Here is a 142,948-nt window from a genome sequence, read left to right as displayed (position 1 = left end):
AGTCACCATGCTTGTCTGTATCCTTGAACACATGGATTTCTGCCTCTGGAATGCTAGGATTAAAGGCGTGTGCTACCACTGCCTATCCTCATGTTTAATATTGTGGCTGTTCTGTCTCTGACCCCAGATAAGTTTATTAGGGTACACAATATTTTGGGGAACACAATACCACCACATTCCTACTTTCATATTCTTACAAGCATGTACTTGAAATATCTTTTGGAGTATTTTTACAGGGTCTCACTATGTAATTTAGGGTAACTTTTAACTCATAGACCTGCCGTAGCCTTCCAAGTATTGGTATTCCAGATGTGTGTCACCACACCTAGATTTTAAAATGTCTTTAAACTTAGAAAAATAAAACCAGGTCACTGAAGAAAGTTCAAACAGAAGATAAACAAAAACACAATCTCAAACATGCAGAAATATAAAATGAAAATCTGTGTCTTGCCAGGGATGATAGTGCACACCTTTAATCCCAGCATTTGGGAGGAAGAGGCACACAAATCTCTATGAATTCTAGCATAACCTAGTCTATATAGTGAGATCCAGGCTGGTCAGGGCTACAGAGTGACACTCTGTCTCAAAAAACCAAAGTCAGACCAGCAAAACAAAGTAAATCAGAGGTTGTTTCACATGAACTGGTCTATATCTAATTCATGTTTTTATTGCTATACAGGAATACAGGGAAGGACACTATAGCTTACTTCTCCAGTTCTTTATCGATAGACATTTGCATTGTCACAACATGCTGTATGAAAAGGGATTCAAGCTATGTAGCCTGAATACAGAAAATGAGAGAAAAATATTGCCCAAGATTACTAGGGCAATACATGCTCATGTTTTGTGTCCAGTGAAAATGAATGAATGAGCCACACCACCCTTGCTGACTAGCATCATTATGCCCATAAGGATTCTTGCATTTGGGAGGTAGGCTACTGGAGGTCAATGTGAGGGAGGCTTGGGAGTCATCTTTGATTTTCACTAGATGCTTGGGCCACTTATGGTTTTTCACTTTTTTCCACTTGCATATTATTACAAATGCAGGCTGTGTCGGGTGTACAGAATAGGGACAGTACACTCTTGATAGGTGTTACAGCAAAACTTTGTCTCCTCATTCAGTTACATAACAATCTCAAGCCATTAACATGCAACAGATCTTCTTAAAGCTTTGTCTCTGCCCAGTTTTTGTCATACCCCTACTGAGAACACTTGCTGCTCACAGGCATGACATACTTTCAAAGTATCTATCACCACAAAAGTGACTTCCCAGAATAGCTAGTAATCTCCCTTCATCTTCGGTCCCATGCGAAGTGAGGCAATTTATGTGATTGGAAACTGGAATAAACTAACTGCATAGGCCTGGTTAAAAATAAAGAGTAAGCAACAGGATTCTCTCTCTACATCAGTACTTAGGAGAAAGATTTCAATGGTCATTTCCATGGCCTTTACTTTTCTCTCCAGGATTCCCAAAGTGAAAAGACTGGGGAGGGGAGTAAACAACATCTTGAATATAAAAAAAAAAATGTTAAGAAAGTTCTCTAGCCCACTGAGGAGCTTAAGTACTTAGGAGAAGAATTTCAATGGTCATTTCCATGGCCTTTACTTTTCTCTCCAGGATTCCCAAAGTGAAAAGACTGGGGAGGGGAGTAGACAACAACATGTTGAATAGGAAAAAAAAAATGTTAAGAAAGTTCTCTAGCCCACCGAATAGCTCAAGCTTTCATCATGACGGAACTTTGATTTCTCTCTGCCATACTTCGCCTTATACACGGACCGGAGCGGTATCAATAATCAGTCAAGAACTTCTTCATATCTGCTTTGCCTTTTCCTAAATCAGTGAGCTCTGCTCTAGTTTACTTGACACTACAGTGACTGCTTGGTGGGCACTTCTGGAAGTTGTTCTGCATGGTGCCTTGACAAAGAGACAAGGAGGGGGCACAACAGGAAGACATCTTAAGACTAGCTGACTTCAGAAAGAATCTGGGGCCAGTCTTTCAAAGTACCAATAGAAAGCAGTCAGCAATCTCACACTTGGGTATCTCCAAGAAACGGAATGCTTAGAAATGTCAACGAGAAACGTGATGTTTTAATTCCAATATGGCACACACTCCCCTCAGGCTAAGAATTTTGTTTTTCTTGAAGAAACAGTGAAGGAGAGTATAAGTATCATATCAAGCATCTGCTTTGTATGGTGCTATAATTATTCTCAAACTTAATTTAAGGTACTTTTACTCCTAGGATCCCAGAGCACAATTATATTTGGGAATGGAGTATTTGCAGATAATAATCAGTTAAATTGAGATAAAATCATATTGGGTTGGAGTACATTGGACTGGTTAAATCCAATCCAATGACAGCCTTGTAAAAACTGCTCATACACAGGCACACACACACACAACACACACACACACACACACATTCACTGTCAATGCCTCCAAAAAAATCAACTCTACTGATACCATCTTCATGCCATTCTTGCATCTATCCTTTTAGCCATTTCATGACACTTTTATACTCTACGAAACTCCTATACTCAGATTTCATTGTCCAATAAGTACCCCCATTAAGCCATTTTCTTTTGGAATCTGTGCTGATACTAATACTGTTGACGATTCTATGGAAACTCTGTTTTCTAGGCATTCAGGTAGAGGATGATAGTGGCATGATATCCTGATCATAACATCTACACAAGACAAACAAGTAGAGCAATGTCAAGAAACCCAACATTTTTCTAGCTTATGTCAGGATAAACAAAGTTCCATCTAACTGGAAGCTCACTGTCCTCCTCCAGTCATTTCGTTGGGATTGACCCAGCCCTCACTCAATTTACAAAGTGCCTCTACCAAAAGTAAAGTGCAATTGCAAGCTTCCAGAGAAGAGCTACTTAATTACTATTGCATTTGTCTTCTAATTTATTACATTTTAGAAAAGGCATATGAGAACTAGCACCCAAACCTGCCTCAAAAAAATGATGAAAACCAAACTTTAAAAGTGGATTGCATTTAGGAGATGAACGTGAGGGCAACACTACCAGGATTTGTTGGTTAGTGGGTGTCTGAGTTTGAGTTTCTATTGATGTGAAGAGACATCATGACCATGGCAACTCTTGTAAAAGAAAAACATTTAATTGGGGTGGCTTACATTTTCAGAGGTTGTGGGAGTCTGTCAGAGTCCAGCTCCAACTTGTCGAAGGGTTCTTGGGAGAAGGAGAGAGGAATGAGGAAGTATTAGAAAGAAATATAGACGGAGACAGAGACAAAAGACAGAGACACAGGCTAGCTTTGGGAGGGCCCTGGGTCAGTACCCAGCCACCTCCAGGTTTATTCCAAAGGGCTTCGCATTTCAAGATCAAAGTACAACATACAGCCAAGTGTAGGCCCTTCAAAACACCTGGTAACCACGTGGGTGGCCAAATCATCCTATTATGCAGCGCCTCTGGGTAAAGCAATCTCAGATTCTCTGACCATGAGTAAGGTCTTACTAGGAAGCCTCTGTGGGCCTCCACAAGAGGTTTAGTCCATTATCACCATCATGGTATGACATGGAGGTGTGCAGGCAGACATGGTACTGGAAAGTCCTACATCTTGACTTGGAGGCAACAGAAAGTGGTCTGTCTCATTGGGTCTAGCTTGAGCATATATGAAACCTCAAAGCCTGCCTCTACAGTGACACACTTCCTCCAACAAGGCCACACCTACTCCAAGAAGGCCACACCTCCTAATAATGTCACTCCCTTTGGGGGCCATTTCCTTTCAAACCACCATAGTGGGTATTGTCAAATGATGAAAAAGAGCAAAAGCATTCAAGCCTTGAGTCTCTTTAGGTAGGTTGCTAGTGACTATAGTGGTAATACCATGTATGGGCTATATGTGCTTATGGTAATTTCCTCTGAGGTTAAAACTTTCCATCTTGGAGGGAAACACTTTAAGATATAGGATTTCCTAAGAGGAGGTGAAACACTCCATCTTTCAGGGAAGCACTCTAAGGCAAAAAGTAAACAACTCAAAATAGTTTCAGTAAGTCCCTGAAACTGACCAGATTCACTAGGACCCTCCCTCCAAAAGCGTATACCAATAAAGACTACTGAGCATCACTCTCAGACAAGCTAAACTGCAAAGAAGTCCTTAAATAAGCCTTGAAGAAGCAGAAACCAGCTTAACTACCTCGAAGAAATGAAGAGCAGCAGAGCTGCCCAGATGAGGCTCAGACCAAGGGAGTCACCTAGAAAAGACAATCTCCAATCTACTGAGCTGCCTGCAGGCTGTGTAGTGTACGCCAGGTTTCCAGCTTTGTGAGCTGTCACTCATACTAGGATAGGCTTTGGTGATGCAGCTGTCTTTGAGGCATTTCTGCTCCTGTAAGAAGCCCCTCTCCCATGTTTCTGAAAGTAACCCCAATTCTACTCATTGGTTCACTGAGTTGGACTTTGGTGATACATATTCTTTGGTCTAGTGTCAGTTCGCTATATGGAACAAGTAGACATTTGTCCACATCTCCACAGGAATTGTGTCTCACAGCAGTAGAAGGGGGAGGGCCAAGTTACTGAGAAGGACCAGCAATAGACTATCTTCTTTAGACTAAGCACAAACTTTAAAAATAGTCTTTTTGTTCTCATCATTTTTATTTCAAACATGAAGATGACACTATTCTAAAAGAGCTTTCTGAGGTCTATAAAGACATTTTACAAGACATATTTTGATGCTTCGGATTGAGAATGTATAATAAATCTCCATCTAATCGATTTCATGAGAAGTACAAAGTTTGTAAAAACCAAGATGTCTGCTTTTCAATGTATCCTGGATTGACTATGTGATTCTCGTGGTGAGAAATAGAGTAGGAGAAAGTAATAGCCATTGGCATCTTAGGCAACACTGAAGAATCTAAAAGCTCTGGTCACAGCATCAAACCAACCCAAGTACAAACCCCAGCTGTGTGAAACGAGCACATTACTTAACCCTTCTTTCTCAACCTCTTAAAAAAATAAATAACCCACTGAATCCAATTAGTGCTGCCCATGGGTCCGAGCTATCCACTAGAACATGGACAATCTTCCAATGGCCACACCCCTAAAGAAAACTGACTGTCCTTCCCCCAATAGCCTACACCTGCCAATAGCTCTTTAGCTAGGGATGGGGCATGAGCCATGCTGGAATGTTGACTTACTTGGTGGTGTACAAATGGCCACAACTGCGGTGAGTTCATGAGTACATCTAAGTCATATCCAGAAGAAACCATTTCATAGCACTTTTTTTTTTTTTTTTTTTTTTTTTTTTTTTTTTTTTTTGGTTTTTCGAGACAGGGTTTCTCTTGTGTAGCTTTGCGCCTTTCCTGGGACTCACTTGGTAGCCCAGGCTGGCCTCGAACTCACAGAGATCCGCCTGCCTCTGCCTCCCGAGTGCTGGGATTAAAGGCGTGCGCCACCACCGCCCGGCCTTCATAGCACTTTTTTCCATCCTTCAGGTCTTCCATTCTTTCTGGATCCCCACTTCCCAAATGTTCCATGAGCTGTGTGTGAGTGATGATGCTATTGATAAATATGTCTCATTTTGAGCTGAGTACTCACAGTCACTTATTGTTATAACTTTGACCAGTTATAATTCACTGCTCATTGCAAAAAGAACAAAGTGCTAGAGAGGTCCCCAGAAATCCACAAAGATACCTCCACAGTAGACTACTGGCAATGGTCTAGAGAAAGCCTGAACTGTCCTACTCTGGTGATCAGATGGCCAAACACCCTAACTGTTGTGCTAGAAATCTCAACCAATGACTGAAGGAAGCAGATGCAGAGATCCACGGCCAGGCCCCAGGTGGAACTCCAGGAATCCAGTTGGCGAGAAAGAGGAGGGATTGTATGAGCGAGAATTGTTGAGACCAAGATTGGAAAAAGCACAGGGACAAATAGCCAAACTAGTAGAAACACATGAATTATGAACCAATAGCTGAGGAGCCCCCAAGTGGATCAGGCCCTCTGGATAAGTGAGACAGTTGATTAGCTTGAACTGTTTGGGAGGCCCCCAGGCAGTGGGACCAGGACCGGTCCTTAGTGCATGAGCTGGCTGTTTGGAACCTGGGGCTTATGCAGGAACACTTTGCTCAGCCTGGGAGGAGGGGACTGGACCTGCCTGGACTGAATCTACCATGTTGAGCTGAATCCCCAGGGGAGTCCTTGCCCTGGAGGAGATGGGAATGGGGGGTGGGCTGGGGGGGAGGGGAGGAAGGTGGGGGGGAGGAGGAAGGACAGGGGAATCCGTGGCTGATATGTAAAATTAAATCAAATTATAAAAATTTTTTAAAATCCTCTAACTAAAATTAAGAGCAGCCCACATCTATGGGTATAAATGTGAATGTTTCGAAGGCCGTTTTTGACAATATGACTATTTAACAAAACAACAGCAGACTCCCATTAGGGCCTAAGTCATCGCTGATTTTCTAATAAGCGTTGAAGTCAGTACCTGTTACAAGGAAAGGATAAAATTAGTTTCTGAGAATGTAAACTTAATGAAGACAAAATCAAGGCCAGAGAGGAAGCAATTAGTCCTAATAATTTGGCTACCTTTGCCTTTCCTCTCCACGACTCTGTGGAGATCAAATTAAGAAGTGTTCTAGACTGGCTGCCAATAATATTGATTGGCTTCACAAGATAATTACTCTCTCTTTGCCTCCTGTTTCTTGAGTGAGCTAACTGGAGTTGCTATTTTCATAGAAGGGTCAGATGCTCAAGATTTTCCTTCCTAATTGAGAAACTATTTAAAGGGAAAGAGGACAAGTTTGAAATAACCAAATCACCAATTGACAGTAAAGATGGTCTGTGCCTTTTGGAAAAAAAATAATATTTCTTGTAAATACGGGGAAAATCTCCTTTGTTGTCTTAGTTTCTTTTTCCATTGTTGATAAAATAGCCCAACAGAAGCAACTGAAGGGGGGTAAAGGATTTCTTTTGGCTTCCAGTCCCAGAGGGACATAGTCCATCATGGTGGGGAAGATAAGGTGTCAGGAACAGGAGGCTGGCTGCTCACATTCTGTTCACACCCAGATGGCTGAGGTCAACAGGGAGTGGGCCCAGGCTATAAAAACCTCAAGGCCTACCCCAAACCCCCAAATGACCCACTTCTGTCAGTGAAGCTTCACCTCCTAAAGATTCCACAGCCTTCCCAAACAATGCCACCAGCTGTGGATAAGGTGTTGAAATGTGTGAGCCTTTGTGGGACATTTTACAGTCAAACCTCAATGATTGCGTGCAGGGGGTGGGGGTCGGGGGGAAAGGTGGCACTACTAAGACTTCAAGTTACATTTTAAAAACACTCAAATTCCAGTTTAATAATGCTCCATTTTTAGGAAAGTTATGAAATATTTTGACAAGAATTCAGGTTTTATATTTCCTTAGGAGTAAGAGACTGATGGCAAAATGTTAGATCCAAAATATCAAATGAGAATTCTTGCTACAGCACAGATCCTTAAAGCATTATTTGATGTTTTAAGTCACTGAACTATTCAAGATGTGATATGACAACTTCATAAGACACACACACAGATGAATTTTTACCACAATAAAAATGTGGTAGGAAACTTTCTGATGGTTATAGATTTAAGAGCAAATATAATTCCCTTAGAAATCAAACAGAAAAATCCCTTCTGGATGTATTATCCTACAACAGTTGATTATTCTTTCCATTGTACCTCATTTCTTTCTATGAGTAGCATGGGACAAGGCCACTTCAGAGGTCCATATTAATTCAGGTCAAACAGTATAACTGTGTTTGGGGGTGGGGAAGGTGGTAGGAAAGTTTACTGGGAAAGGCTCAGTACTTATTTATTCTCTACCATCTGTAATATGTAAGTTCTAAAGGATGAGGACTGATAGCCACTCTTATCTAGGAAAGTTAGCTCATGGAAAAGATTATTAGTTATTTTTAGATTCATTTTAAATTGATATACCACATGTAATTATTTGTAAGGCATGGTATTTAATTCTATGAATGTATACAATGTGTAATAATCAAATCAGGGTAATTAGCAGTCTTCACTCCTCAAATATTTTCATTTCTATATGTCAGAAAGTCTCAAAGAATTTTCACCTAGTTATTTTGATATGGGCAATTAATTTATTTAGGGTTGAATTACCCTATTATGCTATAGCATGTTAGAACTACTTTCTGGTACTCTATACCTATCCTCTAGGTAACCCCTTCCTCTAGGCATCTAGTGGCCCCTGTTGGATAAGATGTTCCAATAACTATCTGAATGAAAGGGAAATTAAAAGGCAATCCCACTTACAATATCTGCAAAAAGTGCCTAGGAATAAATTTAATACAATAGGTGAAAGATACATGCATTGAAAATTATAAAACACTGGTAGAAGCATCACAACCCCAAATTGGAAAGGCATCTCATGTTTATGAATTGGCATAAATATTACTTAAATGTCCATTGCTGTGGGATGTTCTGTATGGCAAATGTGTTGCTCTGATTGGTCAATAAAAACACTGATTGGCCCATGACTAGGCAGGAAGTATAGGCAGGACTAACAGAGAGGAGAAAAAAAAGAACAGGAAGGCAGAAGGAGTCACTGACAGCCGCCGCCAGGACAAGCAGCATGTGAAGATGCTGGTAAGGCACGAGCCACGTGGCAAGGTATAGATTTATGGAAATGGATTAATTTAAGCTGTAAGAACAGTTAGCAAGAAGCCTGCCACAGCCATACAGTTTGTAAGCAATATAAGTTTCTGTGTTTACTTGGTTGGGTCTGAGCAGCTGTGGGACTGGCAGGTGACAAAGAATTGTCCTGACTGTGGGCAAGGCAGGAAAACTCTAGCTACAAATGGTGCCCAACGAGTTGGCAAGAGTTTCCACCTAAAACCTGAGAAAAGATTCTAAAACAGAGCTAAATACAGCTTCCTAATTGTCTCTCTCAAATGAGCGGCAGCTGCCAGTTTGAGTTACTGGCGGGTTCCTGGTGTGTGCGCTTGACCTGCAGTATGGCGGGAATGAGGCCTCTGCAAGTGGCACATTAAGCTGCATGGTGGATTTAGCCTTTGCTAGTATAAAACAAAAAAAAAGAGGTTTCTGGGCTACACGCTACTTGGATAAAAGCATAGACCCAGAATAGCTCCCAGAGCTGGCAGTAAATGTACCACTGCCATGTTGGGAAGCTGAGGTGGGCGGAGCCAGCAGCCATAGCGCTGTTTCAGTCTTGCAAATGCTGCAGTTTAAAGCAATAGATTCACAATAAGACAGATTCAGATGTAATAGTTTACAATGTGTGTAAAATATACGTAGGCTTGAAAGAGACAAAAAAGGTGATATATACATTTATATAAACAAATACATAGTTTTAAAAAATAAAGTCTTTAAAGAGACAGTAAAATTAATATAAAAAATAAGCCACATAAAGATGAATATTACACAGAGAATCTGGATTGTGTTGTCTTTGGGATTTTTAACTGCAGAAAAACATTTGATTGTAAAAGATGTTGAGTTAAAAAAATATGTATATTTTAAAGATTCCTTGACTTTAAAATTTGGATATAAGGATGTGTTGCTTTGGAAAGGAAGCTCTGCTTTTGTTTCCACAGAAAGCAAGAGGCTATGGATTTGTTCCAGATTAAGATACATCAGGTTGGACTAGCTAAGACCCCCTGAAAGGGCTCTGATGACACCATGGCCCAGATAATCCAATGTCCAGATCAGATTGAAGGCACCTGGCTCAGACAATACAACATCATGGACTATTCCATAATCCTAAAATTTTCTTTGTGTCCCCATAAGATACAGCACCCCCCTCCAGTAGGAAGTAGTAAGAGAAGCTACACCCAAATTCCCAAATTATATGTAATTTTACTTTGTTTTTGAAAAAAAGGAGGGTGGAGTGCTGTGGGATGTTCTGTATGGCAAATGTGTTACTCTGATTGGTCAATAAATAAAACACTGATTGGTCCGTGGCTAGGCAGGAAGTGTAGGCAGGACTAACAGAGAGGAGAAAAAAAAAGAACAGGAAGGCAGAAGGAGTCACTGACAGCTGCTGCCATGACAAGCAGCATGTGAAGATGCTGGTAAGGCACGAGCCACGTGGCAAGGTATAGATTTATGGAAATGGATTAATTTAAGCTGTAAGAACAGTTAGCAAGAAGCCTGCCACAGCCATACAGTTTGTAAGCAATATAAGTTTCTGTGTTTACTTGGTTGGGTCTGAGTGGCTGTGGGACTGGCAGGTGACAAAGAATTGTCCTGACTGTGGGCAAGGCAGGAAAACTCTAGCTACAGTCCATATTACTCCAAGTGGTATGCAGATTCAAGAAGTACTAATTAAAATACAAATGACAATCTTTTAGTAACTAGAATAAACCATTACCCTTCCTTAAGACCTATTACCCATCCTTTATAGTGATATGTTTTGTAGTCATAAACTTCACTTTAAAACTAGTTTTAAAGTATATTAACAGTAAAATGTTCTGTCTACTGAGAGAAACACTCTCCTGGGAAACGATCTTTTCTCTGCTCCAAGCATGACTTGACTTTAATTTTTAAGTAAATTATATGAATCATTATAACATTTTTTGGCCTTGCCTTTTCTTTCACTGAGAAATATATGGACACTTAGCTTTCGGTGATAAAAAATATTAGTTGTATTCAATCTCAAGGTAACTGGACTTAATTGTGGTGGTAATCTAATTGTACTGAAATATTATTTTGATTGTATGTTAATAAATAAAGTTGTCCGGGGGTCAGAGCTATTAGAGCCATAGCAAGAGTGTGGCGGTGGTGGCACACGCCTTTAATCCCATAAGATCTCTGTGTGTTCAGGGATATAGCCAGCATTGGAGACATATGCCTTTAAGACCTAGGGGGCTGTACATTCAGACAGTGACGAGGCAGTCATGTGTTTGGGTTTACAACCAATGAGAAGGCAGAACAACATACTATAAAAAAACGAACCGACAGAAAGTAGGTCTCTTTCGCGAAGCTGGGACAGCAGGAGGAAGGGTGAGATTTTAGCTCTGAGCTCTGACCTCTCGGCTTTCTCTTTTACATTGTTTCTGTGTTTCTTATTTAATAAGACGGTTGGTTACATCAACACTTAATGATTTTATAAGAAACTTTTTTTATATATTTACAAAGTAGCTTTTTTCTGAAAGTCTCTCCTAACAATGGACTATCTAGCATGTTAGGAAGTGGAGAGTAACTCCTGAAGATCATCCATCCTTTCTCTCAAAACCAATAAATAGCTGGTATTGGTAGTGCACGTCTTCAATCTCAGCACTCAGGTTATAGAAGCAAGACGATCAGGGATTCTAGGCTAGCCTCAGCTACAGTGAGCTAAAGCCCAGCCTGGGTCTCATGGCACCATGTCTCTAAAACAGTAAAAAACAAAACAAACACCCAAGTAATAAGGAGGCTTCCTGAATTGCAATGAAGATTTTGAAGTGCTTTTTAAAAGTAATTCTCAAATTTGTTTTTAGTGCTGTTTTCAGACACTAGGAACAAAGAAGGTAAATTAAGTAGCTAAGTGCTTCCTATCTATGAATGTATAAGCCAGCCATGGGAAGGGTGAGGACAACTGGAACAAAATACTAAAAGCAGTGACAGAATTTTCTCTCATATTCCTTCTCATATCATTCCCTCCCCTCAGTCTCCTCTTCTCCACCCTCCTCTCTCTTGCCCTTGCTTCATTCTCTTGGATGTCTTCCACATGACTGGATTCCTAGAAGCTAGCCAGTTTTGTTCTGTTGCTAAGAGTTGTTTCAACACAGAACTTTCTATTTCTTTCTAATACAAAGTATTAAGTATTCCTGGAAGGATTTTGATTGACTCAGCTTGGATCAGGTGCCCAAGTATCTACCAATCATGGTATCCAAGGAAACAGAGATCTATAAAAACATAGCAATCACTCTTTAAAGACATGCTTGGAGCAGAGAAAAGATCATTTCCCAGGAGAGTGTTTCTCTCAGTAGACAGAACTTTAGATGAAAGCCACTGCAATGAGGTTTCATCATCTTTGATGGAAGACAGCCGAGCACAGCCCCCAGCGACAACAAAAAAAAAGTCTGGAAAAAGCATATATATTTTTATTTTGACTCCAAAGGACCAAGAAACTGAATGTACTTTACCAGTCTCTTCTTGAATGCAGATATGCCTGTGGTTTTGCAAGAAACATCCATTTTCTGTAAGGTTACTCAAGGACTAAGTAACAAAAAACTCATCCCGTTTTAATTATTCATACCAATACTTGATACTTACATGCTATCGCATTTTCATCAAAGGATCTTAGAGTATACAATCAGCAAGTATTAGTCAGTTTTCAGAGGGAAGGCCAGAGGTGCTGAGAAGATGAAGATGGGCTCTGTGAGTCTGCCTGGGATGGTAAACTTCTGGAAAGTACCTTTTCTAACCCTGGCCTAGTCAGAATGTGGTTCAAGGGTAGAACACCCTCCAGCCAGGATGCCTAAATCCAGTAAGAAGCAAAGAGGAAGGTTAGGTTGCTATGGAATCAGAGATGCTGAAATTTGGAAAAAGACTTGGTGACTGGGTGCAGCTGATCCTCCTTCCAATCTGTATCTTCTTTGTAGATTATCAGCCATCATATGTGGCCACATACTGTTTTGAGACTGGTCACGATTCAGCTCACTAAGAAATGTTTTCATTGTTGGAATCAGAAGATTATTCTTGAACTTGAGGCTTTTGTTCTGTTTTGATTCAGGGTCCCAATATCTCATTCCTCTTGTCTCTGTCTCCCAAGAGCCAATAAAAGACTTTGTTTCAATAGACGTAGATGGCCAGTGTTCCTGAGGTAGTCCTCTGGTCTCCACATGCATGCATAAACACACATATTCACACATAAACTCATATACATACATATGCATAAAATAATATGATAATTTTAAGAAAGGAATTTAGGTGAAAAGAGCACATATGCAAAGAGTGTCTCCTGTAAACTTGAAGGTGTGGACCAAGGTTATGCATCTCCAAACCAACAACCCTCCCCCCCCAAAGACAGCCAGGAAACTGCTGGAAGTGAGGAAAAAATGATGTAACTGCTTTACCACTGGCACTTTGAACAAGAAACAGTTGGACTTCTGGACTCCAGAGCTGTGAGGCAATATATTATTGTTATCTTAACCATCCAATGTGTGGTGCATAGTTATGGCAGCCATAGCCAATGACGACAAGCAATGAAGGAAGAAACTTGGAATTTGTCCACATGGCACATACACTTCAGTGAAGGGGAGGGGTGATTGAACAGGCATAAAAATATATGCCCATGTCTGTGAAAACAAAACCCTAGGGCTTTGCAGAAATTCTGGAGGTGACCTAATTTAACATAAGTAATTCACAAAACACACCCAGGAAAGCATCTCTAAAAGATGAGTAGAAGTAAGGTATACTGTAGCCTTACTGAAAACTGGAGTTTTCCTGTGTCCACCCAGCTCCTGTAGCTGCTCAGACCCAAGTAAACACACAGAGACTTATATTACTTATAAACTATATGGTCGTGGCAGGCTTCTTGCTATCTAGTTCTTATATCTTAAATTAACCCATTTCTATAAACCCATTAGCCCACGTGGCTCATGGCTTACTGGTATCCTTACACCTTGCTTCTCATGGTGGCAGTGGCTGGCAGTGTCTCCTGACTCAGCCTTCCTCCTCCAAGAATTCTTCTCTCTGCTTATCCAACCTATACTATACTTCCTGCCTGGCTACTGGCCAATCAGCGTTTTATTTATCAATCGACCAGAGCAACACATTCACAGCATACAAAAAGACATCCCCAGCAGCATACCTCAAGGGTGATGGAGTAGGAAATGGGTTGTGAGAGGACAGACTATCCACATTCAAAGGCTCAGAAGTGGGAAAAGGCATGATGCATCTATGGAGTAGAAAGAAGTCTGCTATGACTGAGCCTGATGTGTCAAGAGGAGAAAGGTCAGTGATGTGGATTCAGTCTTGCTGTCAAATGTTGGAGAGTCTCAACAAATGAAAGACTTTGAACTCTATTGTAAGAGCAGCTGGGGTAGTCAATACTTTTCTTGCTGCTGTGACCAAATGCCTGACAAAAGCAGCAGAAAGAAGGAAAGCTTTATTAAATGGCTCATAAACAATTTGAGGGTACAGTAGATCATGGTGGAAAAGTAATGGGGGTGTGAGGCAGTGAGTAATATTTCATATACAACCAGGAAGCAGAGAGATGAATGCTGGTGCTTTGCTCATTTTCTCCTTTCTTCCCTTTTTATTCAGTCCAGGTTCTACCCCATGGGATGGTATCACCCACATTCAGGGGAGGTCTGCCCTTCTCAGTTAAATCACTCTGGAAACACCCTTACAGATTCCATAAGGCTGTGCCTCCAAATGATTCTAAAGCCAGTCAAGTTGATGACGAAAATTAATTATGAAGACAATCAAGATGATATTCATAGTTTTGAAAGATAACTGTGGTTGTAGAGTAGGGAATGGATTTGAAAATAGAAAGAAGAGATACAGAAAGACAAGTTTAGGAGACTGTCATGGTAGTCTATTAAGAAGTAATAATAGCTTATGCCAAAGTAGGAATAATGGAGGTGGAGATAAATAAGTGGGTTTAGCATATAGGTTTGAGTTATAACCTATAGGACTTACTGGGATTATAGGGATATAAGAATGAAGATGATTTTTAGTGATAGGGGTTGAACAACTGGACGGTAAATGGTGAAATGATTAATAATGGAACAGACTCTGAGGGAGTCCTCTTTAGGATGTGTGCATTGGAGGCCCATAAATATCAAATTTAGGCAATCGAGGAAGGAAGAACATTGAGAAATTGAGCAGACTGGGTCAGATGAATTATTCATTTTTGAAAGATTACTCAAGAGGCAAAATAAAAGGTGGATTAGAAGTAGGAATTTTGAAATCATTAGCCCAGTTAAGGAAGCAGTTACAATACTCCATTTCCCACAAAAATAATGGCTTCTGTAGGACCTAGTGCCACATTTCCAGTACTTGGGGAGTGAAGGCATGAGAATTAGGAGTTTGAAGCCAGCCTGTGCTACATAGTGAGTTGAGGCCAGCTTGAGCTTGATTCAAAAAACCAAACAACAACCAAAGGAACCACCACCAAACCTGGCTTCTGAAATATTGACATGCATGGAGAGGCAGAGATAGTACTTGAAAGCTCTTGAGGAAGTAAAAATGGTATAGTTCAGTGATAGTTTGCAAGGGAGATGAGTAGGAAGAGAAGAGCATGATGACTCCCAAATTTGTGAATCTATTAAACATAAAATTCAGAAATAGAAGCAGACATTCATCATGGGGAGATGAGACATGCTGTTTGGGATATGATATGAAATGAGCAGGGCCACCAAGTGGAGCAACCCTCTCCAGGACCATCAGTTTCTCCCTTCCCATCTCATTGAGGCCATCAATACATACTCTAATGAAACTTGCATTAAAACATACTCTCCTTGATCTCATGTACTTCCTCAGCTACTCCCTCTCAAAGCAGACTGTACAAAGAATGATGTGTACATGCTTCACTTCCTCATGTCTCGCTCACGGTTTTTTAATTAATGGCTTGTTTGGATATAATTCACACATTATGCAATTCATCCATCTAAAACATACAACTCAACCAGTTGTTTACTTGAGTTTTCTTGCCCATTTCCCCTCTTTTATCCCACTTTTAAATGATGGAGTGATCTAGAGTTTGGCTTTGAGTCCTCTCTCAGCTACCCAATCTAAGCTAAATGATTTCTCTTAATTTCACAGCTTTAAATATTATCTATGGAAATTAATGGCTTCAAAGTTGATATGCTCACTCTAGACCTTTTCTCTGATCTTCACATTTATGTCCTGTATCTCCCTTATATGTGTTTTTGTCTTTATATTAGTCTTTTTACATTAACATATAAAGCAGTGGGTTTCATTACAGCATTTTCATACATACTTTTTTCTTATTTGCTTTCCCCCACCCCACCCTTTCTTTCTGGTCCCCCTCATCATCAATAGCCTCATGCACATGCACTTCATGTGTCTAATACACATCTCAAATGTGATATGAACAAAACAAAACATTTGATTTCCTAACCATCCCTACAAGCCTGAACCTTATCATCTTTGTTTCATCTCAGTAAATGGCATCATAGTCGTAGCACAAATAGAAATCTGAGAGATAGTCTTGAGACTATAATTTTGCTTTATCATATCCAAACTTGAAACATTTAAATGGTTATATCTAAAAAGAATGTCAAGATTTGGCCACCTCCACCAGCTCCACTATTACCCCTCTAGTTTAGTCCTGGTACAGAGAGGGGGAGAGGGAAAGAAGCAAGGAGGGAGAAGAGACAGAGAGGAGTCATCCCTGTCTAGACTACAGAAGTAGCATTCACTACTCTTTTGATCTTCCCTTGGCCACATTCCAGTCCATATTCTCTATATCACAGGCAGAGTGATTGTGCTAAAATGTAAATAAGGTTATGTCTTACAAAATCCTTTTAAAACATCCTACCATCTTGTATTTCTAGTTGTCTCTAGGATTCCTTAGAATAAAATTCAACTGAGTGTATCCTACAAAGTTGCATAGGATTGCCTCCCATGAATGACCTTTTGTTTCATCTCCTACTACTTGCATATTTGATCATGGTATAGAGCCACATTAATATGTTATGCCTCAGGCACACTTTGCATGGTCCTGTATCATAGTTTTTGCATGTCTATTTTCTTTGCATTGAAAGCTATTCTCTCATATTTAAAAAAAAGTGTGTGTGTGTGTGTGTGTGTGTGTGTGTGTGTGTGTGTGTGTGTATGCACGCATGAGCATGTGCGTGCATGTGTACCATGGCATGCATATGGAAACCTGAGAACAAATTTTGGGAGTTGGTTATCTCCTTCACCTTGTTGAAGCAGTGTCTCTCTTGTTTCTACTGCTGGGTAGCATAGTCCAGGCTAGCTGACATACAAGCTTCTGGGTAACTGCACCTAGTTTTCTATATGGGTTTCAGGTATTGAACTAGGGCCCTCAGACTTCTGCAGCAAGTACTTTTTCCTGCTGACCAATATCCATAGCCCTCTCTCAAATTTTGGTATAACGGATTCTCATTGCATAGCTACATACTCATTTTACCTCTATATTATCTGCATTTTTTACTTCAATTCGAGTGTCACATTCTTTTGAGATGGCATTCTCCAACTATTTTACCTAAAAATGTGCTCATCATGTTGTTCATACTGCTGAGAATAATTTTATTAAAATGAGAAATACATGGAAATCCAGATAGCATTATTCATTAGTACATAAAAAAGATTGCTCTTGCCAGGTAGTGGTGACACACACCTTAAATCCCAGCAGCCAGGAGGCAGAGGCAGCCAGATCTCTGTGAGTTTGAGGCCAGCATGGTCTAGTCTACAGAGCAAGTTCCAGGATACCCAGAGCTGTTACACAGAGAAACCCTGTCTCAGAAAGAGAGAGAGAGAGAGAGAGAGAGAGAGAGAGAGAGAGAGAGAGAGAGAGAGAGAGAGATTACTCTCTAAAATTCTGTCTTAATTGGAGTTTCTGTTGCTGTCATGAACATGGCAATTTTAAAAGAAAGAGTTTAACTGAGCATATGGTTCCAAAGGGTTAGAGTCTATGATGGTTGAGAGAAAGCATGTCAGCAGGTAGCTGGAACAGCAGGAGAGAGCTCACATTTCAATCCACAAGCAGTCAACAAACAGAAAGGGCTAAACAGAAATTGCATGAGTCTTCTGAAGCTTCAAAACCCACCCCAGTGACATACTCTCTCCAGCAAGGCCACACCTCCTAATTCTCCCCCAAACTTCCACCAACTGGAGACCAAGTATTCAAATGCCCAAGACTTATGGGGAACTTCTCGTTCAAGCCACCATTAGAGTTAAATGTATCTACTTAAATGAATATTCCAAATGAGCTAGCATTATACCATGATATTGATAGATTTTTTTCAAAGATTTGTTTTAAGACCAAACTCTGCAAGAAAAATCTTTAAGTAAAGAATGAAGTATGCATGCCATTTGATAATGGATAATTTGCATTATAGACCAATTTTAAGTAGAAAAAATTTTTAATGTCACCATTAATCACTAGAAGGATAACTTCTAACCAAAATACTAGATGATATTGTACTAGAATAATGATTTTCAGCTACATTTACACTGCTTTGGAAATTTTGGATTCAATAGAAACCTCCACATCAGCTTGGAAACCTTCAATAAATTTCCTCCAGGAGTTGCTAAATTCTTCAGAAATGATGTAAATCTAGAGCAGATGCCAATAGGATGTTTACTTCCAAAGGTTAAGAAAACTAACTTTCTGTTTGGATTATACTTCCCTCAAAAGACATAGATGATTAAATAAAAACTTCAGTGCCAGGTATGGGATGCTCCTTTGAAAGTCATTGGTCAGGTAGGCCCAAGTTCTCCCCAAACAGCACAAATTATTGCCATTACTCTTGGTTGTCCATCATAGCTTGATGATGAGACTGATTGCTAAAGACACAATACACTTTGGCTGTAAGATACAGAGAAATCAAGCTGGAACTGAGATAGAAATTTCCTACCTAATGACTAACTTTCATACAGCCTAAAGATGCTATGCAGATTGCTGGGCAAGAAAAGTCATCAATCCACTTCACATGCACTGAGCCCTGAATGCTTCAGTACCAACCTGACATGTGAGCTATAGTGACTGGTGCGATAGTAGCATAATGGTTATGGGGATAACCCATCGCCATCTGGTTATATTTTAGGCTTGCTCCTCAGGAGGGAAATCATACTTTGTACTGTAAACTTGGTCATATATTGAGATTAACCACAGTGGTAAAAATTACCTTACCAGGATTTCAAAGAAGACTCCATAATAAAAGTGTCTCAATAATCTATTATAATTTTTAAGTTATAACTGCTTTTAAAAACAAATGAAGCATTCATTTATTAAGAGTACAGAAGAAATATGTCCATTTAGCGAAATAATAATATCAGGTTCCCCTCCTAGGGGCAATGACATTGACTTTTTAAAAATGTACAAGGCAAGCACTATGTCTTGTAGAGGGGACCTTAAATCCAAAGAAAGCAAGTGGTTAACACAATACTCATGCTGCACCAGTGGGCATATATTGCCTAGCCAGTCATTGTTGTAACTTCAGGGTTCAGAGATGGGTAAGACTGCTATTTACTTTTCTCCCCCAGTAGCATGCATAGAACTTTCCAACAACAAAAAAAAAATTCTAGCCAGTAAGGATGAAATATCCAGGTTGGTATCAGCTTAGTTTCTCTGCATCCTATGAATAAAATATGTGGTGCTTTCATTAATAAAGTCATACCATAAAGTTCTGGATGGTGACCAAGAACAATGGCAAGATCCTGTAATGTTCCACAAAGGAATATGGGACCCCATTGACTAATAACTCAAAAAGAGATAATCCATACCTATGTTGGGATTTTTGTTTGTTACCCTATGGTGTCCGAGAGAGGCATTGTTCTTATTTTGTAAGATAACTCTATTTAAATTGCTCTTTAACCATAAATTAGTGCAACCCACATTGGAGCAGCTTCTTTTTGTAGTAAGTGACCATACAGACAGCCACAATTGATCTACTGCAGAAAATAAGACACTGTGGAGTGATCAGCCCTAAATGGGACATCTATACCATACCTCTCCCTCTAAGGTTCAAGGATTAATGTGGAAGAGGGAGCAGGAAGCTTGTAGAAACCAGTGGTAGTGGACCTCTGCAGTGAAACAATATTTGCTAGGCAGGAGAGAGCCATTGCACACATGGACTCAGCATCTATGACTACATGTACAAGACCTGCACAAGATCAAGCCAGAAAAAAAGTCTCAGCATGGAGCAGCTCTTGAAGCCCTACCTTTAGTTGAGAAGCTATTGGTAAATGTTGGAGGGGGTGGTATTCAATTTTATTCAGGGGTACAACCCCTGAGAAGCTACCTATATTTCACTAGATGATCCTACACCCATGCATATACAACAGTACTAAGTAGATTTAGTAGGTTTTGAAAAGAGAACATAAAGTTGGTGAAAATGGGGGGTGGGGAGGTAAAGAATGTGGGCATTCCTTCCTCCACGCTTTTTGACTGTGGATACAATGTGACCAGCTATCTCATGCCTCCATCACCACTGCTAAGTCGCATTCATTGCCGTGTCTTCTATCCTTGAAGAACTGCATCTCCTCCAACTGTGACCAACACAAATCCTTCCTTCCATACGTTGCTTTTGTAAGGTGTTTTGTCACAGCAACAAAAGTAGCTAATGAAATCTGCCAATCACAATTTCCTTATCCATCAAAAGTATCCTTTAGGAATGAAGAGGTAAATCAAGACATTCCCAGAAGGACAATTACTAATACTTGTCACTAGCAAACCAACCTGATATGAAGGAAATTCTCTGAAGAAAAAAGCAGTTTTTACAAAAGAAAACATGGACCTTCAGGAAGTAAAAACAGTGGGATGGGTAAAGACAGAAGCAAATATAGTAGACTATAACTCTGTGAGTTTCTGTAATTATATACTGCAGCTGAAGCAAATATCTTAACACTAAGCTGATATGGAGCACACTGATTATAAAATACTCATGAAAATTCTAAATATGTGGATGATAAAGTGACCAAAAAATTAAGAGCCATCCTTCACTCAAAGTGATAAAATGTCAATACATTCTGTGATGATTTATGTGTATGTATTAATACTTACAACACCCTAGGATACATGAGCTCCTGTTTCAAAAAATAAAATAAGGAAAAGCAGAAGCAAGTTGATAATAAAGGAACATAAATTAATGACATTGAAAATGGGGAACCAATAGAAAAATATAAAATAAAAAGCTGGCCCTGAAAAATATTGATACAATTAATAAGCCTCTAGCAAACATCACAAAGGTAAAAAGAAAGAAGACACAAATTACTAGTATCAGCAATGAAATAAAGATGATACAGCAGATCCTGTAGGCATTAAAACAATAGTAAAGGTACATTCCAAGAATTATGTTGATAATTTTACATGCAGAAATGTCTTCACAGATGGTCAAAACATTTTCATTTTTAACAGCCCTAAGAGGATGGATGTTTAAACAGAGTTACAGCCATACCATGGGCTAATACTCAGCAAATACAACAAAATGAACTACTGACATTTGCAGCAGCGGGGTATATCTCAAGGGAATTATGTCGAGAAGAAAAAGGCAATCTCAAGAGGATGTGTTCTATATGAGTATATTGACATAAGATTCTCAAAATGGCAAGCCTATTGATGACAGGGAGTGGAATGGTGGTTGCCATGGAGAGGGGAGAGGGGAGAGGGACTGAGTGTTACTATAAAAGGGACACAACACAAGAGAGTTTTGTAATGATGGTACAGCTGACCTTCTTGGCTGTGGAAGTGGTCAGTGACACAAATATTCACATGTGAGAAGATTGCATGGAGCTAACCATAGACATTTCATCTGCATGGCATATTCAGTACTGACAGATTTAAATATACCTCAATTTCTCATGTGTGAAATGGGTTTGTATCACACCTACACCCCCAGGCTACTAGTATGAGCTAATAAGATAAAACAAATCCTTAGCAGGCTGCCTCCTGGCACGTACTAATTCTGTTTAATATAAGTGTCAACAGTTGTTAGTATTAAAGATATCATTTCCCACCCACTTCTAATGGTAAGCAACATCTAGAGAACTGTAGGTGACACTCATTATGAATGCAAGTGATGTTGGTCCTTTCTAGCTGCACCATTTCAAAACCTTTTGAGAGAATCCTCAAGTGTCAAATAAATCTTTCCTTATTTGGGGTCCCCACTGTGGTTTTGACTGACTTCCGTGCCGATGCCTGGGTTCAGCCAAAGGTAGAGTTCAAAGTGAAATTTAAAGGGAGGGGAGGGTTGTGTTCTGCAACTACAACAGAAGGTTTGCGAAGTGGAAACTGCTGAGTTCTGCACAAATCTTTGGTCAGTTTGCTTTCTGAGGTCAGGCAACTGTGCTCACAATGCTGGAGCCCTAAGCTCAGAGGAGAGAAGTGGGTGTGGGAAGGGAAGAGGTACCTCCCTGTATCCAGCAGCGACCTGTGAGTGAAGGGGAGCTGGAGGTAAGCAAAATCCTTCCAAGCTACTGTGTCTATTGGTTGCAAGAAGCCATCTTCAGGAACTTTCTCCCTTCTCAGCTCAGTTAGAAAAGGGATTTCTAGTATTCAGGCACAAATCTCACAGAATTAAGCAAATTGTGTACTTCTTAGTTCAGTGCTTTGATTTTTTTTTCCTGCTAGATGGTGCACACCGTAAGAACAGAACAGAATATATATATTATAATTTTTATTTTTAAGTTCATTGGTGTTTTGCCTGCACATATGTCTGTTTGAGGGTGTCAGAAGCCCCTGAACCCGGTCCTCTAAGCCTCTTAACCGCTGAGCCATCTCTACACACACACACACACACACACACACACACACACACACACACACACACACACACACACACACATTTGTTTTTCAAGATAGGGTTTCTCTGTGTAATAGCCCTGGCTGTTCTGGAACTTGCTGTGTAGACCAAGCTGGCCTCGAACTCAAAGATCTGCCTGCCTCTGCTGGGATTAAAGGCATGTGCCATCACCGCCTGGTTAACAGGGGCTGTTCTTAGCCACTGCCTACCAGACTCGTAGTTCAGAACTGATGTGCAGTGGATATTAAGTGAGTATTTCTGAAGTTGGCTTCCCCATCAAAACTTTATCTGAACTCACTCAATGGGTTGATGTTCTTTGCAAACATGAATATAAAAAATCAATTAATGAAAAGCCAGTCTCAGAAAAGCTCATCCAGATTTCTCTCTTTCTTTCCCCACCCCTTGTTTCCTTCTTTCCCATTTATTTCTTGCATGTACACATGCATTATTGTCATATTACCTTCTGTTACTCTGCTCCAAACCTCCTGACTTTCTCTTGCTGATGAGCTGCCCTCCCACCCTCAAATATTCTCCTTTTTGTGCGAAAGTCTTTGCAGGTACTCACAACTGCTTCATACTCCCAATTGCAGCAGCCATGTCATATTCCAGAAAGCATCATTTGATAGTGTTCTTACCTCATCTATGGCTGTTACGGTCTTTGCACTCCCTCTTACATGATGCCTCCTGGACCTTAGAAGTGGATGAAATAGATGTCCTACTTGGGCTGAGCACTCAGTAATCCATTATTCTCAGCACTTTGATGAGTTAGGCAACTCTGCTTTGACTATAAGAAAGGGGGCTTCTCTGACTAAGGCTGAAGAGTTGCATCAGTCTTTTGTATAAGTCTAATTATTTAGGATGCAATTTAACATGTCCATTTAGTAAAACATAGGTAGTAGATTCTCCCATAGAGACTGTGACCTCCTTAGCCATGGAGTTGTGACCAAGTTCACAGTACCAGCCATTAATTTCCTCTCATGGAGCAGAACTGAGAGTCAATCAGGAAGCAGGAAGAAATTAGTTGCCTCCAAAACAGCCGTTGTACTCACAGTTCTATCTAGGCTGACAAGTTGACACTGTGGCACAAATGGTCCAAAGCTTTTCTCCCCTACGAGCTTGCATAGAACCTTCTGGCACTATGAATGCTAGTGAACAGGAAAGATGCTTCCAGCTCAGTCACAGCTTGATTTCTCTGTTTCCTGTATCCAGAGTGTGGATGTTGTCTTCAGCAAAGAGTCTTGCAAGCTAGTTTTGATGGGCAGTCAGTCCAGGATTCCCGCCCCCCCAGGAGTTTACTTGCAAATGGATTAATTTCTGCGTGTAACACTAAAGGCCTAGACTTCTGCCCTGGGAACTTAGAAGACTAACTGCTGGGTCTTCTCAGGCTTGGGGTGAAACAAAAATGGCATACTACTTCTTCTTCCCTTACCTCCATTCTAGTTTCATTTTTAGATTGCTAATCTGACCTTTAAGTTGTTTCTTTTTTCCAAAAAGGTGTTAAATGCAAAGAGAAAGTAGGTATTTTCCCCAACTGTTATTACCAAAGTTATTGGCACATGGGGCTTATGAGCTGTTGAAGGTTCCTGTTCTTCACCCATACACCAGAATGTATTCCACCCTTATTTCAGGGCCAACTTTTCTTGGAAAAGTCAGGTGGTTTTTTGGATTGGTTTTGTTTGTTTGTTTGTTTGTTTGTTTGTTTGTTTTATGAGAGGAGAACAATGTGCTTTATGCCTTGTCTCTTAAACCCAATGGTTTAGCAAATGCCAGACTTTTGAACAGAAGATTTTTTTAGACCTTAATAAATTCTTTGTCTCATTTAGTACAGAATTTAATAAATGCAGTCAGTTTTGTTCAAGGATTATATAAGCTCACAAAATGAGGCACATCTTGACAATACCATTTCATTTATTTATTTACTTGCTCACTGATTTTTTTTTTTTATTTTTAAGACAGAGTCTCACCCTGTAGCCCAGGCTGTCCTGGACCTCACTACGTATCTCCAGCTTGCTCCAAACTCTTGGCAATATTGCTTCAGCTTTCTAAGTGCTGAATTACAGGCATGAGCTACCACATGGACAAAAATAACTTTGAAAGTACCAGTTACTCTTTTATGATAAATCTGTGGGTGATGTGCTTTAATATGTAAGAATATATTGCTTTTCCACCTGTTTTCATGAAGGATTCTTGTTTCCTCTTCCTCCTCCTCTTCCCAACCTCTCACTCAGACATGGTTTCATATATTTTCACATATTCCAAATAGGTCTTAAACTCACTATGTAGTTGAGGATGACTTCTGGTCCTCCTGCCTCCACATCCCAAATGTGTGGCATTAAAGGTGTGTGCCACCAGACCTGGAGTGTGTACTGCTAGGGATTTAACTCAAGGCTTTGTATATGCTAGACAAACACCATAAAAACTAATCTATACCCTACTGCTCCAGTTCTTTTTAAACCAGACTAAGAAGCCACATCACCACCTCTGGGAAACCTTCCTCTGTTTCCATTAGCACCAATGCACAGTTTTCTCCTGGATCCCTACAGCAGGCCCAGGAGGTTCCTTGGAGGACTTGACCTTGTACTTCCTTCTACCTATTTCTCAACAGATTTGGTGCTCCTGAATATAACTTTTAATGGTGTATCTGGGCTTTTTCAACCATCTATCTAAGCTTTGTGGTTGTTGTTTTTTGCGTATGTATGTGTGTGCACATGCACATGTGTGCATGAACATATGGAGACCAGAGGTTGACAACAGTCTCTCCATTTTAGTTTTTTGAGATGATGTCTCTCACTGTACTTGGAGTTTACTGATTCAGTGAGACAGGCTGGCCATCGAGCTTCAGGGATATGCCTGTCTCAGTCCCCACAGCACTCGCCCCTGTCCCAGCACTGGGAGACATACCTGTCTGTACTTGGCTCTTATGTGGGTGGGTGCTGGGATCTGAACACAGGTTTGCATGCTTTCACTGCAAGCGCTTTACTGAGTCTTCTCCCCGGCCCCTACAGAAAGCTTTTCAAATGCTTTTACATGGTCCTGTACCATGACTGAAATCCTGCAGTCATATAGTCTGTTAGATATACTACAGTCATCTATTTGCTAGTCTGTTTCCAGTGGTGTGCTATTACATGCTCAGTAACTTGTTTTCTGAAAGGAAAAGTAAATTCCTAGTTTGTAAGGATTATTGATTTCCATAGCACCAACACAGCTAATTTCAGTTTACCCATATGAGGTAACACAACACCCAAGTTGGAAAGAAATTCCCAAGAAGACCATCATTATTCCATGTCCAAATTCCATAATGCTGGTCCAATAGATACAGGTGACCTCAAAAACATAGAGAATGATAGAAGGCAGTTTAAGTATGTAGGCATCGAGTGTGTTTTGAGAATTTATGACCTCTATTTTTAGTATATTGTGTTGAATTATAGGCTTATGTAGTCATCCCTCAGGATCTAGGTGGGTCTAGTCCCAACTGTTCCCCTGAATGTCAAAATATGAAGATGCTCAAATCCCTTATACAAAGTGCTGTACATTTGCATGTAACATATGCAAATTATCCTATAGGCTTTAATTCTCCAAATGTTAGGAAAGTTCTCTCCTATTGACCCATACCCCTGGCCTCAGATTACTTGTACTGCCTAACACAATGTAAGTGCTATGTGGATGGCTGCTGTACTGCATTATTTAGGGAAGAATGCGAAGCAAAGTGCAGGTAGATATTCAAGACAGGTACATTTTGGAGAACATTTTTAATTTACAGTTTTTGCATCCATAGATGTAGAACTCACCAATATGGGGCTGGCTATATAAGTCATTGTTTTTAATTGTGTACTTTACACCTGGTCTGTAAGATTTCTGGTCATCTCTGAAGCTCTCGAGAGTCAGGAGCTTTGGCATGTTGCTGTCTCCCTGACTACACTGGGAACTTAAGAACTGAGTCTGGATTAACTTGTTTCTCACTGCATTTCTAGCAGATGAGGCATTACTAATGTTCACTGGAGGCAGCCAGGCATAGCCATTCTTTTGTTTTTGCTCCAAAGAAGAGAGAGAGAGAGAGAGAGAGAGAGAGAGAGAGAGAGAGAGAGAAGCTTTGTATGCTGTTTAACTACAAAACCACTTTGCAAATCCTCTAGAGGAAGCTGTATTAGCTTCATCTAAGAACAAGGTCAGCATCATTATATATATATATATCTTTGCTAACAACTTAATCCATGTTGAGCTAATATGCCACACCCCTCTGAGGAACTCAATGGAGCTCTGCAAATGTGATCTTTTCGTTAGGAGCTATCACCAGATTTCTTTCTGAAAAAAAAAACAGGCAAGGTATTACAAATCTGATTATTTATCTATATTTATTTATCACAGTGTTGCATATAGAGCCCAGAGCTTTGTACATGCTAGGCAAGCGCTCTCCATTGAATTATACCCCCAGCCTCTTTTTAACATTTTTAAGAAGGTAGACTCTTACTAAGTTCCCTTGAACTCACTCTTTAGCCTAGGCAGACCTTGAACTTGAAGTCTCCTGCCTCTGCCTCCTGAGTAGTTGAGATTACAGGTCTATATCAGCAGGCCTGGCCAGACCTGCTAGTGATGCCACCTAATGTCATACAGCAAAAGAGAACTCTCTTTTCTAAGTTTCAGAAACTGACCATTAGAATGCTCTGAATACCAGCCCAAAGAGGATTTGAACACTCCACCCCAGTGTTTCTTGTAATGAGATCGACTACTCTGAAGCAGCAGGTCAGCCGTCAGCAAGAGAACACCACAAGAAGTCACAGTGCATCTGAGGCCAAATCCAAGGGACAACAAGCATACTTGTTAGCTACTCATAGGACCCTCTAGAAGTGAACTTTCAATAATCATAGGAATAGATAACATGTAATGAGTGCTTCGTACCTCGGTGCCCAGCATAGTTAAAGCTATCCTTGGAGTCTAATGAAGCCTCACAGAAAGTCTTCAACTTCATTGAAATCAGCAGTTTTCTGGGGCCATTGCCAATCTAAGACCACACTGAGGTTTGGATCAAAAAAGTTTTACTTCATAAAGCATTAAAAATAATTGTTAAGATTCTCTAAGAAATCACAATTAATGCAAAAGTCTCTCCCTAGTGACTTTTTATTTCAAGATTGTGTCATTTAAACTGGCAGAAGCTGTGGCTTTCTCATGAGTGTGTCCAGGTCACCTTGAATCACTCCACTGAGAAGCATGGCAAGAAGAGATTGCACAGGCTCAGCCTTTTCCTTTTCTGGTGTCTGTTCAGGGAGCTGAAACATGTTGGCTTGTCAGTGTAGTGGGTGACTCTACACATAGTCCCCTACAATCTTCAATAGCTTGACATTTTGAATCATTTGAATAAATCAAAGTGACAGAGGCAGCTTAAGTTGCTGAATTGGGGAGATTCTTATAGAGAGTGAAAAGGACATTTTCATCTTGTTGCTGATGAGCAAGATGAGTAAAGTTTGTAAAGGAAGTGGGACTCTTTGTGGCAAGAACCTTTACAGAGAGAGGGTTACAGTGGTACCTCTGTATCAGGCAGTAAAGACCTGGTGTGGAAATGTTTCAAACTATCCAAAATGGGCCCTTTAAAATCCTAGTGTGAGGTTCTTGGATATAACTCAGTTGGTAGAGTATTTGCCTACCATGTGTAAGACTAGACCCTGGGTTCCACTCTTGTGGTGATATATTGTGTAATAAACTTGCCTGAGGATCAGAGGACAGAGCTAGCCACTAGATTAGGCATGGAGCCAGACAGAAGTGGCACACACCCTTAATCCTGTCACTCGGGAGGCAGAGATCCATCTGGATCTCTGTGAGTTCAAGGCTACAGAGCCAGGCAGTGGTAACACACACCTTTAATTCCAGTACTGGGAAGCACACATGCCTTTAATCCCAAGAAGTGATGTCCAGGCAGAGAAAGGTATATAAGTCGTGAGGAAACAGGAACTCACTCTCTTTAGGCTGAGGATTTCGATTTCGTAGAGGTAAGAACTAGTGGCTGGCTGCTCTGCTTCTCTGATCCTCAAGCAAGTTTATTAGGGCACACAATATATCACCACACACTCCCAGTACTGTACAAACTTGTGGTGGCACATGCATCTAATTGTAGCACTTGGTGAAAGGAAGCAAGAGGATTAGAAGTTCAAGGGTATCCATGACTATATAGCAAGTTCAAGGCTAGCCAGAGTTACATGAAGACCTTGTCTCAAACACACAGGGACCTAGAGAGATGGCTCAGCAATTAAGAATACTTGCTGCTCTTGCAGAAGACTGGGGTTCTATCCCCAGCATCCACATTGGGTTGTTCATGATTACCTGTAACTCCAGTTCCAGGAGATCTGGCACCCTCTTCTGGCTTCTGCAGGCCTGTACACATGCAGTATACATACATACACTCAGGCCCATAAATATACACATAAAATAAAAACACAAATCATAAAATCAGAACAAAAGAAAACCAACAAAGCAATAAGACAACAAAATTTTTTTTTAAAAAAAATCCCACCTGCTATGTACAATTCACTTTCTCCATGAAAACAAGAAAGCTTTGATCCAGTAAGTTCTAACATGCACTGCAAATTCTTAGAGTCAGTTAAAGAAGTGCAGCCAGGGCCTGCAAGATGTCTCAGTGAGTAAAGGCACTGGCCACCAAACCTGACAATCTGAGTTTGATCCCCATGGATCCATGTGGTAGAAGGAGAGAACCAACCTAGGTAAGTTGTCCTCTTACTTATACATGTATGCTATGGCATGTGCCCCCCCCAAATAAATAAATGTTATAAAAATAACCTTTAAAAAGCTTTGTTTTGTTTTTAATTATGGAGAGTAGGGGCTATGCTGTGGGATGTTCTGTATGTCCTGTGGGAGCCCTTCTTGGGTTCTTTGTGGCGTTACCCAGCAGGTCCGCATAGAGGATGATTAGGACCATGGGCCTGAGTGCAGGTGTTTGAGATGGTCTGCACTTGGCTGTGCTGGGGGATGGTCTGTATGTCAAGTTGCTCTGATTGGTCAATAAATAAAACCTGATCGGCTGTGGCTAGGCAGGAAGGATAGGCGGGACTAACAGAGAGGAGAAATAAAAGAACAGAAAAGCAGAAGGCTGAGGCAGAGAGACACTGCAGCCGCCGCCATGACCAGCAGCATGTGAAGATGCCGGTAAGCCACCAGCCACGTGGCAAGGTATAGATTTATGGAAATGGATTAATTTAAGCTATAAGCACAGTTAGCAAGAAGCCTGCCACGGCCATACAGTTTGTAAGCTATATAAGTCTCTGTGTTTGCTTGGTTGGGTCTGAGTGGCTGTGGGACTGGCGGGTGAAAAGGATTTGTCCTGACTGTGGGCAAGGCAGGAAGACTCTAGCAACAGGGCTATGTGCACATGAGTGCAGGTTCCCTTGGAGTCCAGAAGGGGACATCTGATACCCTGGAGCTGGAGTTGCAGAGTAGTTATGAGCCACCCAATATGAGTGTTGGGAACAGAACTCAGGTCATCTACAAGAGGAGTATGTGCTCTTAACGGTGGATCCATCTTCCCAGCCCCTCCAAACCCTCTGAGTTTAAATAGGCATATCCAGTTTCTTTTAGGTGTAACTTGAACCTAGGTCCCCAATACATATTGACTGCAGTCCTTTCCTACAAAAGACTGTTGCTTAAAAACTTAAGCTCAGGCATTCTTCTAATTATATGCAGGAACATCCTAAATCTGCTTAGAAACTACTATGCTCAAAACAGAGAGGAAAAGGAAGCAAGCAAAGAAACAAAAACACCCAAGCAATTTACATCGAAAGTTGAAAAATACAGTCTTTGAGCACAACTCAGGAAGGAAGATCATTTTCATGGGAATCAACTAGTAGTTATAATAGGTGATGGGGGGCATTAGGAAGATCTAACACCGAGGGGATTAGGGCAGGGCTACTTCATAGTTGAGTCACTGTAACTGGCAAGTGGGCGTGGTAAGATTTGCCAACAAACCCCAGCGACTCACTCTGGAGTACTGGTTTCTTTGTCTTTTGGCTTTCAGTTTAGACACAGAAAAAGAAGCCAAAAAGGCTGAAGGAATATCTAAATCGGTGGAGCTGAAAGAAAGAAGGACTTCTAAGCTCCTTTGCAAGTGCACATTGAATGATGACAATCAACTCTGAAAGCTTTAGAATAAAATACAGCTTCATGGCCAGCTCTTGGACACAAGTGGTGTCCTGGAAGTAGTCCCCTTAGTTCTTGAGCTACTAATGCCACCTTAAGATCAACTCATGGCATTGCTGGTGGCAACTCCTATAGACAAATTAGGGCAAATGCGATGCCTCGAGTAACTAAACCGAAGCAGTAACCTCAATCCTTCCAGCACCTGAGAATCACTCAGATGTCCACCTCCCATCTCTTTTGCCATGGGGATACTGGGATTATACATGTATACTGCTATGCCTGACTTCATGTGGTTTCTGAGGATTTGAATTCAGACCCTCATATTTCCATGGGAAGCACCTTACCCACTGGGCTATCTCCCCAGGCTCACCCTGAAGTTTCTATAACCCTTGACATCTGAGCAACTCCTCAATCAAATAAAATGAGAATCTCTTGTGTGGAATAACATCCAGGAATCAGGAGTTTTGCTCTTGATTGATTGAACTTCTAGGTCTCGGTATTTCAACCCACTCCTAGGTTATTTCAATGTGTGCCAGATGTCAAGAACCACAAACTAAGAAGGAATGACCCAGATGAAATTATAAAGGTCTCTAACATGTATATAGATATATACTATTTCAGATTGTGCTTTCTCTAGTAGCTGGCTTGTAATATGGGTAATCAGATTAGTGTTTGTCATGGTCCACTAAGTCCTGTAAAACATATTACCATAGACTAGGTACATAGTTCATAGACCGCTATTTTTTTCCTTGTGGCCTCTTCTGGTAGAAGGAGCAAGGAGCTCTCTAGTGAATCTTTTGCAAGGGCACTAATCCTGTTCACGGGACTCTATTTTCATGGCCTGATCATCTTCCAATGGCCCCATATCCATCTTAAGGTTACCATGAAGACTCGAGTTCAACATACAAACTTTGGGAGACACTATAGGAATGTTGCTGGGTCATTTTAGCATTGAAGTACATGCAGTTAGACCACTTAACCAAGGAGTCATGTCTGTGCTCTGACACTGACCAGGCAGTAGGTCTTTGATGCTCTTTGCAAAGAGATGGAATCCTGAGTGCCCAAGGACTTGACACTTGGTGCCAGCAGGTGATCAAGCTGGAGTTCAGGTATAGAAGTCAGGCCAGTAGGAAGAGTCCTCAGACCACACTGTATATCTGAAATTCAAAGCTGAGGTAAGATGGAAAGACATTCATCTTGGAGACCTTGGAGGATGGATGGAGCACTGGCACTGGATCATAAAAGGGAACATGCATCAGTCAGCTCCACACTAGAATCTTTGGTCAACTGCAAATGGTGTTGTTACACGAATCCTAATTGGTCTTAATAATAAAAACCTGGAGCCAGACATTCGAGTAAATGCTGAAAGACCAGAGAAGCAGAGCAGCCAGCCATTAGAAAGACTTCCTACCTCTACCAAATTCTCAGCCTGAAAGACTGAGCACCTTTCTCCTCCTGCCTTATATTCCTTTCTCTGCTCAGCCATATCACTTCCTGTTTCCTCCTCCCTAGTTCTGGGAGTTAAGATGTGTGTGCCTCCTGAGTACTGGGAGCAAAGGCATGAGATCCCAAGTGCTGGGATTAAGGGTGTATGCCACCACTGCCTGGCCTCTATGGCTAACTAGTGACTGGCTTTGTCCTCTGTCTTCAGGCAAGCTTTATTTGTTAGATTATACACAAAATATCACCACATGGTGTCTCCTTCCCTTGGCAGGAATTTAGAATTTTGGGAAGATCTGCTAAGTCACCTGCTTCATATTAAGGCCTAGCTGTTATAGTCAAGAGCCAATTTCTCTAATTGAGGCCAAAGTCTGGTGGAACCTTAAGATTCTGTTGGCTAGAGAACTGTGTGTTTATGTGGTGTGGCTGGGTATATTATACCATTCTACAGTCAAAGACCTCCAGTCCAACTATTAAAATAGCACACAATGAAATACTGTGTTAGAACTCCTTTGGAGGCTGTTAATCCACCCAGCAACTCTTCATACAGTACATGGTAAACTGTAAGTGATGGTTGCTGTGGGATGGACTGTATGTCAAATGTGTTGCTCTGATTGGTCAATAAATAAAACACTGATTGGCCAGTGGCTAGGCAGGAAGTATAGGCAGGACTAACAGAGAGGAGAAAAGAAAGAACAGGAAGGCAGAAGGAGTCACTGACAGCCACTGCCATGACAAGAAACATGTGAAGACACCGGTAAGTCACGAGCCACGTGACAAGGTATAGATTCATGGAAATGGATTAATTTAAGCTGTAAGAACAGTTAGCAAGAAGCCTGCCACTGCCATACAGTTTGTAAGCAATATAAGTCTCTGTGCTTACTTGGTTGGGTCTGAGCGGCTGTGGGACTGGCGGATGACAAAGATTTGTCCTGACTGTGAGCAAGGCAGGAAAACTCTAGCTACAGATGGTGGTTTTAAAAAATGAAAAATTTCACTAAATTGCAAGATTTTCTCAACTTTTTTTTTTTGAGGGGACAAGCACTTCCAATAGAGCTGAATGTGGGCACAGGACAAAAACATGTTAAATGAATAGTTTCTACAATTGCTGAATCTTCGAGAAAGGAAAGAAGCTTTCTAGATGAAGAGACCTTGAAGGAACTTCCTAGGCAGGGGAGACTGGGCAGAAAATGATGTTCCAACAGATGTTCCAACAGGACCAATATGCAGATCAGAGTGGCAGGGGCACCAAGTATGAGGCACATGAAGAAGAAGGCAAGGGCCACATGATAAAGAACCTGTGTGCCATGCTGGAGAGTGTGGTGGTATTGTGTTCCCCAAAATATTGTGCACGCTAATAAACTTATCTGGCATCACAGAACAGAGCAGCCACAATATTAAACATAGAGGATAGGCAGTGGTAGCACATGCCTTTAATCCTAGCTTTCCAGAGGCAGAGATCTACCTGGATCTCTGTGCATTCAAGGAGATCCATTCGGATATGAGGACTCAGAGGCTTCCAGTCTGAGGAAACAGGATCAGCTGAGGAACTGGCAAGGTGAGGAAGCTGTGGCCTGTTCTGTCTCTCTGATCTTCCAGCATTCACCCCAATACCTGGCCTCAGGCTTGATTTTATTAATAAGACCTCTAAGATTCATACTACCTCTGGTGCCCAATGTTTGTGGTATGAATTCACAAAAAAAAGCTGCTTGCCTGTGGCCTTGCAGGCCCCTACTCAGACCCGAGCTACCCTCAGCCAGTTGTAGTGAAGCACACTGGTTGGATTTGCTGAAGGAGGCAGAGGCAGGAGGATCCCTAGTTTGAGGGTGGCCTAGGAGGCTTGCTAAGGAAAAGCTTTGGCCTGGACTGAACCACAAACAGTGGTGGGACCATGGAAGCAGTGGCTACTGCTCCACGTTGCCAGCTCCTTCTCATCATGTTGGTGACTGCAGTGACGCTGCTACCTGGGACAAAGGGATTACTGCTGCTGGTTCAGAGAGGAATTGCCAGGACCATCTTGTTACAAGAAAGCATCAGCAAAGGTCAGTTTGGAAAAGTTTGGCAAGACAAATAGTGGGGAGAAATTGCTGTGAAGATATTCTCTTCTAGGGAAGAACATTCATGGTTCCAAGAGACAGACATTTATCAGACTGTGATTGCTCCAAACCATAGAGGAGGAAAAAAAAAGTCTGCAGGGAACCATGACCACCTAACAGTGACTTTGAAATCTTCAAAAAGATGACAGGATCCCACAATGATGATTCCACGTGGACTATGGTAAAGCCATTAAGCTGATTAACACCACAGAAAGATCAACTCTGGACTACAAACTGTTCAGGACAATTTTGAGATGGCTAGCTGAGATGATCCAGCCTGACAGACTACTTAGACAAGGACTTGAAACAAGCCCTGCACTTTCTCAATATGCAGAGAATGGACAAATGATACAGGACTTGACAATTAACCCGAAAATTTTCTTTTCAGGATTTCCTAAAGATGTCTTCACCCCCAGAAAACAGGAAGTAATTTTTAAAAAAATGATGCCCACATTCACAAGAGGTGGGATGGGAGGTTTTTGGTTGTTTAAGGAGTTATGAATATTGTCATTGTTTATGATGGTTGGTTACAAGTTGTTAATTATTAAAGGTCAGGAAAAAGGCTGAACAAGGAGATTAGCTTCAGAGTTTTTGTTTGAAGAAAAAAGAAAATATAAATATGAGGTAGATCAATGAATCTATTCTGAGAAAAAAGATGAAGAAATAATAGGATAAATGGGTAGATGATTGAATCTACTCTAAAAAGAAAAAGGGGAAGATATAAAAATGACAAAAGGTAGATTATTGAATCTATTATGAAAAGAAAAAAGAGAATATGGGTATGATAAGATTTAAAAAAGGTCAATGATTGAATCTACTTTTTAAAAGGAACTACTTGTTTTACATAGGATATGTAATGAAAATTTTTTGTCTGAGTTTATCAAATGTTACTGGACTGGACATTGTTACATATTAATGGAGTTTTTTGTCTGGATCTGTCAAATGTTAATGGACTAGACATCGTTAATGTAATCTTGACTCTGTATATTGTATATACTTGTTGGATTTAATTTTTCTTGTATTAGTTATAAGCTTTTTTTAATTTTAGACAAAAAGGGGACAGAACAGCCACAATATTAAACATAGAGGATAGGCAGTGGTAGCACATGCCTTTAATCCTAGTTTTGCAGAGGCAGAGATCTACCTGGATCTCTGTGTGTCCAAGAATATAGCCAAGCATGGTGACTCACGCCTTTAATCCCAGAAATCGAGCCTTTAATCCCAGGGAGTGATGACAGAAAGCAGAAAGGTATATAAGGAGTAAAGTCCAGAAACTAGAAGCATTTGGCTGCTTAAGCTTTTAGGCTTCTAGCAGCAGTTCAGCTGAGATCCATTTGGATAAGGACTCAGAGACTTCCAGTCTAAGAAAACAGGATCAGCTAAGGAACTGGCAAGGTGAGGAAGCTGTGGCCTGTTCTGTCTCTCTGATCTTCCAGCATTCACCCCAATAACTGGCCTCAGGCTTGATTTTATTAATAAGACCTCTAAGATTCATGCTACAAGAGAGCTGGAACATAATCCTATTGGCAACATGGAACTACAGGGCCTGAGTTTCTGGTTTAGGTACATGTTAGAATCACTTGAAGAGCTGGTTCATAGACACCACACTGATTCCTACTGATTCCTAGACACCACACCCTGACATTTGGATTCCATTGCTTTGGGGTACAACGTAGGTACCTGAAATCTGCCCAGGTATGTTTAGTATGCAGTTAGAGTTGGGAAGCACTGCACTGAAATGTTTCGAACAGCCCAGTGCTACTGTTGGTTCCTGTTTTAGAAAGCTCAGATAGAAGACTTGGGTGATCAGTTATCTACATGGGCTGAGGGAGAGGGAGAATCAAGAATGATTCTCAAGGAAATTTGCACCATTGAACAATACCTGTGGTTGGAAAATGGTCCATTAACTTTGGGAGATAAGGCAGCAGTTCTTCAAACTTTGAAAGTTATCAAACAATCCAGCAATTTATTTTAAATTATTTTATTAAATTTTCTTTGTTCATTAACTAATTAACTTGTATGTGAGTGTGTGCATGAATGTAGCATTCAGAGGACAATCTGTAGGAGTCAGTTTTCTCCTTCTACCATGTGGATCTCCACCATCAAATTAAGATCTCCAGGCTTGGCAGCAATTGCCACCTCAACATCCCCCTGACCCAGCAATTTCAACCTAAAATATCTACCTAAGAGGGCTATAACCATGCCCGTACAAACAATTGTATGTAACAGTAGCAGTATTATTCATGATAGCCCCAGATATAAAAAACCAAAATTTCCTTCAAAGAATCCGTGGATGATGAATATGGGCATGAATACATTGGAATTTTCAGTCATAAAGGAAAGGAATGAAGAACCGACATGTGTGATGATATGGATGGATCTTTTACATATTAATGCTAAGTGTATGTACCATTCCTTTTCCATGAAAAGCCTGCACCTGCTCAAGGGCATGTCTCTTCCTTTTACATGTCTCTTCATGCCTGAGCTGAAACCCATGTTAAAACCCCTTTCTCTTCAAAATATTTTTCTTTTCTTTCTTAAATCAACACTTTTTGTTACATTTATGTTTGTGTGGGGTGGGGTGGAGGGTAATGTGTAAGGAGATCAGAGGACAATTTGTGAGCAATGGTTCTCTCCTTCCCCCATGGGCCCTGGGAATCAAACACAGGTTGTCAGGCTCAGTGCCTTTACCTGCTGAGCCTTCTTGCCAGCGCTAAAACCTTTTCTTTTCTTTTTCCAAATATTTAGAGCTTTAATTTCTTTCATGATAAAAGATCATGGCATAACTAGAAAACGGGATATAACTCGGGTTTTGATTTTGGTTTTTTTTTTTTTTTTTTTTTTTTTTTGTTTTTTGGTTTTTCGAGACAGGGTTTCTCTGTGTCGCTTTGGAGCCTGTCCTGGAACTCACTCTGTAGCCCAGACTGGCCTCGAACTCACAGAGATCCGCCTGCCTCTGCCTCCAGAGTGCTGGGATTAAAGGCATGCACCACCATGGCCCAGCATTGTTTTTGTTTTTTAAAGACAGATTCTGTAGCCCTGGCTGTCCTGGAACTCACTGTGTAGACCAGGCTGGCCTTGAACTCAGAGCTCTGCCTGTCTTTCCTCCTGGGTGCTGGAATTAAATTGTGCGTCACCACACCTGGAAAGCTTATGGCTCACTCTAAGGATGAAGTGTGAGTGGCTGGTGACAGTCGCAGGCACTGTGGCCATCTGGCAACAGCCTAAAACCTTTTCTTAATAAATACCTACTCTGCTTCACACCAGCTCCGCCTGAAATTCTTTTCTGTGCCTTAAGTCCACCTTCATTTGAGTAAAAGTCTCCTCACTGGAAAAAGAAAAATCCGGCAGCAGGTGGCAGCATACAGTGTCTCTACTGCAAACCTTCTTCTTGGGCGGCCGCCACTACAGGGATGCTGAAGTGCTGCTGAGTCGCCTCTTACTGCTGCTTAGCTGTGCAACTGTATTCTTTCAGTCTGCTTGTTACCTTCACTTCTTTGTTGTTGTGGTGGGGGAGGGCGGACAGAAATCCACCTCATTTTTAATGCACACCACACCACTGCCTCTAAAGTTAGGAATTCCCCGAAGAGGCATCCCTAGCTTATTTCTAGGCCAGATGGAATAATCATGCTGTTACTGGGGTTATTAAAGATCGGAGCCTGGGCCCTGGCAACCCTAGAAAACCAGGCTCTGTCATGCATCTTGAACAAGCCAATTAAACAAACAATTAATAGTGAAAAACAGAAAAAATGAGATTTATCCAAAGTGGCTACAATGGGAAAAGGGACCACCACCCAGTGGCCCCATCTCCACATCTGTCTTCCAGGGTCCTAACATGAGGTTTAGGTTTAAGCAGGGGTCCAGAGGTGTGCACAGCTAAACAGTCTTGGCCAAGGTGTGGTCCTGTCTATCACTGTCTTAGCTCCAGTCTTTCTTGTAAGGTGATGTGACAAGTTGTGAGAAATCTTTCAGGCAGACAAGCTCCCCTTCTGGTTAGCATCAGGCTTCATTCTGACTTTTCCTTCTCCCAGCGAACAATGTCTGAGGAAATTACAAATTTTTGGGATACCTTGTTCCAGTAGTCTGATAGTTGGAGTGTCTTTTTCCCCCGAATATGGGAATAACTATCAGGAGAGTAACCATTGAAAGTGTCTGTGGGGGCACATCACTGTAAGAACTTATCCACAAATATCCTAAGCCACCCTCTGGACTCCAAAAGACATATCTGAGACCTTGTTAAAGTGAGATGATTCTAGAATGTTCCATCAAGGGATGAACCTCATTGAACAGGACATGCTAGATCCAAAACAGAAATGGCTGCTTCTATGCACGACCGGCCCAGCCCCTCTTCTCTTGGTCCTGAAATTTTCCAATCAACACTCCATGTTTTAACTTCAGTGAGCTCCTGACTTAGGCATGGGGGCCCTGCTGACCTTTTTCCCTGACACTATTTCACCACTTTGCTTTTACAGCCTCCAGCTTTCTCCTGCTGGGACTGATTCCTATCTTTATTTCTGGAGCCTCACAAAATGATGACTCAAAGAAGGTGCCTCCAAAACTTTCCATGTCCAAAATAGATGAATTTAGTCTTTGGGGGCTCTCATTTCGTGAGAGGTTAAAAACCCAGCTGTTATGCATACATAATAATGTCTTTTAAAATGATTGTACTATGAGATGCAGTATGATTTGTGCACTCAGAAAGCCCACCCAGGGAAGCCTGTGAGAAACAAAGGCCAACACAGTGATGTCTTAATCCTGGAGGGAAACTCAGTTCCCCTGAGGATTCTAACTCTCCCGCTCTTTCTTTCTCCTTTCTTTTCTTTCTTTCTTTCTTTCTTTCTTTCTTTCTTTCTTTCTTTCTTTCTTTCTTTCTTTCTTTCTTTCTTTCTTTCTTTCTTTCTCTTTCTTTCTTTCTTTCTTTCTTTCTTTCTTTCTTTCTTTCTTTCTTTCTTTCTTTCTCTTTCTTTCTTTCTTTCTTTCTTTCTTTCTTTCTTCCACAAGGGAACACAGGGGAGATAATTTAGCCTCATTGTCAATTAGAGAGTAGAGAAATTTGGTGTAAAGCATCATAGCAAGGAAATCTCCATGGGTAAGGCTAACTCCCTTTCTGCTGACTAGCTCTTGAGACAAGGAAATCTACCACCTTATGTCTGATCAGCAAGCTTTGCCTTTTGACAGTTTCACTTTTCATTAAGGTTTATCAGTGGTGTATCCACTAAAAGTCACCCTTTGAAAGTTCAGATTTGGGATGAAGGATTCCATGGTTTTATGGTGAGAGTAAGCAGATCAATAATCCAGTTTTTATTAAATCTAAATGAACTCTGAAAATCACTGGAAGAGTTGGTCTTTTCAACACACAGTTTTGTGTAGATAATGCCTACATCCCTGCTGCATTTGCTTTTTGTTTGCACTGCATCAAATTGGCCTGTAAGGAAGTGCCCAGATAAATTGAAATCATCAACTTAGCCATTTTAGTTCACAGTATAACTGGAGTTTGGGAGCAAAAGTCCCAGCTCTGACACCCACAACATGTAAGCTCAGTCACCAAACTGAAGAGGAGATTTAACTGATGTACACTGAGACGGCGAACAGACAAGGGTCCAGTAGCCTCCCCCAAGTTACCATTTAGGGCACTAATGGGAACCTCATACTTGAATAGAGGAGGAGGAATTGGGGAAGGGGATGAGTTATACATAATTAAGCTGTTCTGCTCAAGCTGTGGTCCTGCCTCAGTGTTGGTCCTGAACAAAACGGTCCTATCAAAGGTAGTTACTGTCCTCAGAACCTGAGGGGGCCAATCTGGTTCCTTCAAGATGCATATTTCTGTTTCTGCTGTACCCTCAGCCATGACAGCTGCCCTCATCTTAGAGGGAGGTTTGTCCTGGTAGACTTCTGTTCCTGTGATCTAAGATGGCTGAAAATGTGGGACAAGAATGCTTTGTGCCTTCAGGCTTGAAGGGGAAAAAAGTCGCTTAGGTGTCACTAGGTTTTTAGATGACATTCTATAGTGATTATCATGAGGAGTCAAAATGGAGTCTTTCCCTGAGCAAAGAGGACAGACAAAATGAAAGCAAGGATTCAAGGCTTTCATCCAAATATTTAGTGAGCACAAATGAGGTATCAATCCTTCTTAGCAGAAGCAAGTCTAAGAGCTTGTTATAATAGGACCTACATCTTTAACAAATTAGCTGATCTAAAATCGTTAATAAGGGAAAAGTACTGAAAACATGTGTTTGGACTGTATTTATAGTTCTTAGATGTTTGAGATACTGTGTCCATGTTTCCTGTTTCAGATACAATCTCATGAGTGTTCATTAAAATATAGTTATCTTATTTGATCCTGAACAATATTTTTCTATATTCAAGACATTTATAAAAAAAAACAAGGCAGTAAAGAACAATCAAGTATGAGAAAGACACAGAAAAACTGAACTGATGAAGAAATTGTGCGTTAAGAATAAGTCTTGGGTTGCACAAGCCGGCTTCAAACTGGCCGTACAGTTGAGAGTGAACGTGAGCTCCTGATCCCCCCACTTCCTGATCCCAAATACTGCAACTGCAGGCGGGCACCACCATTAAAGTTGAAGAGAGAAGGAAATATGTTTGGATTAAAAAAGATTTTATATGGCAGAAGATTTCATCCTCAAGGATTACTCCAAAATGGAAAAAGACAAGGACAAAACCAGGTTAAAATATGTCACAAAGGCATTTGGAGGATGACAATGATTTTAAAGGTTAAATCTCAGGGCCATAGAGATGAACCAGCCATTAAGAGTGCTTACTGCTCTTACAAAAGACTGAGGTTCAGTTCTCAGAACCCACAGGCCTGGCCGATAACTCTAGTTCCCAGGGATCTGATATCTTCTTCTGACCTCCAAGGGCTCCTGGACACAGGTAGTACATATACACACACTCAAGAACACACACACACACACACACACACACACACACACACACACACAAATACCTAAATGTGTGTGTGTGTGTGTGTGTGTGTGTGTGTGTGATTAAATTAAATTTATTTTTAATTCTTAAAATTAAGCAGATGTGGTGGCATACGCCTTCAATGCCAGGACTCAGGAGACAGAGCCAGGCAGATCTCCATGTTCAAGGCCAGACTAGACCACATAGTGAGTTTCAGACAAGCCAGAGATACACAATGAGGCCGTGTCTCAAAACAAAAACATACAAAATCAAAACCCAAAACAAAACCCTAAGATCAAACCTTACTAGTACTTATTTCACCAGCCTTCCCCAGACATTAGGAGGAAGCTACAAAAAAAGGGAGTGACAAGCTGACTGTGGTGGCACGTCTTTAATCCCAGCACTTGGGAAGCAGAGGCAAGTGGATCTTTGTGAGTTTGAAGCCAGCCTGGTCTACAGAGTGAGTTCAAGGACAGCCAAGACAAAATAATGAGACTTATCTCAAAAAAGGAAAGGCAGGAGAGCTCCCAGATACCCCTAACTCAGCATTTCAACTTAGCTTTGGGGTTTTGCAACAACCAGAATAAAGGGGAATGATCCAAAAGGCCCAGGTGAAGTAGCTACAGACAAAACCCAAGTCCATTTCCACAGGCCAATAAGTACCTGCTCCCTCACAGAAACTACAGGCGGAAGAAAGAGGGCGCTAAAGGGGGCAGCGCCTGCTACCGCTGAGGAGAAGACTTGCCCTCAGTGGGATTCTAAGAAAGCCAGGCTTTGCTTGCTCTGTAAAACGGGAAAGCACTGTAAGGAAAGACATCCTGTTCTCCAAAGGGAAACACGGGCCTTCAGCTCTAATAACAGCTGCGTTTGAAGACTGAAGCTGCTCCGTGTTTTCTAGTGAAGAAACTGCAGACATTCATCCAGACACCTCAGGTCACTTCTGAAGTGGCAGGACACTTTCAAATGGGATTTCTGAGATTAAGGATCTGTCTGATGCCTTCATCAATAACCCAGACCCCATTCTAAAATGAACTTGTATAGTAATTAGTGTTGACAGGGACTCCAGAACCAAGAGAAACACAAAACTTTTACTAACAAGCTTTAAAAAAAAAAAAAACACTCATTATCAGTCCCAGCCCTGGGAATTCCAGATTTATCTTTTGCATTCTATGTGGCAGAGAAACAAGGTGTGGGAGTCCTCACCCAAAAGTCATGGGACATTCCAGACCCAGATAATTCTCCAGCCGATACTATGAGATGTACTTAGCTAGGATTCTGACAGACTCGCTGCTGCAGCCGCCGTGAGGCTGTGGAAGTGGCTTGATCTGTCTTATACCAGACTTAAATGTCAATGAATTTTATTCAGAAGCAGAGTGGGGAAGGACCGAAAATGGCTAGTGGGTTCAAGGAGAACATAAAAGATCCTGTTGCTCCAAGGGAATCAATGAAAATTACTGAGGGGATTCTTTATTAATCACACCTGGAAAGAGGCATTAACTACTCTACCCATTCATGCCTTTAGGCATGATCTCTTCCCAAGAGGAGGGCCAGAAAAGGGGCTGGGCTATAGAACCAATACTCACCGTGACAAGTAGCCTATAGAGCGAATCTCAAAAAGTCACGGGCTTGCACCTAATCCCCACCGGACCCAAGACTTTTAGCTAGGCCCTATAGGATGCGCAATCTTCAAAAATAGCCCCACGGACCAGGGGCCAAATGTTCCAAGTATATGATCCAGGGGAGGATTTCACATTTAAACAATAACAGGTACATTTCAAAAAAAAAAAAAAACCAACAAACATTGACAGCTACATTTTACTCAGATGCCTCCCTGTCTAGGACACTAATATTTTATGGTATTTAATGACATCTTCCCTTGGTGGATAGAGGCCTACCCAAATGAGATCAAAAGAACTCAGGAAGTAATAGGCTTATTCTCTACAATAAAACCTGATCTGAGTTTCCTAATCCTTGAGAATGTCCTGAGGATAAGGTCACTTAACTGTGAACTGATAAGATTTGAAAATTCTTTTCAATGAGGGGAAAAAAAGACATCTTAACTACATATTGTGTAAAGAAATGTGTACATCTATCAGTAGTTGTAACTTTTATGTCTTGAATTGCTTCATTTTTTTAGGTATTCAGTATAATTTTATATACTCAAAGAATATAATTATGCTTAATTTTCCTTTAATCTATTCCACTGGTTGATTACCTGCTGCAATTTCTCTTAGGTGTTTTGCCACACCTTCAGTATAAAACTCAAAAGTTCAGGTATGACAGTCTTCTTACAAACCCAGATGACCCTTGACAATTTCTCACAGAGAGTCTGCAGCATTCTTAAAGTGAAATGCTATGTGAGAATTCGGGAAATATAATCCTCCAAGATTAAGCCTATGCCAGATTCTGCGTTGAGTTTTTCTTTTTAATAAATACATTTATTTGCGCTCTCTCTCTCTCTCTCTCTCTCTCTCTCTCTGTGTGTGTGTGTGTGTGTGTGTGTGTGTGTGTGTGTGTGTGTGTGCAAGCAACACAGCATGCCTGTAGAGGTGAGAGGACAACTTGTGGAAGCCGGTTGGTTCCCTCCTTCCATCACGTGTGTCCTGGGATTGAACTCAGCTCATCAGGTTTGGCAGCAAGCACCTTTACACTCTGAATCATCTCAGTGTCCTCTGCCTTAAATTGTAATGATTTGCTACCATCATGATTCCTGGGCACCTGGTGCTGAAAAAGGGTGCTACTAATTTGGGGGGCAAATCTTAATATTAGATATCCAAGTTTCCTATGTGCTTGTTGTTTATTCAGTTTAATGTCTTGAGTAATGACAACTCTTTTTCTAAATTACCATTGATTAATGTCCCTCCAGTCTTCAAGCTCAGACCTTCTTAAGTATTGTGTTTGTGTTGAGAAAGTTGAGAGACTTTTGGTAGCTGATTGGGCAAGGTCTTAGCTCCTATTAGCCTGATGAGGCTTCAGAAAATAGAGCTTTAGCAATTAACCCTTAAAATTAAGGAGCTGAAGTCTCAGAGGGGCAATTGAGGCAGCATAAAAAGATAAAGTAATTAAGGGGATATGAGAATGAAAATAAGCCCCTCACTACTTTTTGGCTAAGAATGAGGAGAATCCTACAAACATGATTAAGAACCGTGTTTCTAGTCAAAGCATGTCTGACTCTCTCTGTCTCTCTCTCTGTCTCTCTCTGTCTCTCTGTGTGTCTCTCCTCTCTCTGTCTCTCTCCTCTCTCTGTCTCTCTCTGTCTCTCTCTTCCTCTCTCTTCCTCTCTCTGTCTCTCTGTCTCTCTCTCTCTCCCTCCCTCCCTCTCTGGTGGCCTGCGGCTCACTAGGGACATGAAGCCACCATTGTGCTTACACAGATCTGCATGTACCACTACATCTAGCCTCGTCTTGTACTGTTTCTAATTGACATATAGTAAAGATTTCTTTCACCTTTACGATTTATTTTTTTTTATATTCTTCAGCCTGTAAACCTGTTTAATGCCACCGTCTAATCTCGTTTACTAAAGAAAATTCTTTTCGATAAAAAAATTGTACACCCAAACATTTTTCTTTAAACCCTTTGAAAATGTAACTTCAAAGCCACCAAGATAATATTTAGATAACATTTAGATGTGACTCACTCCTAAAAAGCCAGTGCCCACTCTAAGTGGGCCTTAACTAACATCTCTCTCCCCCTCTCTTATTGCTCATGCTTAGATCTGTGTTAAAAGCCTTTTCTTAATTAACTTCAATTTTGCTTAAATAAATGAATAATAGTACAACTTAGTGGTAGTGACAGAGGAAGTTGCAATAGCAGAAGTCCCAGCAGCAACACTTGGAGCCATTTTCTTTTCTTTATGAAAAATTTCTTTCATCCAATATTATTTTGGTCAGGAATTCCCCTCCCCCAACTCCTCCCAGATCCACTCACCTCCCTATCCACATAAGTCTCTCTCTCTCTCTCTCTCTCTCTCTCTCTCTCTCTCTCTCTCTCTCTCTCTCTCTCTCCCTCAGAAACAAACAAAAACAAAAAAAGCAAGAAACAAAACCCCCTCCCCCAAAGAAAAAAATCATAAAAAAATCAAAACAAACAGATGAAAGACCAGTAAGAGAGAAAAAAAGCCAAAACTAAACAAAACACAAGGTCCATTCACAAAAATACCCTTGACTTGGTTCTGTGTCAGCCAACTACGCCTGAGCACGGGGTCCTGCCCAGGAGTGTGGTTGATACACCTAGTTACGCTCCCTGGGAGAAAACTGATTTTCCGTTCTCTAGACGGGGTCAGTTGCAGATAGCAAGGGGTGGGAGCCTGTGTCCACTTCCCCTTCTCAATGCTGGGGCCCCGTCTGGCTTGAACCTGTGCAAGTCCAGCGTGTCCTGCCAGTCTCTGTGAGTTCACATGTGCATCAGCCCTGTTGTGTGGAAGTCACTATTTCTTTGGAGTCATCTGCCACCTCCGGCACTTACAATCTTTCCACCTCCTCTTCTGCAGAGATCCTAGAGCCTTGAGGGGAGCGGTTTGAAGAAGACAACCCATTCAGGACTGAGAACTTCAAAGTCATTTGAGTTACCTTCTTGACAACTGCAGCGAAGGTTTATGGCCAGCAGAGAGCAGCAGAGAGCCCTGAAGCGTAAGCCTGTGTCTGGGCCAGCTAGTACACAGGGCCACATCTCCCTCTCAAGTATGTACAACAATTGACCTGTTTCTGTAGGGATGGAAATCAGGCTTACTTTGACAGAAGTGTGCTTCCCTAAGCAATTCTCAAATTTAAGAGTGAAAGTAGGGCAACGGAGATGTTTGAGTCACAAAGAGCATCCCCAATGGTCACTGAACAGTGACACCTGAGAAGCCAGAAACTGCCTGAGAAAGGCAGTGTACAAGGTGATTTTCACTTTCTGTATCCAGATCTAAATTCATTCAAACAAAAGGATAACTAAATTCTGAAAGAATTCCTAGCTACCTTCGAATGATTGCGGGGATGGTAATTCCTGCTTTAAAAAAAACAACAAACAAAAAAAAAAAAAAACAAAAAAAAAAAAAAAAAAAAAACAGTGTTTTCAAAAGGTTCCCTAAAAAAAAAAAGCTATCCAGCTACATGCTATTTTGCTCTTCTACATCTAAAGAGCTAAATGAAAGCTCCATATTTGTGGGTCAGGAATCATTAAAGTGGTTGAATGCATGGCCATAATTTTAGCTTCCAATGAGAGGCAGGTCCCAGCATGCTGATAAAATGGTCTCTTTGCTTCTGTTAACTGATGGGCCAATCCTATTATTTTTTCCATTTGACACCAAAATGCAGCTGGAACTTACAGCCTTTCAAGAGAAGGCCAAAGCTTTTTTATTTGTTTGTTATATCCTTTGGCTCTTACAGGATTCAATGAACAGCTCTTAATTATGCCACCACAGTTGAGTATGGGGGGTTAAGAGTCTGGGCTTTGGATTTAGACAAAACTAGGCTTGAATCCTGGCTTTACAACTTATTGGCTGCATGGGCTGGACCACTTACCAAACCACTCTAATTTGCCATTTTCCTAGCTGTAAAGCAGCACACTGATTCCCGCTTCAAAGGGTTATTGTTGGGATTCAATGAGATGATGCATCTGAAGCACTTATCCTGGAGGCTGGTCCTCGGAGAGTGCTCAGTAAATCAGAGCTTTCATTACTTGAACCTTGTCAACATTGTAGCTGCACAATTCCGAGTTCACCTTGAGGATGGTTAATGGTAATCCTGAAACCCTCAACACAAGCCCCCATAAAGAAACGAGGCTCAGAGATGAGGTAATTGTTCAAAGTCAGTCAGAAATGTATTGCAGATGTACCTTATGACTTCGCCTCTTTCAAATTCAAGGCCCTCTACTAACCACAGGCAAACTAAGGCCCCACCTGTCATCTTTGTTCTGAAGCAGCAATCATCTCCTCCCTGCACCCTTAGCTCGGAGTCCGGATATGAGGGCCTGATTGTCCTGTGTCCTCAGCTCCCTGCTCTAATGGAGGCTAGTCCCCAAGAGGCTGATCTATTTGCCGCCAATCACACAGTTAGGTGATCAAGGAGACCTGGAAGAAGACTGTGTCTCTGCTATTCCTCAATCTCAAACTTCTGAAACTTAGAGTAGAATGAGTCATTTATGCAGAGAGCCCTTGATAAACACGGCGTTAAGGATTTATCCAAGCTTAGGAGAAACCCAACTCCCAATCTGATAGGGAAGACAGACCAAGGAACAGTCAACTGGGATGGACAGTTATGGTATGTTTGGTACTGGTACTAGGTCAGGAGGTTATAGGGGAAGCCTGAAGGTTGTAAGAGCTTAGAGGAAGGCAACAAATCCAGCCTCAATGGCAGGGGTAGGAGAGAGTTCTAGAAGTATCTGCAAAGGTTACTTATTTTCTTTGTTGGCCAAGCATATTACCAATTGGTCACTGGCAAGAGACTATCTTTATTCATCTATGTATTGAAGGAAATGTCTCAATTAAGTTTCTGTGGTAGGCGTGATAAAAAGCCAGAGATTGTTTAGCAAGCAGATGAATGGTCCTCAGGAGTTTATTCAGAATTACCAACTGCCTTAAATTAGGTAACGGATAACAATAAGACAAAATAATTGATTCATTGAATTTCTGTCTGGTTAAACACCACTGACTATTTTTTTTTTATTTTTGTGTCACAAGGTGTGTTGGTTTGGAGCAGCATACTGTTCCTGAATTTTTGCAGCTCCCTACATGATTATTTACTACGGGATTCGCTAATGGAATCATGAAGACTGACCATTCTTCAGTTTCCCAAGGCGAAATCAAACTCAACACCTTTGGTATTAATACAGTAGTAGTGCTATTTCCTCAGCTCACCACAGTGTGGAGCACTTAAGACAGAATCAATTATTGCTCTGGAGCTTTGTGATGCTCCTACCTGTGCTGCTGGAGAAATACGGAGGATGAGTTCCTATGTATGTCATGCTTCTCATTCATCGCAGAGTGTTCCTACCTAGCACCACCTGGGTACAGCTCCCTACACTCTTTGATTGCTTCGGGCAGGAAGTGATCTTTCTCTCTCTATGGGTTTTGTTTAGTTTTTCTCGTGTTCGTCTTTCACCTGGTATTTCTTGAAACTTCTTTCCTGGAGCTTTCAACCCTGCATTTCCTCCTGAGTCTTTGCACCAATAACAGAAACCCGAGCTTCCAAATCTTTAAGATCAGATTTTTATTCTCCAATGAACTATAACAATACTCCCTAGTAGGTCTTTGTGGGTGACTTGGAAAAAACAACAACAATATTCAGCTCATACTGTGACTGCGATTCTGAATTTCCACTCTGGGTAGAGACTGACCCTCCTTGTTTGGTAGATTATTTACAAAGTGCTCAGAGGAAACTCTCCAAGTCTTCTAGAAATTTAGGGTTTTGCTAATGGATTTAGTAGACCGTAAGGATTTGCTTCACCTCCTTGGGAGAAGTCTGCAAAGCTTACACATATTTGAAGGTGTGTTTCCTTCCCATCACTCACTGCCACAAAACACCTGAGGACGTGGTTACAGTTTCAGATATTTCCATTCATGATCAGTTGGTTTTCTTGCTTTGGGGCCTGTAGTGTGACAGAATGGCCTAAGAGGAGGGAAAGTGTCCTCATCTCATGGCAGGAGAGATAGGGAGAGGGGCTTGATTCCCAATATCTCCTTTAAGGACATGCCCCTAATAATTCAATGTTCTCCTGTCAGCCAGGCTCCTACAGGTTCTGTCACCGCCCAGTAACAGTACTACAGGCTGACAAACAATCCTTCAGCATGGAGCTCTTGGTGCTGGGTGTGACTGTAGCAGGAGGCTTTAAGAAACACCTTACCCAGGATGATGGCACTAATCTCAGCTTTCAGTTCTGGGCCAACGGAGCCAGCTCGCTTTGACTTCTCCAAGCTGTCTTGAATTTTGTCAGCAATTCAGTCTCCCCTGGCTGAGGGAGCCTCTGTTTTGTTCTCTTCATCTGTATGAGAGTGAAAAGAACGTTGGCTTCTAGTTAGTCCAGTCAAGGGTGGCGGTGGGATGTCACTACTTCCAGCTTTGTGACCTTATACTCTGAACTTTAACACACACACACCCCAGCCCGTGAGCCATCACCCTATCTCTAGGAAAATGAAAATAGTAATCTTACCTCCTTGATAGGATTGTTGTGAACACTAAGGAGATCGTCAGTGTAAAGTGGTACAGGGAGGTTGGTTGTCCTAATTTACTTGGGAATGAAGGGATTCCTCAGATGCAAGACTTGCAGAGCTAAGACCAGGGAAGTCCTGGGCAATCCAAGGTAGTTGTTCACCTTTGATGAGTGTAAGATATTTTACTCATTGTTATCACTCTAATAGACAACATTTCCAGGTAAGGAAACCCTACATATGCACATCTCATCTCCACATCTTTGCCTGGCCTAGGTGACACGTTCCATGTATATAAAAAATCAGTAATTCGGGTCTTCAAATTATAACATAAGGTACATGTTTAAACCATTACTGTAACTTTTACACATACTTCCTCCTAATAATGACAGGTTCAATGGTAAGATATACAGTGCCCTTAATAGAGAACCAATATTTATTGAGCACCTATTCTGTGAGAGATTGCATGCTACGCATCAAAAAAGAATGATATACTGGGGAAAATTAAATGACAAAATTATAAATTGGGGAAATACATTTTTGAATGCTAGTTTAGTGAACCCAGGGTCTCATACATGCTGGGCAAGAATTCTACCATTCGGCTACATCTGCAGTCCTTTGGAAAATATCTATGAAATTTAATATACATACAGAAAAGGACACAGTGCCAAGTGCCTGGCTCGATGAATTGCCAGAAATGAAAGACAGGTGTCATCAGTGTCCAAATAGGATGCAGACATTATTGGTATCCCCTAGGAAGCACTCATCCAAGTCCACACCCCACCTGGCCAAAGGAAGCCTCAATCTTCATATTTTTGTGATGACTTCCCCTGTGTTCTCTTTTATTTTCTTTGTGTTTTTTCCAGTTTGATTTGAGAGTTGACTTTTCTTACTTTTATCGTAGAAGGTTAGGGCTATGAATTTACCTCTAGCCATGGCTTAAACAACTGTATCTAATAGATCCTATCATATAATATTTTATTTTAATTATTTTTCAGAAAAGCTTTAATTTCTGACTTTCTCCTCATTGCCAAAAAATTGTTTAGTAGAAAGTTGTTGCCGGGCGGTGGTGGCGCACGCCTTTAATCCCAGCACTCGGGAGGCAGAGGCAGGTGGATCTCTGTGAGTTTGAGGCCAGCCTGGGCTACCAAGTGAGTTCCAGCAAAGGCGCAAAGCTACACAGAGAAACCCTGTCTTGAAAAACCAAAAAAAAAAAAAGAAAAAAGAAAAGAAAGTTGTTGCTGCTGCTGTTGTTGTTGTTTAAGACTTACAGATGAAAGGGCCTGTTTTCAGGGTTTGGTATTTATTTTTAAATTCTGATTTCATTCTATTTAGAACCTTGACATTTAAAATTTCAGGTACATTTTGTTTGTTTTTGAATTCTGTATATTTCTTGGAACTCTAAAACATAATTATTTTCAGAAAAGACAATATACTGTCAAAATATCAAACTCTTTCTACCTCAAATGCAGATTTTTCGACTATAAATTTAATAATTCTAGATGTTACTGTGGTTAATCCACTTATAGTGGACATATTACCATTGTGGCTAGATTAATGGACACGAAAATTCTGCGAAATCACTGGAAACGTTTGAAATCATGCTTTTCTGTAATTAGTAAGCTGGAAGTAAATTAGCAGAACAAGAAAATAGAATGCTACATTGTTCCAGCTGTTATTCCATCATTTTCATTTTCCAATTTCACACATATTCAAAGTACTCCAAATTAAACATGCTGCCACAGCCTTGACAACATGAAACAATCATTGCCAGAAATCTAGATTTTTGTACCACATAGCACTGTGTCCAAATATCACTGTCATGTCTGTGGCTGTGTTGGAATGCAAGTTCTTTAAAATTATCATTAAGGGCTTAGATCATGTGGCTTGTCTCATATGTAGGTACAAGGAAAGGGTCTGCTTCTTGTTCCCTGCTTTTACTGTGAGTTCTCTGGTTCCATTCTTCACCCTGTCATGAGGATGGCAAGTTCAGGACTGCAATCTGAAGATTCTAGATTTGCATGGGCTAGAAAGTTTCAGGCAAGCAAAGAGCTCTACTGATGAGAATGAAGACAACATGTTCATCACTTGTGCCTCCTTTCTTCCTTCCATCCTTTCTTTCTTTCTTCCTCCTTCCCTTCCTTTTTTTCTTTCTTCCCCCTTTCTTTATTTCTCTCTTTTTGTCATGGACATTGCTTTGACATCTCTGTAATAAGATTGCTTTAAAATGTTAAAACATAGTTAATACAACAGATGGGGCTGGAGAGATAGCTCCGTGGTTAAGAGCATAGACTGCCGTTCCAGAGGACCCAGGTTCAATTCCCAGCACCCATGTAGCACTCACAACTATCTGTAATCTTAGCATCCTATTCTGGTCTCCTTGAGCACTACACACATGTGGTATTCAGACATACATGCAGGCAAAGTCCCCATTCACATGATATAAAGAATTAGATGTTTTTAAAATAAAACAGAAAAATCTACCTTCTTAACTATATTGAGATTCTGAGGTCGTTAATGTTAAGTATATTCCCAATGTTTTGCAAAAGGTCTCTAAAACGTTTTCATCTTATGGAACCGAAACTCCAGGCCAATTGAGCACTTCTTCATTTTCTCCATCTTCCTAGAGGTTATATCATGGAACCACCAATAGGCATTCCTCTAGGGTCAGTGTTTTCACAATATGAACTGCTTCATCTCCTTCCCACTAATCTCAAGAACATAAGAGTAACTCTGAAATAGATACATTCTTAGTTTTTGTTAGCTAAAGCTCAGAGCTACACTGTCCATGTTTGCAACTACTGTTATCACAAGGGCCCGAAATCAACTGCAGGATTCTGTCACTGGCAAAAATTAAAAGGTAAACATTTAAAAATGACAAGGCTGTACCAAGAGAATGCCAAGACTTCAGAGAATCTGCAGCATATGGAACAGCATGGAGTGGTACAGCCATATACACAACAACCCTAAAACACGTGCGCGCGCGCGCGCACACACACACACACACACACTTCCCTCTTGTAAAGCCACAAATAAAAAGAGTAGTAAATAGACATACTATTCTGGTAACTTGCCTTTGTCAATTAATGGCATCTTTTAGATATCTTTCCATATCTGTATAAAAATCTACCTGATTAGTTTTACATGCTCCATAGTTTTCAACTGTATAAATGTTTATGATTTACTTTGTCCAGTTGTTTTTGATAGAAATTCTGGTCACTTCTGAATTTTTTGCTATTACTAGCACTGCTATGATAAACAATTATAACTATTTTAGTTATGCATATGGATTTTTACCATGACTTTAATATGCATATGTACATTATATGTGTATATTACTTAATATTAATTTTCATGAATAAATATAGACCTATAGCATCACCTTAATGACTATTCATTATTTATTGCATAGAAAGAACTAATTTGTTTAACCAATACCCAACTGTTGAGCATTTGTGTTATGCTTTATTTTTTTCTGTATAATAAATAATGGAGTTGAACATCTGTCTACTTAAATCTTCATGCATTGGTCAAATTTATTTTTTTCTTATTATTAAGAATAGGCACTTTTTCCAAGGGCCTTGCTGCCACTGGGGCCATACTGATCTGGGTGGCCTGTGCTGCTACCAGGACCATGGTGACATCCAGGCCCGAGCTGCTGCCAAAGGCCATGTCTCTGTCTGTGATCCTGCTGCAGCTGGGGTCTGTGGTATGCCCATGTCCTGTGTTGCCATAGGGGTTCATAGGAACCATGTATGTTGAAATCCAAAGGCCTTGCTGAGCCAGTCCCTCCCCTCACTGGCCCTGGTATAGCTGCCCCACCAATTAGGAGAAATGGCCCCACCCCTCACCATGGGCATGGGAGAGCTGGCCATGATGGCATGGGTCTAGGAGAGCTGACTCTGTCCCTCACCTGATGGAGGCAGTCCCAGTGACCTGGACCAACCAGTTCAACTTCCACCCAGACCCACATCCTGGACCTTGTATTGGCCCACCATAACATTTACCCCATCTATGACCTGCTAGAGTGTGTAGAGGGAATGGTACAGTGGAACTATAACCCCAGGATCCCCATGACTCAGGGCAATAGCAGCATCTCAGAGAGGCATTTTGGTGAGGATCTATTCATGATGCTTTGCTAGAAGCCTTGAACCAGACCAATGAGTCCTTGCAATGAACATTTTTCAAGTAGGGTTGGTTGGACAAAATGGTCTACGGTATGACACACTGAAGCTCCCCATGCCACTGGAATGAATGAAGAGGGATTGGAAAGATGGAGGAGAGAGGTGCTTTTTCTGTTTTGTTTTTCATTGATTTGGGGGTGTCTCTTTTGTGGGTGAGATGCTGCAAGGGTTAGGGGAGGATATGGAGGGACTGGGAGGTGAGTAGGATTGGGGTACATGATGTGAAATTCCCAAAGAATCGATAAAGAATTGTATTTTTTAAAAATAGACACTTCTTTTAAAGGAAGTAACAAACTGTTCATTTTGTCCTCCATATTTGATGAGCAAACATTCTCAGATATGATAATCTGGGGAGAAACATTTGTACCACATGCATAGATGGTTTCCTAACTTTGTGTCTGGTGTTGTGGGCAGACACCAACTGTATTGATGTCCTAAGTCTTCAGATCTGGAAATGTCACATTGTTACAGAACAAAACAGCCACAGAACAGATGGACTTAGTGTTCTAATCAGGTGACCTAAATAAGGGGAACTATCTGGACTCCAGTATAATCACAAGAATCCTTAAAATTGGAAGAGGAAGGCAAAAGAGAGTCAGAGGAGATACAGTTAAGGAAGAATAGTCAAAGAGATGAAATGATGCTGGCTTTGAAGATGGAGGCAAGTATCCAAGAGTCAGGGAATGCACAAAGCTTCTAGAAAGTGCAAAAGTCAAAGAGAAATCAGACTCTCCCTGGGAGCCTCCAGAAGGAACCAGCCCTCCAGACCCTCCAGACACCCTGATCTCAGCTCAGTGAGGAGGGCATCTTATCTCCAGAAGTCTATAATACATTTGAATAGTTTCAAGCAACCTAGTGAGTGTTAAATGGTTACTACGGCAATAGAAAACTGATACACCTAGTTATCATAAGAGTGAAGCATTGGGCAAGGGTAGTTCTTACCCCTAGAGCCCCTGATTCAGTAGTCTAAAGAAGAGCTAAGGGGTGTGTATATTCATAAAGCCTCCCGGTGGTACCTCTGCCTCCAGTAAGGGTTTGGGGGGGGGGGTTGGTGTGGATAACACGAATCTGTGGAAAACTGTCTCCTGTTTTGTACACAGTCACTTGCTAGCTTGGAAGATGATCTAAGAAAGTGGTTGAAGACATGGCTGGGAACTAAGTTGGGATACCACTTTGATGTCAGCCTTAGCTCTACTTCTCCAGGGACGAAGTTGTTGAGCCTCAGCAACCCTAGCCTAACCGATGTTTCCAGCTTGAGCTGCACCTCCTTATCATCTCAAACACAATGGCCATCTGTTCAATGAATCTTGGGTTTTCTGCCTGTGTGTTATCTCTTAAAGTATTTGTGTTAGCTGGAGGCTCAGAATGCCGGACCATGCGAGGTTTGTGAGGGTTTGATAGGTAATTGCTGCAGGGGAAAAGCAGCTGAAGAAGTAGAATTGAACAGGGACTTTGACCATGATGCAGAAATGACAAATCTCAACCATCTCATGGCATTTTGGGAATACATTTTGCCCATTGGAGAAGCCCTAATTGTGCAGAAGGAGCATGTATAAATAGTCCCACAGTTGTTTGCTAGGGCATGCCCTCAGATAGCAAACCTGAAGAGGGTATTAAGGTTCTGGTAGATGGATGACCTCAAATGACTACAATCTCTGCAACTGAGCAGAAAATTTTGTTTTTAAATTTTTTAAATGTATTTCCATTTTTTCAAGATGGCATCTCATTCTAGCCCAGACTGGCCTGGAATAAATTCACTATGTAGCAGGATTGTAACAAACCCATGGTGATCATCCTTTGTCAACTTCCAGAACCACAGCCCCCTCATCCTTTTTTAGACAGGGTCTCCCTATATAGTCCTGTGTGGCCTGGAACTCATTATGTAGACAAGGATGGCCTCGAACTCAGAGATCCACCTGCCTCTGCCTCCTGAGTGCTGGGAATAAAGGCATGTGAGTGCCACCACCCAGCCCAGATAATCCCATTTTGAAGGGTGATCCTGGCTGCATCTCTCTATATCTGACACATTTCTCTCCAAAAGACAGACTCTTGTGGCTGGAAATGACCTTAGAGGTCAACTTATTTTACACATGGGGGACTAAGATTGCTGAGGTAGGAAAGGGGATTGTTGGATGAAAGTGAATAATTCAAGATGGCTCAGCTAGCTATAAAGAGGTGACCAGAACCCACGTGACCTAACTCTTAGAAAAAGCCTTAAGAAAGCCTTTCATTTTTATTTTGTTTTGAACAAAGTTGTAGTTTATTAAGAATAAGCATTAAAAATGGGTGTCATGCCTTCTACATGTGATTTCACTACTTAGGAAGTAGAGACAAGAGGATCAAACATTCAAGGCCACCTTTGGCTACAAAGTGAGTTTGTTTCCGCTTGGGCTACAGAAGACTTCGTCTCAAAAAAAGAAAAGATCAAATTGCTTGGATTTGTTGATTGGTTGGCTTGTTCATGGGCTTTTGTTGTTATCACTGTTGTTTATTTTATGTAGCCCCTGCTGTCCTGGAACTCACTATGTAGACAAGACTGGTCTCAAACTCATAGAGATCCATCTTCCTCTACCTCCCAAGTTCTGGGATTAAAAGTATGTTCCACCACAACTGGCAAGATTTTTTAATATAAATTTAAGCATAGAAATAGGAAAGAGAGGAAGAGAGAGAAGTATGGAGAATGGGAGGAGGAAAGGAGAGAGCCACAAAGAGACTTAAGAATCAAGTGTACATACCCAAGAGTGGGTTCTGACTTTTTCAGAGAATCACCAGGGCTTCCCATTTTGAAAAAGTAATGGTGCTGGCCAGTGGTGGCGCGCACACACCTTTAATCCCAGGACTGGTGAGGCAGGCAGATCTCTGAGTTCGAGGCCAGCCTGGTCTACAAAGAGAGTTCCAGGACAGTCAGGGGCTACACAGAGAAGACCTGTCTCAAAAAAAATAGGAAGAAAAAAAGAAAAGAAAAGAAAGGTTAATGGAGTGTCACATGCAAACTGATCGAAATGAAGAAAAGATTACCAAATTTATTTTTGAAAAGATTTTTTAAATTTTATTTATTCTTCTCTCATACATTACATCCCAATCAGTTTCCCCTCCCTCCACTCCTCCTCAGTTGCCCCCACTCTCCCCCAAATCCACTCCTCCTGTTTTCTTTAGCAAAGAGCAGACCTCCCAGGGTTATCAACTGAACATAGAATAGCTAGTTACAAAGACTAGGCCCAAACCCTCATATGAAGGCTGGATAAGGCAACCCAGTAGGAGGAAGAGGGTCCCAAGAGCAGGTAAAAGAGTCAGAGGAAGCCCCCACTGCCACTCTTAGGAGTTTCACAAGAACAACAAGCTACACAACTGTAACATACATGCAGAGTGCCTAGGTCGGTCCCATGCAGGTTCGCTGGTTGTTGCTTTAGTCTCTGTGAACCCCTGTGAGCCCTGTTTAGTTGATTCTGTGGGTTTTCTTGTGATGTCCTTGACACCTCTGGCTCCCACAATCCTTCCTCCCCCTCTTTTCTCAGGATTCCCTGAGTTTCACCTAATGTTTGGCTGTGGGTCTCTGCATCTGTTCCCGTCAGTTGCTGGATGAAGCTTCTCAGATGATGATTATGCTAGACTCCAGTCTACAAGTTAGCAGAGCATCATTAGAAATCATTTCATTGACTTTTGTTTTCCAGTCGTGTTTGGTTCTATCCTAGGTCTTTAGCCTGTCCAGCCTCCAGTCTCTGTCCTGACCATCCAGTGTCAGGCATTGGCTCCCTCTCATTGTGTTTATGGTTTATACGGAAGAGAAAACTTTATTGTAATTAGCACTGAAGCAGGACTGATTTCATTTTCAGTGTTACTCATGATACTGCGTTCTGGAATGGAAGAATGTTTAAATGTAAGTAAACTTCAGTTGCATCTGCAAAAGACATTCATTCCCATTTGGAACTCCTCTTTTTACATTTACTTATTTTTATTATGTGAATGGATGTTTTGCTTGCATGTATGTCTGTATCATGTGCATGCAGTGCCCATGGAAGCAAGAAGGTATCAGATCCCACACCTAGAACTGGTGCTGAGAATCAAAGTTGGCACCTTTGAAAGATTAATTAGTGCTCTTAATTGCTGAGTTATCTCCCCAGCCCCTCACTTGGAAGGTTTTATTTATTTTCTTGACAGTTTTCATACATGCATATAATGGATTTTATTTTTGCTCCCATTTGCCTCTTCTCTTCCATACCCTCATCCCTGCCACTTCTGCTGAAACCCTTCTTTCCAAACAGTTTCTTCCTACTTCCACTGAATTTCATTAAGATTGTCTACCAACATTTCATCTTGAATGGGGCAAGGGACTCATGTGGCCTTCCTTGGAAGTTTTAAGATAGTCTTTGTTCAGGTTGATCAATGGAATCAAATTGAAGACCCAGATGTAAATCCACACATCTATTGACACCTGATTTTTAACAAAGAAGCTAGAAATATACAATGGAAAAAAAGAAAGCATCTTCAACAAATGATGCTGGTCTAACTGGATGTCGGCATATAGAAGATTGCGAATAGATCCATATCTTTTGCCATGCACAAAACTCACATCCAAGTGGATAAAAAGACCTCAACATAAGTCCAGACATACTGAACATGGTAGAAAAGAATGTGGGGAATAGCCTTGAATGCATTGAGACAGGAGACAACTTCCTAAACAGAACACCAATAGCACAGGCACTAAGATCAACACTTAATAAATGGACCTCATGAAACGGAAAAGGTTCTCTAAGGCAAAGGACACTGTCAAGAAGATAAAACAGCAGCCTGCAGAATTAGAAAATATTTTCACCAATCCCACATCCAACAGAAGGCTAGTATCCAAAATATATAAAGAACTCAGGAAACTAGACACCAACAAGCCAAATAATCTAATTAAAAATGGGATGCAGATATAAACAGAGAATTCTCAACAGAGGAAACTTAAATGACCGAGAAACAAAGAAATGTTCAACATCCTTAGCCATCAGGGAAATGCAAACCAAAACTACATTGAGATTCTATCTTACACCTGTCAGGATGGCTAAGATCAAAAACAGAAGTGACAGCTCATGATGGCAAGGATGTAGATAGAGTAAGGGAAACACTCCTCCATTGCTGGTGGGAGTGCAAACTTGTACAGCCACTATGAAAATCAATATGGTGGTTCCTCAGAAAATTGAGAATCAATCTACCTTAAGACCCAGCTATACCATTCTTGAGCATATACCCAAAAGACACTCCAACCTACCACAAAAATACTTGCTCAACTATGTAGGAGTGGGAGATGTCTCTGACTCTTTATCTGCTTTTGAGACCCCTTTCCTCTTACTGGGTTGCCTCATCCAGCCTGGATATGAGGGGATGTGCCTAGTCTTATTGTAACTTGCTATTCCATGTTCAGTTGATATCTCTGGCAGGCCTGCTCTTTTATTGAAGGGAAATAGAGGAGGAGTAGATCTGGGGAAGAGGGAAGGAACAGGGAGGACTGGGAAGAGTGGAGAGAGGGGAATAAAAGAAGAATAAAAGAAAAAAAAGATAGTCTTGTTACCTTTTTTTTTTTTTTTTTTTTTTTTTTTTTTTTTTTTTTTTTTTTTTTGCTTTTGTAGAGACAGGCATCGTTTAAATACGTGAGAATTCCCAGCCTTCTTGAAGCACTTTCAGTTCTTTTAGTTTGTAAAGGTCAGAAATGGGTGTGTGTGATAGAGTGAGGGCCAAGGGAGTTGATGAGTCAGAGCCCACCACGCTGCTGTCAAATGTTCCCAACTATAGGGAGATGTGAATGAGGTTTCTGAGCTCCAGCCCTACAGGACTTCCCACACCACCAAGACTGATTGAGCTTGTGGAAACTGCCATTTCCTGCCCCTCCCCCTCCACTAGCATGCCACCAGATTTTCCACCAGCGCATATGTGAGGTCACACACAGTACAAGGGGCCAGCTACCCCTCCTGGGTGTGTGTCAGGAATGGTACATATTTTGTGAGGGGTAGGGTAGGACATTTTAAAATTGCAAAAGTAAAATGGCAAAGCGAATGAGAAAAGTCAGGTGGGCACCGGAAGACAGGATAGATCCAGAAGTCTAAATCAAAGATTAAATAGCAGTTGATGTGGACAAGGATTTGTCTATGTGTGTTGGAGGAGCATGGAGTCTCCTGGTAACAGGAGTTCCTTTGCCCCCTCTTAGTTGAAGTAGGAAATTTGGCAGCTGCTTGTATTTTTATTTAAGGGTATGTTTCAGGGGTTTGGAGCTGAATGATAATGCCAACCACAGGGTTGTTGGGAAGTTTAAATGAGATAGTGGATGGCAAAAATCAATACAAGACGAAAAGAAAATCCTTAGACTACAAACTAGTAGCATCTAAAACCAGCACAGTTTTATTCTTCTTCACCCTTTGTGCTGTTGCATCAGAGCAAGTATGTCGTGGATGGGGAACACTGATGGCAGGGCTTCTGGGGGTGTCACATAGCAAGTCCCCAGGTCACACCAATACGATGCTATCTACCAGACTGGGGAGATGAAGCAAACCTCACTGTGTCCCTCCAGTTTAACAAAAGCTGCTGTGAATAGCTGCATGAATGACCCCAACAGTTCGGTGCTTTAAAACAGTCACTGTCACCCAGATATTGCTAACTCTGACCACCAAAGTGGACATGCGTGGTTTGTGAAAGCTAGTTAGGCTCCTTGAGGAGGCGACAAGGCCCCCTAAGGTTGAAATTTGCACCCATTAGGTGCCAGATGCCATGGTCCTCATCTTTAGAGCAAGGCATGACAGAAATTCATGGAAGTGCAACCATGAAATGCCCTTAATCTTCTAGAATAGGTTCTGCTCCAGCAGCAGGTCTGTGCTGCAGCAGGGGACTTTGTTCAGTTCTTACCTCAGATTTCTCAACAATGCCCCTTTGAATCAGTTATCTAGAACCGAAGAACTAAATTTTCTAAGCAAAATATTTCATTGAACAGATCTAGATGAAGGTTTTCCGGCTTCTCTATAGAGTCTACAGTCTAGACATTGGAGATGGAGGGAGTCAGCAGCCTCAAATAGTTCTCATTTTTATTTGTCTTTTCTCTGAGGCAGGAGCAAGGTTGACTGCAGTCTGGTTGAAGCTGGAACATTCTTGGGCTGTTTGGGTCCCTTGATTTAGTCAGAAAAGCCAAACAGCCTTGTAAAAGCCCATGGGCCCAGGTTTGGTTTAAAGGACACTGCTTGGGAACCTGAGAGCCCATGGCTTCTAAGGAAAAGAGCAATAGACACAGTGAGGCCAAACAACGAACAGCAGGTGAATCTCTGTGCATTCTACCCCACAACAGCTCTTTCCTACATTTTATAAGCTGAGAATTTGCTTATGTTTGAAAACCCCTGCCATCGGGCACAGTTTCTAAGGAAAAGCAGAGCCAAATTTAAAAGAGAGCAGCGACTTGTGCCTGATTTGGTATTGCTTAGTAGCAGAGACAGAAAGCAGCAGCAATGCTTCTAGGACTTCTGGATCCACAGTAGAAAAGCATGCTCATGCTGCGCAGAGAGAAATTCTGTTCTTTCAACTGAGGCTAATAAAAGTAGAAGTCTCTTCTTCTCTCTGGAGACCGGCTTCCTGGAAAACAGGGTAAGTGAGATGGTGAAGAAGTTAGTTTTAGAATCAACTGAGCAGCCAAGTGTGGTAGCATGTGCCTTTAATCCCAGCACTCTGGAGGCAGAGGCAGGTGGATCTCTCTAAGTTCGAGGCCAGCCTGGGCTACAAAGCGAGTTCCAGGACACCCAGGGCTGTTACACAGAGAAAGCTTGTCTTGAAAAAACAAAAACAAAACAAACAAACAAAGAAAAAAGAATAAAATGAGCCTAGGTATGAATCCAGGGTTACCACTGCCTAGCTATGTGGCCTTGGACCACATCCCTAACTTATCTGAACTCTGCTTTCCTTAAGTTGAATGGATATATTAATAATGAATAGTTCCTAAGATTCTAGTATAAGACCACATCACTGGCAGATAATGTCAGTTGTATTTCTTATCATACCTTCTTCACATTTCTTTTCCTTGATTAAATACAATGTGTGGGGCCTCAGAAAACAAACAAGAAACAAAACTCCACTATGCTTACTTAGAGCCAGATTGTCTGTGGCCTTGATTTTAACTGTATCAGTACCCCTTTCTCAACCATAAATCTAAATGATATGCTTCATGAACCACGCTATGATATCATTTGCAAAATAAAAATCTTTAAGATAAGGGAAATAATTGCACCAATTATTTATATTTTTTATTTCATTTTAAATGACTTAATTTTGACCTTTGCTTACTTAATCTTCAAATCCTTTGATCAATGTAACTTAAAATACCATAAAATCAAATAAATATGTATATTTGTCCTTACACAAATCCAAAGCACGTATTTCCCCTTAGCTCTACTTAATACACTTGCTAACTTTGCTTCTGAAATTCTTTTCTGGGGTGTGCTTGAGGCCCCTGCTTTACTGGTATGGAAGTCCTAAGGCAGAGAGAGACTCCAACTACTGGCTGCAGCCTGGAGTATGGCCTCCTGCTGCCATGGTCACCACAGAACTAAATGAGGTCTGAGCCCAGGAACTATGCTGATGGTTCTTATTTTTGTTCTTAGAGTAAGTTTGAGGTATAAAATGCCTTCTAAAAAGTCCAATACTCTTCTCTTTTGGTTCTGTTTTATGTCAGAAATAAATCTGCTAAGAAAGCACTCTGGGCCAACAATGTACCACTAAGCTGTACTCCTGAGACACTTTATACTGTTGCAATGGCTAACTATATGTCTTAGTTAGGATTTCTATTGCTGTGAAGAGACACCATGACCATGGCAACTCTTATAAAGGAAAACATTTAATTGTGGTGGCTTGCTTACAGTTTCAGTGGTTCAGTCCATTATGGTGGGACACAGCAGTGTGCAGACAGACATGGTGCTGGCTACATGGTGCAGCAGGAAGGGGACTATCTCCCTGGGAGCAGCATACGAGACCTCAAAGCCCACTCCCACAGTGACACACTTCCTCCAACAAGGCCACACCTACTCTAACATAGCCACACCCCCTAATAATAAGTACCACTCCCTTTGGGTACTATTTTCTTTCAAACCACCACGTTATAGCTAAGTATTATTCTAAGCATTCACATACATTATTTTATTAAATTTCCATAGAACCTCTCTATGGTAGTCACTATATAATTTATTTATTTATTTATTTATTTATTTATTTATTTATTTATTTATTTATTTTTGAGACAGGGTTTCTCTGTGTAGTTTTGGAGCCTGTCCTGGAACTTTCTCTGTAGATCAGGATGGCCTTGAATTCAGAGATCCACCTGCCTCTTCACCACCACCCAGTGGTGGTCACTATTTTTATGGTCATTTTATAAGTAAAGCAACTAAGTCATAGGGAGGTTCACAAACTGTGAGCAAGTCCCTGAGACTAGTAATTATCAAAGCTGGAATTGGAGTCTGGAACTTAGTTAGGCTTCATCAAAGCTTCTTCCCTTTCTACCCAAATTGTCCTCAGTTTGAAGCTGCTAATTTCAAATTTTGTATAGAGCCCAGGTTCCTGTCCTTGGGCCTCAGACACATTTTCCCTGACTACAGATTCAGTCCTGAGGTGGCTGAAAGCTGAACATCTGGAACAGCTAATCCTCATGGATTCATTCATCTTTGTGAGTCACCTTGACTGAGTTGGGCTCAGATGAAAGAATTCGGTAGAATTGCTTCTCTGGCAAAATGAGAGCATGTTCAAGAAATTTTGCAAAACACACAGGGCATGTTTGGACCCTTTGAAACTGAGATGAAACCCATGCTATCTATGAAAACACTAATAGTGAGAACAAGGCTCTAGGAAGCTGCTGGAGACTCTGGTTGCTATAGTACACACTCGTGACGTTTGTTTTCAGGGCACAGAGCTACACTGTGAAAGTCTGACCCCTTTACTTACTTTCATTGCCAAGACTGGAACTGGCAGATCCATGACCATAGATTTTCTTGTCTAGAAAAGAAGAAGAAAACATGAACAGAAATGAAACCTTGGGCTGGGAGCCTGTAGCACCCCCAGAGATCCCAGATTGCTTGCCCCTCACTTTATGGACACAAAACACAATTTCTCTTATCAAATGCTGAAAACAGGGGATTCTGCCCATAAAATGTCCTTTGGCAACTTCTTCCCATCTCCCAGGCAGAGCTAATGAAAGATCTGTAACTTACTTAGTGAATTCTGGGCTATTAGACACCAGTGAATGCAAGAAATGTCAACATTGGTAGGGGTATGTGAAGTGTTTCTCCAGTTGAGACTTAGATAATAAACATTTGTGTGAATGTGTGTGGCAGTCTTGGGACTAGACAATGCCTGCGTCATCCTTTAGTCCTGATGTATCTCGCTTATAGTAGATGCCGACTAAAGGTTTGTTGAATCGGATTGGAACTGTACAGAGCTGTTATATTTGGAAAATGCTGATTTGAACCATCTGCTTTCTCAGCAACTGTTGGAATAGAGTTCTGCTGTGTGTATGCAGAGATATACATATAAACACAGTTGGTCCCATTTTCCTTCTGAATCCAGTAGAAGATTTTTGAAAAAGAAGGTAGGAATATAAGTTTTCAGAAGTTTCCTAAGCATTCCATTTGTATGATTTCTTCTCTCTATATATAGCTAATCAAAGTATGGAAATAGTGGGGTCCTATTTTAATGGGAAATTTGTTTTCAACATGGGGGCATAGTGTCAGACTTTGTGGGCTATGCTGAATCGGCCCTTTGTGGACTGTGTGCTTAATCACAGCTAGTAGAACATCCAGTGATTTGCTTCAGGTGTGAAACCACAGATGTAGATGGGCTTGAAAGTTGTGAAAGAAAATAATTCACTCAGGGACCAGAATCCTAGAGGATGCAGGCTTGGCCTCATGAAAGAGTATGATTTATCTATCAAGCATTTCATAAGAATGGCAAATCTTATGGCAGAAGGTGTCACTATTTGGGTGAAAGTATAATGCACTCAATTCTCCTCCATCTTTTCTTTAAACAACACTGAAGGGACTCTGGTTTTCTGATGAGTATTTTGAATCCAGCAGCCACTGCTTGGATATATGTTGGGTGAATGAGTGAAGAAAGTGTGGGCAAGCCTGGTGGCTGACTTTTGTGCAGGGGGAGAAGAAGTGAACGGGGCGCAAAAACCCAAAGGAAAGTGAGCAGGAGCCCAGTGTGCAGGAGGGCGTCACAGACAACCAGACACTGTTGTAACTGCAGTCAGCTATGGGGCTGCCTCTCCAGCGGCTTTGAATTTTAATGTGTGGAGCAGATGGTTGGTATAGATTGCCCTTGTTTTTGCCCAGGAGTCTGGCATCATTGCAAGTTGTCAACTTGTTTGGAGAACAGAGTTTGAGCCTGTAGGTACGTCATAGAGCTCTGTTTTGCAAATAGATTATTTAGTGGAGTGGAGGTAAATATGAGACTCTATGATTTTAGGCATAAGCCCATCATTTTTTCCAGGACAAAGCCAAGTCAACAGACTGGGGAGATTATTTCAGGCCAAGTCTGCCTGTCTGGCTGTCTCCTTTAGCCATTAAACTGTGTATGTCAATGTGGCCTAGTGAAAATATATGGAAGTTTAATGTAAAATAATGCCTCTCGGCAGCAGCCTGATCTATGTCCAGAGTGGCAGTAATTACTCTTAGTCCCTAATGTCATCCCAGCTGCCTCTCAACCATAGTGACCTTGAAAGTATCTGTAAGCATCCTTACAGTGGTCTGAGTTGGGAGGCAGGTTGGTGAGCAATCCTGTGCTTCCGGCTATCTTGGCGGGGTTGCCATTCTTCCTGGTTGCAGGTTCCAGAGGACGGTTTAGGTATCTATCCTGCTGGAGTAAATGTAGGAAGGACCCACGTCTCCCATCAGGGTAGACCTCTGGAGCCGGATGCCTGTCAGGAAAGGCACGAGAGTAAGCAGGCCCTAGGAAGTCTGGCCTCTCTTGGGAGGAAAAATGACACATCTCTTGAGGATGTGCAGAGGGGGCCTTGGGCATAGACAGCGGGTACTGATCTATAGCCTTAGGACCATATTCATGCAAGCTGCTGCTGCTGCTGCTGCTGCTCCTGCTGCTGCTGCTGCTGCTGCTGGCACCATTTCCAAGAGATGCTTCTGGCCGTGCCTTTGTCCAAGAAGAAGTGAGACGCCACTGATTCGGGGGCATGCTGCTATCTGGAAAAGATTCAGACTTATGTTAGGTATTTTCTCCAAATGTCCGAAATAGAAGTACTTTATTATTTCTGATTCATGTATAATATATATTATATACATATTCATGAATATATATATATATATATATATATATATACTTAATTTTATTGTTTGTATGTGAGAGAGAGGTGTGTGTGTAAGTGCAGGAGACTGGCCATAGCAGAGATCAGAAAATAACTTTCAGGAGTCAGTTCTTTCCTTCCCTGATGGGTTCCAGGGATTGAGATGAAGTCGTCGGACTTTCTTGGCAAGTGGTTTTTACCCACTGAGCAATCCTTCCAGCCCCATAGTATATTTTTTGACTTGAAGTAAGCAGAAAATGTTTTTAAAAACCCACATTAACCACCATGTCCATAAATAGCTACTGCCCCCTCAAGATTTATTTATATTATTTTTCAGGCTGATTTTGCTTCATTAAAATATTATGAATATCATTGAGTGTGGTATCACATGCTTATAATTTTCATGCTCAGAAGACTGAGGCAGGAGGATTGGCTTGAGTTCAAGGCCAGCCTGGGCTACACAGTGAATCTAAGGGCATTCTGGGCTACAGTGTAAGCACTGTGTCAAGAAACAAGCAAAACAAACATCCTCCCACAGCACTGAATAGAGCCAAACATGAGCTTTTTTTTCAAGTTCTAATTTCATGTCATCACTTCCTCCCAAGAGATTTATGCACAAGCTTAAGTCCAGAAAAACTTAAGGTAAAAACATTAAACATTCGTTATTTTGACTGAATCCAGAAGAGAGGTACAACATGATTTAGAACAAGATAAAATGGAAAGACACCCCACTTCAGGATGAGATACAGAAGGCACGACTTTATTTTCATCAGGATCATTCTCTTTTGCTTAAGGTCTATGTTGTATTTTAGTTCTTTTTACTAAAGAAGTCTTTACATGGTATCAAGTTATTTGACAGGAGATCAGCACATGGATAATACAAACACTAGCTTTTACATGGCTCTATACTGTTCTATCATAGGGCAGTAATAGACTAACAAAGATTCCATTTGTGAGCAGCTCAGTTCCCATGTTTTCAATTATGTCACTGACATCTCAGTGAACAACTTTGCACATGCATCTTTGCACCTCCATGAACATTGGCTCCTTAAGAAATCTTCTGTAACTAAGTATTTGTTCAGTTGTCACTGTTGTTTAGCTCTATCTTATAACTGATACTTTAAATATAGCAAATGGAAGGACTCCACAGAACCGTACAAAGAAATTAGTTCTTACCTGTACTAGCCTTTCATACAACTCTAGGAACTGAAACCTAATCTTAGACATGAAAATTGTAAGAAACTGGGCCATGGTAGCTAAGTATAATAGGCTGGTAGAAAACTGAGCAAGAGGAATGTATGCTGGGTAGGAAAGTAGTTGCTTGGTCCTCATCCTGCAACAGGAGAATGGTTGGTTGGCATCAACAGGCGACACCGCTCCTACTTGTCAAGTTCATGGGAACTGACTAAAGGGAGGGAATCTTCTTGGGTCCCTATTCTAATTGCACTTAGGGTAGCGGCGCACTCTGAGATCTCAAATGTCTACCATAGCCCAGAACATGAATGGATATTTTCCCATTTTCAGCATCCACGCAGGCAAGAGCAGGGAGCGAAGTTCTGCCAGATGGGGCTTAAAGCCTGGAGCCTCTCATCTGTCTAATACAATGGAGAAGTAGGCAGGGAGGGGGAGCGTGACTTTGATGACAAAGGAGAATTGGCTAGCAGGGGAGTCTGTCTGAGACACTGGTGCCCTTTCCCTCCATGGGCGCCTCTTTCATCTCTCCTGAACGTTTAGTTTGAATGGATTTTGGATAAAATGAAAGACCATCTTAGAGGTCAGTGCAGGGCTGCTAGAGTGTCCCTACCCATCACAGTAGCTTTGCCTATAATGTGGATGATAAACATAAAAGAATCCAGATCACCTAGGATACAGGCGTTCAGATCAACATCTCACATCCCTCACAATTAGCAATGGTCATAGCAGGCTCTTCTAATGAAACAATAGACTAGGATATATATTGGGATATATTTCCTACGAGTAAACATTACTTTTAAAAGTTGATATTTCTAGCTACTAGCAACTCAGGGCACTGTGTGCCCTGGAACAGAATGATTAAGCTGATTTCATATAATCAGTGCCCATGCTTCATATTTAATGGGAGTACTGCATGTCCTAAGCACAAATTATAAACAAAGCCCAGCTCTGACAACTGGACACTTTCCATCTGAACTGGCTTTACAGATCTCATACATATGCCTCAGGTGCTCACTGAATGTCTGAGATATGGAAAGCAGGGCCACAGAAGGTTTGGACTGTTTCTCTTAACTGTTTCTGTTCCAGTTAAGGGGACTTAGGCAATATACCATTGTCCTAAGTCCCATGTAGTCACTGGGTGCAGCACAGTACAGTTTAGATGGGAGAATGTAGGAGTGCACGGGGGTTTCATCCCTGAAGTCATAGCACCCCAGTGATTGTGGGTGGTCTGAGAGACCCACTTTTCTAGAGTAGGCTTGGATGCTTGTGGCCCGTTGAGTGGAGACCCTGCATTGGGTGGGCTACTCTTTCTCGGGGGTCTTGGGCAACTATGCCTGCAGCACCGCCCATCTAGTCTTTGGGCACAGGGTGACACCTTAAACCATAACTTAGACTTTCTCAAGGTTGCTGCTGCAGTGACAGTCTTATCCAAATGCCTCCTCTTAATTTCTTTTGGATGCATGTGCAAGAGACCCCAAGTGATGACTTTGGTGCTTTCTCAAATCCAAAGTGACTTGAATGGGCGGAGAGCACTTGAACACATGGATTCAGGGTCACTTGAGGAAGATTAGGATTTTTATTTCAATAAGAATATAGATGGCTTCCACTCCATATACTCCAACCCTAAGCATCTAGACCCCGCCTCTTAGTTCCTTCCATCCATGACTGTAGAATTCCTGAGGCTGCTCAGTCTGAAGGAATTCCGGTCAGGAATGTCCAGAAAGTCAGAAAGTGCTGCTCTCCATTCCTCATTATTTAAATTAAAGTGGTAGCCATTCCTCCCTTCTCCCAAGAATACTCACAGATACTACCATTCCCACCCATGTACACTTTTGGAAACCCCAGAACCTTCTAGAAGGCCTTTCTTGTACTATAAAGTTTGCATTCAAATCAGAGAATGATCCTGCCTCCATGTTTGGATGGGAGCCCAGACCTTCTATTCTGGACTAGTTTCTAGATACACAAACTCTAACATCATCTTCTTCGAAATATGAATCTCCAGTCTAGAGTGTATCCTGCTTGTTTTCTTCACAGCAGTGGTTAAATAATCTATCCATTCACTCACTGATGTTCTTTCCCACTACCCAGCATGCATGGTGTTAGCTCATTTCTCCTCTCCACCGTCATATCCCTGGGAATTCTCACTATTCCTGGCACATAGCATGTTCTGGTGACATATCCCAATGAATGCACACATATATATTCAGTTACAAACATAGGAGTATGTGAATATACACAAACACACACACACATATAAAATTGCAAATATGTATATATACTCACAAATGTGTCCATACATAAGCACATGCACACACAATACACACACCTCTTCACTGAACCTTTCTATTTTAAGGTGAGCAGGGAACTTGGCACTTTACCACATTATTGAAGCTGGAGGAAAGACAGATTGGCATAATATTACATATATATATGTGTGTGTGTGTATATATATACATATATATATGTATATATATGTGTGTATATATATATAGAGAGAGAGAGAGAGAGAGAGAGAGAGAGAGAGAGAGAGAGAGAGAGATACACACAATCTCTACAATTTCTGGGTATTTTACTCTGTTTGCTGTTACAAGATGCCTGAGACTGGGTTTATTTAGCTCATAGCTAGGGAGGCAGAGAGATCAGTCAAACCCCAGCACTGGTGAAGCCACTCTAGTGAATGGCCTCATTACAGAAGTGTGTATAAGACTGATTCCATGGGGAGACAGGAAGACAGGTAGCACCTTAGGGGTCAAACTCACTCTTGTATAAGAACTCACTCTCTTGATAATTGAGGACTAATGCAGAGTCTCAGGAGAACTGCTTTAATTCCTTCTGAGAGGAGCGACCCACCTCTTAAAAGATCTTACCGCCTTTCATATCAGCACACTGAAACATTACTGAGGACACAGTCAATGTGTAACCAAACTATAGCCTTGGTCACCTCACCAACAACAGTTTATCTTAAGGATATTCATAGACACAAGCAAAAATTTAGCTTCAAGGATGCTTAAAGGTTTGTTAATACTATACCAAAAGGTTATCGATAATCTAGATGTTATAAAATCAATGAATGTGCTACATATAAAGCATGATGCTCTTGAGCTAAAAAATACTGTCATAGAATAAGTAACAATAGCACAAAGATGTATCATTCTGCTTATTGTCAAATAAAAAATAGATTATAACCTATTATACACAAAGTGGCTTTGCATAAAATTTGAGGTGTATGCATTTTTGTTTTCAAACTTTTCAAAATGAACCATTATTCTGAAGGTTAAACAATTCTGTTTTTTAAGACAGTCTCACTGTTCTTCCCAGACTGGCCCTAAGCTGGTCTCAAACAATCCTCCTGCCTTAGCTTCCGAAGTAGCTGGGATTACAGGCAAACCTCACTACATCCAGCTAAGCGATTTTTAAAACCCAAACCAAAAAGGGACTTGACTCATAAACAACCAAAATAAGCTACAGGTGTGAAAATAAATATATGATTGGTTGATTGCCTTTCTTCTGACTCTTTCATCTAGTCTCCATCCTCCTTCCCTCCCCTTCCTTCTCATCCTCTTCCCTTCTTCCTCTTTCTCTGCCTTTAATACTAGTGCATTATAACCCCATGTGGCACTTTGTCTGAAGAATGCACACACACACACACACACACACCTTACAGCAGAAAAGTCCAACTTTTGGCCTCCACAGTCTGCACATATTGACTTTGTGTTCTTTGTCCACATGACTGGTGACACATGTCCCTCCATATTTTATTCACCCCAACGACAAAAATGCATGATCTTTGAACTAACTAATGACAAAATCCTACCACAGTTGGAGAATCAGCTTAGAGAGACAGTCCTATTCTGGGACACCAAAGAGTCCTGGTCAGTCCTATCCTCTCCATCTTACTTCCCCAGGGCACCCAGTCTCTCTTTGCTAGATATCCAGATTCCTTTTCCTAACAGAGATTTTGGATGCAGAATGTAGGCTTGTATCTTCAGGTTGAGTGGCTGACCTTTGTGGTAAGATTCTGGACAAGTGACTGGACTAGGCACCTCAGCTTCCTCGCCAGAAATATGGGTCCGGTAATCAATAGGGTTGGTGTGAAGATATGGTAAGATAAGCCATATGGCAGTTTCCAGCAAAAGGCCTTCACATCATAGTCATGATATATATGTCACAATATATTCCCAGGTGCCCTCCAGTTACTGCCACCACCCCTAAAGGTAAGCACCATAGATTTGATTTGCTAGTCAGTAGTAGTAGTAGTAGTAGTAGTAGTAGTGGTGGTGGTAGTAGTAGTGGTAGTAGTATTTTAAACAAACTCCCCCAAACATCCTTCACTGGCCCCAAACTCTCACTCACCCTACTACAGTCTCCCAATTGCTGCGACTGCAGGTGTGTGCACTACACGCAACCAGCTTTGCTCATCTTTAGATTGCCTAAACTGTGGTCACTTTTGAGGAATGGAGTAAATGCAGTTATTTCATGTGGCATCTGGCACCTCGCAGAGGCAAGGGACACACAGGCCCAAGTCCCCTTTTCTCACTGGAAAGGAAGGCACCATGTTGGCAGTGCTCAAGAGACCACAAGCAAGTAGCAAGACTGTATCTCACATAGCTATTCTCCAGCGATGAGAAACATGGTGTTTCTTTGCCATCCCACTAATGGCGACAGATAGGAAGCCTTTGAGAATGACTATAGAGGACCTGCGCAGGCTCAGGTCAGCACCCCTAACCTTCTCTTAACAGCCCTTGAGCATGTTACCAGGTCTAAGAATGTACCTGAGACTGGGGCTGGGAGAAGGGGGGCAGGAAAAACACAGGTTAGGACAAGCCCCCATGAGCACCACAACCATACCCTGCCTCAAGAAATCAAAGTTATTGAAGTTTGCCCAGATACTGACTCTGAAGTCGCCAATGTCCTCTTAAAGAGGAGGTAACTCTAAGATCTCTTCAGCTATTTTATTTCCCAAAGTACACCTATTGTGTATTATACACATATAATTAAAAGAAATAAACAACTCAGGCTTAGGGGAAGAAGCCAGAAAATTTGGTGGCATTTCCATATAGGTCTCTGTGTTTGGACCTTGCATATTTGGCTTGACAGAGTGCCTTTAGAATGTGGGCAAATCTGCTCTGGGTCCTGTGAATGGGGGCCTGTTCTCCTCTGCCTGGCTGAGTAGTGCCGGGGCTGCCTGGGGTTGGCCTAAAAGGGTTAAGAGAATGCTAAGCAGCAGTCAGTAATGAAAGGCCACTTCATAAATTCTCACCGCGTTTGAGGCTGGCTGTGTGTCACATAACACCACCAATGAGAACCCCTACCAGCCTGGACTTCTTTCATGGAGCCCTTCCTTGAGGCAACCAAGCTGAGGAGAAACCTCCTAGCTATGATAAGAGAAGCCTTGAGGGAGACAGTCTTTTCTGCACTTGCTCAGTTAGCTAATGAAATACTCGCCTAGCCCCAAACCAAATGAGACAACGTAAGGAGTCTGTGAGACTGTCGTGAAGAAAATGCCAAATCCAATGAAGCTCACTGGGGAAGAAAGCCCTCATCCCTCTTTGGCCCAGGGAAGCCGGTTTTCTAAAGAAACAAGCCTGTGCCCAAGTCCCCTAAGTAGGCAACAGCTTCCTAGAGTCATACAAGGTGAGGTCACAAGTCCCAGAAAACACTAGAATAGCCACACAACAAAGCCCTGTACAGCATAAAAGCTCATGGGAGGGGCCTGATGCTCTCTGATCCTAATGCTTTGAATGTAGGCCATCATATCATAACAGTCATTCCAAACAGCATGGCACCACCCTTGCTACTTGTCACAACACTTGCTACTTGTCACTTGGTGTTCATTATCTCACCAACTAATTGAAAGCATCCTTTTGTAGTTTAATAATTGTCCGTTAGCATCAAGAAAGCAGGTACAGGCAGATGAAGGGACATACCCTGAGATCACACTCACAGGGAGTAGTAGAGCTACCTGGCACCAGGCTAACTGGTTCTAAGTCTATGTATCACAAAGCAGCCCTTCTGTGTAGTGACCTTATCTGTGGACTCAATGTGACTTGTCTTCTCTGAAAGTCCCATTGGATCTTAATCTCTCTAGTGAGGTATTAAGAGGTACAAAATGTAGTTACTCTATTGTGATTACAGGAGGGGTCTTTGGGAGATGATTAGGGATTCAATAACATCATCAGAATTGGTACTGCATGATTAAACTTCAAGTGGCTTTATGACAAGAAGTAGAGAAGCCAGATAATATGCATACTTTCCTGGTCCCTTGCTATGCGATGTACTGCATTGTGACTGTCAACAAGAAGACAATAGCAGAAATAGGCCCTTGATCTTGGATCAGAGCTCTGTGCCAAAATATTTTTTTTTCCTTTTTTGAGACAAGGTCTCATGTACTCCAATGCTGGCCTTGAACTCCCTATATAGCTGAGGATGATTTTGAAGTCCTGGTCTTCCTGCCTCCATATTTCACATGCTAAGATTATAAGGATGTGCTACCATGGCCAGTTTTTGTGGTGCTGAAGCTCAAATTCAGGGCTCCAAGCATGCTAGACAAGTACTCTACCAACTGAGCCACATCCCTAGCACAAATCCCTTTTCTTTGTAACATCCAGTCTGTGTCATTGTGCTGTGCTCCAAATCACAGTTCCATTCACCCAAGCAGTATTTACTGAGTGACTCCCATGAGACAGGCATCATGGTAAGTAGTTGGGAAACAGCACTTACCAGATTGAGTACCCAATGCCATATGATCTTCCACATCATTCTAACCCACAAGATTCTCTGAGAAAATCCCATCACTTGCCTAGAAAATTAAGTTCTGCAAAGGTCAGCACATCAGATACACACTGATGCCTTGTCTATGGCAGAAGAACAAAAGCAGGGTGATGGACTCTGCACATATATGTCCTTGCTTACAGAAAGGGGCTTCACACATCCACTTTGCATAAACCGCCCCAATTAGAGCCCCCCATAGTCAGCCTATGACACAAGGCATCCAGCATGTGTGCCTGGCCACAGAAATAGTGAGCTCCTAAAATGACTTCGGCCTCAGCCTGCATGAACCTGTTGAGAAGATAAAAGGGACCCACATTGCCTAACTCCATCAGACACAGGAGCCACAATGTCTAGAATCCAGGAATACTTTTAGAAGTCCAGAAATTCTTATTTTGAAACCAAAAGATTATGGAACTGATACTCCACGTATGAATAAAAAATCGCATATAGTCTGAATCAAGTCCATTTTTATACAAATGAAATTATAAATTGCGATTTTTATGGAGGAAGGGACCCATGAAGGCACAAGTGCCTCAGGTCTGTGAAAGGCATACCATGGCCCCTGCTCCATGGCCATGGCTTCCCCCGAACAAGCATTTGCATCACACATTGTGACATAGCTCTCTTGAGCAATGGACACCCCTGATCTTGTGAGGGGTGGGAGAGGGATGTGGCAAGACTCCTCATGGGCCTCCCTCTGGCTTTGCCCTTGCTTGCCAGATCATCCACTACTGGCTGGCAGGAGGCTGGATTGTCCTTGATCTTATTGTGGATCCTTTGGTGTGCTTGCCCTCAGGCCAATAGTAGTAATAATACCGCTGATAAGCTGGTCAGAGTGGACAATGGCAGAGCTCTTAGCCTGTGCAGACTAGAAAACTCAGACTGGAAAACACAATCAAGGAAACAAGGAGAAAAGTCACCTCCTTTCACTAAGCACTGTCCATTTTACCCTAAATGTCTGTCTGGTGTTTCTCAGTAGGCAGTGTGATTTGCCTTTACCAGACACACAGGTAGCCGAGAATATGGAGTACCACAAAGAGTCCCCTCCCTCTTAACACTCACCATTCCTGAGGATCACATTGTCACCCTGGCTCAAGGAACTCCATCCCTGGGGCCTCTTGAGCTTGCTCAGAGCTCTGGAGAAGTGCTCATCCACCACACTGCTGATGTCCCCTTGGAAGTAGGTAAAAACGACGGACCGGGCATCCCATTCTGTCTTCACTGGTTTTTGGCTGCTTTGGGGAATGCGGACACCAGTCTTCCTCATGTCTTCCATTGTGAGTGAGTGACACAGGAGATAGCTGAGAACCAAATGAAAAATGTCACTAGCCCTATTTTACCAAGTGGCTCAGTTGAAGTCTGGGTGAATGGCATTCTTTTCTTTCTTTTTTTAATTGACACTTATGAGTTTCAGAAGGACATCTTCATATGGCTACATAATGTACTTTGACTATGTCGCCCCCATTCTATGTTATCCCCATTAAGGATAAACAGTTTGCTCCTACAAGTACAGGTCCTCAGTGGACCTCACAAGGAGCCACAGGGTTCTTGAAAAACAGCAAGCCCAATGTAATGAGAGTTCAGGAAACAGCTTTCCAAAGCTCGGCCAAGCACTGATAGTGGCCGTCTCTTTTCAAAGGGGATTATCAAGCAGCCAGATTAGAAAAGCACCATGAAGAGGAGGTGGCAGAGCATCGAGGCCAAATAACAGAGTGATTTGCCTTCTGCAGAAGTATGTTCCTCCCAGATGCATGAACCAAGGTCAGTCCAGAACCTCCTCAGGCAGACTCCCTTGAGAGCTTGACTAAGCAATCCAAGGTGGTCCAGATACTGTGTACCAGCACTCTTTCCAGCCTGACTACTTCCATGCAAGAGAGTAAATCACACCCAACCTCCCGTGAGACTGTCCTACACAGAACCCTGTCCATCTTAGAAGCTAGCAATTACAGCAGCACCAGCTCAAAGGTCTTTGGACACCCACATTCATAACCAAAAAGAGCTCTCCAAAACCCACTTTTTTGACAGTATATTATAGCTACATTATTGGAAAGCTAAAGACTGGATGTTCTGTTTGTCACTGCTCACCAGCTGTTTGCTGTCTTGTCTTGGCATTGAACTGCATTATTCACAGCAGCATTCCAACCCTGCCAGTTCCTTCATGTCCTTCCTTCTAGTTCGAATCTCTATTGGCACCAAGACCAGGGCCTGGTTCCCTTTCCTAGGGAAGTAGCCTGCCTGGGACTGTCTTTACCTTGAAACTCAACCAGACTTGCTGTGTGCTCTAGCTAGCAGTATATTTAATCTATTCAATCTTGTGAACATAACAAAAAATGACTAGGGTTTAATATATGGCTTTTCTGTCTAGTCTATGAGATCCTATGTATTGTAGAGTCTTTCTTACAAATTTCTTGATGTCTGAACACAAACTGATGCTCAATAAACAATGACTGAATACCATTTCACAGAATGGAAGTACAATGCAAGGAAATAATGGAAGATTAGGAGTCAGAGGCCTGAGTGCATAACCTTGAGGTAGAGGGTAACAAATCCCTCCAGGCTTCATGTTGTTCTTAGAAGGATTTGAATAGTGTGAATTCTTCAGCTAGCGTTCTATGATTCTTTTATGGTTAGTTATGCTAGGGACATTAGGAAGAAATCTGGAAACAAGCAGGGGAACTTTCTAATTTGTTTTGGTTTGGTTTAGATTTTTGAGACAGGGTTTCTCTGTGTAGCCAGGGCTGTCCTGGGACTCACTCTGTAGACTAGGCTGGCCTCTAATGGGGATTTTTTTAAATGGCTCTCTTTTTGGATCATTCTACCCCAGCCATGCACACACAAATACTTCTACATAAACATTCATGACAGTTGTGTTTACAACCCCACCAAAGGAAACTGATTAAATAAGTCTATTACTGGGAAAATACATTTTCTGTGATATATTCACACCATGGAATATTACTTAGCAGTAAAGTAGAACAAACTAACACTACATACAACACTGATAAATCTCATGATATTGAGTAAAAAGGACAAATAAAAAAGACCACATATTATATGGGTTCACTTATCTGAAACAAGCACAGATAACCTACAGCGCTAGAAGCTGGAATAGCCAATGCTTGTGGCATAGAGACTGAGGAGGAAGAGGCAAGAAGGAACCCTCACCACTGCTGCAATGTCCCATATCTTTTCCCCCAGTACATGAAGGGGTATAGCAAGGTATCTCTGTGTAACCCTGGCTTATCTCAAATGTCCACTCCTCTTGCCTCAGACTCCTGAGGACTAGGGTTGAAGGCACTGAAACATCACATGCCTTGTCTTGATGAGGGTGGCAGTTACTACACTAGTCAAAACTCATCAAATTATATACTGAAGGTCTATTTTACAGTGGGTGAACTATTACTCAATAAAAATACAATGTATATTCAGATTCTTTGAGTTGTCAATACAAAGAAAAGGTATTAGGGATGATAAAGGAACACGTATGTGGAGATGCTGGCATTTTAAAGCTACGGTCTACAACAGCTATTTGTGCTGGAAGCTGTCCCTATATCTTCTCCAGTGTTTTGACCTTCAAAGTAGACATTATCACCCCCATTTTCAAATGAGCAAAGTAGATGTTAGAGAGGGTGAAATAAAGGTATATAGCGGCAACGCTGGCATTCAGATTCAGGTCTCTCGGGCTCTAGCCTCTATCTGCCTTTAACTGTTCTAAGTGATGAGTGGAAAAGTCTCTCCGCCTCTTCTAGTCTCAGTCCCTCCACCTATCAAATGTGGGGATGGGGCAGACCTCTGAGTCATGAGCCAGGACACTAAAGCAAGGAATGCAAGCAAACCCCCAGTCTTCTCCCTCAGGGCTTTCCTTGAAGGCTCCAACTGTCTGGTGCTGCAGGTACCACTTATTACCTTTGCAGGACAGTCCTCTCAGGCTCTGCCTTGCCAGCAGCCACCGTGCTTGGCTCAGGCTTGACACAGCTTGCAAACTCTTAGCTAATTTCCCCTGAAGCCACACAGAAAGAACTAGCCAGATTCTTGAGACAGCATGGCCACAAACACATTTCTAGTCTCACTGGGTATAGACCAAGAAAGCACATGTCAAATGACCAGGGAAAAGCCAGAGATCATCCCAGATCACTTGGAGAGCTCATACAGTAAACTATTAGAGACATTGAATCAACCACAAGTTCTACCACTGCCTCTCTTTTTCTCCGCACACACAGGAACACACACTCAGCAAGTGTAACTTCTCGGGATCCCGCCTACAAGGAATTCTCTGGGCTATACTTGACTCCATTGGAAATGGCAATTGATGGATATTTAAATCCAGAGAGTTAAGCTGGGTGTTGTGACAAATCCGTGTGGTTCCAGCATGCTGAGGAGGTTGGAGTAAGAGGACCTGGGCAACACAGTGAACTCTGACTAAACAAAAAAAAAAAACAAAAAAAAAAAAAAAAAAAAAATTAAGTAAATCGACTTTAAAAGGATACACATTCTGATCATTGTCATTTGTTTTAATCCTATGAAGAACTAAATTTCACCACATCCCTATGAAAATCTTGAGTGCCTCATTTTCCAATGAAAGAGGGGTGGACTGACCTGGGTCAAAAAGATACCGCAAAGCTGATTCTAAGGAGATGTCAAGAAGAAAAATAAAGACCCAGAATGTTCCAAGTAGACCCTGAAATATTACCTAAACTACTGTAGAACGTCTCCGGAGGAGGACTCCAAAGCCAGAAGAATAGCCTCTAGTCTTCCACGCGGACACTATATAGACACTTTTACCACACGCCTGCAAAACGCATCAAGCACTCCGGGGATCGGCTGCAGTCAATGACGGCAGTTGTAAGTGACTAATTGGAGCGAAATCCCCCGAATTTCAGATTAAATCTCACTTAACACAATGTATCATGACTTCCAATTCACTCCCATGGGAATTTCTATCTGTCTTCCCACTCTCAAGTCCCCAGTTTCTCTTACCTTAATTCTCAGCAGTTACCTGAGACAGCAAAATCCTCCTCCGGTTTTGGAGTAGCTCAACAACTGTGGAAGCAGGATCTGGGGATGTGTACCCTCCCTCTGCGATTTTCTACCCCTCTAGCTGGGGTTGTGCAAGGCGTTTCCTGCTAGCTATCTATTAAGAATGCAGAAAATGCACTCCAGCGAGTCAACCTGGTTGGGCACCTGCAGGAATGAGGAAAAGAGATAGCTATTTTGTATTTCTTTATTTTTTTTCGTTAAAAAGCACGTTGTGGTATTGTCTCCTCAACTGGAAGCCAATTGTTTGCCCAAAACCTCTGTGCACAGAAAGGGGTACGTCTAAGACATTGTTGTGGGGGTTCCATCAAACTGATGTCACACCACATTTCAAGAACTGAGAGGTCACAGAGGTTATCTCTAGTTTCTTCCTCTCTCCTTGAGAAGAAAAGGCGAGTCAGGCTTCTCAAATTCTGGTCTTGTCACAGTCTTCCATGGGCTGCAGAGGGAGCAAAAACTTTTCTGAGCCTGCAGTACATAGAGCAGGGACACCGTAGGAGGTTAAAGCGGGGGGGGGGGGGGGGGGGGCTCCTCTCTTCATTTGAAAACCCTTCAGTAGTAATTATCTCAGTAAATGGCACCTTTTTGGCCTCAAAAATTGGATCTGTTCTTTGATCCCGTGTTAAGCAGTTTTCTATGAATGTGTCAAGATACCTCAGAACCACAACGGCAATGCAGAGCAGCAACTCTCAACCTGATATCTCAACCAGATATCCTGAATATCAGCTATTTACATTATGGTTCACAACAGTAGCAGAATTACAGTTATGAAGTAGCAACGAAAATGAGTTTATGGTTGGGAGTCACCACAACATGAGGAACTACATTAAAGGGGTCACAGCTCTGGATAAGTGAGACAGTTGGTTAGCTTGAACTGTTTGGGAGGCCCCCAGGCAGTGAGACCGGGACCTGTCCTTAGTGCATGAGCTGGCTTTTTGGAATCTAGTGCCTATGGTGGGACACTTTGCTCAGCCTTAGTGCAGGGAGGAGGGGCTTGGACCTGCCTCAATTGAATCTACCAGGCTCTGCTGACTCCCCAGGGGAGACCTTGCCTTGGAGGAGGTGGGAATGGGGGGTGGGTTGGGGTGGAGGCTGGGAGTGGGAGGAGGGAGGACAGGGGAATCCATGGTTGATATGTAACATGAATAGAAAAACCTCTTAATAAAAAAAAAAAGAAAAGAAAGATCTTAAAAGAAAAAAAGAGAAAGCTGGGAAAAGAGGGCTAGAGAGATGGCTGAGCGGTTAAGAGCACCGGCTGCTCTTCCCAGCAACCACAAGGCAGCTCAAAATTTTCTGTAACTCCAGTTCCAGAAGATCTGACACCCTCACACAGACACGCATACAGGTCAAACACCAATGCACATAAAATAAAATTAATTAAAAAAAAACGAAGACTGAGAAACACTGACTTAGAGGAGTGATTTATTTTGACTTAACAGTTTCTGAGATTTCAGCTGACAGAGCAAAACATCATGGGTAGGGAACACATGTCAAAGGAAGCTTCATACCCTCTAGTGACCAAGAAGTAAATAGAAAACAAGTAATAGGTTTCAATATTCTTTTCAAGGGTGGGCCACCAATTAGCGAACCTCTTTCTACTAGGTCCCATCTCCTAAAGGTTCTACTATCTACCATTATGTTTTATGCATATATAAATCTTTATACATACACACTTTATATATACATATATAGTACATGTTACATATACATATGTATGTATTGTATATATAATAGTATATTTGTATATATAGTGATATATATGTATATATCATCAGATGTGATAAACACTGTGAAGACAAAGTCAGTAAGTAATGGGAATTAGGAATGCTGGAATAGGGTGCTCATTCATAGAGTGTAGTGGAGAAAGAACTTTCCAATAATGTAACCTTTCAGCAGAAACCTGAGGAGAAAAGCATGTGGACCACTGCTTCCTCATCCCTGATGGAAGATCGTTTCCAAGAGGGAAGATCATATTTTTTCTGCTCACGGTACAGTGAAGAGACAGTGTGGCTGGAAAGGAAGGGGAGGGGGAAGTCTAAGGAGGGACCCTATGTCATAAGCCCTCACCAGCTACACCAAGGCTTTTTTTTTTTTTTTTTTTTTTTTGCTTTTCCTGTGTGTAAGAAAGAAATCAATCCCCAGGGAATTTAAAGGAACACATCACAAATTCTAAAGGTTCTGCCTTCCAAATGCTTTCCAGGTGATGCTTTCTCACCATCACCAGGACATCATTTCTGCCCAGGACCATGACCACAGCCACAGCCTCTTAAATAGATTCCTGCTTCTACTTTTTTGCCTTCCAACCCATCCATCCAAAGACAACCATGATGATCATTTCTGAACATACACAGAATCCAAGAATCCCTGTGTAAAAGCTTCTACCTTGCAAGAGCTTAGCCTACAAAGCCTTCTGTAAGCCAGCATCCCTTAATCCCTGTTTTCATCTTTTTTCAATTTGTATTACTTTTAGGTTAGTATATAAAGTAACAGATTTTATTATCACACGGTCATACATGTCATCATGTTTTGCTGCTATTTGTCTCCCTCTCCCACAGTCTTTCCTCATATCGGGTGTGCTCTTCAGGATGGTTCCTTTCCTTCCCTGAGACAGTAACTCACTCTGCTTTATATCATATATATTCCATACAGTAACTCACTCTGCTTTATATCATATATATTCCATTGCCCTCTCTCTTCTCCACTTCACTTAAGATCAGTTCCTTCTCTCTAATGCTTCCCTTTATAGTTTTATGATGTGTGTGTGTGCACCTGCACCATGGAAACACACATATTTATACACACACACCACAGAAAGAAGCATACATATTTACACACACACACACACACACACACACACACACATACATATATATGAATTTAAATCTAGGTTCTGTATATAAGAGAAAACATGTAGAATTTGTCTTTATGAAACTGGCTTATTTTGCTTAACATAGCTATCTCCAATTTCATCCATTTTTTGCAAATGCTTTTATTTTTATTTTATTCATGATTTTATTTTCTTTATGGCTGTGTAAATTTTTATTGTGTGTGTACACCATATTTTCTTTATCCTGCCATCCACTGATGAACACTTAAGCTGATTCTCTATCTTGGCTATTGTGATGGGTGTGTGATTGTCTCTGTCATATGTTAATTTAGGGTCCTTCAGGTATATATACAAAAGTGGTATAGCTGGGTCATATGGTAGCTCTATCTTCAGGCTTCCTGAGAAACTTCCATACCTCTATCACCACCTCTTACTACTCTCTTTCCTTTGTACTCTAACGTACTGATCTCCTGGATATTTTGAACACGTTAGAGACCTGCTAGTCTTTACCCTTGCTACTGCTATAATGCTCACACTCCAGGCATCCCCATGTCTTGCTCTCTCACTTCATTCAAACAGCTGCTCAGTTGCTTCTCTATAACTCTCCTACACAGAGCAACAGTCTTTTTTCTCTGTTCTGTTCATCCACATTTTATTTCATTGTGGCACTATCTTTGGCCACGTTGCATATTTATTATTTATAAAATAATGCCTGATACATAGTAGGGACTCAGTAAATATGTATTGAGTGGATTTATGAGATATGAAGAGAGAGATGAGTTATTAAAGTGTTCACATAAGTAACTGCAAAGGTGATGAATCAATGGTCTGTACTAAAAACCCTGTAGGAAAGAATCCTGACTTAATCGGTGAAAAAGGAGACTCTCCCAGTAGAAGAATTGCTAGAGTGTAAGTATGTAATGAGGTCCCGAACACTGAAAAAGAGTTGACAAGAGGGCGAGCAGTGCTGTAAGCTGAAGAAACAGTGGGTGCCAGGAGAGGCCTGGCAGATCTGAGTAGCAAGACAAAGGGGATATATATATGATATAGATATATATTTTTATTATATCTATATAATATATATAATATATATATATATATATATATATAATCTTAAGAGATAGAGACCATAAATTTGAAAGGGAGTGAGGAGATACACGGGAGGCTTTGGAGGGAGAAAAGGGAATTATATTTAATTTCAAAAATAAAAGAAATAATCAAAAATAAAAAGGGACACACACACACACACACACACACACACACACTGAAAAAGAGGCCATGAATTAGAAAGAAAGCAAGGGGGGATGCATGGGAGGGGGTTGGAGGGAGAAAAGGGAAGGTGAAGATGATGTAATTATATTAATCTCAAAAAAGTAAAATATTTTAAAATAAAGAGTGGGAAGGTAGGCATGGCCCAAAATGAACAGAGATTTAAGGCCACATTGAAGAATTTATCTTTTCCCTAAAAATACTAAGAAGCTCTTCATGGGTTGTAGAGAAATATATATTAAGGAGTATGGGGTAGGAGATGCAACATCATCGGATGTGTGGTTTTTGAGACAGAGTCGCTCTATGTGACCCTGAAAGGCCTGGAATTTGCTATGTAAGCCATTCTGATTCTGCTTCCTGAGTTCTGGGATTAAAGATATGTGTTATCACACCCAGAAGATGTACATTTTATAAACATCAGTCCAGCCATAGTGAAGCAAAAGGAGTAAGGTAGTCAGTGATTAGAAATAAACAGAGGGCTGTTCTCATGACTTTCTAAAGAGACAATATTAGCTGCATGTGGACATGACATAAGTGGGCTTGACAGATACCTATCTACAGAACAAAATCAACATTCTTGGTACTTAGTTGCATGTAAGGAAGAAAGGATATCAAGGCTAACCCCTGGATTAAGGGACCACATGAGTCAGTGGGTGACTGTGCCTTTTTGCCCGAGCCAAGGTACACTGGAAAGAAAAGACAAAGCTCCACTTTGAGAATATTCTTTTGAAGAAGCAATGAGAATTCCATCAGGACAGAAGTCTGGGTCAGAGACGTCACTGTGGGATTTTATAATATTATAATTTTTTTTTTTTAGCATCACAAGAACTATTGGGAAGGAATAGGCAAGGAGGCAAAGCAGAAGAGTGCCAATATCCTAGAGCCAGACTCCCAAACAGTGCTAAGACACGGCAGGTTTGGACAGTTGGGACTGGAAAGGGTTTGCTAGAGTTGAAGCCTAAGAGGTCAAACACGACCTTAGTGGGAAGTGTATGCTCGAGTGATAAAGACAAAGAAAGCATCAAGAGGGATGGGGAAATGGAGAAGAAGAGCTAGTACTGATCACATACAAAGAGCTTTGCAGGAGTTTGAAGGGGAGAGAGGGGAGAAACAGAACAGAATGTAGGATGAGAGGATCTCCTATTGCTTCTTTTAATTAAAGGAATAGATTTTAGTGTGATTAAAGGCCAATGGAAAGGGTCCAGCTGGGAGCAAGAGGGTGAGTATACTAGAAAAATTATGTTGCTCGCAGGAAAATTAATCAAGTGGAGATAACCATAGTAAGCAAATCAAGCCAGCCTCAGACAAATGCCATATGTTTTTTTTCTTATCTGTGGTTCCTTGGCTTTATATCATGAGATAAAATCATGCACATATACATAAAATGAAAGCAGAAGTAAAAATGTCTAGAGGAACAAAGGAGACATCTAGGAAGAAAAAGAAAAGAAAGGTTAGGGTGTAATGCGAATCTTAAAATGTCTTATTAATAAAAAACTCAATGCCAGTTATTGGAGTAAATTCTGAAAGATCAGAGAGACAGAACAGGCCACAGCTAACCTCACTTCGCCAACTTCTCAGCCGGTCCTGTTTCCTCAAACTGGAAGCCTCTGAGTCCTCATCTGAATGGATCTCAGCTGAACTGCTGCTAAAAGCCTAAAGGCTTAAAAGCCTCTAGTTCCTGGTCCTCATGCCTTATATACCTTTCTGCTTCCAGCCATGACTTCCTGGGGTTAAAGGTGTGAGTCACCATACCTGTCTGTTTCCAGTGTGGCCTTGAACTCACAGAGATCTGGATGGATCTCTGACTCCCAGGTAATAGGATTAAAGGCATGTGCCACCATTTTCTGGCCTCTATGTCTATCTAGTGGCTGTTCTGTTCTCTGACTCCAGATAAGTTTATTTAGGGTGCACAATATATTAGGGGACACAATATCACCACATTTCCCATTTTTTTGTCTAAAATAAAAAAAGTTATAACTAATACAAGAAAAAGTATATACAATATATACAGTCAGGAATTACATTAACAATGTCTAGTCCATTAACATTTGACAGATTCAGACAAAAAAACTCTATTATATAAATTAACAATGTCCAGTTTATTAACATTTGACAAATTCAGACACAATATTTCATTATTCATCCTATTTTGGTGAGTCAAATACAAAATTTGTATATAATGTACAAAAATATCCAATATAAAATATTAAAACAAGTAGTTCCTTTATAAAAGTAGATTCAATAATCTACACTTTTATCTTATCATATCCATATCTCTCTTTTTTCTTTTCATAGTAAATTCAACAATCTACCTTTTATTTTATCATTTCTATATCTTCCTTTTTTCAGAGTAGATTCAATAATCAACCCTTTTATCCTATTATTTCTATATCTCTTATTTTTCAGAGTGGATTCAAATCTGCCTCTTATCTATATCCTCTTTTTTTCTTTTTCTTTCTTTTTTTAACCAAGAACCCTGAATCTAATCTCCTTTTTTATCTTTTTTTCCTGACCGTTAACAATAACAACTTGTAACCAACCATCCTTAACAATGACAATTATCCATAAGCCATTGAGCAACCAAAATCCACTTCCTGCTTTCTGGGGGTGAAGACATCTTTAGGGGATCCTTAAAAGAAAATTTTTGGGTTAATTGTCAAGTCCTGGGAGAGTTAGCTGTATCATTTGTTGCATAATGCAAGAGTGCAGGGCTTGTCTCAAGTTCTTGCTCGAGTTGTCTGTGAATCTGGATCATCTCAGCTCGCCATCTCAAAATTGTCCTGAGCAGTTTGTAATCCAAATCAGCTTAATGGCTTTATCATAGTTTGTGTGCAGTCATCGTTGGGATCCCGTCATCTGTTTGGAAGACTTCAAAGTCTCTGTTAGGTGTGGTCATGGTTCACTGCAGAAATTTTTTCTTTTTGTGCCTCCTCTGGGGGTTGAAGCAATATTAGTTGTATCTGTGGCAGAATCGTGTCTCATAGCCAGTCCCAAGTTTGTAATACAACAGGTTCCATTCTTCTTCACCAAGATATTCTTTGATTTCAAATCTCTGTGAGCAATAGCTGGCTTTCCTTGGGTACCAACAATCTCCATGTGATGATGGGCAAGACCACTTGCCATGGACAGAGTGAGTTTGATCATCCCTTCCACTGTAACAGTGTATCTACTCAAGTAATCCAAAAGGGATCCATGCTCATGGAAATCTGACACCAGCCACAGCTGAGTCCATGTGCCATTGTCTTTGTTGTCTGCTGCTATAAATCCTAGGATGTTTTCATGGTGTAACATCAGTCCGATAAGTCTTTTCCTTTTGGAACCATGAACATTCTTCCCTAGAAGAAAGTATCTTCACAGCAACTTCTTCTACACACTTCCCTCACCAAACTTCTCCAAACTGACCTTTGCCAATGCTTTCTTGTAACAAGATGGTCCTGGCAATTCTTCTCTGAACCAGCAGCAGTAAACCCTTCGTCCATGGTAGCAGCCTCGCTATTGTCACCAGCACAATGAGAAGCAGCCACCACTTACAAGGTCCCGCTGTCACCGTTTGTGGCCCAATCAGGCCCCATATCTAGCTTCTCCTCAGCAAGCCTCCCAGGCTGGCCTCGAACTGGGGAACCTCCTGCCTCTGCCTCCTTCAGCAAATCCTACCTGAGTGCGCCACCTCAACTGGTTGCGTGCAGTTCGGGCCTGATCCAGGGTCTGCAAGGCCACAGGCAAGTGGCTATTTCAAGAATCCATACCCACAAATTGGGCACCAAATGTAACATGAATCTTAAAAGATCTTATTAATAAAAAAAAAAACTCAGTGCCATCTCTGGAAGACAAGAGAGACAGAACAAGCCACAGCTAACCTCACCTTGCCAACTTCTCAGCCGGTCCTGTTTCCTCAAAATGCAAGCCTCTTAGTTCTCATCTGAATGGATCTCAGCTGACTGCTGCTAAAAGCCTAAAAACTTAAAAGCTTCTAGTTCCTGGTCCTCATGCCTTATATACCTTTATGCTTCCTGCCATCACTTCCTGTGATTAATGGCATGTGTCTTTCCCAAGCAAGACATAAATTCTCAAGTGCTGGGATTAAAGGTGTGTGTGTCACCATACCTGGCTGTTTCCAGTGTGACCTTGAACTAACAGAGATCTGGATGGATCTCTGCCTCCCAAGTGATAGGATTAAAGGTGTATGTGCCACCTTTTCTGGTCTCTATGTCTATCTAGTGACTGTTCTGTTCTCTGACCACAGATATGTTTATTAAGATGCACAATTTATTGGGGGACACAAAATCACCACACTAGAGGGTATGGAAAGGGGAAGATGTGAACATAAAATATAAAAATGTACCAAAAATTAAAGGAAAAATAAATATTAAAGATGAAGGTTTTCATTAACAATATAAAATGGCAAGGAAATCAGTATGAGAGGATGAGATTAAAAGACCAGTAGAAAGAATAGATTTCAGCAGAAAGAGGAACAGCATTGTTTTAAGAAGAAATGAGTTAGGAAGCCAACAGACAAAATGAAGTTTAAGCCCTGGGTGCATATGTTAGGGAGCAGTCATTTCCATATTTTCAGAAGTCATGGAATTGAACTAGGAAACAAGAGACCTTGATTCCACTCAACTCTACTCTAGGACATCCCTCTAAACAGATATTCAATCCTGGAGAGGTTCTATTCTTTGCCTAGTTTGAAAGTAAGAATAGGTGAGACAGTCGATTGGCTTGATCTGTTTGGGAGGCATCTAGGCACTGGTGCCAGGTCCTGGGCTCGTTGCATGAGTTAGCTGTTTGAAACCTGGAGCTTATGCAGGGACGCTTGGCTCAATCTGGGAGGAGGGGACTGGACCTGCCTGGACTGAGTCTATCAGGTCGATCCCAGTCCTCGGGGAAGACCTTGATCTGGAGGAGGTGGGAATGGGGGTGGGCTGGGGGGGGGAGGAGGCAGGAAGGGGGAGAACAAGGGAATCTGTGGCTATTATGTAGAACTGAATAGTATTGTAAAATAAAAAAAGAAAATATAAAAAAAGAAAAAAGTAAGAATGTTCTTTTAGATGAATGCTAAGGCTTTTGTTTTGTTTTATTCCTTTTTGTTGGAAACAGATTCTCACTGTTTCTCAGGTTGGTCTCAGACTCAGATATCTCTCTCTTTCTCTGTCTCTGTGTCTCTGTCTCTGTGTGTCTCTCTCTGTTTGTCTCTGTGTGTCTCTGTCTCTGTGTCTCTGTCTCTGTCTGTCTCTCCCCCCCAGTCTCCCAAATTCTGCAACTACACGCATATAGCAGCACACCTGAAGTCTAAAGTTTCTTAAAATTGCACTATCTTATTCTAGCTAAATAGAGAGAAGATGCAGTCCCAAATGTTAGACAGTTAGGAACTTAGAATGTTCTTTTTTATATAGTTTTCAAAGACAGGTGCTCATTCATATTCTAAAGTGATGGGCTGAGTCAATGCACTACAGTTTGATCTTTTTTCCAAATCCCACTAAATTGTAAAAAGAAACAGAAAAATAAAACAATCCAGAGAGCCCTAGAAGAAGTCTCACTAGTAGATTATAAAATCATAGCAAGTCAGTTAGTTTACAGGTATTACTCCATTTAAATAATTCTACAAGACAACTACTATGATTACCCAAAATTTTTTAAATGGAGCAAACAGAGTCACAGTGAGTGTAATCAGTGTTTAATAGTCTGGCAGCCTGACTTTCTAGTCTATATGCCAGATCACTGTGCTGGTGACCTCCCAGAAGCAGTACTAAAGCTCTGGGACTCACATTCTCCTAACACAGCAACAGGGGAAGGATTTTGAAGAAGTGGTCATGAATCTTCTAAATGGAGCCCCAGAAAGTACTCAAAGTTGGCAGCAGCCTTGAGCTAGAGTGAGTCATGATGCAAAAAGCAGCGAATTGAGCTGAAGGTCTGCCAAGGCAGACTGGCCACTCTCCAGCTTTGTGCAGTCTTGCTATATAGTGTTCACCTCTGGCTACACCCAGCAAGAACAGCTTTCTAAACAAGGCCCTTCCCATGCACAGAAAGGAAACCTACAGTGGTCCCTCTGATTGGAAAGAGAAAAGGTGAATGCCCAGGTAATTTGGTGGTCAATATAGGATATGGTGACAAAGGACATGTTAGTGCCACTGTTACATCCTGCAACACATCTAGTAAGATGCTTTCCCAAATTCTGAACCACTAGGTATCCAGACTTCGGTAGCACCCCCCACACACACACACACACCTACAATCAACAGGAACTCTTCTGTAGGTACTCACTCATTCACTTGAACAACTGCCAAATTTAGAGATGAGGCCTATCAGATGAACTGTAACTTTTAGATGCACTGAGAACCCTACACTACTTACCAAAGTGTAGCATCAACTGACAATGGGATATGGACACACTAAGTTGATAAGCCAAAACAACCAACATCTAAGGAGAAAGCTAACATGGAAATGGAAGGTACAGTTCAAAACTGCAATTAGTGTCTTTAGAGATGTCCAAGAGAGTATGATATCCATAGGACAAAGTAGTCTGGTATACAAAAGAAATGATAAGGGATAAAGATACAGTTCTTAAAGAAGTAAAATGACCCAACAAAACAAGGAGCCATAGAAATCACTTGAAAATTGTCTTAGATTGTGTTCAAATCAGAGGAAAGTTTAGATAAATCAAGTGATGATTTTGAGATATCAGGCTATTCATTGAGAAAAGAATCAAACTTAAGGTTTGTACATGTTACATCTGTTCTCCCTTTCTCTCCTGCTTCAACATCTCCATCTCCACTCTACCTTTCCTGTCATTGTTAAAGCGTGTGTTTCACACCTCGTCTTCAGCCTCCATTCCCATGTCTTTGATCCTTTCCATAGCACAGCTTCTTGAATCTGTCTACAGTCACTGTCTCAACTTTTCACCTTTAGATTCCCTCCAAACCCACTACATAGGGCTTCCACTGTGACGATGCCACCAGGCTTTCTCTTTTCAAGGTTACTAATAACCTCAATGCTTCTAAATCCAATGGCTTGGCTCTGTCTTACAATCTCAAAGCAGAGATGGCCGCTTCATTTGACTCTTCAAACATACTCTGCCTGGCTTCCATGGCAAAACCACCCTCTCTGGTTTTTCTATGATCAGAGACAAAGTCCTTTCTTCTCAATCAGCTCTTTCTGCTCAATATTTAGAGACATCTGAAAAAAAAAGTTCCAGATATGACACAATGGTATTCTCTTGGAGTCTTTTATATAACTTCAACTCACAAGTTTCCATCTCCAGCCCAGACAGACATCTCTCCTCTGACAGATATCCTAATATGTCTAAAACTTTCTTAAATTCTCCCACACTTTATATAAATGGAAATATCATAAGGCTAAAGATGTAGTCATAAAATATACTTTTAAACTAATAAAAGAAAAATAGAGCTATGTATCTGGGAAATATATTTCAATAAATATATTGAGATGGGAATGGTCTCTCTAAGCCTCACATGACACTCAGTAAAGAAAACACTTTACTAATCAAAACACAGTGAACATGTGTGCCCCAATCCACAAGTTACAAAACAAATGGCCAACTAAAAGAAATTCTTGTGGTACCTGCTCACTTGCTCACAATGGTTGCATGCATGCACGCGCGCACTCGTGTGTGTGTGTGTGTGTGTGTGTGTGTGTGTGTGTGTGTGTGTGTACAGAACTACAACTCATGAAGAGCAGGCAAACAAACCAACAGGAAACCCAACATGCAATGATAGCAAGCAAATCAGAGGAAGAAATGTTGAGTCAAAAAAACATCTGAATTAACCGAAGTTCACTGGCTGTTAGTGCAGTACAAGCTAATATATTTTCAACATTCAGCATGGTCTAAGTTTGGAAGAACAGAAACAGCCAGTATTTGCAAAAGATAGGACCTGATTATTCTCTTGATTGTGGATGTAAATCAGCTTAACTTGTCCCGGTGGTAACTTGGCAGAATCCAGCAAAGTTTAAAATGTATGATATAGGATGCAGCAAAGCACTCTGAAGTCTAGAAATTGTACTCCTCTAAATATATTAGAGGCATTTAAAAAGAAATACGCTTTCAACCAAAACATATTTCCGATTTATAACAAGATAACTCCAAGCCACTACAAAGTATCAGCATGAACACTGTTCATCTGTGCGAACCTCCAGGGAGACTAATACCACTGCTGGGCTCTGCTCAATCTAAAAATCCACCCGAAGAATGTTGGCCAACAGGGAGGCAGACTACAAAGCCTCTTCATCACTTGGGTAGAGACTGATGCTATTAATTTAGTGATGGTTTCCCAGAGACTACAGGGTGGCTATCTTTCTGGAATGCTGATTAATAATCTATCATATTTAATGGTAGAAAATGAAAACCACCTGTGCTCCTCTTTCCTCCTTTATAAATGATGTAGGAGTCATAGAATCCAAATTCACAATACAGAAATAACCAACTGTCATTCAAACGTTCCCCATCATGTTTATTTGACAAAACTTTGGCATCCCTTAAGACTGCACTACCAAAAAGCAACATTTTCTAGGGATGGTTAGGTTCTTAGGTAAAAGAATGGATGTGTTCCTCATCATTTTGTTAGCAATTGAAGTAGATCATCATGTGATCAATTTACTTTCAGATGCCATCCAAAGAAACAGAGAGGAGTCTTTTGTAGCTCCTATTGATGGTCTCAGTACCATACATTTCCTATGAAGCTTTTCCTGGTTTCACCTGCTAAGAAGGGGTGATTCCTTCCTTCTGTCAGTGGTTGTTGAAGTGTGGTTTCTGGCCCTGTATCATCAATAGCTCCTGAGAGAGTATGAGAAATGGGGAATTTCGGGCTTCACTCCACCTTCTAAAGTCACAATCTCTAAGGGTAGACATCTTTTGAGATTTGTATGCTAAAGCACAAGAACCCCTGACTTAAGGGCACTTTGCCCAAGCTTCATTAACTTTTGGGTACGAATAAGGTCATCATTATATCTGTGCCTAGATACACTAACTCCTTTGGTCACCTACATTTGCAGGACTCCAAATCCTTTCGATGTATATTCTCTTATCCCAAAGTATTTCCAGAAGTCTCTAAGACCCAGAATTGAGGAGGGGTGGTCTCTTCTTATGTACATGATGTCTACTGCTATTTAACAGTTAACTTTGAGAGAACAATTAAAAATGAGGTCAGTTCTCCCAACTGAACAAAAGAACAATGTGTGATGATGTGGGAGAGATGTTGAAAACACTGGGAACAGTGCAAGGCTAGATGATGTTAGCTGTCCTGCAAGATGTCCTGATAAACTTAATTGCTAAGCCAAAGGCTATTTGGTTACATTTCTTAATTGAAAAAGCTTACTTCAGGGCTTCAAACACATGATCTCTCTCTGTCTCTCTCTGTCTCTCTCTCTCTCTCCCTCCCTCCTTCCCTCCCTCCCTCTCTTCCACCTCTCTCTGTTTGTATATACATGTGGAGACCAGAGGTTGACACTGTCTTTTGTAGTTGCTCTCCACCTTATCTTTTTGTGACACCATGTCTTTCTGGACCTTGAGCTCTCCAATTGGCTAGACTTGCCAGGCTCTATCCTCCAGTGCTCGGATTGTAAGTGTGTGCCACCATACTTAGCTTTTTCCTTGGGCTCTGGGGGTCCAAACTCAAGTATTCATGTTTGCACAAGAGACACTTTACAAGCTCAACTACCTCACAAGGCCTTTGTCCTCTCTCCTTGGACACAGCTGTTTCTCCGTCTACTGTATCCCATTATCATGCAACATAGTTTAATAAATTCCCACATTCTCTTCTAGAATTGGTGTCAGTCTGTATTCTCCTGAACAACAAAAACCTCCTCAAAACAGTTGCCTATAGTTTCTTCCCCCATATTCTTGTCTCACACATTCTTGTCAACTCTCTTTGGTTTCTTCTCCAGCACTCTACTGAAGTGGGTCTTCACGAAGATCACCAATACCTTCCACCTTGATAGATGTAATGACCAACATTCTACCCTCGTCTCATCTTCCATCAATGGCTGGTACAGTTTGGCACTCCTTTCTTCAGAAAATATTTTCTCCTTGACTTTCCACACTCTTCTCTTTGACCTCCTATTTCACTGATGAGTTCTCGTTCACCTTTTCTGGCCCTCCTCCTCTGTCTCACCTCCAAATGCTCAAGAGCCTGCGAGGCAGCTCTTCCCTACGCTGTGACTAGCAGTGACTCACTTGGTCCTCAGGTCAAAAATCTAGAGGGTCATTTTCAATCACTCTTTCTTAATCTTTGCCTTCATCGCTCTCCCTTAATCTCCACATCCAGTCTTCAGGAAATGCTCTCATCTTGACCCACAAAATGCACGCAGACTGAATCCAATCATTTCTCACCATCTCTGACATTAGCCCACTGTGAGCCGCCATCACCATTCACTTGAACTATCGCCATGATCCCTATGACCAGTTGTTTCCACTAACCTTTCCTCTGTTTTTGTCATCTCTGCAGTCAGAATCATCTCCCTGGAGCATAAATCATACCGCATCACTCCTGTACTTAAAATTCCAAAGTCTTTCCTTCATGTAGCCTGTTTGCTATGATTATGTTTGTTGGTTATTACTTAAGCAATAGGAGAGTAACGCTGGTATAACAAAAAAAAAAATGGTGCTGGGTCACATGCCAGCGTTCTAGGATAACATTTTGAAGCGTTTTGACCAACCTTCACACCAGAAGCCTTTTCAATATATGAAGACACTAAGCACAAAAGCAAGAAATATGCACATAGACTTTCTTTTGGTCAGTTGAGTGGTTTCAATATCTGCTCTGTGATTTTTTTTTCCCTTTGTTAAGCCATCTGACAAAGCTGGGGCACAGGTGAAAATGATACCAAAGAGTAAGTGTTAAATAATGTCACCATTTAACATAGAAGAGATGGAAAGGCTCTGTCACAGATCACTGTTGACAAGTTTATTGAAAACTGCCTCCGTGAGAAGTGAATGAGGACTCACCTCTTGCAGAAGAGGCCTACTGGGGGTTTCAAGGTTTCCAGAAGATGAACCGGCTGTGGCACAGGGCACAAACGCCCGCTGGAGGTTTGGAAAAACCCTCTGTGACTGTCCTTAGAATTGCGAATTGTTCTTCTGAATGTTCTAATTGCAACGTTCAATGGATTTTGAGTGGTTTGCCCTGACGCTGCCTTTCCCATTAGCTCTCTTACTTTTAGCATTCTATGAAGTTTGTCTGAAATTCATTAAAACTCAAACTTCTTAATACCCCCTCCCATTTTAGCCACTACCAAAATATGTCCTGAATCCAATCCTAACCTGTAGCTCCTACTCTAACCCCAAACCCCATCTTTTGCTTGCTTGGGCTGCTGAGACAACATATTTTCTAATCTTCTAGTTCTTTCTTTGCATTGAAGATTTAAAAAAAAAAAAAAAACCCGAATCTTCTTGGTGGGAACAAGAGGACAATGGCATGGAAACAGAAGGGGGAACATTTGAGGAGAGAGGAGGCCAGTGGGAAGAGGGATGGTAGAGGACCATGGGGGAGGGGATGCATTAGAACAAGGTACAATGACGAGTGTGATGAAAATCCCACAACAAAACCTATTGCTTATATGTTAATTAAAATATAATTTTTAAAAAGAAAAAATTAAATACGCAGCCTAAAAAATTTCTCTTTATGTACAAATCACACAGCATCACCACTTGTTTTTTAAATTTATTTATTTTTATTTTATGTGCATTGGTATTTTGCCTTGGGTGTCATGTCCTCAGGAACTGGAGTTACAAACATTTGTGAGCTGCCATGTGGGTGCCAGGAATTGAACCCAGGTCCTCTGGAAGAACAGCCAGTGCTCTTAACTGCTGAGCCATTTCTCCAGCCCCTCCATCACTAATTGTTTCAAAACATCAACTCTCTAGGGATTTCCTGCTACAATCTAAATAGAAATCATCCTTGGAAATCTACATTTGCAAGAGTCTCAAGCCCCTCTCAGCCAGGGCCCCAGCACCTCCCCAACCTCATCCTCTCCAACACCCATCCGTTGCTCACTCCACTCCAACCACATTGACCTTGTTTGGGATTTTGTTCCTGTCTTTTCTTTTTCCTTCTTCTCTGAGTGGAACAGTATTTTCCCAGCTTTTCACCTGGTGGTTAATTTCTCATCATGTGGGTATGTGCCTCAATTTGCCCTCTACAGCATCTTTCAATCCGTATCACTCCAGTTAAAACATTGTCTATGCTGACCAGGTCATGTCTAGCATTTCACTCTGATTGTGTTTGTTTCCAGTAGCTATTGTCAGAGTTTGCCTTCTTAATATCTTTTAAAATGTGCAATCTGTCATTTCTTAATTCTCCTTCATTAACTCTTTTATTCTCAGATCAATAATAGTGTCTGGTCCATAGTCCATATTCACTGAATGAATGATTTGGTCTAGCTAGCATTATCACTTTGGGTATGGGAGGGTTTTTGCTGTTGTTTGGAAGGGATGGATTTTGTTTTATTTTGTTTTGTTTTTATCACTACCAGAGATTGAACCTGAAACTCAGAACTCATGCATGCTGGTCAAATTGTGTACCACTGAGTGACATCCTCAAGTGGTTTGAACATCCCCAAGTGGTTTGGAAGTATAATAAGCAAACTCCTATTGCGCTGAAGAAGACTCAATACTAGTGCTATTTGGATGGGGAGGAGAGATAGGTTACTATAGATACGATAGTCAGGATCTGTAAACAGATAATGCTTAAGCAGACTGAAGGCTAAGTAAAAACATCTGAGGCAGAGGCATGTGCATGGGTCCTGATGCAGGCAAGAGAAATGTAAATAATGCCTGCATGACTGGACAGTAGTAGCTAATAGAAAGTTCTGAGGCAAATCTAGACAAGAGTCTAAGACAAGACCATGAGGGCCTCATGGGCAAGGCATGTGAGGATTTTGGAACATTTGAACAAAAAGCCTTCAGGGCACTTGGTGACGTGGTTTTAATTTTTTTAAGGCATGAGATATGCATTGCAGCAGAGACCAGAACAAAGCTGTGGTTGGTACAGAGTTTATATGCTGCTAGGGTATGGAAGGGGTCAGGGGATTGACAAGCGTGACAAGCAGAAGTGTAATTTACAGTTCTTTATTGGGTGGGCATTTGCATGCCACCAGGTGCATGTGGAGGTCAGAAGACAACTTGCTGGAGTCAATTCTCTCCTTGTACCATGTGTGCCCTGGGCATCTAACTCAGGTTGTCAGGCTTAGTGACAAGTGTCTTTACCCAATGATCGATCTTGCCTGCACAAGGCTTTTTGTATTTTAAATTCTCACAGTTGTTGTGCAAAAAATTCCTTGGAAAAGAACAAGAATGAAGGTGATAAGCTCAACATGGTGGTACCAGGCTTATGAGAGTAGAGATAGGGACATGCATTTCAATTCTAGATACAGTTGGAGTTAGAGCCAACAATACTTTGGTACACAAGGTGAAGGAGAGATAAAAGATGATCCTTAGATTTTTAATTTGAACAGCTGAAGTGCTGAGGAAGAACAAGATTATTCCCTTTGATGTTTACTTCACTAAGAACAGCAATGAGTTAGTCATGAAGTAACAAACCACTTAAAGTGATCTAAAGAGTGTGCATGCATGTCCAAAGAACAGAATCATGCATTTAACACATACCTAGTGAACCATTAATGTGGGCCAGGCACCGTTCTAGTCTCTGTAAGAGCAGTACTCCATATAAAGCTAACACTCACACCACCCCATCTAACATATTGGGTAGACCCCAGCCCGATACATACTTGCTATTTGACTCAACCAAATTATATTTCAGATTCTATAAGGATGAATATATAGTTCAATGTTAGAGCCCTTGCCCAGCATGTTTGAGGTTGTCAGATCAACCTACAGTACCCATGGAGGAAAAAACAAAAGATATATTAGGTGTGAATGTATTAAATCAAAGTTTGACATTACTGGTGTCTTAATATAAAAATCCACATATCCTCAGTATAAGATGGTATCAAAAGAATCAAAATGCAGTGCAAAATTTGGTAACTTCATCTGTAATTTCTTTAGCGTCACCTAAAAAACAAATACAATGTTAGTTTAAAGGTAGTATAAATCTCTTTGGTAACAAGAAAAATAGTTCAAACTTGAACATCAGACATTCAGTTGAATCTGCACATTTTCACATTACAATGTTTCAGGTTTATCATTATTTAAGTGTAATTGTCTTGGTCAAACTGAAAAGTGTACATCATTGGACATTGTATTCTTAGATCTGACTGTTCTGAAATCATTATTGTTATTTGGTAGAATATTTGGAGGTGATGCAAACAGTAAGATGCTGGCAGGTAGCATTCTTCACCTCAACTGGAATGACAACCCCATCTCAATGTAGCAACCTGTGAGTTCTACACATGCCCAAGATAGGGAGCTAAGCCCACTGGCTCATGCTTTCCAATGGAAAATTACAGCTGACGTAGAGCACCAAACACGTAAGGGCCATTTCACACAGTAAAGGGTTTTGTTTTTCCCTCAAGCAGTCATTCCTGTGACTGATGGAATCCAGGACTTAGGCTACACGTAATAGCAATTTGTGATTTAAGCAGTGATTGGGAGTACAGAAATGGCTCAGAGGTTAAGAACACTTACTCCTCTTCCAGAACCTTCCACAGGTTCAACGACCATCACCCACCTAACAGCTCACAACTGCCTCTAACTCTGGTTCCTGGGAATCCAACATCCACTTCTGGATATGGTAAAAAGGCAGACATATATGCAGGCAAAACATTTACACAAGTTAAATAAATAAATTAATTAATTAAAGACTTCCTAGAGATCAATGAAAATGAAGACACCACATACCCAAACTTATGGGACACTATGAAAGCAGTGCTAAGAGGGAAATTCATAGCACTAAATGCCCACATAAAGAAGTTGGAGATCTGCTGGGCGGTGGTGGCGCACGCCTTTAGTCCCAGCACTCGGGAGGCAGAGGCAGGCGGATCTCTGTTAGTTCGAGGCCAGCCTGGTCTACCAAGTGAGTTCCAGGAAAGGCGCAAAACTGCACAGAGAAACCCTGTCTCGAAAAACCAAAAAAAAATGTTGGAGAAATCCCATACTAGTGACTTAACAGCACACCTGAAAGCTCTAGAACAAGAAGCAAAGTCTCCCAGGAAGAACAGACGCCAGGAAATTATCAAAGTGAGAGATGAAATTAATAAATTAGAAACTAAGAGAATAATACAAAAAATTAATGAAACAAAGAGTTGGTTCTTTGAGAAAATCAACAAGATAGACAAGCTCTTATCCAAACTAACCAAAAGACAGAGAGAGAGAATCCAAATCAACAAAGTCAGAAATGAAAAGGGGGACATAACAACAGACATTGAGGAAATCCAGAGAATTATAAGGTCATATTTCAAAAACCTCTACTCCACAAAACTGGAAAACCTAAAAGAAATGGACATTTTTTCTGGATAGGTACCACATACCTAAGTTAAATCAAGACCAGATAAACTATTTAAATAGTCCAATAACCCCTAAGGAGATAGAAACAGTCATTAAAAGTCTCCCAACCAAAAAAAGCCCAGGACCAGATGGTTTCAGCGCAGAATTCTACCAGATCTTCAAAGAAGAGTTAATACCAATACTCTCTAAATTGTTCCACATAATAGAAACAGAAGGAACATTACCAAACTCCTTCTATGAGGCTACAATTACCCTGATTCCTAAACCAAACAAGGATGCAACAAAGAAAGAGAACTACAGACTGATCTCCCTCATGAACATTGATGCAAAAATACTCAATAAAATACTGGCAAACAGACTCCATGAACACATCATAACAATTATCCACCATGATCAAGTAGGCTTCATCCCAGGGATGCAAGGGTGGTTCAACATACGAAAGTCCATCAATGTAATACACCATATAAACAAACTCAAAGAAAAAAAACCACATGATCATCTCACTAGATGCAGAAAAGGCATTTGACAAAATCCAACACCCCTTCATGATAAAAGTCTTGGAGTGATCAGGAATACAGGGAACATACCTAAACATAATAAAGGCAATTTACAGCAAGCCAACAGCCAACATCAAATTAAATGGAGAGAAACTCAAATGTTTGTTTTTTAAAGGAAGAAATGGTGTTAACTTTTTTATCATGAAAGCATTTTATTGTAAGATATAAACCAAGCCATGTCATGTAAATAAGGTGTGATAAGTGAGAAAAATATTTTGAGCAAGATGATTTTAAAGAAGTTATTTTTCTCTTTAAAACTATTTCTTTCCTTTTTTAAATTGTTTTATTTTATAATTTAATTTAATTTTACATATCAGCCACAGATTCCCCTGTCCTCCCCCCTCCCTGCACCCCCCCACCTTCCCCCCAGGCCACCCCCCATTCTCATTTCCTCCAGGACAAAGACTCCCCTGGGGATTCAGTTCAACCTGGTAGATTCAGTCCAGGCAGGTCCAGTCCCCTCCTCCCAGGCTGAGCAAAGTGTCCCTGCATAAGCCCCAGGTTCCAAACAGCCAACTCATGCAATGAGCACAGGTCCCGGTCCCACTGCCTAAGGGCCTCCCAAATAGGTCAAGTGATTCAACTGTCTCACTTAAGATTATAACCCCATTATTTCCTCCTTCCCTTTCCTCCCTTCAAACCTTACCATACATCCCTCCTTGCTCTTTTTCAAATTCACCACTCTTCCGGTCAACCCTGAAACATAAACATGCAAGTAACATTATACAGACTGAGCAGGCTGAACTTATGTATTCATACACACACACACACACACACACACACACACACACACACACATTACATTAAATTCTTTTTTTCTTAGGGCATGCCCTTTGTATTTGACAGAGAGTCAGTAGGGGAAAAAGAACCCAAAAGAACACAGATAAATGTTCACAAAGGGCAAACGTACAAGATAGGTGTGGTGATTCACATCCCAGTGCTTGAGAGGCAAAGGCAGGAGGGTCAGGAGTCATAACTTGCGTAATGAGTTAGAGTTCAAGGCTACATACAAGAATAATGAATTAAATCCAAAGGACAGACGTATAAGGCTGAAGTTCCCCAAGCCATGGCATTGTTCAAACTAATAAGAAACAGTATTCTGTATTACATGGGAATGTTTGGTTTGCTTTTAAACACTTATTTGTGTGTGTGTGTGACTCTGTGTGTGTGACTCTGTGTGTGTGTGTAGGTACAAACATGCCATGGCATGTGTGTGTGGAGACCAGAGGACAGCTTAGAAGAAATGGTTCTCTCTTTCCACCATGTGGGAGCATGTAGCAGGATTCTTAAAAGTTCTTATTAATAAAATCAAACCCGAGGCCAGTTATTGGGGTCAATGCTGGTAGATCAGAGAGACAGAACAAGCCACAGCTATCTCACCTTGCCAGTTCCTCAGCTGGTCCTGTTTCCTCAGACTGGAAGCTTCTGTGTCCTCATCCCAATGGCTCTGAGCTGAACTGCTGCTAGAAGCCTGAATGCTTAACCAGCCAAATGCTTCTAGTTTCTGGCCCTCATGCCTTATATACCTTTCTGCTTTCTACTACCACTCTCTGGGATTAAAGGCTGGCTTTCTGGGATTAAAGGCGTGTCACCATGCTTGGCTGTTTCCAATGTGGCCTTGAACTCACAGAGATCCAGAGGGATTTCTATCTCTGGAATGCCAGGATTAAAGGTGGGTGCTATCACCGCCTACCTAGTGGCTTTTCTGTTCTCTGACCCCAGATAAGTTTATTAAGGTACACAATATTTTGGGGAACACAATACCACCACATCTCCTCTCTTTTTGTCTAAAATTAAAGAAAGCTTATAACTAATACAAGAAAAACTATCTAATAAGTATATACAATATATACAGACAAAAATTACATTAATGATGTCTAGTCCATTAACATTTGACAGATTCAGATAAAAACTCCATTATATATATTAACAATGTCCAGTCCAGTAACATCTGATAAACTCAGACCAAAAAATTTTCATTACTTATCTTATTTAAAACAAGTAGTTCCTTTTTAAAAGTAGATTCCATAATCTCCCTTTTTATCTTATATCCATAGGAGCAGAGGATTGAACTTGGGTCACTAGATTCGGCAGCAAGCGCCTTTCCTCACTGAGCCACCTCACCAGACTTGTTTACTTTTTAGAAGGCAAGATTTCCATTATTTAAGAAAGGTAGAACAAGAATGTGAGCTAATTCTGATTTTCACTCCAGTCTTCAGGAGATAGCAGGTAATTACGTTAGGAAAATAGACTGCATTAAGGAACGGAAAAGGCAACAGCTTCAAATACGCTGGATTTGGCTCTTGGGCCTTGAGAAATACCAATTATTAACTACTTCTTGACAAGGAAGTAAAGGAGAAGAGTACTCAGAAGAAATTACCCAATTTTCCCATTATGGGACGTCTTTTGTAGAAAGCCACGATTTCAGTGTTTCATTCAAATTGCCCGTTGTAGAAGTCAGTCCTCTGAACCCAACAGCTGCCATCTTCAGCAGATCCACTGTACTTCCTTGCAAGAGATTGTCATTAGCAGGCCTGTTGGTCACGATGATCCTCAATGAAGGCAATGTTCACTAGACCCTCAACTCTGATTCCAGCCACTCCTTCCAGCAATTCGTATTCAGTTCTGCCCTAATGCCCTAACTGCGTGTGGCCTTGGGGACTCTGGAGGTGCTAAGGGGAAGGTTAACTGGGGGAAATTCCATCTATACAACTATGGAGAAGCCACCATCTATGCTGCACGAAGACTCTCCATGCAGCAGCATTGGGGTCACTCATGCTCATAAGCAAACTTTCACCCATGCTCTGTAAGTAAACCCAATGAATTTATCAGTTCTCTAGGTTAGCTGAACTTTGATGGACTTCTACTTTGTTGCAAAGACCTTAAAAGGAGATAGATGTTGTTTTCATCTCCCCTGTGGAAGGAATTCTGTAATAGTGTCAAAGATGAGAGTACCACCTTCTAAAATAGTTTGAAGTTTGTACTTCTGTGTATGTGTCGGATGTTGCATCCATGTACATGTGGGTACACATATATGCCAAAGGCCTATGTCTTGTGTCTTCCTCTATGGTTCTCCACATTATTTTTTGAGACAGGCTCTCTTACTGAACCTGGCACTCACCTATTTGGCGAGTGTAGCTGGCTGGTGAGCTCCAAGGTCCTCCTGTCTCCACCTCTCCAGGGTGAGGATTATAGGTGGGCACTGTTCTGGCTGCCTTTTTAAAATGGGTGCTGGATATCTGAACTCAAGCTCTTATGTTTGCAAGGCAAATATTATATTCATTAAGCCATCTCCATGCCACCTGAAATTTCTTTTTTTAATGATTTATTTTTTAACATCCTTGCTAGTTTCCCCTCCCTCCTCTCCTCCTAGTACGCCCCACCTCCTCTGTGCCCCCCACCATTCACTCCTCCGTTTCTATTTCAAAAAGGGTAGGCCTCCCATGGATATCAATCGATGGCATATAAAGTTGCAGTAAGGTTAGGCACCTCCTCTCGTATTAAGGCTGGACAAGGTGACCCAGTATGAGTAGGGTCCCAAAAGGGGGCCAGATCAGAGATAACCCCTGCTCCCACTGTAGGAGTCTCACAAGAAGACCAAGCTATACAAGTGTAACGTAAGTGTAGGGGTCCTAGGTGAATCCCTTGCAGACTGCCTGGTTGTCCTTTCTGTCTCTGTGAGCCCGAGTCCAGGTTAATTGATTCTGTGGGTTTTTATTGTGGTGCCCTTGACTCCTACAATCCTTTCTCCCCCTCTTCAGCAGGATTCCCTGAGGCCTTCCTAATGTTTGTCTGTGAGTCTCTGCATCTGCCTGAAACTTCTTCTTAATCCAAAGTACTCATGGACTAGACAGCATGGTGTTCAAGCCATTCAAAGGTATGCCTACAGCCACTTTTTTTTCATAAGCTTGGGGTTGAATTCCACGTGATACATTTGAAAAATATTATGGCTAGTCCTAAAAAAAAACTTTTTTTAAAGTTTCTGTGTTGAGTGTTTTGCCTGCATGCATGTACATGCATTATGTGCATGCCTGATGCCTGTGAAGGTCAGAATAGGGCTTTGGATCCCCTGGAACTGAAGTGACAGATGGCTGTGAGCCGCCACGTGGGTGTCGGGAATTGGAGCCAGGTCGGCTGCAAAAGCAACAAGTGCTCTTAACTGCTGAGCCAATTCTCCAGCCGTTAAGGATCATTAAAGGCAGAAATTAAGACAACTGTTGAACAAGTGTTGTGTGCTGTTAAATTAACAATTTCATACACGTATATAATGCATTTTCATTATTTTTACCCATTAGATATTGCTAATTCACTTATGCCACTGAAAAAATTATTAACCATTTCATAGCTATTTGTGACTTCTAGTGTTCACATGAAAAGAGCATGAGTATTTCTTACCAAATATAACACACACAGAGAGAGAGAGAGAGAGAGAGAGAGAGAGAGAGAGAGAGAGAGAGAGAGAGAGAGAGAGAGAGAGAGAGAGAGATGGTAAACTGCTAGGGCTGGCAATGCTTTGACAATCAAGTCCAAGTATTGCCATATTTCCCAACTGCAAATGCTAAGGAGTCTTTGCCAAGCAGTGTTAATCCCCCTTACTCCCCCAAACAACTGATCAGACGTACTGTTTAACGGCAGAGTCTGCATTTTCAAATGATGCTTTTCTTTCTGAGGCAGGATTTCACTCAACGGCTGAGGCTGGCCTGAACCTATGGAGCCCAGGATGGCCTTGGATTTGCAGTGCCACGGCCCCTGCTTCTCAAGTGTTGGGATTACAGCTGTGTGCTGCCACTACGGTCAAAATTACACACTCCCCATCAAGACCTCTCTTGTCATAGCTGTATGCCTAATTTATGCTGTAGAACCGCACATTCCAAGCAATGTGTATAGAAGGCAAAGCATTCCTTTCCTTTAGAGATAGTCTCTAAGTGGATGTTGGAGTACTGATGCAGTTCAACGCTCCCAACAGAACTCAACACTACATTAGCAGCAAGTTCCCCAATACTGAATTGAGAAAGCCCCACCAAGGGTGATTCATAATTGTATTGGAACAACCTGACGTGGCACAATACTAGGACTGTGATTCTAAAACAAAACACAAAGTCTATTCCTAGGAAAAAAGTTCTTACTCTCCAGGGGAATCTATGCCCCTCTCCAAACTGTATATAAGAAGCTGTGTGATGCTTGTGCATACATCTTTCTGGAGAGAGGCCTCACAATTTCAGTCATCTTCTAAACAGGCACAGTCGAACTCTGATCACCTTCTCTGTTTTCAATAACTGAAGTTGGGGACCACATGCACATGTTGCCTTTAATAGAAAGGGGTAAAAAAGAAAACAGGTAACTTCCAAGGATTAGGGAAGGGGTCTAAAATGTCTTTTTTGTGACTCTAGGACCATGTGGTGCAGAATAGGGAAGGTTATCCCAAGTGGTAACACAGCTGGAAACAAGGGCTGTAGGAGGAATCAAGCAATATTTGATTCAAAACACAAGCCAACTCAAGTCCACGTTTCAGTTTCTGCATATTATCAATTTATCTTTATTTCTGAATATCACAAACTCCAATTAGAATACTTTAAAAATATTCTTTTGCATGCATTTAACAAATCCAACAAAACGATGGGTATCCAGTTTACCTGCATTGTAACTATGAAGTTTTAACTGAAGAACCAATAAACATATTTAAATTCATTGGTACAGGTGAGAACAAATACCTTCGAGACATTAGTCTGCTGGCATCCTACCACTATGCACATGTTGATGTAACACTACTACTGACCCTGAAGCACAGGCAAATAGACACAGGGCTCTCCCTAAAAAGCAAGTGGAAAGGATTATATTCCATCATCATCATCGTCATCATCACTACTGAGGACAAAGCTGCTGTCTGTGGACTGAGACCCATCTTCCTTCACATTTCCCACAGTCCCTCTCTCTTCAGAATCATCAAACAACTTCTCATTGAGACCTTCTTCCTCATCAAAAAATCTGTCATTGGAATTCTCTTCAAACAGCTTGTCACTGGTGTCTTCATCTTTCCTTACATCCGCGTCTTCTCCATCTTCCTTTTCATCTGAGTCCTCGAAGAGCTTTTCATCTGTCTCATCTTCTTCTTCTTTGTCATCAGCATCTTCACACTCCTTTCCATCTGCTTCTTCTTCATCCTCATTCTCATCGGACTCATCATCAAAAACCTTTTCAAATATGACTTCTTCCTCCTCTTCATCTTCCTCCTCCTCCTCCTCCTCCTTTTCATCTGAGTCTTCATCAAATTCTCTCTCAGAGCCTTCCTCACCTAACACTCTTTCAGATCCTTCATCAAATTCTGATTTGTCAGTGTCATTTTCTTCTGACTCTCTCTCAACATTTTCTGGGGACTCCTTGTCAGAGGCTTCCTCGTCGGAATCTTTTTTAGCACCATTTTCTTCCAATTCTTTGTCAGAGCCATCTTCAGACTGCTTTTCTGAGCAGTCTTCCTCAGATTCTGAGTCATCGTCTTCTGACTCTTTCTTGAGGCTCTCTTCCCCTTCAGACTCTCTGCTGTGGTCATTGTCTTCAAATTCTCTTGCAAAGCCATTCTTGTCATAATTCTTTTCACCTTTCTTCTGAGATTCCCTTTCAGGACCATTCTCTTGAGACTCCGTTTGAGGACTACCCTCTTCAAGCTCGCTCTCAGGGCAGTCTTCCTCACTCTCCCTCTTGGGGCGGTTCTCTTCATACTCTGACTTGGGGCGGTCCACTTCACACTCTGTCTTGGGGCGGCCCTCTTCACACTCTCTCTCAGGGTACCCTTCATCAGACCCACCTTCTTTAGCATCTTTTTCAGAAGCATCTCCTTCAGATTCCGCCCCATCTTCTGCCTTCTCAAACTTACTTTCATCGATAGTTTCTTCAAATGCCATCCCAGCTGCAGCTTCCTGAGCACTCGTGCTCGACATGCTCAGGTGCTCTGAAAAACGCCTTACTCTGGAAGGCCCTGCCTTTTCCGAACCACAGATGGAATCCATACGCTGGAGGCCTCTGGTGGCCTCAGGGGCATTGAGAAATGACTCCCAGCCTCTCAGCCTTTCCTCTCTTTCTCTTGACGTCTCCTCTACCTGTGCATAAACAGAAACTAAGGTTAAGAGAAGTGCTCGGCAAAAGAGGCAACAAATTCTCTGGGCATTTCTAATACTGACACAAGTACCCTGGTTCTGTAAAGCAACTTTTCTGAAGCAATCCAAGCACTTCCTTACCCTGGTCTTCAAAACTATATACCTTGATTACACAACCTTCAATACAGTTAATCTTAAACAAGATCATACATATATACACAAATATCCATCCCAGTACTGCTGAAAAGTTTCATTTCCTAAAATATTACTATTGGAACTCTGTCCATTCTCTGTAACAAAAAAGTTGAGGAATAATTTAGTTTACTCTGTTCTTTTCTTATCATTCTGAGAAAACCTCAAAATTTCAGACTTATAAAGTGAGAAGTTTTTCTCTATCCTCCAACGCAAAACATTACTTACAAGATGTATTACAAAACAGATGAAATCAACCCCCAAACTAGATCTGCAGGTGACAATACAACAGTTCCTGTGCCCTTGACAGCTGCAGGATTTACCTGATAATCTGTAGTCCCATCCCAGGCTTGAGCAGTGATTTGACGGCCACCAAACCACCTTCCATCCAGAGTCTGAATACAATAATCAGCCTCCTCTGGTTCCCTGAAGGACACAGAGGCCACACCATCTGGGTGCCTCTAAAAAGACAAGAATAAGAAGGACTGAATGACAAGATTAAAAATCAGAAATGTATTTCAGAAGACAGGTAAAGAGTAGTATTTTCCTGACACTCTGAACTAAAAGACTTCTGAAATCTTTCTTCCTTTTCATTCCAGCCAGTAGCTAGCTGCTTCTTTAGTTTCATCTTGTCTAGCAAGAACCAGTACAGTGTCCTTGCAAATGTTTCTGTTAACAACATTATCCAAGAGGGAAGACCATGTGATAAGAGTGTAACTGGGAGGTCAGAATTGTCCTGGGATTAAATCCTGCCTGTCAGGAGCTGACTGAGTACTGAGCAGGGCTTGTGCATGCGAAGATGTGGCTTCCTCAACTCTACAGCTAGTAGCTACCTACTTCAAAGGGTTCTGAGGATTGAGTGGCATGGAGTGTAAGCCCCTAGCAGCATACCAGCAGGAGCACATTGTTAAGAAATGGTCACTTAAGTACTTTCTATCAGTTTGGAAGTACAGAGAAAAATAAACAAGAGGTTTTTTCCTTGACTGTGATCAGGTAAATAATTCAGAGAAAGGCAAGAACTTGGAAGAAACTAACATTCAATACATTTCTCTTCTAGTTGCTGTCACTTGATCACATACTCTTTAAGAGTCGGAAGGAAGGGAAATAAGCTCGGCATATCAAAACAATCCAAGACTCGCCTTGTAAACCATGTTCACTGAACTATTGCTGACAGACAGCAGGCCTGTGCCCTAAAAACACTAATCTAAAATCCAGGGCAATCGAAGTCACTTGCTCAGCTCAGAAGGATGTCAGGACTTACTGGTGCAAGCCATGAACTTACATCAAACAGAAGGAGCTTCCTAATCTGTCCAAACTTTGAACACTCTACTCGAAGGTCTTCTCTGATCTCATTCAGCACCAATGGATCATCCTGCAAAAACAAACAGGATTAAAATGGAGCTCCTTCCTTCTTCATAACTCAAGAACCAAATTTATTACTGTGACAAATTTACAAATGAAAAACATTTGTCTGCAGACTACAGTAATAAATTTAAAAAAAAATCAAAATAGAATTCAGTTAGATGACTTCACTCACTGCTACTAGTTCAGGTCTACTCAAAGTGAGAGAGGAAATGGACAAGCGTGGCAGAGAGGAGGACCACAGTAGCAAAGGAAAACTATATGCTTATACATATATGTGTGTGTGTGTATTTTTTTAAAGCACACAGTAAAATATTCTTGTTTTCCATGTGAATATGCTAAGAAAACACTGAAGCATTGTTAATACCAGTGGTCTCTAGTTCAGGAGGACTCTCCTCCCAGAACTCTGGAAGGATTCAAGACTCCTAATAAGGATGAACAGAACTCTAAGCTTCAGGGCATGAAAAGCGTCAGAAAGGAACAATCACCTCTGCTCTCCAGTAGCCTCTTGACCCTAGTGAGCCTCTTGAGCACAGCACTTTGTGATCTGAACTTTACACTGACTAAGATGGTGGACAATGACCATATGTGGTCACTGGGCAAGTCCTAATCACAATCTCCCTAGCTACATCTTGCTTTTTACTAAGGCTATAGAAATAATAAGCTTCAATGTAGCTTCTCACATTGTATATTTCTATTGGACTGTGCTAATGTGCACAAAAAGAAATCTCGCTTTATGCCAGAGTTCTGATTCTTCATTTCTTTCCAGGCAAAGTATTTTTAGGTAAGGCTTTGAACTAAACACTGAACCCTCTGAAGTTACATTACAATATAATCCTTCATTATTTACCCTGACACCAGAGAGTATTTTTAGGTATGTAACTTCTAACATTACTCGAGTATTTAGAATAAAAATATACTCCATCCTCCCAAATGTAAATTCTTTCTGATACCTTGGGGTAATTCAACAACATTGCTTTTATTTTCCTCTAAAAAACTTAATGTTGGTGCCTGTTCTTTAGGTTCACAACCAGTCTTCAGTCAAACTAAATAGTCCCTAAAATTCCTCTTGAACCTCTTTCTGTGTTATATCAGGAGTCATATAACACACCAGACTATGCCTGGAATCCCAGCTCATGGGAGGTGGCAGGAGAATTGTAAGTTTGAAGCCAACCTGGGCTAATAAAACCCTGTCTAAAAAACAAAAAATAAGAGAATTATAGAACATCTATACCAGTATCATCCAGCACTTTCAGTGATTATACAGTTGTTCTATGTATCTGTATTACCCAACATAGTAGCTACTACACGTGTGTAGTATAACTAAGGACAGGAATTTTAATTAGTTATAATAATAATTTGTGGTGGCTAGAGTCTACTTTATTTAGATTATGCAGGTCTAGACTGACATGATTTGAGATCCAGGTTCAGAAACCCTGAACAAAAAAGCAAGACATCTTCCTTGTTAACAGGCTCTCATCAAGCTCACATCATGAGATATGGAGATAAGGTTGAACTGTCCATTTTAAGGCCCTTGCTAAGGGGCTAAAATAAAACTACCATTTTGACACTGTTGACACGTAAACAAAAAGAACAAGACTAAACTCAGACTACAACCAGAATGTTTTCAAATGTCAATTTTTACATTCCGAACATTTTCTTCCTTGTGTGCTATGTGCTATCATTAATTCTAGAACCAAAGAGAGAAAACAAAAGTTGTTTTTCCATTACTGATAGTATCCATCTACACTAGCAGACGGTATCAGAGGCACAATGCAGTATAAGCTAGCTTGACAATTCCTATTCATTTAACATCTTATTTGCTGGTTTGGGGATTTTACATGGATATTAATATTCGTTACAGAACTTGGTGAAAATGTGGTCCTGAAAAATAACCTCCATTATGAACATTAGATTTCTTTAAGGATCAAATTTTTATTAGTAACACAAAGTTTTCAGAAGCAAGTGTGGAACTGGCATTCTCCACCAAAATCAGCTGGTGTCTACTGAATTGTACTACAAATCCATAGGCCGTTCCCCTCAACCTTTGAGCTCAGATAGCAAGCAGCTGTGATTCTGAGCCACAGTATGAATGTTAACTGTCTTATCTGGGATACAATGAAAAGAACACTGGGATAAATGCAGGGAGTTCCAAATACAGGTTATTCTTTGTTCTATTTTCCTATCCTACCGGTGACTACAGGAACGTGCCTTGACAAAGATGGGGCACGGGAAGCTTTGGACCCTCTTATTAGAAAACATACCAGAATTTTTAAGTGTTAAAACACCATTTCCTACCTCAAAATCCATGGGGTGAAACATATTTTTGATGATGACAACTCGCTCATGTCGCATCCGGGATGGTCCAGCTCTCCTCTCCGGTCTCCAATCCAACTGCCTAATGTAACAAAAAGTAACAGTAAACTGAAATCTGGGTTCAGATTTGTGAAATTTTAATAATAGTCATTATCTGATTCCAACCGAGTTCCACAGGACTTTCTGAAGTTAAAAAAATTCTAGGCAGGGGCCCAAAAAGAAACACGCTTAGAAAAAGAAACACGCTTAGTATCCGTGTTCCCTATCAAAGTAACTCCACTCTTACTGGACGAGCGCTGCAATTAGATTTCTAAAACCTCCTAATGATTTAGTATGTACAACTTTCTAAGAAGATGAAGAGGCATCCCTCAATCATCGGTGAAGGACTGCTTCCAGGACACACATCCCCAGCTGGACACCAAAATCCTTGGCCACGCAGAACACTAACACAGGATACTACCATATTGACTTACAACCTATACCTGTCTTCCCATGCACTTTAATTCATCTCTCAAGTACTATACTACCTTACACAATGTAAATGCTATGGAAGTAGCTGTCACATTGCACTGAAGAGGGATTGGAAGCACAAAGGGAGGGGGACGGGAAGTGTGGGAAGAGGTGATGGAGGAAAGATGAAGTTCAGTGATGCCAATGATCATGAGCCCGTCACTCATCATTTTGTTTTTAAATAAAGAAGCCTAGGACACAGTTAAAAGAAATCACCCAGAAAAAGGAAAACCTCCTCACCACTGCCAAATCAACCTATGGAAGTAGATTGCTGACAATCCCTGATTAGCTAAGGAAACTTTTTTAGAATAATCTGTAGATGTGTTTGATGGAACAAAACTAAGTAGTCATTATCCAAAACATGCTTTATCTGAAACTTTTCACAAAAGAATACAAACTTCGTGCTCGCTTCAGCAGCACATATACTAAAATTGGAATGATACAGAGAAGATTAGCATGGCCCCTGTGCAAGGATGACACGCAAATTCGTGAAGCGTTCCATATTTTTTTTTGCATGAGTTGGCTGTTTGAAACCTGGAACTTATGCAGGGACACTTGGCTCAGTCTGGGAGGAAGGGACTGGACCTGCCTGAACTGAATCTACCAGGTTGATCGCAGTCCTCGGGGGAGGACTTGTCCTGGAGGAGGTGGGAATGGGGGGTGGGCTAGGGGAGGGGGAGGAGGTGGGAGGGGGGAGAATAGGGGAACCCATGGCTGATATGTAGAACTGAATGGTATATATATAAAGAATTGATTAAGTCGAAAAAAAAAAAGAATACAAACTTCTGTTGCAGAGACAGTTTCTTCTTATAATCTTTGCACTTCTTCTTCTTTTTTGAGGCATCGTACTCGCCCTTCAGTTGGAACTTCGCCACCTCGACATGTAATTTGTAGCCTCTAATTTCGTCTTCATCCAAAAGTTTTAATGCAAGTTCCACGGACTCTTTCTATATAATGGTAAATAAAACAGTAAGTTGAGCACTCAAATGAAACTTGAGATTTTGAGATAAACAATGCCATCTATCTACTTTGGGATAATGAATCCTAAAATATAAATCAGGAAAGCTATGTTCAAAACACAGCTATTCCTCAAACAACTGTGTTAACTTAGGAAGGACTAGTTTTCTGAACCCCAACTTCTCCATCTATAAAAAGCTAAAATAATATATTCATCAAAGAGTTTCTGACAAAACTTGATAAAAAAAAAAGTGTATGGAAAGATCAGGGCATGGCATACAATAGGTGTTTAGTAAATTTTATTATTGGGTAATATTTGTATCTAGGAGCCCAAATTTCTCATCTGTGGAATGACAAGAGATTTGAATAATTTCTGTAACATCTATTTAACAATGGATGATTCAAGGAACTGGAAATAATAAAGCCAACCTTTAATGTTCAGCTTCATAAAACTAAAATGGAGATCTGTAATAACATACATACTAAGTAGAAGACAATTATTTAATGGCTTATATATTAAATGCATTTATGGACTCTAGGTCCTACACAAACAGGGTACTTATTGCCCCTACTCAAACAGTGTCAAAGATCTAAAGGTACGAGGAAGGCACAAAGGACCACTGACCTCAGCTGCTCAAATCATATATGGATCCTGAAATAATTAACTTTATTTTCTAAAGCACAATTTACTGGCTTGACAATCTGTTCCTTTCATGGGCCTAAGTTACAAAAGTGTTTCCCGAAGCAGTATTTTTCTTTAAAACTCCAATCACGGAGCTGAAGAAACGGCTCAACAGTCAAGAGCCCCTGCTACTTTTACAGAGAACCCAAGGTCAGTTCCCAGAACCATAGTGGGGAGCTCCCAACATCTATAATTCCAGCTCCACAGGACACAATGTCTTCTTCTGGCCTCTGCAGGCAACAGCATTCATGTGTACAAAAATTCATGTGCACACGCGCACACACGTACAAACCCGCACACACATAAATACAAGAAAATAAATTTTTTTAAAACCATCTGATCAACATCTTCCTCTTTGAAAAAATTACTTCATAGGTTTTTAGTCATCTTTAGGCTGGTAAAATTCTCAATTATTACATATAAACATACAAAACTGTCATGATTGTGTTAGGGTCCACTAACCCATCTTGCTTAAGAAACAGATTAAAAGCTGATAACCCCTGCCAGCTCAAGCCTACTGTCTTCTGATTCCATTGTACACTATCCACTAACTACACACCCAGGATATATAATTATATTATCTTTTTGTTACTTTAATTTGTAGTTATTTCCAGATTCTATGAAAAATTCATGTCATAATTGTGGCCATTTTTTTTGCCAGGCAATAATGGATAATACATGCTCCTAAGGTGACTGGTGTTGCAGAAATGATAATTTTCTTTCACAACAAACAATCCCTGTGCAATTTATAGTAACAAGAGCACACGAAATTCTGAACATTTCCACTTTACTTCTCTTCTGTGGTGTTGAAAGTAGTAAGTCTAATTTACCATCTCCTCTCCAGTCTAATTCAGGGTTAGAAAATTCTTTCTGTAAAGAGCCGGTTAGTAAATCGTTTAGGTTTTGCAGGTCAGAGGTGGATGCTGCAACCACTCAATGCTACCGATGAAACACAAAAGCAGCCTCACACAAAGGCATAAGTGAGTGAGTGTGGCTGTGTTCCGACAACATTTTATTTGCAAAAATAGGTGGCAGGCTAGACTCTGTTATACCCCATTCCAATTCATTCCAATGCGCTAAATAATGTCGCTGGCATTTTTTTCCTTCTCAGATTTTTAAACTGCTGACTACATGCACTGATGATGAGATCTTTACAGTGAGGTTTTTTTTTGAAGTTAAAGAAAACCCCTCAATCACATATTTACATAACATTTTGACCTTGCAGCAAACAGTTTCTTAAAACAAGCAAATAACCCTAGTGTTACTAAGTTGACTTTTGGATTTTACACTGTCTTACTTAATACTTCTTTTGCTTTATGTATTTACATCCTTAGTCGAGTATACTGTATGAAAGCAGTGATTTATATATACTAAAAATTAGAAAAGGTACCAGCATCACCTACATACAGTCACAGTCTGAAATTTCAGTTTTCTTTCTATCGTGTTTTGGATGGTTCTTGGCTTAGGTTAGCACCTACAAAAGATTCTAGCCTTGGTTCCTGAGTTAAAATTAGAGAGACAAGAAACTTATTTGACCATTTACCAACCTTCAGATAACAGCACAGCCCATCTCCTTTAAGATTTCCTTGATTATCTTTGTAAAGTTTGACCTTAAATTCTTCTGTCTGAGGATCTCTCATAATAATGCCAAATTTGGACATAAGCTGTATGAATTCATCCACTGTGATGTCTGGAGGCAGACCTATAGTTTCAGAGAACAATTTTCAAATATTTAATAAAGGTAAAAGTTATTCAGAATATTACCAACAAGAAACCTACAACTTAGGTGAGTGTAAAGCTGATTTGTGTAAATGAGTGCAAAACTTCTTATCTATAAATCTGAAGATAATTCATATTTTATATATTAAAATGTATCATAGTTACGCTATGCTTCACTAAATCTGAAGAGACAAATTGATGTAAATTATCTAAGGCAGACATAGAGAACAGCATGTAAAATTGCATAAATTTTCTTTATTCTGTACTAAGTAAATCCCAAGTTAGCATAAATAGCTGAATAAAACACACTAAAAACTAAAAATCACTCAGCACAAGGTCTCGGCATTAAATGTTTCCAACCTTGAAACTGCATTAAAAAGGGATAAATACCTGACACATATACATTTGTGTTTCTGTCTTCTTCAACATGGAACCATCCTAAAAATCAAAATGAAATAAATAAAATACTTGCAAGAAACAACAAGAATCTCATGAAATCTTGGCAACAGTAGTTTCGTAACACTTTGAGAATGTTCTCTTTATTTAAGAAGACTAAGTCTAACTCAAATCACTACCCACTTTCAAAATACATAAACTTTTTGACTGAGAATTAGTTTTAGGGCTCTCTCTGAAAGAGAAAAAGGCTATCTCGATTCTTAGTGACTTTAAGCCTATATTAAAGCGAAAGCTCACATTACCTACCATTCCTTCAATGCTATTATAATCCTCCAAAATGTAAAACATATTCACACATTTTCCTATTTCATTTTTAAACCCAGGTTTTGCAAAACAGAAGCACTTGCCTGATTCGGCCTTTCTCTTTTCGCCCCTCTTTTTGGGGTCAGTGGCTTCTGGGATTGCTTTCTGTGGAGGTTCTTCTACGGTCTTTGTGTTGGTATCCTGGACATTCTCGGTAGAACTAGATGCACCGTCACTAGAAAAGCCGTAATTAGCCTGATACGTAGCAATGAAATCTTCAGTGATCTAAATGGGTTAAGTCAGCACATATGCAGACATGGTTACTTCACTTGTGTTATATGGCTGTACATTCAGTAATATAATCTAAAACTTAAACAAGTGTTCATGCCAAGAGTAGTTGTAATAATTCAAGTATAATGTGAGAACAATCACCTTATATAGAAACTGTGTAATATGATCAAAGTAAGACAAAAGTACTCAGATTGCCAACACGAAAAGTAAGGGAGAGACTTTTAAGTGATGCTAGCACCTTTTCTAGTTGTTTTATAAATTACTACTTCTGTACAGTATATTTGACTAAGGTGGCCAATACCAAAGAAGTATCAAATAATGAGACAGAGTAAAACCAAAAGTCACCTAGAAATTTAATCATAGAATCCACGTTTTGGTGTACAGATGCACAAAAAAAACACATGCACACTAAGATTTTTGTGTTTATGAATGAGGCTGGCAACTGTGCTAGAACACAAAATGCCCATTTTAGCATGAGCACTAATTCACATTAGTGCTTAGTAACAGAACAAAATTCAAGACACACTCAATACACACCCATCACCCTGGCTTTGCAGGGGAAAGCACTCTTGAAAAATGGCTGAATGAAGTTATAAGTCATGGCTATCGCTTTCGGGCACACATAAAAGTGAAAATTTAAAACCCAAAGTTTGAAAGAACTATGGTTTTCAGTAACAAAAGATAAAGTTACCAAGTAATTGCTTGTCTGACTATTAGAAGCACACAGAAGGTAGAAGAAATCACAACTACATTCAAGCTGGCATTGCAAGTTCAGAAATGCGATAAAAAATTTTAAAAATTTGGAGAGCTTGAGATATGCACAAATATGAAATCAGAAAGAATAGTTGAAATAATGTTTCAACTAACAATCCGTCTACACAATGGAGACAAGTTTTGTGTAATTGGCTCTCAAGTCACTTTGATATTAATGTTCCTATGAGGCTAAGACTAACAGGGTACTTTCGCCATAGAGTTTACACTACCAGGTTTAACACTAGTTGTTTTATTTCCATGTTGAAATTAAACACTTAGCAATTCCCAAGTACTCAAAACAGATGTAGAGATCTTTTCCAACCATTTTCTGTGCTTTCCTACTCATATTCCTGTGGTTACAAAGGTTGAAACTTAGATGCTCTGGAACAAAATTTAGTAGAAAAATAAACCAAGATGCAAGAAAAGTTTATTCAATAGAATGAGGTAAAAGGCTGCTTTCCCACCCCCTAAATCAACAAGCTAAACCTTGTCCACAGCCTATACACTAAACATCTCACATAAGTTTGGCTATACAGGAGAAAACCGTAATTAATGTGATTTCCTTGGTGTTTTTTCTTTTTGCAATAAAAAGCAGTCATCAATATAACAACCAACTGTGATCTTCACAAAAAAAAAAAAAAAAAAAAAAAAAAAGGTATAAAAAGCTTTAAGGCAGCACCCTAAGATTTACTTTCCTTTATACATCGGCACTGAAATAAACTGAACAAGTAGACAGGCATCAACCCACCGGTTCAAGGACCCAGTACTTCAGCAAAGCAAACCTAAGGAGTGTCCCGCAAGGGTGTCCAGGGATCCCCACAGCCCCGCTGCACAGTGGCACTCAAGCCACTCATTTTTACCTTAGGAAACCAAGCCTTCTTATCAAGGTCCCACTCGTAGGGAGTGTCATCCGGCGGCTGTCCCAAAGATTCGGTTTCTCCAGAGGGATCCTGCTGGGTGTCACCTTCCTTAGGGTCTCCGTACAATTCTTGCATCCTCAACTGTTCATCAAACTCGTCGTTCCCGCTTAAGTTGCTGCCACTCATGTTTCTTACGTGGCCGCACGGACAGTGTTCCGAGAAGTGAAGAGGCCAAAGCGACTCTGGAGAGGAGCAGAGAAAGGGAGGTCGGCAGAGCTCAGAACGTGCAGTGCAACCCCTGGCCCGCCTCCCTGCAGCGCCCCAGCAGTCCCTGGGAAGTCGGAGCCGCACCGCCCAAGCCCCGCCCTCCCGCCCGCCCCACACGCGCACGCACGCGCCCTGAAGCTGCCAGCGCAGTCGCGGCCACCCACCGGGCGGGCTCCGCGGGGCCTCGCCGCCACCGCTTGGTCCAGAGCGAAGCGGAAGCGCGCAGGCGCGCCGTCACAGCCGCCGTCCGCGCCGGAGGCACCAGGGCTTCCTCCCGCCACAACAGGAAATCATTTGAGAACGAAGTCCAGCTCAGGCTGATGCCGTCGCCATTATCCGCGCGGGGCGACGTAGCGGGTCGCGCTGACACACCCACTGTGGCGTCAAACGGCCGCGACGCTTGCGAGGGCCAGGGGCGGGGCTCCAAGAGCGCGCTGCTGCCGCGTGTCTGTACTCACGGGAAGTCGCCGTGGAGCGGCAGCCTGTAGAAATCCATGACACCTCAGGAACCTTGGGCTCGGTGGGGTCCTCTGCAGTTCGGACCAGGCGATAGCCTGAGAAAAGGCTTGGGACTCCTCCAGTAGGACTGCCGCTGGATGGGCTTTGCGGCAGCCGCCATCTTGGGGAGGTGGGTGGGACCGTGGGACAAGTTTCTCCCGCTTCGCGAAACCCTTGCGCCTCTTTCGCGCAAATCTCCGCCCCTGCGAAGGAACCAAGTATTTCGTTATTTTTAAATTTTTGTCCTAGGGTACACACGGCTTTTGTTTAGCTTAGTAACCAAAACACGTAACATGCTGTTTGGGGTCTAGTGAGGAGTGAGTGAATGAGCGAACGAACGATGAGCAGAAGGTCCCATCTCTTCCTAATTTCACCCCCTTTTTGTGCATCTGGTACCACCTTAGGGCTGCACTTGGTGAGGGTAGCATTTGCCTGCAGCGTACTGCAAGGTATCAGAGATACTCAAGCTTGAAACTTGAAGTTTGACTGTAAACATCCCCATGTACAAATACCAGCTGGACCGTGTGGCTCCGTTTCTTCATCTCTTAGAAAGCCAGCCCACTAACTGCTCTAAGCAGGACTTTCCTCCAAATATTTCATGCATCTCCAAAAGTGAAGGGGTCCATGTTTTTAAAATAGGCAGGATTTAGTGAACTCCTGTTAAGTGCCAGGCACTGGGGGAGGTTCTGGGACAGCAGTCAGGAATATAGGCTCACATCAAGGGAGACTCAGTTATGGTTTGGCGAAAAATATAATAGAAGTACCAGATGCTAGAGAGCAGTGATTATTCAGTTTTCAAGCATCCTTTTATACTCAAAAACTGGAAAATTCTAAAGAGCTTTTTTTATATGTGGATTGGATAACATTTATCAACAATATTTGGTGCTATAATTTAACTATGCATGTACAATTTTAATTCAGTAAAGGTAGTTATGAACTCTATATGTGTAAACATTCGTATTATAACCCAGACTTGACAGTAGGAAAAAGCTTCCCAGAAGTGACTTCGATTTCCATCACCTTTGCTTGTAAATACAGTGGTAGGGGTTCTAGAGCACCGTGGATCCTCACAGGCCTCTGTGAATCTGGTTCCAACCTTAACAGTGTTTTAAAAACAGGGTTTTTTTTTGTTTCCAAATACATTTATTTTTATGAGGTTCTTGTTTTTGGTAGAGCTCTCAGAAAACTGAATTTGTGTGCATGTTATGGATTTTGCTAGGTTCATTTAAATATTACTAAGTGGTTCTTGCTTCAATCTGAAAATGGGATACAGCTCTTTTCACTAATATGTTATTAGGCTTCCATTTCATTCTGCAGTATGTTTACAACACAGGAAAGATACTGTACTACATGATCATTATTGCACATGGCACACATTCTTAGTGCCTGAAGTACCCTCGATACCCCCTTACAAAAAAATGGGTAAAAAAACAGTCCTTACATCTAGGTTCCCTGTCACCCAGTCACCTTGTCCAAAGCTTCCTGGAAGCCTATGGGCGATGTAGCCTGAGGTAGCATTGCACTTTGCACTAGATTTGCCTGAGCCAATAGAAGCGTGTCCCATCAAGTTTGAGTACAAACAGACGCATCATCGGAGTAGAAGGAAAGCAGATACCTATTGGAAGGTCAAAGGCATGATAAGGGCCTTCTGTGCAAAAGTTCCCCTACCTTGCTTACATGCTTACAAACTTTCTGGAAAAGTTAAAGAACTATACTAGGGTGTGTGTGTGTGTGTGTGTGTGTGTGTGTGTGTGTGTGTGTGTGTGACCTCTTGTTTGGGAGTATTCTTGTCCCCACATCTTATAATCTCTAAACTTAGTAGTGTGTGTGTGTGGGGGGGGTCTTCTGACAAAATGGTTGATGGGTCTTCAACTTGGAATAATATGAACTGCAAAAATTCTTTAAAACTAAATTTGCTACTTATAGAAAGTGTACATTGTTAAATTGGGACTCTTTTCATTTCACTGAGGAAGATGTACCCTCAGGACATGTTTCAGTTGTCCATAACTTAGTGACTGTTTTCATACATGATGGAGTATTGCTATCTGTATCCTAAATCTTAAGCAAGGGAAGACCATGAGCAACATTAGGATATGTTCACAATTTGTTTTGCATATGTTCTTATCTGTCCCTATCTAGAACTCTCACTAAAGAAACATGGGATATTTACATGTACAACAACAAGCAATATAAATGTAGTTATGGATATTATGGCCACCTGTAAGGTGAGCCCCAAGAAGTAAAATCACTTCATCTTCCCAAAACAAATCCAAAATTTTAACGCTAAATTTCTACCTACAAAAGGGGAAGGAGCTGATGACCTAGGAAGCTAAGAAGTTATTGTATACATGTTTCATCACTAACTCATGCAGAGCTCTAGTTTTGGGAAACACGAAAATACTCTCTTGACTTTTGTAACCTGGGACTTTTTAAAATTAGGGAACTAATAATTGATTCTGTGTATGCGTGTATACATGTGAAGTATGTATGTGGTATGCATGTGTGGGTGCACATACATAGAGTCCGGAAGAGGGTGTCATGTATTTCCCCTCATCACTTTCTGCCTTATTCCTTTTGAGGTAAGGTCTCTTGCTGAGCCCAGACCTTATGGTTTGCTGGGGGGGGGGGGGTTGTTTGTTGCTTGTGTTCAGCTAGGCTGGAAGCCAACGGACACCAGGCATCCTCTTGTCTCAACCCCATCAGTGCTTTCAGTGCACTGTATTTAACTGTGCTTTCATTGCAAGTACAGGACCACATCGTGCCTGTGGGTACTGGAATCCAAAATCTGCTCCCCATGCTTGTTCAGGAAGCACCCTGTACTGCTGAACTCTCTCTCTCTCAAGCCAAATGATTTCTCAAGTGTTAGGCTCAGGAAAGTAAATATATAATGTTTTTCTAATTAAAGAAAATAAAATATTTTATCATTCTGTGATTTTAAAAATAATAAGTCTTCAAATTGAAATGTGTTCTTCTATATTTTTAGAATACAAACTTACACAAAGCCATTCAAGTTTTATTTCGTATTTATTTGCTCACCTCCAAATTTTTTACAACAATTTTGCTCACTTTTTAAAGCAATGTTAATACGATATTAGCACCCCCACTTTAAGCAAGCCAATTTTAAGGACATTTAAATCCCAGTGTTAATATATGTCCCACCCCTGCTTGAGCCACATAATTAGCAAAAGTTCACAACGGCACAAGCCATTTAAAGCTCAAAAATATCAAAAGCACTCTAAAAAATACAAATGTAACTATAGTGACAAAGATAAGCTTTAGTTTACTTCAAGAATACATTTTCTAAAAGCACAAATTTAAATCTGGCAAATCTACTGACTACAAGGTTTTTTTTTTCCAATTATAGTGAGTAACAAGCTTATTTGTGTTAGCAAGTTGTAGCAGAGGATAGAAAGTCAGAGCCTTCTGTCTGACTTGCAGAAACAGAGCTGAGCTCTAGGACTTCGGCACCCATCAAGTTGAGTAATATCAAGCAGGTAGATGATGTGATGATGCTCAGACAACCAGGTGATGGAGATCCCAAGTGGCAGTTCTGCAGGTTTTTAGAAAGAGGGCACTGCTCACCCAAATAAAATGAGTTTCCTTCGAGGAAAGAATTTCAGACAGTGACAGCTTAGAAACTTGGACAGGAATCTTCCTCTGGGGCCCATGGTCACACCAACACAGTGGCTCTCTGTTCTGCCTATTAAGACAAATTCTTCACAATGTTTATGAGAGATGCTCTGTCTAGTTATTAACCAATGGCAGTAGAATCCACAAAGTCAGGAAGTGGTGACCCAGCAAGGGAAGCACCCTGCCCCAGACTCAGTGCTTAATACCCTCCGACTCTCAAACCTTTTCATTTCAATTGCAAGACTTCTTAGAGTGGAATGATGATTGAAGGAAGAGAGCAGTCACTCTGTGAAAGTATATATATATATACATATATATATATATGTGTGTGTGCCCGAGCGCGCGTGCACATGCGTGCATGCGTGCGTGCGTGAGTGTGCACGTGCATGCGTGTGTGTGTGTGTGTGCACATGCGTGCGTGCGTGCGTGCGTGTGTGTGTGTGTGTGCGCGCGTGCGTGCGTGTGCGTGTGTGTGTGCACATGCATGCGTGCATGCATGCGTGTGTGTGTGCGCGCGCGTGCGTGCGTGTGTGTGTGTGTGTGTGTGTGTGTGTGTGTGTGTGTGTGTGTGTTACAAAACACCACGAGAGATGTTTTATCTCTTTTTGATCTCACGGAGTAGAATCTCTAGATTTACAGCACACAATGAGCACAAACACTTTTATGACCACCACATGAGTAGGTGAGAGACGAGGAGCATCACAAAAGAGGGATGCAATTAAACTCTTGTTCATTTACCGTCCCTCCTATACAGCGTTCTTCACAGTTGACTGGCATTTTCAAACCTGCTTTTCTCTACTTGGTGGGCTTCATTGTATTTAGAAAGCCCAAATGGCATTGCTGTTTGCACCTTGAAGAAAATGACATTTTCTCTTTTACTTACAGGGATAATTCATTCTGAAAACTTTAAAACAATTCATAAACAACAAAAACCCAGACACCATACTATGCACACCTTAAAGCTGGATACACTCAATGAGACTAAAAAAATCACCATTTTTTTTTTAGTGGAAAAGCTAAACTTTGTCCTCTCCCTTCTTCACGCTACAGCCACTGAACATGGTCACACTAATTTCAGACACATGTGTGCTCCCAGTACCCGGGACCCGCCCCATCACAGTGAGGTTGGTAAGAGGGGTGTCACCAAGGGAAGGCTCAGGCAGCTCTGCCTTGAAGCAGCAGAGCTGAGCTTTAAAATGCTTCTGGAAGGTCTTGCTCAGCCAGTAAAGAGCAAAGGGATTCACACAGGAATTACTGAAAGCCAGCACCCGAGAGAAAATGGTGATAATGAAAGGAACGGCCGAGGGGTTCTCATAGCTTTCGTAAGTGAAGGAGTGGTAGAGGTACAGGAGGTGAGTCGGCAACCAGCAGACAGCGAACAGAGCCACCAGCACCAATACTGTTTTGGCAATTCTCTTCCGGGACTCAATCTATATGGGGAGGAAATTGCACAGACACAAAAATATCCATTTAGCTGGCACAGACAAAAAACCATCCTCTGTATTGACATAGGAATTTACAGTTAACAAGCTGGCCTCCCTTTGAACACATGCTTATGAGCTAACTGCCTGGGACACATGGGAAGTCTGCCTGTGGATATAGAATATGACAAGTTAATTGGCATGGTAACCTGTGATCTTGGTCTCATTAACTCTCATTCTGAGGCCTCCCACCATTCTCAGATGTTGAGATACTCTAGTTAACTCAAGCATGCTATGGAATCCCCAGTGATTTAATTTCACTAAAAGGAGAGAGTGATACTATTCAGAGTGGCTTTCACTGCATCCGCAGAGGCTGACAGGTGAGAACAGTCTCCTGCAGTTTAGGAAAGTTGTCAGGCTGACACTAAAGTTGCTGTTAATCTATAGGGACTTAAATCATGTAGTCAGAGGAATGAAAACAAAATGTGCCATCCATCATATATGAAAATAATCCTATTCACATCTGTTAATATAAGAGATGCACCTCATAAAGTAGAGGCTCAGACAGAGCAAAGATAACTGGATCACATGGACACTAAGTATATAGCTTATATAGCCTCATGAGCACAGCTATTCAACTAACTGGTAGACTACACAAAAGGCATAGTTCTTTCCCTCCTCCCTCTCTCCCGCTCCCTCTCCCTCCTCCCTCTCTCCCTCCTCCCTCTCCCTCCCCTCCCCCCCCCCCCCCCCCCCCCCCCCCCCCCCCTCCCTCCTCCCTCTCTCTCCTCCTCCCTCTCTCCCTCCTCTCCTCTCCTCCCTCTCTCCCTCCTTCCTCTCTCCCTCCTCCCTCTCTCCCTCCTCCCTCCTCCCTCTCTCCCTCCTCCCTCTCTCCCTCCTCCTTCTCTCTCTCCTCCTTCCCTCTCTCCCTCCTTCCCTCTCCCTCCTCCTCTCTCCCTCCTCCCTCTCTCCCTCTCCTCTCTAAGTAAATGGCACTACTTCCCTCTTCTACAGGATAGAAGCCTCACTGACCCCCAGTCTAATAGGACAACATTTAGTAGCATCCTTTCATTCTGTACAGATTTATGAAAGGAGAGCACACCTAAGTCCTTCACCGGCCTTAATCAAGTGTGTGAGTCACTGTGTTCTTTTGCAATGTGCACTTCATTTCACCCTCTCCAGACCTCAGCTTGCTCATCTGTATAGAAGCCGTTTTCAGTGAGTAATGTCAGATGAGTCTTGCCAATCTCACCAGTCTGTGCATTTCTACCATTCTGTGATACTTGCTAAAGCAAATGATGCTTTGCTTTATAATCTCATGTTATGCAGATTCCCTTACTGTTTTATAGGACAAACAACTTTTACTTCTCTCATGCTTGCACTGCCCTGTCTATAATACTAACAGTCTTACCATTGACTGAGTGAAGAGTACCATCAGGAACTATGATGGGAGTTTTATTTATCTGTGTCACTGAGGCTCAGAGAGGTCAAATAACTTGCTCAGCATTGCTCAATGTGTGTGACATTTGGGATTGCTATTGGACACAGATAAATGCAATGTAGCTTGCTGAAACATGATGGGGGGCTCACTTCTAAATTCAGGCTGTATTTGCAAAAGTACTAATTCATACATACCTGCTTTCGGGCATGGCTTTGTTCCTCAGTAGGTATATTCATGGTGCTTTTGTAAAGAGTCCTGGCAATTAAAGAATAATAGACAGAGATAATCGAGAGTGGGATAATATAGAACACCAAGAAACACAGCAGAGAATGTATTTTTTGCAAGAGCCTCTCAGATACAGGGTAGGAGTTACATGACTCAAATGTCACATTTCTGTTAGGATCTCGGAAAGTGTATACATTTGAGAATATAGCCTCTGGCAGAGCAAATATCATAGACACGATCCAGATGCCACCAGCTTTTGCGCAGGTCTTCAGAATAGCATTGGAGGGCTGTCGCTCAAGTGGCTTCACGACTGCTTTGTATCTAGAAACACATAATCATAAGCAGAGTTGAAATCAGTGACACATGACTTTAGCAATCATCCAGTTCTTCCTTCTTTACAGTCATATAGAACCAATGAGAACTGCCTGTGGTTTCAAATACACAGAATATACCAGTGATTTATTTATTCTAATCAGCTTGTCCTTTATTCACTCCTATGAGACATTCCAGATCTGCTATTTTGTAACTTTGTGACAGACCCTCTATTTAGGACAAATATTTTCAGCGTCTTTTCCTGTGTGACTTGAGAATAATTCATCACCTATGTGTTGCCATAAGTATTCTAAAGAAGTACTGTATATATAAATGACTCATGTTAATCAAATTAACTCCCCTGAATGAGTAAACAGTCTTAAGTCTTTCTAGATAACATTTCCACCAGTAAAAAACAGAAAGCTCATGTTTTCCCCATTCATAAGGGCTACTTCCTTCCCTATGCTAATGGATCAATAGGGGAGATTAGGGTAAAATCAGAAGCTAGAGCCCATGCAACCATGCCTCTTCATTTATACAGAGATACCTTAAAACCTGTAGCCTTTACAGGAGTCTTCCCTCAAGAATATAGACCAGCAAAGCAACATAATCATAATGATGATGATAATAATAATAATAATGACACAGATCAAGCTTTAGCTCGTGTCGGATTCCAGAATCTAGAGCTCTTCCTGACCATACTGCTGGACATTGATTACCTACAGATATCTTGCAAAAATTTTAAAGCACTACTTTTAATATTTAGAGCCTCATTTTTCATGCTTTCATGGTTATTCTGCAATAGTTATGAAAAACACAGTATCCAAACTAAAAACACCCTAACATGGAGCCCCAACTCCCTGACAGTGAGATTGTTTCACATGCTCTAGCCACAGAACTCTAAAAGTCCATTAGAATTAATTTATTTCTCTCAGAATGAAAATGTCACCACATGATTATAGAGAAAACAAATAGAATTAAGTGATGACATGACACTGAATTATCAGGATGATGAAAACCTTACTGCTTTCCTTCTATTAGCTAATCTGGGCACTTTCAAATCAATTGGATGCCTTTTCTCTCTTTATCATCCTTCTGGTCCATAATAATGCACACACGGTCCACTTCACACCTATACCAGCATTCTCATGTTGACTCTGTTACACCACTAGGCTGCACTAATGTATAAAGCATGAGTATTTTTCTTTGCACCTGCAACAATTTGCCTGACTTAATAAGCCGGAGGAAAATAAAAACACCGTTTGCTATTCTTTCAAGCACACAATTACATTTCAAAGAAAAGAAACCCCCCGCCCAGAGCATATATTTTCAAGCACTCTTCAGATGCTAACAAAGGCATTTTAACATTTTTAAATCTAACTTTTATTTTAAAATGCTACTGGATTTTCAAACCTTACATTTAGGTTACACAGTGTAAAAAAAAAAAAAAAGCCTACCGGTAGCCAGTAAACGCTAAGCACAAGCTTTTCTTTTATCTTTTTGCCTAATTTCACATCCCGGCAATAGAACAGAAAGAGGAAACTCACCTGTCAGCGCTGAGAATTGTTAGCGTGAACACTGACACACCGACAGAAGTGAGCCGGATGAAGGAAAGCACTTTACAACCGATCTTCCCAAACAGCCAGCCCTCTGCCAGGTAGTGGGTTGCATCCACGGGCACACAAGTCAGCAGAAGTAACATGTCTCCAAAAGCCAGGCTGGTGATGAAAATATTTGGAACTGTTTGCATGGTTTTAGTCTTGAAAAAGACTTTGATGAGGATGGCATTTCCGAGGATGCCCACTGAAATGATCACAGCATAAGTGATATAGATGGCACACAGTGCTTCTATTCCTGGAAAGTTGTCTCCGGTCCATCCTTTATGTGTGGTATCGTTGGAGACGACAGAGCTTGATGATTCTGTATCATTTGTGATAGAAATTAAAGTCTGATTAGGTGACTGAGGCTGCCTTTGAGACATGTCTCCTGCACTCTCTGCCTTCACTACCTCTTCTCTGCTCAGTTCAGATGTAGTTGACTGTCACGTCTAGTGCCTACGTCTAGCAATGAGGTGGTGTCAGGAGAACAGAACGGAATGGAAAGAAACCCCAAGACATCCGGCTACTCCTTCCCTTCAGGTCTTCTCTGTCTCCCAGAATGCTTGGCTAAGCGCTTACAGATCTGGCACTAGGAAATGGGAGGTGGAGGATGGAGGAGTCTCATTGGCATTCCTATGACATAAGATAAGGAAGGGGGTTAAAGAAATGCCCTGTAGTTGCTTTTCCATTTTGGGGGTGTGTAGTCCTTTGAATAATCTTATTAAGGCTTATTAAGCCATCTACTTGTTTATTAGAATCACCTGTGTTTTCATTTTTACTCAGCCTGTTCTAGATATATCTTGGTGATTTTTTTAAAAAGCAAAGCAAAACAAACAAACAAACAAACAAAACACCTCACCATCTCCCATCACATGGTAGTCTAATGCAGTCTGTTTTAAATGACAAATAAGGATAGATGACCCCCAAAGCACAAACTTGAACCCAGTCCTCAAAATTTAATATCAGAGAAGCGATGAAGCACCAAATCACTCCCACCTTGACAGAGCTTATGTCACCTCCCCAAAGCAATAATCCAGTGACCTGGGCTTAACAGCTAACTCGACACGTGGTAATTCCCAACCTCCATGTCCCTGGGGCTGTGCAATATCATGCCAAAGCAACTTGTAAGTGATGAAAAATCCAGCAGACCACCAGTCACTTTGTCGCTTAGTGTCTCAATAAAAACAGGGTTTCCATTCGACGTCTGTTTAAATAGAAATCTTTTTAAAAAGATCTTTTAAAGGAGTTCTTTCTCTAAAAATGACTCAAATGAAGATGCCTTATTCTACAACCAAATAACACAGAATAATGCCTCTTTAGGTCTAGACCCAAATAATATTGTAAGAATGAAAATTATTCTTTTTTTCCCAATAGAAAAAAAAAAACGCAAATTATTCCAGAGATGAGGACCGTGTAGATGATGGTAGCATCAACTAAAAGAAGCTTAAAAAATTAAGGCAATCACTGTGGCACCAAAAAGAAAAGCTCATTTTTTTAACAGAAAATGTATATAGGTGTGTGTGTGTGTGTGTGTGTGTGTGTGTGTGTTCACATGTGTGTGGTGTATGTGTGGGTGGTGTATGTATGTATGTGTGCTGTATGTGTGTTTATGTGTGTATATGTGTTTGTTGTGTATGTGTGTGGTATGAGTGTGGTGTGTGTGTGGTGTGTCTGTGTGGTCCATGTATGTATGTGTGCTGTATACGTGTGAGTGTATATATGTATGTTGTGTATGGGTGTGTGTGTGTGTGTGTGTGTGTGTGTGTGTGTGTGTGTGTGTGTGTAGGGGAAGTAGAAATTAGAATATATGTTACAGAAAAGTGGAAAGAGGCTACTAGGACTACAGTACAAAGTACTGAAAGGGTACAAGATGGGACAGGGGAGTGCTTGTTTTTATACTTCTGTGCAAAGTAAAAGTTTCTTTGTTATTACTTAATAGGATTTGATTAATTATAAGAAGATACAGTTTGACTTGTGAATGTAATCTGCAATAGTAATTCCAATTATTACCTCTCTGTTTTTATTCATAATTGCAAGCCCCTAAATTTTATCTGCATAATTTCCTACTTCAAGAAGACATGAATACTCAGAATGGCCTTTGCAGAGACCAAATGAAATAAACACCAATTGTAGTGGTAGAGTCTAACAGTTGGGTTTTTCAGTTGAGTCTTCTAAGTGGGATGTTTTGTAAAACACAAATTATCATCATGACTAAACCTAGTGCCTCCCTAAAAGTGGACATTTATGGAGACTATTCCCAGATGTAGCCACCTGTACCCACTCATACATGCCTATCTCATATCCCGTGATCAGTGTGAACAACAATTAAAATTGAGAAAAATTTACATTGACTAAAATGTTTAGGCTTTCTGAACACTGAGGTACAAATTAGGAGGCAGGTGAATTGATCTCCATGTGTTCTTAATCTCTCTTCTCAGTAATCTTTTTCAAGAATTTTCTCCCATACCCCTAATCACATGTCCCAGTTCCACACAACTTACTTTCAGCCTTTTTACTTATTAATCCCTGTTTAAGGTGCTTCAATTAATGAAAACCAGCTGCTTACCATATGGCCCCAGAATTTTAGTCTTAGGTATCTACCCAAAATAAATGAAAAACATATGTCCACACGGAGACCAATATGCAAATGGTTGTGGGAGAATTTTTCATAAAAATGAATTATAAATAACCTGAATGCTCTTCAGTGAAGAAATAAAAAACAGAAATAATTATTTAATAGAGGAATACTACACAACAACAAAAATAACAAACTTTCCCTACCTGTTGCAAAATGTTAAACATATGTGCAATGAAATATATCAGACATATGACATGAGTCCTTAATATGAAATTCTAGAGAAGCTGAGACATGGACATGACATATAGCGCACGTCAGCAGTTGCCTGAGTCTGGAGATTGGAATGGGGATGATTGTTGAGGAGCACAGGAAGCAGATGGGCATGCTGAGGTGTTCTAACGCTGTGTCGTGTGGTGTAATAATAGTTGCCTGTTTGTAGAAATTGATTAAAATGCAGACTGGACACTCTCAACTGGCTGGTCTCATGATACAAGGATTCGATATCAATGACATTTCAAAATGTGGCAGAAAAGTAAAACTGGGGCTAGATGCCTTAAGAAGATATGAATGAGGAAGACATTTTTTAGCAGTCTCCACAGCACTCCACCAGGACTAGAGCTCATGTTTATAAGAGAGAGATACAGGGGTGAGAAAGACTTAGCACCTAGCCTTAAAACTTAAAGCAAAGGGAATACACAAACAGCCATGCAATCTGAATTTCTCAGTAACACATGCTTGCTCACATGGGATATTTAGTTTCTTTTCAAGTCTTCTACCTCAAGCACTTCTGAATACCTATAAAAATAGTGAGCAGTTCAGAGCTAGAGTTACTGGTAATTTTTTTAATCCTTCTGGGTCTTTACTGTGCTCATAAATGGATATTCTGCCTGGCATTGTTGCTGCTTGGAGTCCCACCAAGTCATACACTTTGCATGTCACTCCACCAAGCCTAATAGTCTTTCTCACAATTTCACCAAGCAGTGCAGTCCTTCCCCAGTGGTCACCACTGGTCTGTTAGACCTTGTTATTTTCCATCCAACCTATGAAGGCATGGAATCCCATTACCTCCTCCCTTTTCAGAAGAAGCATTCTAATGATGCCCTTATTTAAACAGACTAAGACTCTAAGACTCTCTAGGGTTACTTTCATGTTTCCAACTCCCCACCCATCAGTCTCCTTTGTTCACTGCAGTCTACTGGGTGATAGATAGCATAGTTTTACCTCTTGAGATGGACTTCACAACTGCCAGCACCAGGGAGATCTCCCTACTGCTTTCACCAGATTGATTTTGCTATTCGGTGTATATTTGGGAAAGCTGAAGGACTGGGAAAATCAAGGCACCAACCTGAACCATGGTTGCAGGTTTCTGAGTCTGTATTCCTAACCAATTCCTTATTGGTTATTTGGTAGCTTCAACCAAACCACAAGCTTTGACTAGTCCCAGCAAAGCATACTGTCTTGATCCACTCCCACCAAGGTGAGTTCTCAAGATGTCATCTGTACTTTGTCTGACTTGGGTCAAGAATGTCCTATACAAAAATTCCCCAGATTCTCAATAATTCTGACTATTTAGTGGCTTAGATGAAGCTTATGCCTTTGAGGAGCCTTTACTAGGTATTTAGGATGACAGTGTGTTCTCAGCCAGAACATACTTGAACTACCTGGACTCTGCCTCTTCCTGCATGGAAAGCAACCTTAGGTCGTGTGTCTAGAGGTGGAGATAAAGCAGATTTTGCAAGTTATCAAGAGGGGGACTTTGCTCCATGTTTAGAAAAGGGTAGGAAAAGACAAGGGTGGAATCTTAAACCCAGTGCTGAGAAGAATCACAAAAGTAAGAAAAACAGCTTGAAAATGAGACCAGAGAGTGACTTAGAACCCCCTGAGCACTCCTTTTCGTGAAAACCATGACTGATCATGTGCACTAGGTGAGGGACCTGTGATCTCCAAGAGTGGGGACAGGAGGCTGTCATAGTCTGATATGTGACAGGATCTGCAGTGTCTTTCCCAGGTCATGCAAACCCTTAGCACCGTGGTTCAAGAGAATTACTTTCCCAGGCCACACTCCTACTCAGAACCTCTCTCTCTTAGAGGATAGACTACTGGGCTGTGGGACTGTGTCCCTGGCATCTTCATTATTACATGTTACTTTAGTGTCTAAGACAAATTTCTAGTAGAAGCTCAGAGGTTGTCAAAAATATACATGAAACACAATGACATGCAAACTAAATATCACTTATAGGAAAATAAACGTGCAGATGAGCTGTGACTGATAAAGATGGTTTCAAGGTCTGAAGATGCTCAAAATCCCTAGCAAGAAGAGGACTGTGGACTCCTGACAAGAACAAGAAATGACCATAGCACTCTGAATCTGTAATTATGCTTCCATTCATATTTCTTTCTTTTGTTACTTCGGAGATGCCTTGGTTCCACATAATCCATTTTCTTTCCAGCAGAGTAAATAGCTCTGTGTACCACCTAGCTCATATGAAAGCAAGAGGGACAGTCCCTGTCTGTCCTCAGCAGGTGGCATGTTGCCTTGGCACCAGTGAAGACTAAATTGGGTGTTTGCTGCACACCCTGCCTTTCTTAGGCAGGGTGGTGGTCGTGCGGGAGGGACTTCCCAGTGCGGCACTGCCAGAAACACTAAGGTCCATCCTCCATTCCACCTGAACTCTAAGAAGACTCTTCTCCATCCGATGAGATCCTAGAAACTGGAGCTGGGCTTCTTTAAGGGATGCAAGGCTGGTGAGAATGACTGTGTTTAGTAGTATGGAGCCTCCTGACTGGAGTGGGGACTCTTTGGACATCTTTTGGTCAGGTAGGGGTCCATATAGACAGAAGGTTGTGGAATGGACATCCACACAGCAAGTTGAGGTTGCTGAACAGGAGGGATGAGAAAAAAGCTGCCAAGATCCTTCCAACCCCAGTCTACTTTTCTTTCTCTTAGAGTATATGACACTATTTGTAAAAGGACAAGGAAATGAACTGTTTTCAAGATAGCTAGTACACAACACATGTTTGAGTGCTCATTAGTATGCTACATTATGGACATAATCTCTCTCTCCTCTCTCTCTCTCTCTCTCTCTCTCTCTCTCTCTCTCTCTCTCTCTCTCTCACACACACCACACACACACACACACACACACATACACACACACATACACACACACACGAGTATCAAATTGGGTAAGTTGGTGAAGCCAGAAAATCAATTTGCCAATGTTACCACTTTAGAAGTTTCTAGAATCCAACCTCCACTTTTTCCATCCCCTGTCTGGTTGGCTCTGTTCTTTGGCTCCCTTTATACATGGAAGTATCTATATTTGGCTTTTATGGGACTAGGGTATTGGATTTAGGTGATTTGTTACTCTTTACTATTTCTCTGGGTTTCAAGATAATGAATCTTGGACAGATGCTTGAAACTTTGGCAGTGACTTAACATCACCCAGTGATGAAGACTTGAGAAGATTCATCATACTTGAGCTATGACGTCGAGCAAATTCATTTTCTTCTTTTTTTTTTTTTTTTTTTTTTTTTCTTTTTTGCTACATTCTAACTTTTTCTCTCTCTTCTCTCTCTCCCTCTCTCTCTCTCTCTCTCTCTCTCTCTCTCTCTCTCTCTCTCTTGTAAACTGAGGCAAGCCAACTGCATCTGTACCTCTGCAGAGCTCAGGACTGGAAACACTGTATTCCAAGTCCATCTTCTATTTCCCATAGAAGCAGTTTTACACTGATTATCAGGATGGATCCAAAATGATCCTCCTTGCTTCATGAGGAAGAAGGTCACCTAAAGGGAGACTTACTGGGAGTTGTAGCCCAGAGTAGGTAGGAAGTAGAAGGAGGAACGTGCTCTGTGAGGTCTAGAGAACAGTCTACAGGCCTCTACTGCTTTGTGCCTATGCCTCTCAGCACTCTTTGCTAAGGGACTAAGACTGAACAGCAGCCCCCGGCCTTGACAGATGCCAGAAAGCAGCACTGTTAGAGTCTCAATTTTTCCAGAGCCTTACCTATTTCCTATAGAAGCAACTGTATACTGACTAAAGGGAGCTTAGATCGAGACCTCCCAGGCTTGATGGCTAGCTTGGAGAAAGCGCAGTGAGGGAATGGGTAGAATTACTCAGGCAGAAAACTTGGCATTGTCAAGAAAACAGTGGTACCAGCAGAGACATGGTGGCCGCCCTGCCCCTACTTAACTCGCTCTTCTTCACTGATGTTAGCCCAAATGGAGACTTGTAAGTGCACAGAGCAGACAGGACGTTCCTTTATTCACTCTCCAACTTTCGGCAGAAATAACGGAGAATGTATCCTGACCCTGAACACAAGGTGTTGGAGATCCGTTTTCTGGGATAGAGCAGCTGTGTTTTTCCCTTCCCAAAGGCAGGTGTCTGGAATTACTCACAGCTTTTCTGTCATCCTTCAGCTTTATCTATGTAGAAGGGATAAGTGTGGGTGGTAATTTGTGGTAGAAAATGTGCATCAATAGTGATCCTTGCCTTGTGTGATGAGCTGAAAGACAGCTCACAGGCTGATTTGCCGAAGAGGCTGGCCCTGTTAGGGACTTCTGAAAGTATTCTGTGGACTGGTAAGAACAGTAATGGAAAAGTTGTCGCCTCGTCCCCAGTAGCACCTCCTTCTCAGGCGTTTTTGACTCTGCCCACAGATGCACTGTTTGCTGCCATCCCTAACCTCTTGCTTTACAGAAGCAGGAGCCTCAAAGCCCCTTTCTTCTCTTTCCCTGCTTTCTCTTTCTCTAGGGGAGAAGTGTGCTGCTTCGGGAGGGAAACGGGTTTTTCAGGACATGGCTTCTGGGGCTCTCAAACAGGTTCCAAGAAGGAAGAGGCCAGAGAAAACTAAGCATTTGCACTGGGACAATCGACTGTGGTGGGACTGAAGTAGAGAAAACACTCGATTCTTTGCAGTGCATCCACGTCTTTCATGGCTACTTCAAATCAGACAACACACACTATAACTACCTCTGATTCTAGCCACTTCTCTTGCCTTCAGCATTACCTCTGTCCTGTCATATAAGAAAGTGCCTGCAGGAAAAACTAGTCAAAAGTGAAGGAGCCAGTGCTCAGAGGGAACATCCCTGCTCCCGAGGCCTAAAGATCACCATCACTTTGTATCTTGTAGTTGCCACTATTCACATCCCATACTCCAATGGAAGTGTGGCCTGGAATCCAAGTCAAGGCCTCCATTTTCCTAACTTCATTCCCCTACCTCTCTTCCATGCTAAGGTATCAGGGAGCAAAATTCCATGGAAGCAGACTTTGAAGACTGCACTTTTGGGGTCCTCTCAGCCCAGGTTTGTATCATAGTTCCTATGCTTGAGAAACAATAGCACTGATGACTAAAACTGACCTTTTCTCGGGGTGTAGTTCCTCACCCACTGTGGTCTATCCTGGATGGAAGAGTTCACCTTGGTTCCCCATCCCCAGTCTCTCTGCTTCTTAGCCCTCCCTTTCCTTCCTCCCCTTACCAGTAGCTCCTGGGAGTTGACAGACTGACCTAGCTATAGGAACAGCTTTATGAGCATGTGACCTATATGTTCACACAGAACCCAGTGCTTAGAAGACCCCTGTACCTACTTTTATCCTCTTAAAATAAGTTTTACTCCTTAACTATTCATGAGCACTAGGTCTCATATTTTCATTTTTTCCAATTCCCCAAATTCTGGGGCTAGTCCTATGTCATTGCTGTGGCCTGAAGTCAAGTAGGGAACTGCACCCACCACACCCCCGGCCAAACTAGTCCACATTTGGGATGTGAGATTCACTTTGTAGGACTGAGTCAGCAGCTCCAGGAGCCTTGCCTACCTATGGTCAGCCATGATCCCTTCTCCAGTGCCCCCTCCCTTCTCCACACTACACCAAGCATCCTACCTAAGCCACTTTCTGGGGAAATCTCAGCAAAAACCTTGGCTTCACCTCTTTACAGAGTTCTGTGGATACCTTCAGATCAGTTGGTGACTTCTTTGTGGTAGGCAAGATGGATGTGCCAATTCTTCAACCAGAGTTCTGTGATGTCCTTGGAAAGGCTGTCCTACTCAGGAAACCAGAGGACATCAGGGAAGAACTCTGAGCAAGATTTGTGGTGGAAAACTGGATCGGATTCTTTCGAGTTTGTGGGCTTGGCTTGGTAGTGAGTGTCCCAGTCTGGCTTCTGTGCCACAAAGGCTGATGGCAACCAGCCTTTCACAGCAATTCTCCTGGCCCCAGGAGGAAGACCCTGAGGTAGGACACTACTCAGCACTGAAGTTCTTAGGAAGACTGAGGTGACAGTCTGTTGCCTTCTGTACCTTCTTTCCTTCCATCTGCTCTCCCTTCCTTTCCTTCCTGTCCTTTCTGTTCCTCCTTCGCTCTCCTTCTGCCACTGTCATTTCCTCTTTGCTTTTCTCCTACTATCAATAAGTTGGTGAAGTTGACTTGACTTCTAGAATACCAACTTGAAGCTCACAATAAGGTGCTCTGGCACCTTGCCAGAGGACCAGTGGAATGTCTCCAGGAAGGCAACTCAATTTGCCTGGTCAGATGGCCTGTGTGGACTACTTTAGCTCATGTTGGCTGTGGTTGGTGTTCTGATGCCATCATCCAGAGCCATAAATGTTCCAGGGAGGTGGGACGGCTGTCTTTTTAAAATACACATTCTCTGTATTATTTCTCCCAGAACATTTTCCATACCCCCATATTAGTGTGCTGTTGGATGTTCTCTATGTTGTGAATATGTTGTTCTGATTGGTTAATAAATAAAGTGCTGATTGGCCAGTAGCCAGGCAGGAAGTATAGGCAGGACAAAGAGAGAGGAGAATTCTGGGAACATGAAGGCTGAGTCAGGAGACGCTGCCAGACGCTGCCATGAGTACCAACATGCAAGATACTGGTAAGCAACGAGCCATGTGGCAAGGTATAGATTAATAGAAATGGGTTAACTGAGATAGAAGAACTAGATAACAAGAAGCCTGCCACAGCCATACAGTTTGTAAGCAATATAAGTCTCTGTGTGTTTACTCGGTTGGGTCTGAATGGCTGCGGGACTGGCGGGTGAGAGAGATTTGTCCTGACTGTGGGAGAGGCAGGACTGGAGAAAACTTCAGCTACATTAGTGTTAAAGGAACAGGGAGGTTTGGTAGACTGACTTCTTGGCTGTGATTTAGGTGGTCTGGACTAACTCAGAAAGACAGTGGGAGCAGGTGGCACCAAGTGTAAGTGGGAGCTGGTAACACTTGAAAGCTTTTACTACAAATACCTCTGCTTTCCTGTATTTCAAGCCTGCATCAAGGACAGATGAAAAGGCACAGTGTGTCCACAGCAGGCAACTGGCAAGTGGGCAGTGGAATGCATATGTATGCTGAAAGACATGGGAAGGCTCCAAGGGAAGGGAAGAAGAAGGAGCACTGGGGTCACGAATTCACTAGTGAAATACAAGGAAAATCCAAAGCAGTGCCTATGAAATGCTTTTGAGTTGGTTGGTTGGTTGGAGTTAGGAGGTATTCATTTATTTGTTTATTTGCTTGCTTGCTTGCTTGCTTGTTTATATTAAGACAGGCTAGGCTAGCCTTGGCTAGCCTGAAAATCACTAGGTAAACCAGACTGGCTTTGAACTAAATGCAATCTTTCTGCCTCTGGCTTCCAAGTGTTGGGATTGCAGGCATGTGTCACCATGCCTCGCTTGAACAGGGCATCCAGTACAGGCATCAACGTCTACAAAGAAGATTTTTGGTCCCTAACAGAAAAGTCAACTAGAACATGACTTATATTATAGAACAACAAACCCTGTAGACAGTAGCCTGGGCATACTTCTTTCCCGAATCCTCTGAGCTTGCTCACTCATTTTCTCTGAAGTTATCCCCTGCCCCTTTCTCCATGCGGCTGCTTACAAATGGCATGCTTTCTCTCTCTCTCTCTCTCTCTCTCTCTCTCTCTCTCTCTCTCTCTCTCTCTCTCTCTCTCTCTCTCTTCTCCTCCATCTTCCTATACCAGGAAACTCCTGAGATTTTTGACTTGCTTTTTCTCTTAAACGCCAATAAAATTGTCATTGTGCTTCAAAAAAGTAAATAACCAAATAAAAGGGATAGACTGCCTATAATAGAGTTCTTACTCTTGGCTTCTAAGCTGGCTAAGTGCAGTGACCTAAAAGGTTTGGAACAGCTCTCAGGGCTACTGATGAACACTTGCCCTTACTTACATCATAGTCTGCTGCCCACTTCAGGTTTTATCTTGCCCAGGTTGTAGGATTCTTGAGTGTGAAATCATGGTTACTCTGACAGATGTCCTGCTCACAGTGAAGGGATAGAATGTTCCACTTCAGATCTGTCTCTCCTACAAATTGCTGTGTCTGCTAGATTCCCCTAAGACAAATTATCCATGGAAGGGACTACAACAGCTGATGTATCCTCAGGTACAGTTATGGTATATTCATGTCCACTTATAAGGGTCACTGCAAAAGATTCTATGATGCCCTAAGGCCATGGTTCTCAACCTTCTTAATGTTGTGACCCTTGTTTAATACAGTTCGTCACGTTGTGGTGACTGCCAACCACAAAATTACTTTTGTTGCTGCTTCATAACTGTAATTTTGCTACTAAATGAAACATAATGTAAATATTTTTGGAGATAGAAGTTTGTCAGAGGAGTCACTTAAGATACTGTTTCTACACCTTTCAGAAAGATCCAGATCCTCCTGGGTATAGTGAGACCCATCTTTTGTGTCCTGTGGCAGAAGCCTTGATGTAATCCTGTTGACTGAATAAACTTCTCACCCTTGAAGAAGCCGCAGGACACCAGTGTACATCAGTTAGTGTACAATACAAACTAACTACCAAAAAGTTGTATATTATTATGGCTCCAGAAACCCAACATTCTGAGACCCTGGTTGAACTTCAGACCAAACTCTTTAGCTTCCACAGCAAATTATAAAGTTAAGGAAGGTGGTAATCAAAAGGGAGATATGAAACAAAAATACAGCATGAAACCTAAGATTTTTATCTTGTTGGAAATTCAAATTTCAATTTGGTTAGTTTAAATGCAAGTTTACATACAAAAGAAATTACATACAATTGAAGATTATCTATTCCAGCCTTTAAGTTTTATTTTAAACTATGTGTATATATGCGTGTCTGTGTGGGGGTATGTGCCCATGAGTACTGGTGTCCACAGATGCCAGAGATGTCCAATCCCCTGGAGTTGGAGTTATGGACAGCTGTGAGCCACCAAACATGGGCGCTGGAAACAAACTTGGGTCCTCTGCAAAAACAGTACACTCTTCACCACTAAGCCCCTCCAGGCCCTAGTACAAATTTTTAATAATAAATCTGAGCTAAAATTGTCTCTTCCAAGATCCACCAGGTGGTCAGTACCTCACATAGTAACCATTAGTTAGTTCCTAATTAAAGTTTCTACTGACCTCTCTTTTTTAAGGCCAGGTCAGTATTGAACTCATGGAGATCCACTTGCCTCTGTCTCCCCAGTGCTGGGATTAAAGGCGTGTACCACCACACCATGTTCCTATTGACCTGTCCACCATACATTCCTTGAAGAGGTCCTCTGTTTTCTGCATTGGAGTTTTGTGGCCCAACAGATTGTCCACTTCCACCAGAGAGGTGCTCAGGGCCAAACCACTTTAGGAGAAGGAAGACAACTGCTAAGAAGGATTAGGACGGTCTAATGGGTCTATAACTTTGGTAGAATGCAGAGATGCCCCTTTCACCCTCCCAAGAGACCTATCTAGATGCAGATGACTGAGATCTATTTATTAGGAGTATTTGTTTCTGCAAATTGCAAGGCTTCTCTGCTCCTCCATAATTAGACAAGCAGTCCCTATAAAGAGACCCTTGAGGAATTAGAGTTATTGAGAAACAATGAAGTTAGCCCAATATAAATCTACCAAATTCTAACGTAACAAACCATCTGAACAAAGAAATCCTATCAGGATCCCTAAGACCAAAATCATCAAGCCCTGACCTGAGCATTTCTTCGTATTGTAGAGACAGAAATATTAGGCTTCCTTGGTTGACTAGATCTCTAGAAACATTGTCCTCAAACTATAGAACATTTGAGCACTGTCCAAATAAACAGTCCTCAGATGTAGCACCAAACCATAAAACTCAAATGCTTACATAAGTTGTCCTGAACTCCCAGGGACCTCTTCTACTAGATGTCCGCTGCAACTAGGGATAATTGGTGATACATCTTGTTCCAGAGTCCCTTCTGGCAGCAGGTAAATTTTCATATTGAGCTGGGGGGTAGTGAAACAGTGCCACCTACATACAAGCATCCTTAGCGGGGTCTTGGTACAATTGAAGCAAATGTCAGGGATGACTTGTGGATAAAATAGAAGTGATTGCACTCTCTGAGAATAAAACAAGAATAATGTTCATAAAGTTCTTACATGCCTAGCACACAGTAAATTGAACCTCATCAAAATCCAGGCATACAATTGAGTCCACAAATCTGGACTTTTGCAGTTTTTTTTGGGGGGGGTTAATCGATATTTGTAGTGGTTCTTAGTCCTCACAAAAATCTCAGAATCATCTGGAGTCTTTTAAGAGGTGCCTCTGCCTACAGAGGTACCTAGCTTTAAGCTTCTGAATTAATTGTTCTGGTGTGGGTCTTCAGCTTTGATTTTTTTTTAATTTCTCAAAGTGATTCTTACTGTACAGCAAGGGTTGAAAATCAGTGTTAGTTGGGGGCTTCAGAAAGGCCTAACTCTGTAGCAGAAGGTTTGAATGAACACTGTCCAGTAAGAAAGCAGGCTTGCAGACTCTAAAAATAAGGCAAGGCTTTCAAAGTAGGATTCAGTGATGATATGGCATTTGTCTGTTGTTCTCTTTCTCTTTTCCCTGAGAAGTGAAGAGACAGCATTACAGCAATAACTGTACCCAGAGTGTTCCTTTTTCTGTTTTTCCCAGTAGAAATGCCACATCGTAACCCACTTTTGGAACTCACTGGTTAATGGAATGAATTATTCAATATTCAAGAAATTAGAGATAGCACAAATATCCTTTTTTCATGTCTACTTTGAACTCAATATGTTCGTTGGCAAATATACATGAGAATTTTTCTATCCTGTTTATTTCTGGGCACACCTAATCTATTCCAATGTTTCTTGAAGACTAAGTTCTTAGTCATTATTTTTTAAATAAATGAATATGGTTTTCCACACAAATCAGTGAAAGTGACCTTAGAATCTAGGACATATTCTAGCTTAGAGGTGTGTGTATGGAAGGCAAGCTTCCTGTCTTTATATTAGTGGCTTGATGGTAATTAAATTGTTGTGACTAAGAATCCCCAGAAGACTAGAGTAAGGGAAGAGGCAGAATTGCAACTCTGTGCTCATCTAGCAACAGTATGATTTTCCTACTTGAATATGCATTATTAGACCTCTGGAAGTTTTCAGCTTGATTATTAACAATTATAAAGGGAAAAAAAGCAGTTGGGTCAGGCATTTGTACTATGACATGAGAAGGAGGTTGAGTTGCTGGTAGAACACGCATTTGCCTAGCCCCTTCGCTTGGGTTTATCCAACTCCTTCTTCCTTTTGTGCTCACTTATGTCAGTCTAGTTATAATTTGGAAAGAGCTTTAAAGCATCAGTGAAAATGTTCCCTTAATGGAATCTTAGAGGCAGGCACATAAGCTGGAACCAATCTACAACCCCTTATCCAAAACCCTTGGGGGCCAGCTACATTTCAGAATTCAGAAAATTTTAGATTTTAGAAAGATAATATGGTACATATGCTCTATATTTCTTCTCATCTCTAATGGGTTCTGGGGCAATATCCCATAGAAAAAATGCATTAATATTTCTGCTGTGAAATGGATGTATATTCACATTAAACATGGTAGATAAAAAACCATAAATAGCAAAATGTCATTTCAGGACAGAATTTTGCCACCAAATGAGTTTTTAAATCTTAAAATTTGCAGATCTTTTTGAATATTTGGACTTGCGGATATGAGATCATGGGCCTTTAATAGGCAATTCTTAATGGAAAATGCTTAGGACAGTGTCTAGCACTTGAAAAGCATTAGATAACTGTTAGTTTGTTATTGTCATTATCATAAGCTCCAAGGTAGCCACTCTGCCACATTAAAAAGAAACGCAACTGAGCTATGGACAAAGTCATCACTCCCTCTACCCAGTTACAGCGTTTCCTTGCAAATTTAAGAGGACAGTCTACTGGAAGCCTTGACTTCTGATTCTGGCAAAGATGGAAAAGCAAATTTCTTCCAAACTTTCTTTCTCACAGTTCAAAAATTACTAGAAGCTGGACAGATGGCTCAGCAGTTCATATCTCTTACTGCTCCTGCGCAAGACCTGAGTTCCATTGCCAACACCCTCCTGTCAGCTCACAACCATCCAGAATTCCAGTCCCAGGGGAATCTAGCATCCTCTTCTGGCCTCTGCAGGTACCAGACATGCATATAGTGCACATATATACATGCAGGCAAACCACTCATACAAATAAAATAAAAGCAAAACCTTTAAAAACATTGGACATAGCACAACAAATGAGTATGGGGAGATTCTGAAAGGAGTAATGGAAGATCAACTATCTTGTGAACTCAGCACTGGAAAATTTCATTGGTGATGAGTCCTTTGGATTTCCCCATCGAGAGTCCAGAAGGGAGGTACTGTTAACTTAGCGTGCATTCTAATTATCTGTCTACTGAGAAATTAGTGAGCCCTAATGGCAGAGATCAATTCTCACTTCCATTCAGTATCAACAAGGTGAAATGATAGAGCATCACACAGAGATTCACTTTTGCCACAGAATCACATGGGGAACTGAACTTTCAGCCCATTCATCTACAATGAGACAGTGGAAATTATTTCTTACTTTTGCTGGGCCCAGTGGATATTTCCTAAATATCTATTCTCACATGAACTTACACACCATACCTAAACAGGATGGCTGCCTGCTAACAAAGAATGTCAAATAAGAACCATACTCTCTTAAAACAGTATTCTTATGTGGTTTTTTACACCTAAAATAAATAGATGTTATTCTAAACAATAAGAATCTATACCTGCTGTTAGCCAAATGTTCCCAGTGCTTTGTTCATTATTTATTTATTTTGTGGTACTGCCACTGAAGCCAGTGCTTTGTGTATGCTAGGTAAATTACTATCATTGAGTTTCATCTCAGAAAAGACAAGGATGCTTTGGTAAGCAATGCCTACAAGATTCTGGCTCTTTCCAAACTTGTGGTGTGGTGAGGCCATTCTACACACATGCTTCAAATGACCATTTATTCCTTCAGTTAACGAACAGGCATTGCATTGCCAGTATGTGTGGAACTGTGGAGACAGGACAATAAAATACCTTTACTGATCATGAGGAGCTCACAATATTTGGACAGAAGGGGAGATAGATGAAGACATTAAATATTTTGTTGAGGGCACTCACAAGTTAGTTAAACACATGTGCATTTATCTCTACTGTCTCTTAAAAGGAAAAAGGAATGCCTGAAAGCATAAGAGCAAAAAGAAGATGAGAGAACTAATATAGATACCTTTAAATTAAAAAAAGAATAGAAACCTAGTGAAACTTAGCATACTAGAGAAAACTGATACCAAATCTCTCTAAAAGCAAACCCAACAGACAACTCTGGAAAAAACTGGAACTGTTGGTGTCTTAGTCACTGTTCTGTTGACCAATACAACTTATAAAAGAGAGCATTTAATTGGGGACTTGCTTGCAGTTTGAGAGGGTGAATTCATTATCATCGTGTTGGGGTGCACGGTGGCAGGCAGGCATGGCATTGAGCAGTAGCTGAGAGCTTACATCTGATCCAAAGTTGGAGGCATAAAGAGAGTAGGACTGTTCCTGTTGTGGGTTTTTGAAATTGCAAAGCTCACACCTAGTGACACACCTCCTCCAATAATGCCATACCTCCTAATCCTTCCTAAAAGAGTCCACCTACTAGGTTCCAAGCATTCCAACAAATGAGCCCATGAAGGCCATTCTCATTCAAACCACCACAGTCAGTAACAGGAGACTGTTACTTGGTTGTTTTCCTTCTTGTTGATTCGTAAATGTTTTTTGCATATTGTGGAACTACAGAAAGAAACAGGGAAAATAGGTCAAAGGGATTACAGGACACTGACAAAAGCTCTAAATTTTGGATTATTGTGTTTCCAGAAAAAGAAGAGAAGGCATGTTAGAGTTTCAAAAATGTTTGAAGTTAAGTGCAATGGCACATGCCCCTAATTACTAGCACTTGGGAGCTAGACATATGGGCAGTGTTAGTTCTACACTAGCCTGAGCTACAAGACAAGACTGTCTCAAAAACTATTTGAAAAAGTAATGTCTAATACATACCAAATTTATAGAAAGATGTAGTCTTACACATTCAAGAAGTGAATCAATCCCCAAGCAATATAGTCCTAAAGAACTATGTGACAAATATACATCACAATGAAACTCCTGAAAACTAAAAACAAGGGAGGAAATCTTGAAAGCACATAGAAAAAAATGAGACATTATGTATAGAGAAACACCAATTCAAATCACAGTGTATTTATCACTCGAAACCATGAAAGTCAGAGATAAGTGATTCTGGGGAATATGATCTATTACAATGATGCCAAGATTTGCCAACCTCTAATGAGACTGACAAAGGAAAGGAGATGACCAGTCACCAGCTCCGATATCACTACAGATCCTCTAGCCATTTCAAGGTTAATGAGGGATTATTACAAACAAGTCCACATACATAAATTTAACTGGTAAGATTAAATAAATCAATGTTTTGAAAAGAACAAACTACCAAAATTTGCTCATCATGAAAAAGATTATCTGAATCACTCTATTAGTATTACCAAAATTGAATCCATACACTTGAAGCACCCAG

At 41.3% G+C, this 142,948-nt stretch overlaps 3 protein-coding genes and 1 non-coding gene across 5 annotated transcripts; 1 reads left to right on the top strand and 3 right to left on the bottom strand.

Moving 5' to 3' along the window:
- Positions 1 to 60,375: 60,375 nt before the first annotated feature.
- Vgll1 (vestigial like family member 1) lies at positions 60,376 to 78,772 on the bottom strand. The gene is made up of 5 exons (XM_037199155.1): positions 78,573 to 78,772; positions 74,658 to 74,896; positions 65,074 to 65,529; positions 63,278 to 63,328; positions 60,376 to 60,925 (listed from the first exon to the last, which is right to left on the bottom strand). Exons 2-5 carry the CDS (start codon positions 74,869 to 74,871, stop codon positions 60,882 to 60,884), a joined length of 765 nt encoding a protein of 254 aa, XP_037055050.1. The 5' UTR covers positions 74,872 to 74,896; positions 78,573 to 78,772; the 3' UTR covers positions 60,376 to 60,881.
- A 25,428-nt stretch (positions 78,773 to 104,200) lies between these two features.
- Positions 104,201 to 116,867, bottom strand: Htatsf1 (HIV-1 Tat specific factor 1). 2 transcript variants are annotated; one of them, XM_037199045.1, is made up of 10 exons: positions 116,852 to 116,867; positions 116,127 to 116,368; positions 114,327 to 114,507; positions 113,914 to 113,961; positions 113,352 to 113,506; positions 110,949 to 111,112; positions 109,638 to 109,737; positions 107,260 to 107,349; positions 106,301 to 106,438; positions 104,201 to 105,788 (listed from the first exon to the last, which is right to left on the bottom strand). In XM_037199045.1, exons 2-10 carry the CDS (start codon positions 116,310 to 116,312, stop codon positions 104,526 to 104,528), a joined length of 2,325 nt encoding a protein of 774 aa, XP_037054940.1. In that variant the 5' UTR covers positions 116,313 to 116,368; positions 116,852 to 116,867; the 3' UTR covers positions 104,201 to 104,525. The 2 variants fall into 2 exon arrangements, with proteins under 2 accessions (XP_037054940.1, XP_028745726.1); XM_028889893.2 differs by lacking the exon at positions 116,852 to 116,867 and adding an exon at positions 116,558 to 116,759.
- LOC114707236 lies at positions 110,567 to 110,673 on the top strand. Its single transcript, XR_003736622.1, has one exon. It is a non-coding gene; the product is annotated as a U6 spliceosomal RNA (small nuclear RNA).
- A 4,213-nt stretch (positions 116,868 to 121,080) lies between the features above and the next one.
- Brs3 (bombesin receptor subtype 3) lies at positions 121,081 to 125,901 on the bottom strand. Its single transcript, XM_028889906.2, has 3 exons — positions 125,468 to 125,901; positions 123,578 to 123,929; positions 121,081 to 121,951 (listed from the first exon to the last, which is right to left on the bottom strand). The coding sequence occupies exons 1-3, from the start codon at positions 125,899 to 125,901 to the stop codon at positions 121,538 to 121,540; spliced, it is 1,200 nt and encodes a 399-aa protein (XP_028745739.1). The 3' UTR covers positions 121,081 to 121,537.
- Between the last annotated feature and the right edge of the window lie 17,047 nt (positions 125,902 to 142,948).

Source organism: Peromyscus leucopus, chromosome X (assembly GCF_004664715.2).
Source record: "Peromyscus leucopus breed LL Stock chromosome X, UCI_PerLeu_2.1, whole genome shotgun sequence".
NCBI lineage: Eukaryota > Metazoa > Chordata > Mammalia > Rodentia > Cricetidae > Peromyscus > Peromyscus leucopus.
Note: the sequence above shows the minus strand (reverse complement) of the source record. Positions and strands in the feature narration are given on the sequence as shown.

What these genes read in the sequence shown, in the direction of transcription:
- Vgll1 (XM_037199155.1), bottom strand. Translation starts at nt 74,871, where the DNA reads ATGGAAGACATGAGGAAGACTGGTGTCCGCATTCCCCAAAGCAGCCAA. An exon ending in GCCTCCCAACTCAGACCACT is followed by an intron (nt 63,329 to 65,073) that starts GTAAGGATGCTT and finishes CTTCTTTTCTAG; the next exon opens with ACAAGAAAATCTATGGTCAT. An exon ending in TTCCAGTCTTGGCAATGAAA is followed by an intron (nt 60,926 to 63,277) that starts GTAAGTAAAGGG and finishes CCTGTTTTCCAG; the next exon opens with GAAGCCGGTCTCCAGAGAGA.
- Htatsf1 (XM_037199045.1), bottom strand. Translation starts at nt 116,312, where the DNA reads ATGAGTGGCAGCAACTTAAGCGGGAACGACGAGTTTGATGAACAGTTG. An exon ending in GGCTGTGCTGTTATCTGAAG is followed by an intron (nt 111,113 to 113,351) that starts GTTGGTAAATGG and finishes ACCATTATATAG; the next exon opens with AAAGAGTCCGTGGAACTTGC. An exon ending in GGAAGCTCCTTCTGTTTGAT is followed by an intron (nt 106,439 to 107,259) that starts GTAAGTTCATGG and finishes TTGTCTTTTTAG; the next exon opens with AGGCACCCAGATGGTGTGGC.
- Brs3 (XM_028889906.2), bottom strand. Translation starts at nt 125,901, where the DNA reads ATGTCTCAAAGGCAGCCTCAGTCACCTAATCAGACTTTAATTTCTATC. An exon ending in ACAATTCTCAGCGCTGACAG is followed by an intron (nt 123,930 to 125,467) that starts GTGAGTTTCCTC and finishes ATGTGTTTCTAG; the next exon opens with ATACAAAGCAGTCGTGAAGC. An exon ending in AAAGCCATGCCCGAAAGCAG is followed by an intron (nt 121,952 to 123,577) that starts GTATGTATGAAT and finishes CTCCCCATATAG; the next exon opens with ATTGAGTCCCGGAAGAGAAT.